The sequence below is a fragment of the Astatotilapia calliptera genome, chromosome 1 (genome assembly GCF_900246225.1).
Source record: "Astatotilapia calliptera chromosome 1, fAstCal1.2, whole genome shotgun sequence".
In the NCBI taxonomy this organism is placed as follows: domain Eukaryota; kingdom Metazoa; phylum Chordata; class Actinopteri; order Cichliformes; family Cichlidae; genus Astatotilapia; species Astatotilapia calliptera.
Window position 1 is genome coordinate 1,597,175 of NC_039302.1, and position 125,515 is coordinate 1,722,689.

The following is a 125,515-nucleotide window of genomic DNA, read 5'->3' on the forward strand; positions in this document are numbered from 1 at the left end:
TTAATATTATTCTATTGCTGTTGTTTTTTTTTATATCCTTCAGTTGTTGGGACAATGTTTAGTAGCAGTTTTCATGTATTTTCTGTGGTATGATTTGGTGACTGTTTCTATCCGGTTGTTCAGTCTGACGTCACTAGCCGTGTCTGGGCCTAAACTCCGCTGCAGGTCCATATATCAAACGATCACTATGGCATTACTGAGAGTTGAAAAACTGTCTAAAGTCTTTCATCTTTAATAAAATGATCAGCGTTCTGCTCTACCAGGTGTAACAATTGAGTTTAACATCCAGGCATCCATGAAAACGGAATTTATGACATTTAACGGAGTTAGAAGTTAGCAGGGAGTTAGCTCGCTAGCTTCTATCTAAATACAATATAGCATGTCCTGACTGCCGGGTTTTGGAAACAAATTCAAACGTACAGCTCTGTTATCACTTCCAACATAAATGAAGACAGAAAACTAAACAGCAGTGACGTTTGTAGGGTTACTGAAGTTGGGCTAGCTGGTATATAATGATGTGCTACGTGACCGCTAGCGACACAGCTATGTTAGCATGATATAAACAAGCTAACTTTTTTTCCACTCGATAAAAGTTAACGTGAGTGTTCTCGGTGGTCAGGAACAAATGTAATCGCATGGCAGGATGCTGTAAAAGGACCAAACTTCAGCCAGGAGAACAACTGAGATAATCCATCCACAATACGAGGTTAGTCATTCATATACTGCTGCATGGGCTGGGCTGTAGTTACATCCTAAGGTTTTAAAAACTGAGCTTAAATAAATGATTAGCGGTAATAAAAGCCGAGGGAGGTCAACAGTGATCACTGACTGTTTTAGGAGCTTTTTGAGATCAAATAGAAGAAAATACAAAACATTAAACATGTTAACAACACAAAAGCCATATTAAACGCAGACTACTTTAGGCCCGGAAGTAGGATTCGTCACGTCATCACTGAACAACCGGATTGTTCATGTAGTGGGGTTTTTTTTCTTTAAGGTCTTCTCACTAGAAGTTTGGACGTTTTTCTGCCATCTTGTAGTCCATACACACTGTTCTTGAATTCTACTGAAACATGCGGTATAAAGTCTGTTCATTTTTCCTTTTTCACAAACACCAACAAGATTTTTTTTTCTGTGATCCAGAAGAATCAGATTACGTTGCGTCTACCTAGTCTTCAGATTCTGCACTCCTACAGCCAGAGCTTGTAAACTGACACCACAGCAAAAACAAAAATGATAGCACTTTTCATCTTCGGGCTCAGGGTTCTCTGTGTTAGAATCTTGTAAGTATTTGAACTTGTGGAGTCAATCTGTTAACAAATGTGGAGAACACCTCTCGAACAGAGCAGGACAGCTGCACTGTACCTTGGACTGATTCTGTCACACGTGGGTGGAGGAGGTAGGTTTAACCACACAGCCACAAACAAATATCACTTAACTTGAAAAACATGATCAGATAAAAGGAAGGTTTGAGATTGGCCTATAATTAGCTAAGACTAATTAATAGAGATAGGCTGATCATATTTAGGATTAGTGCATTAACCCTGTAAGACCCAGCCCAATCAAACAATTCAGACTTTTTGGAGCTGTGATGTTTAATAACCGTTATAACAAAATCCACACATTTTTTTTGCTATGTCATGTTGTGTATTATTTTAATTATATATTTGTTATATTTTTTTTGTATCACATTTGATACAAAATGCAACTTTCTGTTAACAACAATGTTAATTTTAGACAAAAAAGAGTTTTGTCCATAACATTTTGATATTATGGTAAGTATTGATCATGTTGATGAGACTGAGGTCTCAGAAACTCATGTATATGATACAAAGGGCATTATAGGGGTCATAGATGTTAGGAGCAGACTTGTAGAAATCGGGTCTAAAAGACACATTGATGGTAAATGGACTGGTTAAGGTTTAACCTTAACCAGTCCATTTGCCATGGTTGGCTCAACAAAGCTATGTCTTTTGGTCAGTCTGCCTACAGTGTTGAACTTATTTTCCTCAATCAGTTTTGAATAGTAAGACGTTCTAGTTTTACAGAGGGCTTTTTAATAAAGCAGCAAACTATTTTTCCAGGCTAAATGACGATTTTCTAATTTAGTGAGACGCCCTTTCCTCTCCAACTTATAAGTTATCTGCTGTAAGATGAGCATTGAGAGTTCTAATTTGAGGCTCTCTTTTTCAGAGGAGCTACAGTATCCAGTCATACACAGTGAAGATGTAAATATTCATATTAATATTATTAATTACAAGGTAATCAGCCTCTGTCAGAGTAGCATCCAAGTAGCTGCTCTGCACTGTGCTGGCACATGGCATTGAAGAAGATAACAGACTTAGTAACAGCACTTTCAGAATGACATCTACTGTGTTCAGATCTATTCACCACTGCTGTGCAATCCATTAAACCAAATCAAATCCCTTTTATTGTCACATCACATTACTGGCACACTGGTACAGCACATGTGAGTGAAATTGTTGTGTGCGAGCTTCACAAGCAACAGTGATACAAGAAGCATAAGATACAAGCCAAATATAAGAACAGGAATATCAGAATTATAAGAATAAATATATGTACAAATATAAGAATGTATCCACATTAATGAATATGTATTCCAAATATGGATATACATATATATAAAACATGCAGAGGTCAGCAGTATGAATATTGTGCAAAAGAAATGGTATATATGTGCAATATGGAGTGCATAAGTGTCAAAGTTCCAGGAAGTGAAAGTGAGGTTTCTATGAAGTGTTCAGCAGTCTGGTGGCCTGATGGAAAAAGCTGTCCCTCAGTCTGCTGGTTTGGGACCGGGTACTGCAGCCCCTCCTGTCTGATGGAAGTGGTTTGAACACGTATGGCTGGGGTGACTGGAATCTTCGATGGTCCTCCCCGCTTTCCTCAGGCACCGCTTCTTGTAGATGTCCTGGATGGAGGGAAGCTCACCTCCAATTATCCTTTCGTCACACCGCACCCCTCTGGAGAGCTTTGCCGTTGTAGGCGGTGCTGTTGCCATACCAGGTAGTGATGCTCTCAATGGCACAGTAGTAGAAGGTCCTGAGGACGCGGGGGCTCATGCCGAATTTCTTCAGTCTCCTGAGAAAGAAGAGGCGCTGCTGCGCCTTCTTCACTGTTCTGTTCATGTGAACAGACCATGTGAGATCACCCACCAGATGTAAACCTAGGAAACAGAAGCTGCTCACTCTCTCCACAGCAGCGCCGTTGATGGTAATGGAGTGTGCTTCTCTTCAACTCTGGAAGTCCATAAGTCCACCATCAACTCCTTTGTCTTTGTGACGTTGAGGGTGAGATGGTTGTCTTGGCACCAGTGTGTCAGGGCGCTGACCTCCTCCCTGTAAGGGAACATTATGTTATTGTAATGTTACAATAATTTACATTATTGCAAATGTTATTAAGAAATGATCAAATTTATTTATATAGCACATTTCCAGACAGATGATTCTGCACAAAGTGCTTAACAATATAAAAATGCCATTAAAAAGAAACAATGTGCAACAATAATAACAACATAAAACAATGATAGACAATAAAAGAATTAAAACAATAACTAAGACTATCAAATAAGACCAAAATGCTTGGGTCATAGTGTGTTAAAAGCCAGGGCATAAAAATGTCTCTTTAGTAGTGATTTAAATTGCAAATGTTTGTGCAGATCTAATATTTAGGGCAAGACTATTCCAAAGTCTGGGACAGACAAAGCTCTATCGGCACGAGATTTAAGATTAGTCCGTGGGATGGACAGCATTCATTTTGAGCTAAACCTCATAGTTTTTATTGGAGCATAAACAGAGAGGAGCTCAGACAGGTATGAAGGGGCTCGAGCGTTAAGTGACTTAGAAACAAATTTAAATTGGATCCTGTAGGAGACAGGAAGCCAGTGTAGAGAAGCTAAAACTGGGGTTATATGCTTTCTCCATTTGGTACCAGTTAGCAGGTGAGCAGCTGCATTTTGGACCATGTGAAGATGATGAATGGAGGCCTGATCGAGACCAAAACACAATGAATTGCAGTAGTCCAACCTGCAAGTAAGGAAAAGGTGAATAACACGTTCAAAGATGTTAGGAGGTTTGGCTTTACCTTAGCTAGCTGTCTTAACTGAAAGAAGCAGGATTGGACTACTGCACTCACCTGCTTATTCAATTTAAAAGAACCATCAAGGCAGAGACCGAGGTTTTTTACATGTGTTTGACAGTAGCAGGAAAGGAGGCCCAGAGTGCTGTCGATGGGATTATTGACAAAGTTGCTGAAAATGACAGCTTCAGTTTTATTTTCATTTAGCTTTAGAAAATTTAAGGACATCCACTGTTTGATGTCATCAAGGCAGCATAATAAGAGCTGGGGATGGTCTGAGCCTGCTTTTAAAGGTAGGTCAGCTTTCTGGTTTCAACTCTGAATAGTGACGTTTTGGTGGGTTAAATAAATTTGGCCAGATTTCTAGAAATGAGAGCTGCGCCATTCAAAGTGGGATGGACGGTCTCCCAACAACACCAGTTTTTTTCCAGTTTGTTGGTGTTCTAGCTTCACATGTCTCAAAACAGAATCACCAGTTACTGGAGTTTGTTCCTTAGCAAGTGGGAAAAATTAATTGGGAGATGGATGGGTTGGTAGTGAACTGCGGCCTTCTATTTAGAGTACACGTCCTCCTCGTTGTCACCCAGCCATCCTGTTTTCCTGGCTCTGCCTGCAGAGCCAACAGAGAGTGTACTTTGGATAAAACACGTGAAGATTATACAGAACATCTTATTTCACTGAGTAAGTTTTAGTTAAACACAGATAAGCTGCACAAAAACACCACTGTGCATTGTAACAGGAAGTGATCAGGATCCGAAAATCTTTATTGTCATTGTAACAAGTACAACAAAATGTAGTCCCTGTGGTGTCACAAAGTAGAGGTAGAATATGATTACAAAAGGATACTATAAAAACAAAGGTAGTATTATAAAACCTTATTGCACATGTAACACTATTGCATAGGATGTGATCCATTGCACTGCACTTGTCAGGTTAAATTGGAGGTGATTACATGTCATTTAGCGCCCTGACAGTTACACAGTAGAAACTGCTATTCAGTCTATTTGTCTTTGTTTTGATGCGTCTCTATCTTTGCCTGATGGCGACAGTTACAGATTATGAGCGATGTCTTTTATAATATTTCCTGCTTTTCATGAGGCAGCGAGGGTGTTCAGTTCTTTGCCATCTCCGTCGTGTTCACACCCCAGTACAGGTCCTCCATGATGTGAACTCTCAGGAAGAGGAGCTCCGACACCATCTCCACCCCATCCCCATTGATGTAAAGTGGTTTAATGTGGTCTTAATCGTCTTGGCCTTAAATGTGTTCAGGATTAGGTTGTTGTCCCTGCACCACATTGTCAGCCACTCCAGTTCATCCCTTTAGGCGGACTCATGCTCCCCAGAGATGACCCACACCAAAGGGGAGTCGTCTGTAGATTTGACTATGGTGTTACTTTGGTGAGCGGGGGCACAGTCATGTGTGTATAGCGTGAAGAGCAGGGGGCTCAGCACACAGGAGAGCTAGTGCTGATGGCCGAGGAGATGTGGGGGTCCACCCTTACCCTTTGTGTTTGTCAGAAAGTCCTTAATCCAAAGCAGCTGGACTTTGGGAATCCTAGGGTTAACAGTAGGCCAGCTCTAATAGTAATTTGGTTTGGCTTCGCGGGCCAAATGTAATTAGGCTGCGGGCCAAATTTGGCCCGCGGGCCAGAGTTTGACACCTATGTACTAGAGTTTTTGTTTTTTGTGTGATTACAGATAAATTGTGTTAATGCAATTGTGTGACGCAAAAATTTCCCCATTGTGGGATCAATAAAGTCTTATCTTATCTTATCTTATCTTATCTTATCTTATCTTATCTTATCTTATCTTATCTTATCTTAATAGAGTGTGTTCAATTCAATTTTATTTATACAGCGCCAAATCACAACAACAGTCGCCGCAAGGCGCTTTATATTTACAGTAGATCGTACAATAATAGATACAGAGAAAAACCCAACAATCATATGACCCCCTATGAGCAGCACTTTGGCAACAGTGGGAAGGAAAAACTCCCTTTTAACAGGAAGAAACCAGTCATTGATTAAAAAAAAAAAAAAAACCAAAACACCAAATTTCAACAAAAATGGCCAATTATATCCTGGAGCCCAAAGGGTTAACCCAACAAATCATGAAAAATTTGGTTTTCAATTTTTGGTGAAAAACACATTCGTGACAGTGCAGATTTCTGACATTTTGTCTAAATGTAAGCATGTAACAATTTGATTATTTCTAATTAAAAACACGTAAGTTAGACTTGTGTTTGTAAATGAACCACCACAGTATGTGTATAAAATTAAAAAATGCTGATTTGAGCATCTTCAAAAACATTAACCCTGAGTTCTTGTGTCTCAAGGTAGCACTGGGAAACTGCTCTGCCTGCCGGGCCAGCGTGCCACTTTGCCTTGCTCATACCACTATGAGGACCAGATGCATATCTTCCAGCTATCCATACAGTGGAGGAGTCCTCTCAATGAGCTGCTGTGTCACTATATCAAACACAAAGCCTTTCAGAACTGCACGGCTGGCTACACCATCAGCTACAGCCCAGGCAACATCACGCTCACCGTCCTGCAGGCCAGACTGGAGGACTTTGGGACTCACGTTTGCTCGGTGAGCAAACGGCATGAGTTCTCTGACTACAGCATTGAGCTGGCCAGAATGTCAGGTGAGTTTGACAGGTGAGATGTGTAGCTTGTGTCACAAAGTGATTGCTCAAAGGGGTCATTTGATTGTTGAAGTTTTAACATATTATTGTAGGGTCTTTACCTCACAATATAAGGTTTATTGTAAGGTATATTGAGGGGAATAATGTTGTGATTGGTGGTTTGGTGGTTTTATAAATAAAATTGAATTGAACTGAATTGCTGCAGTAAACATGGGCAATAGAGTATCTCGCTGGTCCTATCCTTATTTCTTAAGGATATAACTTTCAGATATTGTCTATCAACTGTAGTTAGACTTTTTCGGCCTGCCAGGTCTTTTTGTTTTTGTCCTCCACTTGTCCAGGTTCCTCATTTTTTAAAGGAAACATTGCACACCATGCTGAGATATGAAACTTTGTTTTAGGATATTTTTATTAGAAAATGCTGCTCTCAGCCTGTTTTGGCATCATTGTGATGTCATAGTGCGGTCAGCTTCTTCAGCCAGTAGGCGTGAACCATGTCTGGGCCTGGTGCTGTCCAACTCTCCATACTGGAGATGCTTTCTTGGATGTCTGCCACTGTGAAGGTTATTGGATCCTGTTCAGGGAGGTTGCTGTGGTCTGCTCTTAGATCCACTAGAAACTGAGTTGCATCCTTCTCCCATATGCTCTTCCAGTATCGCTCCATCTCCAGCCTCGGTGGTTCTGTGCTCATATTGTTCCCCTGCCACTGAGAGTAAACCGTGGCTGGTTCTGTGGAGAACAGCTGGTTTATTCTCCTGCCTTCTATCTCTCTGGTGTACGTCTTCAAGCAGCTGGCCGAGGCTGTGAGTCTTTGCTTGGCTGTTTGGACGGCCTACTGTACTTTTTAGGCACCTTCTTCATTGCACCAAGCCTGCCAGCTGACACCAAACCTTTCTAGCAAGGAACATTAAATGTAACTTATTATATTACACAACCTAATGTAATAACTAATTAATTAATACATGTAAACCTCACACATCAAATTGATGGGGCCAATGTTGCCACTGCAGTCTCTAGCATTTCAAATCACAAGCGGCAGTGGTGGTGGTACTCTAAACTGTAAGCTAAGTTTTCAAATAACCTGTTTGTGTGTCACCACCTGCACTTTTTAAATATTTTTTAGCCGAGAATGTAGTGAAGTAATTTTCAAAACAAAACGTCTGCACCAGCATGTTGATGCTGTTCGTGGAAGACTCCAACCTGCACCAGATATAATTAAATGATCAGTTTTATATGGGGAAAGTCTGCTCTTCAGGAACGCTCACATTTAGTATACCACTTCCCAAACGTATCACTAGATGGAACTCCAACACAAGGGATGGAAATATGTATAATGAGGCAGTTAGCCAGTGGGTAACACACCTACAGTTCCAAGTCACATTGGAACGTAGATGTGACAAATAAAGATGAAGCAGGACCGGAAACTGATTTAATCGGGTCACCATGGTTCTCACTAACTAGCACGTGCCCCAACGGTAGCTAGAACAAATATTTTGAAAAGGTCAAAATAGAAGCATCCTAAACATGACCCACATAATCTCACATTTATGCGACAGACACCAGTCATAACAAACAAAGGACGGGTTATTGCCTTTGTTCCCAACAGCTCTTTCCTGCATCGTCAGCCCAGGAGCTGAGTCAGACCAGCTAGAACAAGGGCTAATCAATCCTGTGATGCTAGGCAAGGGGTTCTGGGTAATGTAGTCCATACCAACAGGGACATATATACAGCCACCCCTGTATTTACACTGCAAATGCACATCATAGCAAAAAATGTCTATAAGGTTTTCCCATCTTGCATCTGAGGCAGGGTAACTAGCTTGGTCGTGTGTAAGTGTGATCTTTTACTTGCCCTTCCACTGACCACACTATACCATCCACCCAAAGAAACAATTTTGAGATTTTCCCCAACTAGCCACATGGCCCTGGGCAGCTGAGAGTCCACTATCATGACGACTTCATCTACAGCAAGGTCAGGTGGCATCACACCACTTCTGTCTGAGCTGAACGCCATGGAGGCATCTCGAAATGAAATGGGTCCAGAAGTGTTCAGCAATGATCTGGCTTTGTTTCCATCTTTAACTGGCGATAAAGTTAACCTGGTCCATATGCCACCTGTGGGAACGAGGCATCCTGGTGCCCCATGACCATGAAAATGGGTACAATTGGGTCAGGATCAGCAATATCAGATGATATTTAGCCAAGAGGTTTAGCATTAAGGATCCCTTCCATTTTAGTGAGTGCTGTGAAGAAGACTTCTTCAGGCACTATTTGATTTGATCCTTTAGGATGACCTGGAGCGTGGACTTAACCGACCTTATTTCCCTCTTCCAGTCGCCTCCAAAATGTGGTGATAGAACCAACATCAACATGCTGTTTGATGAGCGCCGGCTTCTTTGCTGGATTTCAGATGTGACCTCAGACACTGAGCATCACGTGTTACATGAAAGATGAATCCCGACACTTCTGAAGTTAATTGAATGTATTATCATTAGTTTTAAAGTATTTTTTCAAGTTGTAGTTATTGTATTGCATCTTACTTAGTTGTAATGGTTAATGAGCTCATCCAGCATTATGACACTTGTCCATCTTATTAAAACCTCAAATCCCCTGTTACAGTTTGAAACAAGGACCTGAGGCACATACAGGCAGCACCCCCCAAAATACACATTCAAAGCACCACAATGGCAGCCCAATATTAGATTGCTATTAGCTGTTAGCTCTGTAGAGTGGGCAATCATAATGAAGCAGTTCATTTTAATTTGTAGATTCAAGCTGCTCTTCATAGTTTTGCCCACCAGGTGGCACCAAAAGCTATTGGGAAGCTTTGATAGATGAACCTTTTTTAAATACAAGCTTCAGTAAGCTTCATTTGCTCGCCGCTAGTTTAGGGTCATGTTGAATGAAATGAATCATGTGTATTTTGAAAATCTGTCATATTATTTTTCTATGCTCCTCACTGACTAATTACTTGTGACTGGCACCTCATTAGCAAATGAAGAAGCAGTGTTTCACAGTCAGACCCACTCGTCATTTTTCTTGATCTCAAACAGGACTTTGTGAACATCACAGTAACTATTCTCATTTATATAATTGTGACAGTTTTTTTTTTTGTTTGTTTGTTTGTTTGTTTTTTGGGAGGGGGGGGGGGTTGCCACAAGGGAGGCATTCCCTGATGTTCATTAGAAAAAATGTTGCACTGTTTATTATTTTCATTTAATTTTTACATTAAAATACATTTACTTTAAATGGCTATATAAACTACAGGGTGGGCCATTTATATGGATACACCGTAATAACATGGGAATGGTTGGTGATATTAAAGTCCTGTTTGTGGCACATTAGTATATGTGAGGGGGAAAACTCCTCAAGATGGGTGGTGACCATGGTGGCCATTTAGAAGTCGGCCATCTTGGAAACAACTTTTGTTTTTTCAATAGGACGAGGGCCATGTGACACATCAAACTTATTGGTAATGTCACAAGTTTGCCCCCTCACATATACTAATGTGCCACAAACAGGACTTTAATATCACCAACCATTCCCATGTTATTACCGTGTATCCATACAAATGGCCCACCCTGTATATAATATTTTAAGTATTAAGTATTAGGGTAGGATGTATTCATTTTAATTTCCATCCTGTTTATTGTAAAGGAAAACTTGTTTATTTTTTTATTCATACCTGAGAATTAGTCATTTCTTTTTGGGATCATGGCACAAACTGAGGCCTGAAAGAAAGGGAGTCAACTGTGTTAGTGTTAACAGCTCTAATGCTAACCAGGCGCATTTGTTTTCCTCTAGACTCTGTTACTTCAGCACCAACAGGTGGAATGAATCAGTCAGGTAAGAAGCATTACATTTTCAGTGTTTTTCTGAGGCACTGTTCTCTTCTTATCACTTTGAAAGTCAGAGAAGTCTAACCAGCCTAACCATCAACAAAAGAGTGAACTGGAGCTATTTCTCTGTAAACCCCCGAGGTGATCATGTGGGAAAATTCCAGTAGATCAGCATTTTGTGAAATAATCAGACCAGCCTATATGGCACTAAAAGCCACTATCAAAATCACTTAAATTACGATCAGTTTGAACTTGAGGGTTTTTTGACATGCCTACATGTCACTGAGTTGCTGCCATGTCACTGGCTGATTAAATATTTGATTTCATGTGCAGTTGAGGAAGCTTATCTAATAAAGTGTCTGGTTAGTGAATACAAACAGTTGGACATAGCAAAGTCTCCAGATCCAACATTATATATCAGCTTTACTTTTCATTGGATATAAATAGTGTGAATAACACATTATGGTTAATGTTTCCTTGTCTTTTCAGGCCTGACCTGGAGACTAATTATTCTTCATGCTTTGGCGTGCTTATTGGTTTGCACATAGAAGAGGAAATTTATATATTTATATACATTAACAGACACAAGCCTGTAAATTTACATAGAATCTAAATCCCACCTGTCCAGCAGAGACCTAAATAAAAGCTTTGCAAAAGGATGCGTGTTTGCTCATTCTTTTTCCAGAGGATGTGAGATGTTACTGTCATTCCTTTTAATTAGGTCGATACCTTTGTAAGGTAGTGGAGACAATCACAACCAAACACAGCATATCTTTTCATACAGCAGGTAAAACTAAGTGCAAGTATTGAATACGTCACCAGTTTTCTTAGTAAATATATTTCTAATGGCGCTATTGACATGAAATCATCACCTCATCTCAGTAACAACCCATCCAATCCACACATGCAAAGAAATCAAATCATAGATGTCGGGTTCAATTTGCTTGTTTGGGATTTTTTTGCCCCTCCGCTGATCGCTACCTTATGTTGGTTGAGGGGTTTGTGTGTCCCAGGGATCCCAGGGGCTATGTTGTGTGGGGGCATTTGCCCCCTGGTAGGGTCTCCCATGGCAAATTGGTCCTGACAAAGAGCAATTCAGAAGACCCCTATGAAAAGACCATCGGGAACAGTTTACCCTGCCCGGGTTAGGTTTACTGGGGCCCCGCCCTGGAGCCAGGCCCGGGGTGGGTGCCCGAGGGTGAGCATCTGGTGGCCGGGCCTTAGTCGGCCACAGCCCGAAAAAGGGACATGAGCCCATCTTCCTGCAGGCCCACCACCCACAGGAGGCACCGTGGGGGTTGGGTGCAATGTGAGTCGGGCAGCAGACAGGAGCGGAGGCCCTGGCGGACCAATCCCCGGCTACCAAGACTGGCAACTGGGACATGGAATGTCACCTCTCTAGTGGGGAAGGAGCCTGAGCTAGTGTGTGAGGTTGAGAGGTACCAGCTAGATATAGTTGGGCTCACCTCAACGCTTGCCCTGGGCTCTGGAACCAGTCTCCTAGAGAGGGGCTGGACTCTGTCTCAGTCTGGAGTTGCCCCTGGTGAGAGGCGGCGGGCTGGGGTGGGTATCTTGGTACCCCCTCGGCTTGCTACTGGTATGTTGGGGTTTTTCCCAGTGGACGAGACGGTTTGTTCCCTTCGCCTTTGGGTCAGGAAACGGGTCCTGGCTGTCATCTGTGCTTATGCTCCGAGCGGCAGTTCAGAGTACCCAGCCTTCTTGGAGTCCCTGAGTGGGGCACTGGAGGGTGCTCCTCCTAGGGACTCTGTTGTCCTACTGGGAGACTTCAATGCTCATGTGGGCAATGACAGTGAGACCTGGAAGGGCGTTATTGGGAGGAACGGCCTCCCGGATCTGAACCCGAGCGGTGTTTTGTTATTGGACTTCTGTGCAAACCACAGTTTGGCCATAACGAACACCATGTTCAAACATAAGTGCACGTGGCACCAGGACACTCTAAGCCGCAGGTCGATGATCGATTTTGTAATCGTATCACCAGACCTGAGGCCATATGTTTTGGACACTCGGGCAAAGAGAGCGGCTGAGCTGTCAACTGATCACCACCTGGTGGTGAGTTGGATCAGGACCCAAATGTACAGTGAGGGTGTGCTGGGAACGTCTAGCAGAGGCCCCAGTCCGCGACATCTTCAACGCACACCTCCGGCAGAGCTTCAACAGCATTCCGAGGGAGACTGGGGACATTGAGTCCGAATGGACCACGTTCAGCAGCTCCATTGCCGAAGCTGCTGCACGGAGCTGTGGCCGCAAAGTGGTTGGTGCCTGTCGTGGTGGTAACCAGCCTACCGAGCTTGGTTAGCCTGTGGGACTCTGGAGGCAGCCGATAGGTACCAACAGGCCACCATCAGAGCCAGCGCCTAAACTGGATGCACAGGTTGGGGCTCCAGCATAACGTCCAGGATTTGGCACCACTGGAAAGACCTGGTACTGTGTGTGATGTTCATGATTAACATGAACAACAGAATTCTGGAGAATATGGAAATTTGTTTTTGTAAAGTTCTGCTGTAAAAAGTGACTGTAAAATGTGTTGGGTTCATTTTATGGTAAATGGCCTGTAGTTGTATAGCAATGTCAAGTAAAAAATAAAACACAAATATGTGATTCTAATTATGAGATATGAGCCTTAGAGAAATGAATCCCAACAAATGTAAAAACTGATGGGATCAGTACTATGATTTAAACAAGTTGTCTAGTCAAAGTCTGATTTAAGAATGAGGGTTGCGGACTACTCATTTCACTAAACTTCTAATTTTATCTTTTGGGAACCTGGACAGGAAAGAAAATCAGAGCGAACAATACTACAGCTCTAAATGCTTTTGTCAATACAATTCAGGTGCATGTATTTCTGACAAGAGTACGACGTGAAGAAGATCGAAGCCGATCTGACCGACGCCCTTGACCGACCCAAGTGGAGACGACTTTGCAGAAAAGCGGACCCTACAACCGAGCGGGAAAAACGCTAGGAGGAAGAAGTATTTCTGACAAGATTTGTTCCTAACACAAATACACCCCTGAACTGACCCCTGACCTCCTAACAGCACCTCAAAACTGTTTCTGGGTTCTGATCTTCCTCACTGTCATCATCAGTTTGCCTGCCCTCAGTGAGTGCATGGTCCTCACTGGATAATATGTGCATGTTTATATTATTAACTTTCTAATCTGACATCCCATCCTGTACTCAGCTGACCTGTCAAATGTACAAATATATTGTGGTATTTGTATAAAATATTCTTATATGTGCTTTATGTATTTAATTTTCTTTATGCAAAGTTTCATCAAGATCGGTCATGTTTGCCTACTGGTGGTGGTCAGAGGGCCCGGTGGCGCCAGTGTCCGGCAGCCTCGCCTCTGTCAGTGCGCCCCAGGGTGGCTGAGGCTACAATGTAGCTGCCATCACCAGTGTGTGAATGTGTGGATGAATGTAGTGTAAAGTGCTTTGGGGTCCTTAGGGAGTAAGTAAAGCGCTATACAAATGCAGGCCATTTACCACTTACCCTTAGAAAAGTGATCCAAAGGCATAATGTTGCATGATGATATTTCAGTTTAAACATGGATAGAAAGGATATTAATCTCACAGATTTGGTTGTTGAACTAGAGACTAGCTCCGTGTATACCTGTGCTGTTAGACCAGCAGAAGATGATCTCAAGAATAAAACTAGGTCTGGTTTCAATTCAATTTCGGGGAAACCTGCAGTCAGCGGAGACCAAAGCAGTCACCTGGATGAGTGATGAAACGTTTCTCCCACTGAAAACGCTGCGTCCACATGAACACAATCAACCTTTTGGGATTTCCTTACCTGGATTATTGAGCATGCATCAAGACCTTTCTGAGTTCTAGCATATTTTTCATCATCAAAACATTTTACTATTACATAAAAATAACTCCAGTAAAAACTCTGCATTTTTAAAGTGAAGATTTCATTTTCGATTGAGTAAGTTAACCATTTGTCACGGATGTTTCGTGTAATGAATGGACTCAACTAAAAACTGCATGTTGTATTTACTAGGGACATCTATGTTCGACATTAACATTTGTTTGATCGAAATAATGAAAATATGACAAATGTGCAAAAAAATAAGGAAATGGGAAGGAGGGACTTCCCAAAGCGCCGCGTCACGAGAATCTGTTTCACCTGCTCGGGTCGTTATTTTTTTCCAGTTTATTTCTTCCTGTCACACAGTGGCATTTGTGATATTTTGTACTTCTCACATAAATTAATCCATTTATGATGAAGGGTTTTTCTTTTTACCATGGAAATAGCCAACTCCAGCAACAGAACAAATCAATTATGCAGCATTTATTGTCAGGTCTTTTATATGGTTTGGGAAACTTGGCATAGGCAATGAAAACAATAAATATGACATTTTCCCTAATGTAGCATTTTACACAATGTACAATGTGTTTCTTTCTCCACAGCTTGCTTGATAAGGTTCTATACACATTTCCAAACAAATAAACATATCTCCATTCAGAAGCCCTGAAAATGGGATGTGCACAAAAAAAGATAATAAAACACTAAATGCATTTCTCGTATGAATTTGTGTCAATAAAAACTGCTAATAAACCACAAAGAGAAATGAAAAGTTGTGCTGTTTAATCGACATAAAACAGATTAGAAAATGGCCCATCTGCTTAAGAGTTTCCTACGATGGTGCGGTTTGGATAATACTGGCTGTTCCTGCTCATTTCTGCCGAGTTTATTTGTGTGCGTGTGAAGAACTGCTTGGATCAGTAGTCAGTGTCAGAGCCCTCGGCATTGTCCACGTTTCGGGAGAGCATGTAGTTGTCCATGTCGATGGAGCGGCAGTTATTGATGGCGTAGCGCAGCCTCTCAGCCATGACAGCCTGGCTTGAGTACGGAGGCAAGCGCAGCTGGAAGAAACATGTCTGAGAGGTGGGCAAGCTGTCGTAGGGCTGTGGAGGACACACAACAAATTCCAAATTACTTAAACCTCACACAGTGTCGTTCTGTGGCAGGCCAAACGCTGCTCTCCTAAATTCAATTCAGTTGGTACCAAATCACAACAACAGTCGCCTCAAAGCACTTTATATAATAAGGTAAAGAACAAACAACAGTACACTAATGATTTAATGGAAAGTGAGTGAATGTGAGTGAAGAAGAAACATGCAAGTGGTCATGCATCATGAGAAGCCCCAGCAGGTCCGGCCTACTGCAGCATAACGAAGGAAGGGTTCACGGTCATCCCAGCTATACGCTTTATCAAAAATGAAAGTCGGATCTTAAAAATACAGACGGTCTCCGTCTGGCAAATCCACACTGGGTGGTGATGACACAGAAGACGGACGTGAAAGCTCAAGGCTCTGCCCCCCAGTCTGCGCTACTTTTAAATACCCTGGTGGAAGTGATGGTTTTTGGTGGCGCTTCTGAGGCCACTACTATAGATCTTGGTTCGCTGGCACAGTATGTTAAACCAGTCATCACTAATCTGGGAGTTAAAATAGAGGCAAATCTTAAACTTGAAAGCCAGGTCAGAGCTGTTGTCAGATCTAGCTTTGTTCATTTGAGGGAATTAGCCAAAATAAAGCCGTTCTTATCGAAACAGCATTTTGAGACAGTAATCCATGCCTTTGTTACTTCTAGGCTGGATTATTGTAACGCACTTTATTGTGGGGTTAGTGATGCAGCTCGTCTTTTAACTGGAACAAAAAAGTCTGAGCACATTACCCCCATTTTAATTTCACTCCACTGGCTACCTGTACGTTTCAGGATTGTTTTTAAAATTCTCTTATTTGCCTTTAAATCTCTTGATGGCCTGGCCCCCCCCCTACCTCTCCGAGCTACTACAACCATATACACCTGCCCGTTCCCTTAGGTCCGCTAATCAGCAGCTCCTTAAGGTACTGAAAACTAAGTATAAATCTAAAGGTGATCGTGCTTCTGCTGTAGCTGCTCCGAAGCTGTGGAACGATCTGCCCTTGCATGTTAGGCCTCTTCTCTCTCTGAATCTAAAAGTCTTCTTAGAACATATTCATTCGCTGAAGCCTTTGGCATTGATTAGAGGGGTTGACTCAATTTGTTTTAACATGTTTCAATTTATTTTAGGTTTTTAGTTATTTATTTTATCTTATCTCATTTTAATTTTCTTTACTTATGCTATTAGCATGTACAGCACTTTGTGAACTCTGGTTTTATGTTAAGATGTTTAATGGACAAATGAAACTTCATTACTCGAAGCTTTTCAGCACGAAACTCTGGTGGCCAAAAATATGAAGCGCAGCTTGAATCTAAAAGTTAAATGAACTGCTCTACAGAACCTGTGACGTCTTGATATTTTTTATTCATAAAAAAAAGACTATATATAATAATGTGCAACACACTCTTATAATAGGCTGGGACTACGCCTGTGCTGATTATGTATTTCACCAGTGACCAAAGCTTATATAATACCACACCAACATAAAACCAGGGTTCACAAAGTGCTGTACATATACAAAAAGCATAAACACATAAAATAAAATTGTATCTAATTTAATAAAAGCTACAGCCCCTTTGGAGCAGCCTCCTCAAAAGCACCTCTAAATGTATACTTAGTTTTTGGTGCCTTAAGGAGCTGCTGATTGGTGGACGTAAGGTAGCAGGCAGGTGTATATGGCTGTAGTAGCCCCGAGAGGTAAGGGCCAATTAGAGATTTAAAAATAAAAGAACTAAAAGGTACAGGTAGCTGGTGGAGTGAAATTAGAATGGAGGTAATGTGCCCAGACTTTTTTGTTCCAGTTAAAAGGCGCACTGCATCACAATAAAGTGCGTTACAATAATCCAGCCTAGAAGTAACAAAGGCGTAGATTACTGTCTCAAAAAGCTGCTTTGATAAGACGGGCTTAAATTTAAAAAAGCTCTGACCAAGTTTAAGATCTGCCTTCATGTTAACTCCCAGATTAGTGATGGTTATAATTCTATCACTATATATGTACGGTGCATTTCTTATGTACAGTTTAGACCTTATTAAAGTGGTTTTTATTCAGGAATAGGCAGAACATCTTCTTTTTGTTGCTGACTCCATATCTCAATGTCGCACAGCAGTTCACTATGTCTCGCACAAAAGACCGCAAATCCTGCCAGTGGTTCACTTCCTTATAAACCAAAGAATCAGGTACTGAAGGAGTGATGTGCTGATGAACAAAGCCTCGGCACAGTGTTTCTGAAGCACTGTGTTGTTTTTTTGACACCTGCATCTTAATTAATTCACTAATTAAGATGCAGGCCAGGGCTACTATGAGCCCGAGCCTGAAGGCAGAGTCGGTTTGTGAGGCTGAGGACAAACCGCCCTACGTTTTAAGATGAAGATAATGGCTGGAGAGTAAAAACTGATATAATTTGAGATGGATCTTGGCTGGGTGAGAGAGCGCCCATCAGGATGCAGGTGTGAGGACCGGTTGCTATAGTGACTCTTGTCAGGTGACCCAGACTTCTGTCAGCTTCAGGTTGAAATAGACAGAAATTTGTCTCTGAAATGCTTCCTAAGAGAAAACTGTTGTATAAGGAAACTTCTTTCACCGTGAGCGCCAACAACTCCTAGTCTACAAATTCTTAAATTTTCCTATCTGTAGAGTTTAGTATGTGGATGTCGTGACAGTGTGGAAACAGCCTGCGATTCGGATTTTCACATGAAATTTAGACGGTTTTCACATTGTTCCCTGTGGAAGAGTTGGACGGAGGAGGCAGCGCTTTGGGGACATTTATGAGAGACAAATATCTATCACAATAACCGGGGATGAAAGCGGACACCCGTGGCTATTATTTTAGAGTAAAATGATGGACTTTTTGGTTTTATTTAGCCTATTTTTCAATTTTGTGCTTCTACTTTTTACACTAAAGCTGGCTGATAATTTGGTAATCTAATTAAATTAAGCTCATTCAGGAAGTTCAGCTTTGACTATTTCAAATATTTTTAAACACTTCAGGCAAAATCTTTAAATTTCCAGCATTCACACTGCCAGGAAATGCAAAAATATGTTATTGTACACTCATAACGATAGTTAATAGTGTCCTGAGTTACGCAGCGGTCCATTGAAGATGGGAGAACAAAAGAACCAAAATGCCCCCAGATAAACGTAGACTGAGGTCCTCTGTCTCTGAACTGCCTCATCCAGAGAAAAGTTATTTTCCCTGCTCAGCTCATTGCCAATAAACCATCCTAAATATCACTTAGATTCCCCAGGGGATTTAAGGAAAATAATTGGGCATTTTTTCATGATGACGGGGTGATTGTGGCTCAAGAGTTGGGAGTTCGCCTTGTAATCGCAAGGTTGCCGGTTCGAGCCCCAGCTCGGACAGTCTCGGTCGTTGTGTCCTTGGGCAAGACACTTCACCTGTTGCCTACTGGTGGTGGTCAGAGGGCCCGGTGGCGCCAGTGTCCGGCAGCCTCGCCTCTGTCAGTGCGCCCCAGGGTGGCTGTGGCTACAACGTAGCTGCCATCACCAGTGTGTGAATGTGTGGATGACTGGATGTGTAAAGCGCTTTGGGGTCCTTAGGGACTAGTAAAGCGCTATATAAATACAGGCCATTTACCATTTACCATGACAATGCACCGCTCTACTTACCCTGTCCACCTTCATGATCTGAAACCTCTGGGAGATATCAGCTGTGTTAGCAGGGAGCCTCGAGCGACCTGAGACAAAGCGCATGAAGAGGACACGCTCCTCGTTGGAGAACTCCTCCAGGGTCTGCCAAAACCACTGCACCAAGGAGTGCTGTTCATCCACCTCTCTGTAGCGCACCACCTTCTTGAGCACATCGCAGCAGATCTCCGGCATGCCACAAACCATCTGCTCCAGCTGCTTGGCAGTGAGCAGGGACAGTAGCGGCACCGGCACGATCCACGACATGCCCTCACGCACTGCTGCCACCTGGGAGAGATGAGCCCACAGGAGAAGACTTATGTCCGTGTTAAGGCCAAAGTCACGTTTTATCTAACGGTCAGTTCAGCTAAAGAGACGTTCTTGTTTGTTTCCAGTCCTGCACACAGCTTGCTGTTATTAGGGTTTCCATGTTGAAACAGCAGACAAACACTGTGTTCCTGTATCTGGATCATCTGTTCATTCCCCTGTGAATGCTCAGTGGCTAACAACTGGTGACTGAGAAGTCCTTAGCCAACGAAGTTTTGAAACAGTATGACCAAGACGTACAAGTTCAGTTCAATTTCATATGACCCAAATAAACTCCAAAGGAAAGTCAAGTCAAAATGCTTCCCAGACGTCTATCCGAAGTCTTTAGTTACAACCACAGCTATGGCCAATAAGTGGGTCTTTGACCCAACACAGGTTTAAAACACTTCCACACTTTTTTATGACTTTGAAGTTAATCCATGTTTTTAATAAACACATATTTATTTATTTTTTTAAAAAAAGAAAAAAAAACACACTGTGAAAAGAGTCAACATCGACGAGCTCGTCCTGATGTCTCTAAACAGGAAACTTAAAACACTGAGAATCTGACTCCATCCAATCTGAGGTAAAATAGTAACATTTTACTATTTCCATATCATTGCATGATTTGACTTACAATCGCATTTGTTGCCCAAGGCAGTGATCTGATTGGTCAGATCTGTTTATTCAGATCCAGAAAACTGGAAAAATGGAGTTTGTGCTGTTGTACTGAAGAGGTGAGTCCGAAAAATATTTTTAATACACAAAATATTCGCATGGATTTGACATGTCTGGTGTGTAAAGGCCTTTTCTGTACCTGACGGTCGATTTCATGCAGTCTGTACTCAATAGCTCTTTCCACATATTCCTTCCTGTTGGAGAAAGTGAGAGGGATGCTGTTCCCTCCTGGGATAATGGGGACCATTTTACCATCTGCACTCTGCCCGACAAAGGAATCCAGAGGAATCATCTGCAAAACAAACACAAAAACTGTGAGTACTGGCAAAGAGCTCACTGAGGTTAGAGAACTTCACTTCATAAAGAAAGGACCTGTGATGGAATTACATTAATGATTTAAAAATATACCTAAAATCTCCACATCTCTAAGTCCTAAATAATAAACCTTGGGCCCTGTGGATCAGTGACAATTAATCTTTGTCCCCAGATCTGAGTTTGATAAGACAAACTGCTGTTTTTCTATTTGAACACGTAGTTAAAAAGCAGTTATGTCCATGGCCTAAAAGAAGCAGATCAAAATGAGGCTTTGTACTAGAATATGACAATTATATTATCAAAGAGAACGCATTAGAAAGACAAGCAAAGCATAGAATACAAGTCAATAACGTCTGCAGTCATGGTAAATAAAGGCCACTGTATGGTTTTCTATAAAAGCTTTCCACTAAATCTAACAACCGTTCATTGTTCTGTTCATTTATTCATTTCATCCAACGCATGAAAGCTCATGTGGCAGAAATGAGCTCTCATCTGCAGCGTCTTTTCTTCAGTATTCCTCTCCTCACCCCCATCTGGCTCCTCCTCCCTGAGCCTGCTGGAGGTTTCTTCCTGTTAAAAGGGAGTTTTTCCTTCCCACTTTCGCCAAGTGCTTGCTCATAGGGGGTCTTTCGATTGTTGGGCTTTCTCTGTATTACTGTAGGGTCTTTACCTTTCACCCTATAAAGCCTAAAAGCGCAAATCAGTCTGTGCATAACTATATATTGCTCTGCCCATGTCGAATGTCGGTTGGAAAGATTTTAGATATTGCCCAACGTTAGACGATACCCAGCCCGCTTTGCCAATGTAGCCGCTCCCCCGGCCTAATTCCAGGTTGGACCCAGGTAAGCCTGTCTCAAGCAAAGTAACATTACACAGGTTTTCTTTCATATTTCAACTGTTCTTAAATGTAGACATCTGCTTTTTCTCTGTTGCACTAAAAATGAACCAAACATCGAATTTAATGTTCTATTAAACAACCCCAGTTAACGCTGCTCAATGAATGGATGTGTTTGTGGCTGCTGGCTTGCTTTAGTGTGGTTTCAATATTTAAATGTCTAAGTATAATCCTCACACGAACATACAATCAAAATGCTTTTCTAACCTCATGGAAATTATCCTCCGTGATGCCGCTGTCTTCAATGTGAAGAATGCTTTTGAGTGTCTGCACATAGAGCAGGTCCACTTCCTCCAGGTCCTCCAGCAACAAGGGGATGCAGCACAACTGCTTCCAAACCAAAGGAGCCAAGTGCAGATCCAGGGGCTTCTTGGTGCGGATGGCTACCCCCATAAGAATACCTAAGAATTTAAACTGGAGCATGTGCTCATCCAGGCATGCTGACGGGTTGAGGAGGAATCTATCAAAATCAGAATCAGAATACTTTAATAATCCAGAAGGAAACTATGTGGGTTTCAGTTGCTCCAAGGCAATAACAGTAACAGACTAGACTATTACAAAGTTTACACATTTAAGAAATAGCACAATATACACGCATACAAATCGCTCACTTATACATATGAAGAATATTATAGAGGTGAAATGTATATGATTGACATTTGACTCTAACCTGTGAAACTTTGTCATTCGTTATTTTACTGTAGAGCGTGTGCAAAGGGTGTAATTGTTGCAGTGTGTACGGCGTATTAGATGGAGGAGTTCCACAGGCAGGAATGATTTCCTGTGTCTCAGTCCATGCTCCTGTGACTGGCTAGCAAGTCATGCAGTGTGTGGGAGGTGCTGTCCATCACTGTCCTTATCTTGGACAACAGCCACCTGTCAGAAACACCCTAAGAGAGTCCAGCTCCATCCCCACAACATTACTGGCCTTGCCGAGCAGTTGATTGAGTCTGTTGGCATGCTGTCCCAGAATGCAACAGCATAGAGGATGGCACTGGCCACAACGGACTCGTAAACAATCCTGAGGGAGTGGTGCAGCTCTGGATACGGCTGTAGGTGGCTGAGCATTCACTGCAGTGTCGTAAACAGCCACCAACATTACAAGGGTAAATTCCCTGATCAAATAATACGGCCCGAGTCTTTGATTGTTATGTTTGTTTGTTAACAAGAACAGCAAGCCCTCTTCCTTTCTGCTTACCGCTCGTGGCGCTGTCCCTGTCCGCCCGAACAGTGTGGAAGACACACTGTCCACTGGAATACCCCGGTGCATCCATGATTCGGTGAAACACATCAAGCTACACTCACGATATTCCCTCTGACTCCGTGTCAGCGCTGTTAGCTCGTCCATCTCGTTTGCTAGCAACCGAACGTTCCCCAATATAATAGACGGCAGACACGGTTTGAAGCCTCCGCTGAAAAATGTGGAACGCTTCACGAATTTACGTGTCATCCTTGCGCAGAGACCATGCTAATCTTCCCTGTATCATATCCAGTTTAGCGCATGCCATCAAAGAAATGTCTTTCTTTTATTTCAAACAAAGGATTAGTTACTCTCTTAAAGTCCTACAACTTCCAACACATTAACTGACCTACATGTTTCATTAAGGTCTTCTCACCTGTCTCTGTTGTAGCCAACCTCTGCTGTGGCATTGGGAGATGGGATGAGCAGGTCCACAACTCCTGTCTCCAACTCCTATGGATAGATATACATGACAGTGAAGAAGTAGTAGCTCTATCAGACATCCAGTAAACAGCTGGAATAAAATTTGTTCTAACAAGTCCAGATGTTTACATACCTGACACATCTCTGTGATGGTGTCATCAAAGACCCCTCCTGCATCGTCAGCACCTTCTCCAACTAGTTTGACCTTCCAGGCTCTTGAGGGAAGTCGGAGATCTGAAGCATTCAACTTTACAACTTGCCGAGCAATCTGTACAAAGATTGGTTTACACTTCCGACCTCTGCAGAGTTCAAATGTGATGGAAAACCAAAGTGAAAAGGAAGAAGGGGATTTTAAGTTTACCTTTAAGCACAAAATTATATTTATAACATCAGTAGCTGATGAAGTAGTTATGCATCTATTTTTTTATGCAGTACAACAATTCCACCCTGGAACAGTTTAAAACAACCATTAAAACCTTCATACCAGTGGTGAGTGTATGGAAACCTCTGACTGCAGGCTAAAAACAGTTACCAGTACTGACCGTGTGGAGATGCGTTTGACAGTGATCTGGGGACCGTAGTTCTTGCCCTGCACCATGGTCTTGCCTATCGACCGCACCATAGGCAGCGTATACACTCTGGGAGCCAAAAGGGGCCTTAACTGGCCCTGGACGATTCCCCAGGTACCGGCGTTGTAATGGGAGGTACAGCTCTGCAGAATTAAAATGACATTTAGTATTTACTAATTAAGAGGAGCCCCAAATCTTTTCCCTACATTTGTGCAACGTCTAAACTATAGGGAAGAAAAAATCTTTCCAATTAAGATGTAACATAGTAGTCCCCTTTCAGTCCATACAACACATTTAGTTTGGGATATCACGCCCCTGCATGTTGTGGCTTAAGGCACCTCTATTCGTGCCCTGTGATGACACATATAGACTTCTGTGATCACATTGATCCTGCAGTTCTCACACTTCACCTGAGCGTAAAAACTGAGGGGATGCCGAGTTGGGCTAGCTACTGATAGTTAGAGCTGCTGTCTGCTGGCATGAAGTCAGTTTAACTGCCTCGTTGGTGTTAGCCTCCACTGTTCAGTTGGTGTGTGGGCTTCCCACAGAGTGGAAATTTCAAGTGTCCTTGTGCAGCACTGTTGCTTTGCATTTTGGCATGAGTACCAAACCAAAGCAAGCAAAGCAGAAATCTTCTGTTTCTCCCGTCCTAATGGGTGCTGTTTGCATGACCAGCATGAGGTTGCCCTGTCTGACTGGGGACTTACCACGCCGGGAAAAGTAAGCCCGTGTATGTTGTTGCCAGCTCCAGGGCTCGACCCTGGAAAGACGGAGAAAGTGCTAGAACGGCTGTTGCATTGCAATACCCTCGCTAGGGTTCCAGCTTTTCCAAATCTGAAGATGAGGAGTATCTGGTCGATGTCTCTGCAAATATCTGGACTGACTGAGGATGAACCACGCGGGAGCACTGGCTAGCCTCAGCGGACGCTCACCAACATGATGACGTGCTGGACATCAGCTTGGGCATTCATCGACATTCTCATGGATGAACAGCAGAGCCTGTTGTCGGCTCAGTGTGCCGCCGCTGCTCCGCTTGCAGGCCAAAACAACATCTCTGTTTTTTCCACGTTTCATCACACAGTGGAGAAGCTCAGAGTGGAAAGGCCATCTACAAATCTCTGGCAGTTTGTGGAGTTTTTCCTTCCAGCGAAGCTGACAACAGAGTATAACTGCCTTCCAGTATTCCCAGACTTTGTCTCCGAGCTAACCACTTCACATGTGTCAAGCCACCGTCTTGGGTTAGGGAATCCCCAGCTATGGACAGTATTTAGAGCTGGACAGCACAAAGAAGGCTGGCTTAGCCAACCCGCCTCCTACGGAATGGCTGTAGCTGGTAAATTTACCGTTTACATTTCTGGAGGCATCCCCATTCCACATATATGGTGTAGCTGATCCCACATCTCTTCCATCCAAGCACTGTACATGCTCTGCATCTCAGCCTGACAAGATTTATAATTCTCAGGCGGGCGCTGCCCATGCCATGAGCTCAGTCACTGTGATACAGTCGCACCAGGCGATGTACCCGGTGCAACTTGGGTCCATTGGTTTCCCCAGACAACTACTTCTACCTTAATAAGAACCAAGTAAAAATGGAATACATTCTCCGTGCCCTTTGTGGTGTGCTCCCTAACAGAGAGATGGCTTCAATAATAGTAGCACATCTGACCTCAGATAGGGACAGTGCTATCTACTTGGATGAGCCAGTATCTGTTGTCAGGTCATTTGAATCTGAACTGAGGAAGAAGCAGACGGCAGCTTTGCGTGATATCATTCCCAGACATGACACAGGCTAGCTGTTCCTCTTCCCACCGCCGAGAGCGGACCGACTGCTGCTAATGTGGGTGTACCACCAGCAAGAGCCCAGCCTCTGGGGTAACTTCCACGCCAGTCAGCCTGGAGCTAAGGTCCACCTTTGGGCCCCAACGCCCAGGAGAAAGACGTCTCAGTCCTCCTAGCTATGGGATTGAGTTAAGAACTGCAGGGAGATGCCAGTTCCCCTATCTGGTGCTGCCCAAGAGGCACTCCTTAAGTCACAAACCCCCCTGCACACAAAAATATATTTTTGCTGTTTCAGGTTGTAATTCCTAGTTCGGACTTGTCAGATGTTCAGGTGACCACAACAGGTAATCCCACGTTTCTCACCCTCATCAGAGTCTGAATTTCAGTGCAGCACAGGCTGCACACCAATCAGTGAGAGCTCCCAGCCGTGTTTCAAGCTCTCAACTTTCTTTGTCCAGTTCTGGGCCAGCATGTATTAGTCAGGATAGAAAATTCAACAGTGGTCTGTTACACAAACGCCCAGACAGGGGCACGTACCCCTTCACTGTTAAACCTATCTCAGTCTCTGCTTTCATGATTTAGTGTTCATTTTCTGTCTCCGAGAGCCACACATGCTGGGGCTGGACTTTCTCTCCAGGCAGGAACCCCAGAGGGGGGAATGAATATTACACCCTTTACTAGTGGCCAGTTGTGGGATCTGTTTGTCGAGGCAAAAGTAGACCTTTTTGCCTCCAGGGTGAAGACTTACTGCCCTCATTCTTCTCTGCAATTGACCACGACGCAACCATTTCCATCGGAGGACTCTGGACAAGGGGCCACCAACCTACTGAGAGGTCAATTTCACCAACTGCCTCCAGGACAGAGTGCTGACTTTTGGCTTGTGTCTGACACACAGTGTTTCTACAGTGTGCTGAGGAAGTCACAAAGCGTGACTGAGACAGGGGGTGTTAATTTAGCTGTATATTTAGGTGACTGGCTCCTTCTAGTGCAGTCAACGCAGGAAGTGACAACACAAATGTCAGATTTTAAGATGCAATCCGAGCTTCATAATAAACACCGAAAAGTGTGTACAACATGCACCTTTTCTGGGTTTATGCCTGAACTCAATCACCTTTACAGCCTTTCAGTTATGAGAGTGAAGGTGTTCAGAGCCTGGACTGTGCCTTCAGTCACTGAGGCTGGAGATGCAAACCAAAGGAAAGACAAATCTAAGTTTAGCCATTTTCTTCTTCTCATTCTGTTCACATCTATGGGAGAGTTTTCAGCTTGTTACAGTCAATGTGTTAGAGGCACTAAACTAACAGTATTTTTCCAGAAGCTGTTTCTGTAGTAGATAAAATACACAGTAAGACATAACTAACACTTAGCATCACTGCCAGGTCAAATATCAAAGGCTGCTAAAGCCTATCATTCAGAACAATATAACTGGTATCACATTACAAAAAATTCTAACAACACATTTTTTACCAAATTTCTAAACATTTTCTGTACAAGTGTCTTTTGTTTTTATTGTAGTCGTTGCCCACCTGGTTGTTAGGGCTGAGGTTGAGTAGTCTCCATGACGAGTACATGAGGTCAGAGAAGTGGTAGAGGAGCCGCAAACGGGCCCTCACTGCCTCGATGCTCACTTCTTTAAGCCCACTGTACTGAGGAGGCACTGCTGCTGGCAGGCCAAGCTGAAGAGGTACAGATGAGCCTGAGGAAGATTAGAGTGAGATATGATCACCCTGAACACTGAGAAGTGTGGGAAGAAAAGTCGACTCATTCATGACAAAAGTTACATTAAAGAGATTTCCTGCTGTCACAGTTATGCTAATTATTGTTTGTTGTGGCAGCCATCCAAAGCTCTGTCTCTAATCCCTTTGACATATTTTCTATGTGATGTGGTTTATAAGGCAGGTTTCTAAGCACAATACATAAAAATAAAACCATTACGCTCTGGTATTTTGTACGTTCCAGCAGCACAGCAGGAAATCTGATATCTGGGAGAAAGTATCAAAATATCAGGAGGCATTATGTGAATTTTGTGTGTCTGTGTAACCTGGTGCTCGAGGCGGCACAGAGGGAGCCGTCCACGCTGCACTATGACAGCGTCCAGCAGAGATCTGATGGATGTTCTTGCCCTGCAGCGTTGTTACCAGTGTAGGTTCTCTAACATGGTTGGTGTGTCCCAGACCCAGCTGCACAACACAGTCATAAGTCAACATTTAAGAATAAGTGTGTATAACAGCTCAAGATCAATTCTGAAAATAAATCAAAGCTGACTGCCAGGAATGCAAACAATGCAATGTTAGTATTACCCTGCTGATGATGTGTTGTTGCAGTAGCAATCCTGCACAGTATGAGAGGCACAGCAGGAATTCTGCTTAGACTCAGTGATACCGTAGCACTCTGGATCTTTTGTTAGTCTAAGACAGCTGGCTGAGCGTTTTGTGACTGCTGGACGACAGGCGCCCCTCTCCAGTTGCACACTCAGATTTGTGGAGAACCTCGTGCTAAATATCTTGCAGATGACCTGATTCTGGGTCCTGTGCGAAGCAGAGCAGCTAATCGCTGCTACAACTGAAGGGGTGGCTGTAGCTCAGGTCATCTGCTGCGTTTGATCCCTGGCCGCTGTATGCCACATATCTGTGGGCAAGATACTAATTCCAATGCTCTCCAAGACAGAAGCACTTAGATCACTAGAAAAAGTTCAAGTTCTATAAAGCGTTATATAAGAACTAGTCCATTTACCAGCCTGGTTCTGCTGAAGGTGTCGTCCTGTTAAAAGCGAGTTTTTCCTTCCCCCTGTCACTAAAGCACTTGCTTGTAGAGTTTTGTTGAGGTTTTCTCTGTTTGGATTATTGTAGGGTCTTTACCTCACTATATAAAGCACCTTGAGGCGACTGTGTTGTGATTTGGTATATAAATAAAACTGAATTCAACTGAACTGAATCTAACAGTCAGTGCAGAGGCCAAGGATGGGCCAAAGACTTCTCTTAGGAGCTTTGAAACACTGAGAGAGTCCCTGCTCATTGGGGGCAACTCATTCTTTTTCTTAGCATTTACTGACCAATCTCAAAATGATCATTTATTGCTAAGACTTTAGAAAAGGCTATGACTAAGCAGATTACACCAGTCTTAAACGAAGACAGTGTGCTGGAGACATTTCAATCTGGGGCTCATTCTGTTCTTTGAGTGTCCAGTGTCATTTTAATGCAAAGTGACGCTGGAGAATATTCTGATGTGAAACGCTACGTTTGATACCGTCCACCACCATACTTTCCTTGACAGGCTGAAATATTGGGGTGGTGTATCTGGTTCTGCTTTGGAGTGGCTCACATCATATCTGTCTGAATGATACTTTTCTTTGGCTGCTTCTGAGTCCTCGTCCTTTTATCTTAGCTATTGTGTGCCACAAGGCTCTCTATGTGTGTAATATAAGATAGATGACAAGGCTACATTTTCAGTAAATCCATTTACTTCAAATAAGATAAGCAGCAAACAGTCTTATTGAGACTTTGACACTTATGTTCCCACAAGCATTGTATGCATGTTACCTGTCCCTCCGAGTTGCTGCCCCAGGTGTAAACATCTCCTGTGGAGGAGAGTACCAGAGTGTGTTCAGCTCCTACAGCGACATCCTGGATGTGGATCCCTGAGAGACCTGGTACCTGTTGGGGCCGGTTGTGGTTCCTGGCTCGACCCTCTGGCAAGCCAATTAGGCGGTCTTCAACAAAAAAAGGTAAAAATATATTTGAATAATATGGCACGGAAAAAATCTCACTTTGACTTCATGGTGAAAACTCAATTGTGTAATTGTCATAATCAGTGTTAAAACCACTAATGGCCAAATCTAAATATCACACTCATTTTAATATGTTATATAATAAACTACTGTTTTCACTAGCATTCATTAATATGATTATAGATTATTGTGTTATTAATATCCCGTATAAAATAAGAAAAATGGGACTGAGGGGTTTGTGGGTTTCAGTTTTGTCTTATGGAGTTTATAGAGCACCATAATGTCACTAACAGAGGTTTCTATCTCAGGGCGTACATTATTATTTTTGCATTAATACCATCAACGTGGTTTTTGCATTTAGCTTTGGGTAGTGTGCAGTCACAGCTGTTTCATCTCACTGCTGCATTTTAAATGTAGAAAAAAACACGGTCATGTTGCTCTAACCCATAGGTGTCAAACTCTGGCGGCCTGCAGCCTAATTACATTTGGCCCACGAAGCCAAACCAAATGACTATCAGAGCTGGCCTGCTGGTATTATACAGCTAATATATATATTGTTTAGTATTAAGCTTTGCTTGTTCCATATTCAGTTTTTCAGCTAAACTTGTTTGAGTCCATAAGAAAAGATTCATTCTTAAATCTGGAGGAAGATTTTTTTTCAATAAATATTAATGTTAGCCCGCGACTTTGTTCCAGTTTTGAATCTTGGCCCACTGTGTGTTTGAGTTTGACACCCCTGCTCTAAACAATAGAAAGACAGTACTAAGAGTACTTCTATTAAACCTGTGGGCTTCTGCAAATACTTAAATACTGTGACCAATGACAATCTTTTAAGTCACATACTGACCACCTGTTAAAGAAACTGAGGCTGAAGTTGGGGTACTTTTTCACAAACAGATGATTTCTCTCCTGCTGCCACCCTCCGGGTTTAAGGTATCGTTCATCAGCCCTCCTGCTCACTCTCAGTTTATCATGAGGCATTAAGATACCTAACTGGCTGTAAACCTTTAACACATCAACATTCTTTGGCTGATTGGTATATCTATAAATCATTTTCTGGTTTTCCATTCTATTCACTGTTCCATCAGTTTGTGCAGAGCTTGGAAAAAAGGCCTTCTCATTTCCTGCCCTGTCATCATGGACCACGTTACAGCGGAGCTCTCTCAGATGGCATCGCTTGCAGAGTTTAAAAGATCTATAAACGACTTTATGAATCTGTCACTGGGAATTTTTTATGTGATTTTGTAAATCTTGGACAAGTTTCACCATTTTAGTATGCTTGTCTGAAACAGATCATGTAATGAGAAAGGGAGTCTCAAATAAAAATTAAATAAAAATAAAAGCCCAGGTATTAGCTAATATGGGCGACATGGCAGTAGGGCTGCCACGATTAGTCGACTAGTCACGATTACGTCGACGACTGATTTAATAGTCGACGTGTCGTTTGAAGCTTTGTCAAAAGACGCAGGAATAAGTAGCAGGATTTAAGAGTGTAATAACGGACTGAAACAGAAGATGGCAGCACTGCATGTACAAGGATGCCAGCTGCCGTTAAACCCCGAAGAAGAAGAAGAAGAAGCTGTGTCCCAGAATTCATAGCGCAGCCCAGCTTAGTTTCCAACAATGGCGGTAGCTAGTTAGTTTTAATATTACTCTTATTATTCTTTCTGGGTCACAAAATAAACGTTTAACATATTTTCAGGCGAGAATGTAGCTGTGCAAACCTCAAATATCTGCTCAGTTTATCAAGACACCGCATATTTTCAAAAGCGCTCCGACGTTTTCGGAGACGTCTGTTCCCCACTAGCTCGATAGCTAGCCGGGGGCTAGGTCACTAGCGCCGTGAGAACACCGGACTCCCGACAAATCGTTTTCAAACCCACCGCCGTCTTTCGCTACTCAGGTTAAATATATATGAGTCACTTAGATAACTTAAAATGTTGTTGTTTGGCTTTTTTCAGTGTTTTATTTGTTCCTGAGTAAATCAGTTTGTCTGAGATTAAAGTTATAGTTTTTACACAGCTGAATAAACGTCAAGCAGACAGCTGATTATCAGAAGTGTGAGATGCTCCAGAATATACTCCAGTGTCCTGTTATAGTTTAGATAGCAAGGAGTTTATTAAACTTCACCGAAACAATCTGCAAATTTCATTAAAATTTAATAAACTATCATCTTGTCTTTATTGTTAGTTAGCACAGACCTTAAACACTTAAAGCTGTAAGCTAATGATAGTTATATAGGAGCAGATGCTGCTGGTGCAATAAGCTGAACGATGATGATCTGATTAGTCGACTAATCGCAAAAATAATCGTTTGTGGCAGCTCTACATGGCAGCTAGGTCTGTCTTTAAGACCCCAACGTGGGTGAGAGAAAGGCTGAGAACTCAAACTCCTCAGCAAAATGTTTTATGAAGTCGTTGATCAAGTGAGCTATAAGAACATTTGCCTACAGACTGGCCTTTAACAAGAATGCAGATTTAAGGCAGTTATAGATTAACTTTGTTTTTAAACCTGGAATAAGCTAAGCTTACCTTGGCCAAACGTGAAAACCTTGCCATCTTTGGTTAAAGCCACGGAAAACTGAGTTCCACAGGCTACTTTTTTTATACCAATCCCACACAGCACGTCCACTTTCTAAGGATTTCAAAACAGGTCAGGGTCACAAACAGTTTCACTGTTTGATAGGCCAACAGATTAACTTCAGTTCATTGATCTGGCATCACAATGCAGCAGGTACCTGAGGTGAGGACTTGGCTGTGGAATTCCCAAGTCCCAGTTTCCCGTAGTCTCCATCGCCAAAGGCCCAAACCATCATTCCATCAGCAGAGACAACTAAAGTGTGGTTCAAACCACAAGCCACCTGAGGAGGGAGCACACGACAACACCAACTATCAATAGCTAAGATAAGGCTGGACAACTGAAAATAATCAAAACAATTAGAACTCAAAACTGCCCCAAAGTAGTTCCAGCAACCAGAAATAATCTGCCAAAATGTCACAACACCTAGAGCACAATCATATTACTGCAAAAACCTTAAAAAATTAGCTGATGGGGTTGGAAGGTTGGTAGCTTGATCGGCTCCAGTCTGTATGCCAAATATCCTTTGGGCACAACACTGTGTGTAAACGTGTGAATGTTAAACAGAAAGCATGTGCTCGTATGAGCTCTTTGAGTGCCCAGGCAGAGTAGAAAAGCTCTATATAAGAACCACTGAAATATTTATTTCACAGTGTTTTTTGAATGTCCACAATCAGCATATAGCACCAGTGGACACATGACGACTGATGTCTTCATATTGTTCTCCAGTATAGAAAACAGTAACAGTGTAACAGTACAGAAATCCTCTGAATGTGCCGCGTATCCAAGCATTTCACAGACACCAACTGTAACAGTAATGAACGTCTTACCTGTCCTACATGGTAGCCCTCCAGAGCAGTGACCTTCTCTGGCAGCTTCTTGTTTGAGGTGTTCCCCAGCCCTAGTCTTCCATAATCACCATTACCAAAAGTGAAAAGCTTCCCATCAGCTGTGACTACGGCCGAATGTTTGAACCCGCAAGACATCTAAAGAGTGAAGAAAGCACAGAGCATTGTAACTGAAACTGCCTATCTCTATGATGTTCTTGTTAACCCCAATAAAGGTGTGCAGAATATGGAGGAGAAGCGTGACCCAGAGAAACCTTAATAGATATATGACAGAATTCTGCAACAGCAAAGATAGTGTTGGAAGTCTAACCTTCAAGAGAAAAAACTTATTTTTGGCTCAAAGTAGGCAAACATGTTTTATTGATTCCCACAGAATTACACTGTACACCGCTCAAAAAAGATTAAAAGAACACTTCTTAAGGAGACTCTAGCCAGAGTACAACATCTGGAATACTGATCAGTTAAGTAGCACAGAGGATGTTTTTGTGTTAATAAAATCAACAACAGGGTGGCTGTGGCTCAGGTGGTAGAGCAGATCAGCTACGGAGTGGAAGGTTGGTGGTTCGTGCCAAATATCCTTGGGCAAGATACTAACCCCAAGTTGCCCTCCGATGCGTTCATCGGTGTGTGAATGTTGGTTAGTTTGCACTTGAGTTTAGAAGTGCTTCTAGGAGTGGGTGTGAATGGGGAGAATGAGGCATGTTGTATACAGCGCTTTGAGAACATCCCAGCTTCATAGGTGGAAGCCACTGACAGATGAAGAGGGGACTTTTTAGTGTGGTGGGTCCTGGTTCCTCTGGGTGCATGATGATGTCAGGTCTCATGTGCAGACAGTATGAGAGAGCAGGCTGTTCCCAGAGGATGAACTGCCATTGACTGGCCCCCACGCTCGCATAACCTAAATCCAGTATTACACCTCTGAGATATTGTGTTTTAGTCTATCTGAACCTCAGGTTGTCTCTCCAAGAGCTCAGTCATGCCCTGGTACAGATCTTGGAGGACATCCCACAGCACATGGATACACAAACTATTCAATTTAACTCCATTTTGTTGATACATTTAGATACATGTGATATATACAGTATACATATTTACTTATATTTATAAGGCAGACCTTACAAACTAGTGAGTACCAATAAAATGTATACCCGGTCACATCATTGTCTGAATTCAGCCCTCTGTACATATCCTGCATGATTTTTTTGGGTACTGTGGAATTGAATAAAATTAGTGCTGTCAGCATTAATCTTGTTAAAATGACGTTAATACCATAACCGCATTAACACTGTAAATCTCTGTTAGCGAGTTAACACAGATCGCCCCGTGCGAGGGTCTGCACGGCACTAACGCATTGATTAGCTAACTGCGCTAACGTATTAATGCCGCGCATTCCCCCCCCCCATAACCGTTAATGCAGTCATGGCTTTAATGTCATTTTAACGAGATTAACGCTGACAGCACTAAATGAAATATATTTTTAAGGAGGGTGGAGACTTACCTGGACCACCTCCTCTCCTTGCAGTGCCTCAATCTGTCGGGGTCGTCGCTGGCGGTCACTGTTTCCATGTCCAAGCTTGCCGTAGTCACCGTCTCCCCAGCTGAACACCTCGCCGCTCTCTGTCAGAGCCATGGAGTGACCATCACTGCCACAAGATGTAACCAACTGGGTCACAACAAAACCTGGTAAGAACGAAAAGCACATGACAGGGTTTATGCCACCAATCCGCTGACCCAATGTTCTTTTAGCTCTATATTTCGTGCACACCAGCTACCACAAATAATTTGCCTTTTAGCCGTTAAGCGTTCTGCTACATTCAGCTGGCTTTGTGCCTGTGTGTTTGTTACTTTTGGTTGTGTACAGGTGTTGTCATGTCACCTTGAAGAGCTGAGATGACAGTAAGGACATGCAGGTCATCTGAGTTGCCTTGTCCCAGGCGGCCATAGCTCCCCTCTCCACAGGCCAATACGGTGCCGTTGGGCTGGATCACAAAGGTGCAATTCTGCCCACACACCACCTACAAGAAACGAGAATGTGAACGAGTAATCACAGGTAGAAATAAAATACAGCTCACGCTGCTGTTTTAATTATAGAAACAAAGTTCAAAAAACAATATGTCCAATAGTTTATGTCTCTGTACCTGCTGTGCCTGAGAGAAGGAAGGGGCAATGGTTGGAACGAGGATATTTCTTCCAGCCTCTGCTAGCTGACCGTGTCGCCCTGCACCCCACAGAAACACGTCGCATTTCCCTCCGAGGTGCCAGTCCTGATCATGAACCCAAACATGAAAAATGGAAGAAAAGAATCGGGTTGAAACTAGATGTGATATTAAATCATGAGGTAAGGATTTGGTTGTTAATTTTTGAGATCAAGAAACGTGTTTGTTGTGTGGAAATATCCACCTTCTCACCTGGCCTGACATCCCTCTTACTTGCCATCACCCTTCAGTTAAGCTCACTGTTGTTAATGTTGTGATTTTGGCTGATTGAGACACTTTTTACACCATTTTACCCAAAAATGCAGAGCAAATATTCTGTGACTGTCTTACTGTTTCACAATGACCTCTTGCTCTCTTTCTGCAGTCAGAGGTATTAGCAGCAGATGAACCTGAGGTATCAATTTCAACATCCTATGTTGCCTTGTTGTCAAGTTACCAGAATTTCAGAAAACTTGACCTCTGACCTTGATCTTGAGGTTCAAGAACTTCACTGAAATTCTAATTCATCTAAGATTTTTAGTAGACACCTATGGTTTCAGTTTCAAACTCCTACATTACTACATTACTTCCACGTTGCTTCCCTGCCTGCTCGGCAGCGTGACAGCAGTACTGCATCAGGCTAAAAAAACAAAGCTATGATCACTTGTACCTAAATAAATAGATATTTAGAGCAGCGGTCTCCAACCTTTTTTGCACCACGGACCGGTTTATGCCCGACAATATTTTCATGGACCGGCCTTTAAGGTGTCGCGGATAAATACAACAGAATAAAACTAGTACCGGTAAAAAAATTTATTCATAACACACGTGAACAGACCCAGGAAAACCGAGTAAACGATAAAAACGATAACAAAATAAGGCTGAAAACCGATAAAAACCCTGAAAACTATACATTTCACACCTGAGCCTCAACTCTCGCGGCCCGGTACCAAACGACTCACGGACCGTTACCGGTCCGAGGCCCGGGGGTTGGGGACCGCTGATTTAGAGGACTGTAGTTGGATAAAAAAGGGAGGGCTGAACGGGTCACACCAAAAAGTGATTTCAACAATTTAAACTATTGTAAATGACTTGGTCTAAAATCTGTTAAATATCTCTTGATTGCCATCAGCTCATTTTGATCATATCCCCATCGCAAGGTAAACTCTGCAATCGGTTTTGGGCAAAGTGACTTTTATATAATCTATAGCAGCAGAAACAAACATAACAGTTCTATAAAGATACTTTAGCTGTAAACAAAACCATAAGTACTGATTATAATGCAGAAGATAGAGTAGGTGCAATACTGCAATCATAAAGATACTTGCAAAACGTGTTGTACTTTATCTCCCCCTGTAACTCCTGCTGACTCCACATTATTTATCAGTATAGGTAAAGACATAAAAACTATACAGAAACATTTGAAATCACTTTTTGGAACAACAAGGCAGAGGCAGTGTGTGACTGCGGTGCGTGACTGCGGTGCGTGACTGCGGTGCGTGACTGCGGTGCGTGACTGCGGTGCGTGACTGCAGTGCGTGACTGCGGTGCGTGACTGCGGTGCGTGACTGCAGTGCGTGACTGCGGTGCGTGACTGCGGTGTGTGACTGCGGTGCGTGACTGCGGTGCGTGACTGCGGTGCGTGACTGCGGTGCGTGACTGCGGTGCGTGACTGCGGTGCGTGACTGCGGTGTGTGACTGCGGTGCATGACTGCGGTGCGTGACTGCGGTGTGTGACTGCGGTGCGTGACTGGGTGGACTGCTGGCTGCTCTGAGTATTGGGGGAGCTGTAGCTGAACTGAGCGGAGAGTTCAGAGTGTGGAGAACAAATCTGAGACAATAGAGAGGGAAATGAATTTGGTTCAAATCTAAGGAGCAGAGTTATCGAGGTGAAGCTCAAGAGAGGCAGAGCAGTGTAAGCACTGGATGAGAAGCCAAACACATCATCCAAAATAACTTCTCATAATGTTCTTCTTCTGTACTAATTAATCCATTTACATGTGTTAGCTTTTGTGTTATATTTGTTCATTATTGTATTCTAATATGTATTTTAACCTTCTGTAATGAAACAATTTAATCTTCCTCTTAAACATTTCTAAAAATCCTACCTAAAATCAGAAAAATCATATGAAAATAAGCAGCTAAACTTGAAATGATTTCTCTGCCATTACTACATACTGCAACAGCAGTATAAAGCGTATAAAGCAGTACCCCCGGGAGGGGGGCCATTTATTTCACCTAAACTGTCAAAGTTACCTCTGGCCTGCAGGTGGCCCATGACATGATCTGTTCATCCATACTAGCTGACCATTTACTGTTGTCCTGTAGAAATAAAAGCAAAGGCTGCTGTTATGAGCTGCACAGGTTTTGATTACATTCTAAATTACAGTTTAATCAGCTTTGCTCACCAGGAGCAGAGCCATTTCATCTTTAGGCACGGGTTCCAGGTCAGGAACGGAGAAGGACTCGGGGAAGGCTGCACCTCGAGCAAGAGCCTCTGCCGCCTTTACTGTGGTGGAGAAACAGTCCAACCATGCCCACTCGCTGGCGCTCCATACAGCGATGCCAGACTCAGGTGGGCAGTGTCGAAGGTGGGGCGGCACAGGGGGACGGCACAGAAGCTGGTCCAGATGGAGACCTACAGCCAGAGAGGCAAGGCACTGCATGTACGGGCTGTGGACAAGCTGCTCCCCGCATACAACATGGGGCTGGAAGTAGAGAGCAAAAAGAGACATTATTAGTGTCAAATACTATTAATCTGTCATGAATAGTGCAAGTTTGCTTGGATTGGCTTTTATTTTTTTCTCAGAGTTCTCCAACACAAATAGAGCTGAAGAAGAAGGTTTTTTCAGCCCAAGAAAGAAACATGGTGATATAATCATCTAGTACAAACTCTGACTTCTAGTAGGGGCTATATCATATCTCCCTTTACCTTCTCATAGGCATACTGCTCCTGCAACATGACAGGCAGTCTCTCCAGGAAAGCTCTCATGCAGGGTGCCAAGTTGAGGCCGACCACACCTTGCTTCTTCAAAGCCGTGCGGCAGGTGGCCAGCACATGGTTAGATGCCATGAACTCTTTGGAGCAGTTCACAACCAACACATCCTGGAAATCAAGCCATACAAAAGGCAAATGAAACTTAACTGAGGACAAATACAATCATACAAAATGACGGAGACAATGGAGTCAAATGAGACAACTTGCCTTTGACCTGTTGGAGCAGACGGCCACGCCCACATCTGAGACCCAGACAATGTTCTGGACAGCCCCTGACCCAGCTACCACGGTCTGGAGTACTGAGCCATCCTGTTGGAAATGGACACACACACACACACACACACACACACACACACACACACACACACACACACACACACACACACACACACACACACACACACACACACACACACACACACAGTGTGCCATTCAGTGTCACTATAAACAGCAGCTTCATTCACCAGTGTAATTAAGTGTCATGTGTTCTTTCCATCTACATATTTCCAGTCATCTGTGTGTGTACTTACAGTATTTACATATGAACTATGTGCCTTCATTTCCATCTGTGTGTATATGTATGTTTCTTACCCGCAGGGACCAGATGTTCATGAGGCCTCCCACTCCTCCAGATGCCAGGGCCAGACCATCAGGACTGAAAGCCAGTGTTCTTACTGGAGTGATGTGGCCCTTTAGCTGGAACACACAAACTGCTCCATCTTCTGACCATCGGGTGGACTGCTGCACATCAATGATAGCACATTGAGGTTGAACAACACATTAACTTATTGCTCAAAAATAAAGCAAAAGAAACTCTGCTGCTACTGGATGACTTTGGCTAAAGTGCTTTTACAGTAGAAGTTAAAACACACAAATACCATTAACTTGGGTTTGGCTTCATTCTCCCACCATCCTTCTGAATCAGAGGAACAGGAGTCTGTGAAGTTTGAAATGTCTTGAGGAACAGTCCAGACAGAGACCAGACCATTCTGGCAGCATCTGAAAAGCATAATGATCCATAACAACTTTTTTTCCTCAAAATAATCATTTTGTGTGGAGAAACAACAAAAACGGCAGAAGTGAAATCACAAAACCCAAAACAGAGGGCGCATTCAAGGTCAACGTACACGGCGAACATGCTGAGGGGCTTCGGACTGCATCCAGGCAAGCTGCACCAGGCCACACCATTAACCAAGGAGGGGTGTCTAAGGCTCTGTAGGCAGTGCCAGCCAGAGCCCGTGTCAGAGCAGGAGTCTGGATTGGCCCACAGTTTCACAGTCTCCTCTTTAGCACACGTCAGCAGGATCTGACCCGTTGGACTCCACTTCATGCTGCTGATCGACTCCTGACAAAAAGATTTGGAATCACTGTCAGCTATAAATGTCCATCTAATCCATCTAGCTGACAGTAAAACAGCTCGCTCTTTTTGAAATTTAAATGAAAGAATCACAACATAAACAGAATGATAAAATTACTCCACCTTGTGCGCATCAATGACAACAATGGCTCCTTTATCCAAAGGTTCTTTGGATCCAATCAGCAGCTTTCCATCTGCGTAGCCAACGGCAAAAGGCTTGTCTTCACTGTACCAGGCAATGTGCATTATTGCCACTAAAGGAGAAAAAAACCTTCGGTTTTTCTTTCAGTTACACAAGTAAATATCAAAGATGTGGTTGAACCTGAAATAAAACTCTCATACCGTCTTTCCTGTAGCAGTGTTCCAGCTCTGTGCGGTGCATACCAGAAGAGTCCAGCACCTCGATGAGGCCCAGTGATCCATCCATTCGACCCACCAGCAGCATGTCTTTGGGCTCCCCACACCACAAGGACTCTGCTTCCTCTTCAGGCCAAGTTAGTGCAGACACCCAGTGAGGCTGCACATCCAAAAGCCCTTTACCACCTTGGAGACAATGAAAGCAGATCCATGATGACATTTTGTATAAGATATATCATACTTATATTGACAAATGCCCAAGTATACTTGGTTTTAATGTTCCTTTTAGGTATTTTATATAGGGGTTCTGATGTCTTTCAGCTGTCTGTGAAGGAACATGAGAGCTTCCTGCTTATACAGTTGGACAAACTCCAACACTGCAGTCTTGGAGTGAGCTGTCGTTTCTGTTCTTCCCTGCAGATTCACTGTGAGATGGATGATGACTTTGTTGCCACAATGTATCAACTTCTTTAATGCTGGGCTCACACTGTGCGATTTTTGGCCCATTTTGAGCCGATTTTTGAGTCGTGCGACCGTTTTGGCGATCGGCCCGATTTTGGCCTTCATCGTGCGTCGTGTAGTATACGTGGGGTAACGAGAAGCGATTAACACCTCAGGGTGTCACCGCAGCTTCTCACACTGCTCGCGCGCAAACACATAAACGTCGGTGATAAAGACGGAGCAGCACGGCTGTGCAGCGTGTGATCTGGACACAAGCGATGGAGGCACAACTTGTAGAACTTTGGAAAGCTCATCCGAGCCTTTTCGATGTGGCCTCACAAAATGATCACGACCACAACAACCGTGAAAATAGTTGGATTTACATGCTGCTCAGTCACAGCTGCCTGATCATGTTTTTCATTAGCAATTTAGCAAAGTTGATGGTGGTGTGTGTGTCTGTGTGAGTGACAGACAGAGAGGGAGAGCGAGCGACAGAATTTCTGTTATAACCTTCATGTTATGGAGGCACAGGGTGAGCACTCGGGTCGCATCAGAGCATCGGGCGGTATAGTGTGAGACCTGCATCGTGACATACCAACTTCTAACCCCTGCGAGTCAATCGTGCAGTTTGAGCAGGAGCTGAATCGCGCGACTGAAAAAAAAATCGCACAGTGTCTGCCCAGCATAAGAAAGCATGAACTGCTTCTTTTTATGCAAATGCAAAATTATGTTAAAAAAAACAGTCAAAAAAGACGAGGAGGTTAAAATTTCAGTGGCCCTCACCTGTAAAACCATTCCTTTTTTCGGGGGTTTGTCTCATTGTTGCCCTTCTAGTGTACCTGCTGATAATTCATTAACACCAAACCAGGTGAAAGTGATTACACCTTCTATTAACCCCAGTAACAGCTCTGGACAGATGGTTCACAAAGCCAGGTGTATGGTGAGGGGCAGAAAATGATGCCTGGAACACATCCGGTGACCATTCAGTTTTATTTTTAATAGAAGGCCTCTCATTCATATGCTGCAGGCCTCCGTCACCAGTGATACGAGGTGAGCCACAGATTATAGTGAAACAAGTCCTGCAAAACTCAGTGAAGCTCATCATTAACATATTCAATAACCCCCAGAGAAGACTGGACAAAATGAACTCTTTACCATTAACTTGCCAGATGTTGACCATTTTCTCCATGGCAGAGGCGAGATACTTTCCAGTGACACTCCATGCAAGAGGTGACAGGCAAGGATCGCTGGGAGACCCCAAACCAGACATTCCCTCCTCCAAAGAGTCGTCACTAGTGAAAGATAAGATAAAAAAACAAAGTTAGAACTGTATTGAAGTATCTGACACCTTTGGGAGCACTCAAACTTATTTAAAGTCTCATCTAAAAGAACTTTATACAATGATGAAAACTATTTTTTCTTTTGTAAGGAATGATGTGTGATTCTGTGAAAGAGGCTCATGGGACAGGAGCCTTCAGGACCTGCCTCAGCAAACTGCCAAAGGTCAGGTTGGTTCGATTCCTTGAGAAACGAACCAAAAACATTTGTCCCACAGGGATCGTTAAAAGGCATCTTAATTCTCAAACTGGTAACTGAGTTTCTGATGGAGAAAAAAGATTTATTGGGGGGAAATAAATACAAACTGGACCAATTACAGCAAGATGTCTCTGTTTAGCTGTGTGGGATCCTTAAAAAAAAACCTTACTCCTTATTGAAGACGCAGGTCTGCTGGAGGGTGTACTGGCTCTTGGTTACGTTCCATACTCTGACCGTCCCGTCATTGCCACTGGTAGCCAAAAGGCCTTTCTTACTGCACCAACCACATGTGATGACCTGAAGCAACAAGAGGAGGATTATTTTAACTACCAATCAGAAATGGTGCAAACAACCTCACTGTATAATACAGAGAAAGACCAAACTACCGACCCTGCTCTGGTGAGCCTCTAGTTTGATAAAGGAGCACTTTCGCAGGTCCCCTGCCATGTCAGCAAAAGTCTGCGGACGGTTCTGGTTGTTGTCGCGGTCGTGGGCGGCCAGAGTGCGAACTAATTGCTGAGCACCCCACTGGCGATGCTGCGAGGAAAGCCGCGAGGACAGGCAACAAGCTGCCAGAGCGTTGGCCAGCTCCAGAGGGCCTACAGCGGAAGGATTATGGGAAGGATGGGCATACAAATGCGCAATTAGACCTGCTCGACACGGAACACAAAGTGACAAGAATGCCCGGTGAGTGAAAGAAGGAGCAACGATGAAAAGACACAAAAAGCACAAAAAATGTGAATATACAGAAGAAACTGGCACAAGCAGATGAGTTATGTCACTACTACATGAATTAAACGAATACGTGTATGACTGGTATCAGCACCAGGAAGAACATTTTAGAATAAGCAGAAGAACATAAGAGCATCACAGAATCACTGTTCTTCTGAGTATAAAGTATATTTATGTGAACACAAACCACATTGAAATGACTTTTCTTTAAATATTAAGAAAAAGTAACATCATAATATACCAATATGAGATATAACTTCAAGGTAATCAAGATCAATTCCATGAAGTAAGAGAGAAACAATGACAGACGAAATGACATGGAACGGCCTTTTCCTCAGAGTCTACAAACCTCTTTTCTCCATATCAGCCTTGTCATAAGCAGGTCTCAGTCTGGCCCCTTTATCTGCCAGGAGGGCCACAAGGGCCTGAGTCACCACAAAGTTAGGCGACGTGACCAGCTTGTTCTCCTCGGCCACACCACGCAGAAAGCTGGGCAAGAACTTTCTCTGGATGGGGTCGTCCACCGTTGTCAGATTCATGCCTGTAGCTGCAGAGATCAGGTTCTGGATAAGAAAAGGGGGGAAAAGCATCACATCAATCAACATTTTTAAAGTGCAAGAAAGCTGAAAGGGGAGACGTGGATAATCTGTCTGATGAAATCTGTGCAAAAGTCACAGCTGCACCCCACACCTGCTGCTCAACCTACAAATGCATTTCCTTACTAATGTTGCACCTTTTAATGAGACATAAACAGGCTTTCCAATAGTATAAGATTTATTCATTGTCAAAAAGCATTATTAAAATAAATAAGTAATCAACCCAACATACATTTCTTTACTTTCTGTGGACTTTATCACACCACCTCTGTATAAACTGATAATGACCAAAAATGTGGATTCATAAGACCTGTTGCTCTAGATTTTCAGACCAGTTCTCATATGAATTAGCAAACCTTAACCTTTTCTCCCAGTTTCCCTTCTTTGGCGATCAAGGATGGCTTCCTGACAGCCACCTTTGCACTGAGACCATTTCTGATGAGGCACTGGCAAACAGCAGATGGATCAACTGAACACCACACCATCTCTTTCTTTGTAGGTCTTTACAGGACTTTTCCTATTTCTTAAGGCTGTGACTTCCCGGTACAGTTCAGTTTACTCCAATTTTTGAAGGACACACTGCACACCACACCAAGACTTTAACTGAACAAACACACACATCCACACATGTGCAATAACACTAAGTGCAATAATCTTTTCTGGCATCGTTGTATTTTTACTCAGTTGTATATAGCATTCGTATTCTATTTTTATCTTATTGTATATTTTTATTCTATTTTATTCTACTGTATATAGTATATTATTTTATTCTATTCTGTACAGTTGTGTACTGTATTTATTCTTATTGTATTCTAATTTTTGCGTCATAACTTTTGCACTGTCCACTTCCTGCTGTGACAAAACAAATTTCCCACGTGTGGGACTAATAAAGGTTATCTTATCTTATCTTATATGCTATATATATATATATATATATATATATATATATATATATATATATATATATATATATATATATATATATATATATATATATATATATATATATATGCTATATCTATATATATGCTATATCTATATATATGCTATATATGATATATATGCTATATATGCTATATATATATATATATATATATATATATATATATATATATATATATATATGCTATATCTATATATATGCTATATATGCTATATATATATATATATATATATATATATATATATATATATATATATATATATATATATATATATATATATATATATATATATATATATATATATATATATATATAGCATATATATATATATATATAGCATATATATATATATAGCATATATATATAGCATATATATATATATATATATATATATATATATATATATATATATATATATATATAGCATATAGCATATATATATATATAGCATATAGCATATATATATATATATATATATATATAGCATATATATATATATATATATATATATAGCATATAGCATATATATATATAGCATATAGCATATATATATATATATAGCATATAGCATATATATATATATATATATATATATATATAGCATATAGCATATATATATATATATATATATAGCATATAGCATATATATATATATATATAGCATATAGCATATAGCATATATATATATATATAGCATATAGCATATATATATATATAGCATATATATATATATATATATATAGCATATAGCATATAGCATATATATATATATATAGCATATAGCATATAGCATATATATATATATATAGCATATAGCATATATATATATATATATAGCATATAGCATATATATATATATATAGCATATAGCATATATATATATATATATATAGCATATAGCATATATATATATATAGCATATAGCATATATATATATATAGCATATAGCATATATATATATATATATATAGCATATAGCATATATATATATATATATATAGCATATAGCATATATATATATATATATATAGCATATAGCGCATATATATATATATATATATATATATATATATATATATATATATATATAGCATAGCATAGCATAGCATAGCATAAAAAAAAGAGACTTTTTTATCCATGTCAAACTATGTCATCTTTGGCATTTTTTGCAGACTCGTATAAAAGAAATCACATTAAATTAGGTGCTACAGGCTGCTGGTAGCAAAGTACCTAAAGATAAAAAGGGGTTCTGTTCAAGTTGTCAGTTACTGCATGTGTAGATTTCCACATACGGTATTTGAGAGAATAAAACTTCGATGTAATGGTATGTTTGACAAGGAATCTTTTCCTTTTGGACTGAACAAATTTGGGGAATCTCATCACCCAGTGACTGTGTTTTCAATATCTAAGCTGAAAATCAAATCAGTCATCAGGGAGATACTGGGGTGATGATACTTTACCTGAGTGCACAACTGAACTAGCAGCTTGGCAGCATTGGGACTGTTGGAGGCAAGACAGCCCACTGCTGTGCTGAGGTAAGCCAGGCAGGAGATGGGTTTGCTCGTCTTGGTGGCCCCACGGGGCCTTTCAGCATGGCCTGGGCCTGTGGACGAACTGGTGGAAAGACCAGCTCGGCCCGCTGCCGCCAGGCACATCAGCCTGACTAGAGTCCTAATGTCAGTCAAACCAAGGGACTCTAGACCTGCTGCGAGGCTGCAGCTTGATCCGCTGAATGTGTGGAAGGAGAGAAGAGAGAAAAACTAACTTATTGTTCTGGTTTCTGTTTACCTGTCAAACACAATTCATAAATATTTAAATTAATATTTTATCTATGAATACACAACCTCATCCAAAGGGTTGAAATAGATGTACTGTTGTTATTATGAATACTCTCACGGCATGATTATTCACATAATATCATATTTATTGACAATCCCACCCAGGAACATAATGAATTTCTGAATTCTAAAAAAAGCTTGTGTACCTTATTTAGGCTAAAAAAGTATTTCCAGCAGATACAAAAGGCTACCTGACGGATAGCAGGGACAAGGCTCTCATCACCATTGTCCTGGCCAGCAGCACCTGAGCTGCAGCGGTCACCCTCCTCAGTGCCATCACTCGGTCATGGGGGTTCTGTAGGGCTGCTGCCTGCTCACCGAGGGTCACCCTACCAGAAGAACTCTTGTCCACTGAGGTCTGACAGCCTGAACACACAAACACACACTCAGTTTACTGCCACTACAGTCACAAACACCCAACTTATAAAGATAAGGGGCCAAGTTTGCTTGACTGTACCAGGGCGAAACGCTCTAATGGCATTAAAACGACTTTCATGTGAAGACTGAAATTAAAAGGTGTGGACACAGTTATTTTTGTGACCTCACATCTGATCTGATGGTGAATTCGTGTGTTTTTTTTCTTCGTATCTCAGGTTAGATCCCTGCAAAGTATTTTGTGTTTAACGGCAGACCTGTCTTTAATAAAATCCTGCACTTCACCCTAGCATCATCCACATAGTCACCACACAGTTTTTAAGGAAAGAGTTTGGCCTTATATCAGGACATGTTGGTTCTATTTTAGCTGGTTCATTGATCTGAACTGCTTTGCTGCCCAGGAGAGGAACACATCCCCTACACGGTAATTACTGATGTTTTCTAACCTATCTGTAGTAAAGTCTCCTCCATGCTGTTGGTTGCCGTCACCATGGCAATAGAGGCTCCCAACGGGTCACTATCTAGAAACTGGACAGCCTCGGGGACAATCCTGCGCTCGCTCAGACCCAAAGGGCCAGCCAAAAGCTCAAACTCCTCCTCCCCTGTCAACTTCTCATCTTCATCGACGTCCAGCATGTCCCAATCCTCTGCAAGACCGAAAGACAACAGAGTTTAAAATTGAAGGAAAATTCTAAATCTGTTGTGTCAGTTCAACGCATCACATCCACAGTCACCGTGCGTTACCTTCATAAACACTGTCTTGCTTTCCCAGAAGGTCGGGAGCCTGTCCCTTGTATCTGAAGTCACACCACAAAATAAAATCACACAAAGATTCTAATATAATATAAATAAGTGCAGAAATATTTTTTATTATCGTGCTTTTCAATAGATTTTTCCCCTAATTTAAAACATCATTTCATTGCAGAAGTGTAAAAATCTAATCAACTTCCTGTTGCTTTGTCGGCTGTCACACACAGGAGTGCACACCTTTCCACAATGGGGACTTTGGCTTTGCTTTTGATTGCCAAGTACTTCTCTCTGCAGCCGCCACACAGCAGATAGTAGGGGTTTCCACTCCCACACTCCCCACCGAACCAGCCATCCACGTAGGAGCCGTTGCTGCGGTAGCCTTGCCGGTTGGCGCTGCGCCCACAGCCCGGGTGGCTCTTCTTCATGTGCTGATTGAAATTGGCCACGTTGGCCTCACACAGCTCGCACACTACCACTTCATCTCGATCGTCTGTCTCACACACGTGCTGTGAGTTGATGTACAACAGACACGAAGATGTTTTAGAGAAACAATACACATTCATGCAATCTAATCTGAACCTCTGACAGATATGAATGAGCAGCCAGTTATCAGTACTGAGAATAAAGATCGAGTTATCCAAAACATGAATTTCATTAGTTGCATGATTTAAAGTTTCAGGGGCAAAGTCCTAATGCAGGAAGATTTCATGGGTAATGTTTAACCAAACAAATGGGTTTATTTCAACGTGCATGGAAGTTTACTCGACGCAATAAGTGATGAAGCGAAACCGCAGAACCGTGATGGCAGCTCTAAAGTCACACACCCATGTTGGCCAATCCAGTACCTCCGGGATCCACATTCCCAGAATGTCAGTGTCACTAGCGAGGTCTTGGCCAAACATGGCCTCCATGGTCTCCTCATCAAGGTCCATCTCCAGCTCTTCATCCAGGTTGAAGTCATAGAGTGCACCTGGGTCTTGTTGCTGCTGTAAGGACGAGACCTCCCGACGTGACTGGCTGTGGTGGGCCTGCACTGAGCGGTACAGTCCAGCTACAAAAGAATCAACGTTTCCCATGAGCTTCTGAGCGGAAGATAAACGTTCACTGTCTTGTAAAGAAAGGTAGGATATACACTTGTGAAATATTCTCACCAGCACGAGCCAGCAGTGTGCGTGCAGCCAGGTCAAAGCGGTGTTTCCTGCCCGCAGCAGAGCGGCCTCTGAGTGGGGCACTGCTGGATGCAGATGCATTGTCCTGCTCCAGACCTTCAGGACTAGAAGACAAAGTATACACACTTTAGAGTATTCATAGTCGCAGAGTAGCTGACATTTTGCAGAAAAAGAAACACACTCAATAAACACGTCATCTCATCTCGTGTCAGGGAAGTAGGCTGGGCACCTCTGTTCTGTGTTGGGGTGACTCTCAGTACTTTCCATTTCTCAATTGGGAGGGTTGTAAAAGCACCACAGACCTACATTCTCTAACTTCAGACACAGCAGCATTTTTTGTCGTCAGTTGAATTAAACAGTGAGTTTAAGTTTCAAACAAGAGAAAATGCATCTATGTGAGCGAGCTCTAAATACTTAGAGCAGCTTGGCCATAAATATCACGCTAAGTTTTAATGATTAAAAAAAAAACAACAACACTTGGGTGCAAAAATGTGAAATTACTTTGGATTTTCTCTCATCTACACAGGTTTAAAAGGAAACGTACTCCCTCAAATATATACATACACATTACTAATATTGGTTAGATGAGCCTTAGCAAGACCAGATGCTTTTGGTGACCATAGACAACTTTCTGACACGATTATAACTAGGGCTGCTCGATATAACGATATATATCGGATGATGATATGAAAACGTCTGTCGTGGTGTCTCAAAATAAACTGTTTACGGTAATATTTTGTCATCGTTCTGATGGACACTGTAGTGGCTGTATTCATTTCTTAAAGTTCTCTCTTTCTCTTCTATTTAATATAACCACACTACGGACGGACAAGCGCCTGTTTTTATGCGTTGTCATTAGCAACAACGACGGTAACAGCATCGCATGGCTCCGCCGTCCGTTTGATTATTTTCCGCATAAACCTTTCAAAATAAAGCTGAAGATCCTGTCGAGATTTTTCAAAATAAACTGAATTATGTGAAATAGCATGCAGAGTGTTTACGGACGAGAAGCTAAAAAGAGCCGTCAGGTGCTAAAAAATAAACCTTAGAACAGGCCGTGTATAAGTACTCACGAAGAAAATTGCGGCCGTTTCAACTTATGTAACACTCGACTCCAGCTACACGACGCCCAGCTGGAAACACTTCACGCAAGTTGAGTTGCTCGAGATTCACAGAATTTACAGAAAATGTAAAATTTTGTGATACATGTCGCTGTCGGGACATGAGACAATAAATGAGATTTTGGTCATATCGCACAGCCCTAATTATAATTGGATATTTGACGCTGTTCTTCACAGAACAGTTCATTTAATTGAATCGATTTCTCAGCCTCGCCCGTCGGGCTATATGATAACCCGACGGGCGGGGCTGAGATAGATTTTGGTCGCCCGACCGGAGATATCACTAGCTCCGGGACATCGGGCTAGCGATTTTGCGAGCCCTGTTTTGTGTTTTTTCACTTTAAATTGGTTTAAAAGGAAAAAGCTGAAAATTTAAATAGTTAAAAGTTGAAATGTGAATAGTTGGTTTTTTTATTATATGATTTATTTATTACATTTTATGTGGCGTGAATAAATAAAAGTATAGTTACGGTGGCCCCTACAGACAAAACACGTACAAACTCCAAAACACATACAAAACACAACAGCAGTGCTCCAGGATGCTAGGGGGCAGTGTTGAGCTTTTGTTACTTAGTGGCTACACAAGCCAGGAAGTACCAACGACCGGATTTGGTGTGTGGTAGTAACAGGTAAATGAATTTTAAATTATTTGACTATATATGAATGCTTGTGTATAAATACACAAACCATACACATATGCTTTCAATTGTGTAATTTAAGTGATCTAGTAGCTCTGCTTTGGAAGTTCAGTTAAAGCTAGAAATGTGTTTTGGAGTTTGTACGTGTTTTGTCTCTAGGGGTCACCACATATATTTATATATAAACATATATAAATAAAACCACTTTCTTTTTTTACATTAGTACTTCCTTTTGTGCGTAATTTTATATTATTGTTAATAATAAATTAATTAAAGCAACAAAATAACCCGAAGAGCCGGTTGGGAGCCGAAAGAGCCGGTTCTCCAAAAAGAGCCAGAAATCCCATCAGTATTTCTTAGATCTTCACGGAGTTCCTTGGACTTTTCCATTTTTATATCGAAAGGGCGAAGCTATCAGTTGTCAATCATGATCAATAATAAGGAATGAATAGGCTACTAGTTAAAAGACTCAGTTGAATGTATGTTTGATCCTGTGTGGATTGGAGAAAATCCCAAATAAATTCAAATTTGTGGACCCAGTTTTTTTTAATTCATTAAAGACGCCTGGAATAAGAGCAGTTACTGTGACATACATGTCCATGATGAGTGTATGTAAACTTCTAACCACAACTTTTAAACATTACTTATCCTACTACTACTCTACTTAATTACTGTTGTAATTAAAATGCAACACGCTGCGAGCAATGAGCATCCTGTTGTACCTTTCGCTGAAACCTTCCTCCACTTCGGAAGTGTCTGCGCTGGCTATGACCCTGGGAGAGCACAGATATGAGTTTTTATCCAGAGACTTGGCTCCAGTGATTGCTGTGGCACCAGGACAGGACGAGTCGGGGGCTTCACCGCTGACACCGCCGCCTCTGGCGTGGGGCTCATCGTGCTCATCCTCCGTTCCTGGATGTTCGATCATCCACATGGCTAGCACGGTGATGTTCTGAGCATCTACCTCTCCTCGAGCACCTGGGATAAAAACATATAACAGGTCGACTATTTGTAGGGGAAATCTTGTTATGCCACGTCACAGACACGTAATGACGCACAGAAGCTTTGTTACACAGGATGAATTGGTAGGGAGCATTCTGAGAACATTCAAGATTTTAGGTAGAAAAAATAAGTCAACATCTTGATTATTCCTGGAATATAATCTTTTTACCCTGACTTCATGTATTTGTAAATGGACAACAATGGGCTGGTTACTGCAGATAGACTGACCAGTGGCTTCCAGAGCTTTAGTGATCTGGCGCAGGGAGAAGCCCATCTCCAACAGAGGCACAGCAATCGCAGGTGGAGGGGGAGACGTGGACAGTCTGCTGCTGGGGTCCGACAGGGCTGAAGGAAACAACAATGACATCATCATCATCGGGGTCAGGCGGCTGAATACAGTATCAAAAGATGAAAAAAGTAAAACGGAATTATATTAAAATATCTGTTTGTGTTTTCTATTTTTTCAACTTTTCCATAATGGATAAGGTCCAAGCTTTCCACAGGCCAACCAAAGAATACTCCTTGCAGTTTGGCATACTTACAGGTACCTGTTCTGTTCTGTGGTCTGGAGGGCTGGGAGTCCGGAGAGGTGAGGCTCTGTCTGCGGCCAACCTCGTCTGACGGAGAGGTCGGTAGGGATGATACTGGAGGAGTCTGGGCTCGACGTGTCGGAACAAGAGTGGTGGTGGGGTAACTGGAGAACATTTGCCTGCAGGTGGATTCAAATAATCATCTGGCTTTAATCCCACACGGAAACAAGGCTACTCGTTAGCACTAGCTAAATAACAATATGTGCCATCTGACCTCAGGAGGCTGAGAGGCATGACTCCTGGAGACTCCGAGGCAGGGACGGTCTCTGTATCAGTGACAGGTGTGGTAGCCGTGGTAGTGTCCTCCAGTGAGGAGCTCATAAAGGAGGTGGTGCTGGAAGCTGACGGACTGGTGGTGACGGGGGTTTGTGCCAACTGTTCCCCCTCTGTAACTTCCCCCTCACCTTCAGGTTCACTTCTCACACCTGTGAAAGAGATAAAAAAATGATCATTTGTAGCTTTATTCTATGTGGCTTGATTATAAACTGGACTCTGAACTGAAACTATCTGCATGTTCTCACCAGCCTTTGCTTTCCCACCACTAGGCTCCTCCAACAACCCATTTACAACCAGCTTGTAGATCATAGCCTGCGCCCTCTCCAGGTCTGCCAGTCCCAGGGCTCGCTTGATGGGGGAGCGCATTACTGCCCGCTTCACCATGTGACGCATGAGGAACTGCAGAGCTGCCCGCATCTCCACCTCGTCCTGGTATACTGGTGAGGTGGCAGCTGGGTTTCCACTGGTGCAGGTGTTCAGATCAGCGTTGTGCCCACTGGGGGTTGCTTCTGGTAACACCTGGAGGTCAGGACAGAACTGGTGGTTAGAAATCTCGTAATATTTAACTGAGATCTGTTTTTGATTTCACCAACTTCAGACAATGTATTTACATATGTACTTAACATACTTTACACATGGTGCAAACAACCAGAAACGTTCACATTTCTGTAGAAGTCAAAGATTTCCTGTAAGAATTCCTATGAACTGCACAGCACACCAAGTGCATGGACTGCTACAGCTTAAGTAAACGTACTCGGCAGGCTTCTTTACCTTTGGTATGAGGAGCAGCTCAGCATACTTGCTGCAGCTCAGCAGCGCGCTGAGGGTCTTCATAGCTCCCAGGTAGAGGTAGGACAGCTGCACAGCATGGATCTCTGACTGAGTGGTGATGGAGGAAGGAGAGGGCTCGTGACTGCGGCAGCCATGATCATGGCCTTTCTTCCTGTTCCCATCAGCAGGAGCAGGAGCAGTGAAAAGGGTTTCATTCGCACCTACCCCGCCCCCAGCCACAGAGGAGATCTCACTCTCTGACTTTGAGTTGGGCGCCACGTGTGCTTTCACCTCATCGAGGCTGTGGGACACTCGTAGGTCAGAGGTTGTGGCAGCCGAAGGGGCTCCAACGTTATCTTTTGAGTCGTTACGGTTGTGCCCTTCGCTGTCGGTTTTCTCCTCGCCGCCGGTCGGCTCGTGCCCAGTAGAGGGTGTGTTGCGGTGCTTCTTCTCGTGGCGTCGGGCGCTGAGCTTTGTTGTAGTATCCTCGTGAATGCTGGTAAGGTAGGTGAGGTCCAACAACAAGGAGGCAGTGAGGCCACGGAAACGGGCCACATCAAAGGGCAAAGGCTCGCACGGGTCCAGGTTGTACAATGGAGTGTCACTAGGTGACCAGAAAGTTGGGAAGCTTTAATAGAAGGGAGTGGAGAGTGAAAAGAGACAAGGGAAGGAAACACAAAGTGAGGGAAAGGGTAGGAGAGAAAAGGCACAGCATGCGAGACAAATAAAAAGGTGCATTATGTGGGTATCACACGTGACCATCCCAGAAGAATGTATGGACGATGAGTCAAAAGCCGAAGTCAAGATGTGAAAGAGTAAAACGGAGCAAAGGAAAACAGAGGGTGACATGATGATTTCAAAGGAGGACACGGCAGAAAACATGAAGACACATCCAGAAATCACATCCAGCTCCATCTGTGATGTCGACACGTTCCAGTAGACACGTGTTCTTCAGCAACACGAACACGTGTCTAGAGGACAGCTCGTTTCACATGCCGTGCAAAGTGATGTTACTCTTTTTTAACCCCTGAAGTCATTATTCCAGAGAAACAGAACAACGGTTGCAGTCTAAGCCTTAACCTCCTAAGACCCGAACTCTTTCATGGCATACATTCTTAACTTCTTCTGCTATTTGGGCTGTTTGGGACCTGATGAATGTAAAATCTTGCTCTCTAAGCGCCTGATATCCACATATGAGGGCATTCGTTTTGCATTTCGATAGAACGGTGGCAGTGTAACGTCCTCGTAAGTGGATATCAGGCCCTTGTAGAGCAATATTTAGTATTGTGGTCTAGACAACCCAAAATGTGATGTCCACATATGTGGACGCAGGTCCTAGGGGGTAGAAGTCACTCAGCACTTTGTCTTACGTCTTTAGTATGTCCTAAACATATATGCTTTACATTTAATAAGAATAAGCCAGTAAACAGCAGAAAACTTTTCATTCGATACCTGATAGTGACCTCGGCTTCATCCCACTGCACCTTAGCTGAGGTACTGCCTTCCTTCGTCACACCCAGCAGAGTAGCATGCCTCCCGGTCTGTTTGTGCACACATCTGCCTCCGACCCGAAGTCCTGCGTCCGCCCCCCCGATCACTGCCAGGACAGGCCACACCTCTGTGCAGAGGGTTCTCAAGTGGTGCTCTGACAGTTCCCCCAAGCCGTGCTGCCGTCCGTGGCGACCTTTCTCCTCATCTGTCCGTGTGGGCGTCTCCTGGCTTTCTCTCTGAGTGTCGTGCTCCTCGCGGCTCTGCACCGAGCGGCTCTTTTTCAGCCTCTGTCCTAGGCCGCCGCCAGAAGCGCCAGCTGACTCTCTAAAGCACAGTTTGATTTTGTGAAGTCGTTCAGTCATAGTCTTGTTTATGCGAGGGGTCCAGTGGTCAGTGCGATGTAGGATGCGGATCAGCTGTATGGTGGCTTCAGCCAGCACTGTGGCCACAGGGCTGCAGACAGGATCCCCAGGTAAGAGGTCTCGCGGTGTTCCCCTCATTTGCATGTCACATATCTTAACCTAGAGACCGAAGATAAAGACAAAACATATACAGTAACTAACATATACTCAGAAACAGATTCTTTGAGGTGATTTCAGGTGTTTTAAGTGTTTAATCAACGGTTGTTAGATGAATGTAGATACAAACAAGTGTCTGAGTAGTCAAAAATCCATAATGTAAATTTGACTATTCGCAAATCAACAATTCTCTTTTTGGGTCTCTCGCAAAGATCCAAAGCTGACAGACCTCATCAATACAAGATTTCATTTCATGTCGATGAAATGTGCTAATTACTTGTGATTGGTGGACAATATTAGCCTACATGCAGGCACATGAAACAGCGTCATGTGTCACATTAGTTTTGCACTGCACGATAAAAAGATCTAACGACTTTAAAACTGTTTATTTACTGTTTAATTACTTTTTATAGTGAAGATGAAAACACACATTACAACATGTGAAATGACTTCACAGATATCTTAAATGAATATTTCCATTAATTAATTCAACACTCAGCCTCAAAGAGTGAATGTTCAAAAGGACGGACTCAGTCCAGCCACCTACCTTCTCTCCTGGATTACTGCTGTAGAACATCACACAGGGATAGAGCTCCGTGGCATCCACGTCCTCAAAGGCCAACTTGGGCTCCTTTGGAATCAAACGTTGATAGTTAGAGAAAGAACTATTGATTTCTAACAGGAGTCTAACTAAAGTCTTTTCACTTGCACGAATAACTGACTGCTCTCCTTTTTCACCCCTCACCTCTCCGTTCTTGCCAAAGGAGACCGTTCTTGCTTCCATATCCAGAACGCAGGTGATGAAATCTCCCTGAGTAAAGCTGCTAAGCGTCAGCGTTTGCTCCCCGTTATGATAGAGGTTTCCGCTATACGCTCGGTACAGCCACATATCCGATGTGGTGCGATGGTTGAAGTCGTGCACGGGCCATCGTGACACACCCACGCATGTCCCCTCGTTGCCTCGATTCTCCTTCACAATGTAGAACTACGGGTGACAACAAACAAACTCTGAAACACGTAGGGAGCAAAATAAAAACAAAGGCCACCTCTCCCACCTCTGTGTTACTGATATTTAAAAACAAAACTATGCTTTATTATTATATAAGGAAATCGAGCAGAAAAATTGACTAAAAACAATATTAATCTTCTTTTTTGAGTGTTCTCCAACCAGTGTTGGGGAGTGTTGGGTCTGCGCCTCAGCAGACCCGCTGGTTCAGAGACTTATTCCCGTTAACGAAGCAAGACGAACAGCTCGACCAGTTCTTCACACGCTAGCTTCCCTGCAGCGTTTTATTTCTGTGACACACAGTTTACACAAACAGTTACTTTATTGAAATAAGTGGATTACACGGCGGTCTCTTCCTGTTTCATATGTTAGGCTATGGCCTCTCTGTTTTTGGTGATTCCACGCCGGTGGAAACCCAAACAAACACGCAATAAGAGGATCTAATTCCTGTGTCTCGATCTCACTGCCCATGTCACCTCTACTTGCGGCCGCATAATGACGTGAAGAAATGTTTTTAAAAATTATTGTTCAATAAATGATTAAATATGAAGGCAATAAGAGAGTGTTACAGGCATCGCCCTAAAGCATGCAGCCTGATGGGCAGTGTAGTCCGTGCTGCAGGGAGAATGCACTGCCATACACGTTATGTGTCTGTGAGCGCGAGGAGGGAGAAAAAGGAAAAGTACGAGCTGTCACCGAGCAGAAACGGGAGCTGGAAGCATGTAAATATAATAATAACCACTGCAGCCAAGAAGAGAGCCTGACGAGCCCAGCTGTAAGTAAGCTGTTAAGACTCGACTGCACACTGTGTTCGTGTTTTCCTCCGAAACAATAAGTTCAGTTGCAGCAGCCTTTCAACGCCTCTCTCTGTCTCCCACTAGCAAAGTTGACCCAGACAACAAAGTAAAGCTAGTTTTCAGCTACGAGCCCGACACGAACCCGACGTATCAGCCAGAGGTCCCTTTACTACGGTTTGGAGCCGCGGACCTGTTTTATATACGCGAGGAATAGTTTTCTATATGAGATCGCTGCAAAAAGTGCAGCCTTACCTAATGTCCACCTACTGTTACTCATTTATATTAAGGTTTAAACATCTACCGTAATTGTCGGGCTATAAGCCGCTACTTTTTGCACAAGCTTTGAACCCTGCGGCTTTTAGTCAGGTGCGGCTTTTCTATGGATTGTCCATGAGCGGATTTGTTTTGTTTGTTCCGCTGTTGTACGGCACTACGTTGCCTGGCGGAAGGATCGGAGTTCAAGAGTGGTATGTTAGTCACATGTCCATCCGCCAGGCAACGTAGTGCCGTACGAAGTAGCGCGAAAAACAAACTTCAAAGTAGCACTACGCGTTCAGCTGGAGGCGTGGATGATGAGCGGCGATAAACTTGCAAAAAGCAAGTTATGCCCAACTCCACCACTGGATTCTGACAGCGTGGGAAAGTGTGAAAACATCCACGATCACCAACGGATTTCGAAGGGCTGGACTGCTGCCTGATGGAGAGGAGGCTCTTCAGAAGGTGTTCGACTCTGACACTGACAATGAGGATTTCTTTGGTTTTGAAAGTGACAACGAAAGAAAGGAGCTGAGAGTGGATGATGAAGCCACCCTGAGCCTGTTCGTTTCCGACACTGGAGGAGAGGACTTTGGTGGTTTTAGTGCGCAGGAAGAAGAGAAAGATGGTGGTGAATGACTGACTTTTCTTCTTGTTAAAGCCGTGTCACTGCACCTGAGCCTAAAAGGTAGTCTGAATCTATTTTTCTGGTGTGCTGTAGGTTATTGTTATGTACTACATTTGTTACTCATTTATGAAGCACAGCACATGTTTTGTACTTGTAATTACCACTACTTGTACACATACCTTAAAAGGTTATGCAAATATGTACCCATAACTTGTTTTTCAAAATATTAATAAAAGTGGTGTGTCTCCAAACAGCCATCTCTTTCCTGACAATTCGATTTGTGCATATTCTCTTACATATGATAAGTCAACATTGAAACACCTGCGGCTTTTAGTCAGGTGCGGCTAATGTATGTACAAAACAGGATTTTCCCCTGCTTTTAGCTTGTGCGGCTAATATTCAGGTGCGCTCTGTAGTCCGGGAAATACGGTAGTTGGTGTTGGTGTGGAGAGTAGCCTTCAGTAATAGTAATAAATCACAGCAGTAGTGCATTCATGTAGTTGTAAAAAGCATGATAATATATTAAGTAATCCAAAGTATTCAGAATACATTACTCTCATTGAGTAACGTAATGGAATACGTTACAAAATACATTTTGGGGCATGTAATCTGTAATCTGTAGTGGAATACATTTTAAAAGTAACCTTCCCAACACTGCCTCCAAGTAATAATGAGCCAATGAGAAAAATACTGTACCTTCCACTGGTAGCATCCAGAGGAGATGCCAGTCGAGGCCAGGCCGTAGCCTTTACCCCCGCTGCCGTGTGTCAGCCCCTGACTGTTTTCCACTACACAACACTGAGCCTTTTCTGGGTCAAAGGAAATTTCCTGAATGGGAAGGTTCTCATCTTCCTCCTCTGTATCTCCCTGTGAATTCAAGCAGCTGTCAGCTACATAAACAAATAAAGATAAAGATACATCCACAGCTAGGTGATCCTGCACACCTGTAGTTTAAGCTCCTGAACTTTTTCTTTAATCTGGATCGAGTGTTTGGTTTGAGCAATGGGACCTTCCCACATGCAGTCAGACAGCAGGGAGAAGAGCCGTTCAATGACCTAGAGGACAAGAAAATATTAAAGCTGGCGGACTGACGACAGTCATGTAGGGCAAACTGAGGACTTGCACAGAGAAACTATTAGCACCTGTGTCATTTGGTCATCTTCCATGCTAGCCTCGCAGGCAGGCAGGACAGCCTCCAAAACATGAAGAGCCAGGAGCCGAGTTCTCAAGTTTCCCACCAGAGGAACACCTACATTTAATAACCAGAGGAAACGTCATTTTCACTTATGTTTATATTTGAGAAAGCACCATACACGATAGTAGCTTCTCGTACCTGAGCAGCACTTCTGCGCTGCAATGTTCAGCAGCACCTCAGTCCATTTGGGGGATGCCATCTTGGACTGGATGGCCTTGGAGGACACCACCCTCCTTAGGAAGACCAAGAAGTCACCGAGGTGCAGTTCGGCTGTATGCTGTTTGCGCAGCAACGCTGAAAATCAACAAAATTGCAATAAGTATAATAACAGGTTGCACTTATACAAACACAAAAACGGACTTTCTTTGAAGCAAATACTGTTCACACCACATCATCTAAACCTCATGCAAAAGTGCATCACTCATGTGAGTGTTGCTAAGTCAATGACTTATACATCTCAAGATTTAAAGAAAATAAACAAGCTTTAACCAACACAGAGATGTAATGACAACAAACGCGAGTTTCACCTCTGAAGTCTTTCCTTTCAGAGTCGGCGCTGTCCTCATGTTTGCCATCTTCCTGCTCTTTTCCAGCATGAAGGAGACTAACTCCTGCCTGAGATAACAGGTTTTTCAGCTGACTGCAAAGCAGGTCCAGCAGTGACTGGACAACCTTGGGACTCAATTTGTCTGCATATGTTCTGCAAACACAAGGAAAGACACTGGTGTTGCACTGCTTCTGATTTACCAATTCCTCTACTGCACCTTGTTGAGCGCTTACCCCGTGCTGATGGCGAGTATTTGCAGCAGCCGTGTGGAGGCCACCTTCAGGGCAGTGCTGAGCTGAGACACGCCAGGTTTTTGCAGGAGCTGGAGGGGCTGCCCCAGCATGGTCTCCGTCCCGCAGAGCTGGGACAGCACATTGAGCAGCCCACTGGAGATGGCCAGAGACACATCCACTGGCTGGTAGCGAACGCTCAATGCAAACACAGTCACCAGCAGGAGGCGCTGCTGAGCTTCTACGGTGACAAATGAAAAGATCAAAGAAAGGGGTCAAATAGAAGCTCACAGGCTGGGCCTTGTGTTTTAGAGGTTTAGAGTAAGGCCGTTAAGTTCTCTTTTCAAAACACGATTGGAGACATAACTTCACATCTACCTGCAGGTGAAGCTATCGCCTGAAAGTTCTAATAAGCTTTCATAAATGTAAGCAGTACAGCTGTGAACACTCCTCAGTTCTATACAGCAGCACTCTGGATTACCTATGTGGTGCTTGTTTGCCTGAAGTGCTCTTTCCAGTGTGACAGACAGTTGCTGGTAAATCTTATGGACAGCCGTCTGGATTTCCATTTGGAGGCTCCTCTTTGCTGCTTTTACACCATCCTGTCAAAAACAAACGCACAGCCACACAAAGACAGAGTTCAAAACAACAAATCAGTCAGTCCTTTACACATACACTGAAGGTGAAAATACTGATGCACCTCTTCCTGTCAAACAAATACAGAGATCCTATATTGAGGATACAGCGCATCACAATGAACCGGTAAACTCCTTTTGTACTGCAGGCAGACCACTCTGAGTTTATGTGCCAGTGTACAGAACTTAATCCCTGAAATATTTTATATAAAAAAAATAAGAACAGAAGGAAATCTCACCACTACCACTCACCCGTCAATATGTGTCTTATATGAGTGGACGAGTCAATGAATTCACTTCTATCCAATGACAGCATTACTAAAGTGAGTTTAGGATATCCTAAACTTTTCTGCTGGTAACCGCTGCTGTTTTTACCACTGTTAGCTGCTGTTAACTGATGGTATTGAAACTGAATTTGAAGGTGATTTAGCATTGTTGGACTCAAACGCTCGGTAAATAAATCCTCATACAATGTGAGAATACAATCAGACTCTTCATCAGAAACAAAATGTGACTTTTAGGCCTTGAGCCTAACGTTAGCTGGCATACTGTTAGCGTAGAGGCATGCTAATTGTCAGCTGTCCAGAGGCAAGATGGTTGCATGTCTAATCAGCAGACAAAGAGCAACTGCAACAATGTTGTGAATAAATAAGTGAGTTTATGGAGTTTCGTGTGTTAGAGCCCTGACCTCAGCTCAGCAGATGATGAAGTATCCATGTACAAATATTAAATGGTCATATATAGTTTAAAAGTGATCTTAAAAATATATAGTTTAAAAGTATTAGTGATCTTTAAATGAAAAGTATGTGGCTGGTCTCTTGAGACAGACACCCTCTCTATTTTTGATCAAACTTGTAGGCATGGCTGGATCAGGTCACCCTAAATCAGTCCTTAGATATGGTGCTATAGAAAGGCTCAGGCTGCTATTTCTCCACGTCCTTCAGTTTATGTGTTTATGTGCCACAACTGAATGCTAGATTTTGTCTGGTCACTTTTGGAGTTGCATTGCTGTGGAGGTAATTAATATCAACTCCAGAAGAGTCAATTCTTCAATTTGGGCTTAATTAATAATATTTTAATAATTAATATATTAGTATAATATTGACTGACATACTGGTCAATATTAGGTTTTTGTCAATACATTGGTATCTGCATTTATACTGGCCAGTAAATGAAAATGTAAAAACGTAAATAAGACACACGACAGAGGCAACTTGTTATGAAGAGAAAACAAGATTAAAAAACGTCATTGTCACGTTTGTTTTAGTAAGAACTCATAAATAGCTTCATATAACAAATTTTAGTGAAATCAGTTTGTCAATGATGTCAGCTGATACATTGTGTTTTTAAAACACCAGAAATCCACACAGTGCCTGGAGGAACGCAGAGCAAACAAAGGGACAAACTCAAACCCCGAACAGATAACCCTGCAGATCAGAACCACATTCTGAGCATTAGCAGAGCGAGCGGGACTTCCTGGTGGTTCCAACACCCAAATGAACCAGTGATGTATTTTGATGATGATCGTTATTAACAATAATTACTTTTGCAAACCTGGATCTATGTTGCCATCAAGAAAGGACAGCAAAGTTGAATCATTTCATTGGCTGGCCCGCTACGTTACTACTGTGACACCTATTACGTACTTGAATTTTTTAACACGCCAAATATCCTGTAAAGACATTAAGATGCAAATCTATGAGATAACAGATAATGCCTATCATCTCACAAATTGTCCAGACACTCCCAATTCGAGGTATTCTTCATCCTGTGATGAGAGCCATACCTGGTAATGATGCAGCTGCACGTTCTCTCTCTTCAGCACTCCAGTTCCCACAGTGCCAAGGCCAAAACAGCCAGCCAGGAACTGCAACCTGACAGAGGTGAGCAGTGAAGAGGACTGGAAGACTGCGCTGGATCGATCTGCATTGTTCAGTTGGCTGCCCTTCTCTTCCATGCCTGAGATCAACACCACGATCTGGTGGAGTGCTTCCAAACGCAGCTGGACACAGAACACATCCAACACTCAAATGAATATTCTGAATACTGACTGATAAGATAGACGTAATTAGCATCAGTAACACTGGTTTGTGAAGCCCTGTTACTAGGCCTGGAGCTGTAGATGTTTTTAGCCAATAAGTATAGCCTAAATAAGTCTTTACAAGGAAGCTGTGTTTGAGTGGGTACGGCAAGCCAGGAGGTAGAGCAACTGGGAGGTCGGTGGATCAATTCCCGGCTACTCTAGAGCAGCGTTTCCCAACCACTGTGCTGCGACACATAGGTGTGCCGTTCCACCTGATTATTACTCGAAGCGATCGGTGTGAGTAACGGCCAGAACAATTACATTGTCTTCCACTAGAGGAGAGTACAACTACCTGCTCTAATTAAATGGGTTGCCAAATGCCAGTAAAACAGGAGAAGACGAAGAAGAAATTACATAATAGTCACGTAATAGCAATAGATAAATATCTGAAGAGAAAAAGTAGTCAGCCTGATCTGGTTCCTGGAGAAAATGCTGACCCAGATGAAGGCCTTAGGATGAGCAGTGGTCAGAAGAAAGCACAAAAGGTCTACTGGTGACAAACCGAGCCAGTTTCGCTACGCATGGTGCTCAGGGGAAAATGATCAATATGCTTTTTGTGACATTGTTGTTTAATGGTGTGCCGTGTGATTTTTTTAATGTGAAATATGTGCCGTGGCTCCAAATGGTTGGGAAACACTGCTCTAGCATGTTAGGCAAGAGACTGAATCCAGAATGGATCCATTGAGCACAAATGTTAAACAACGTGCTTGTTCATAGCATAGTGTTTACTGAGGTCATGGCCGAGGGCTGTTTCCTCATAGAATTCTATAAGCCCAATAAGTCCTTTCAAAACCATGTTTTATCTACTAAAAACATGCAAACCACTCTTCAAACCTGGAAGGCACCAAACCACTACTGCACATGCTCTATATGACTTGCACAAATTCCCCCTTTCGCTACAAATAGATTCCAAATTTGTGAGAAACACAGATTTGTCCAAACAAAGTCTGAAGACCAACTCCTGAGACGTGTGGTGCAGAACTATAGTTTTAATATTTCTTAAGTGCAAAAATCATGGTATTGTAGATGTCAATTTTTCAAGGTACATGGATGGAGTCTTCCTTCAAGCTGCAGTTTGACTGTTTACTGGGTAAAATGTTTTCACTGGAAGCCCGTTTCCGCCACTAAATAAAAACAAAACAGCTAGTATCCATAACTCGAAATTTCGAGTTAGCTCTGCCAATCAAAAATATACGTGAATGAGGTCGCTTTCTTGTTACCCGGAAGCTTATGGCGCAGAGGAACGCGCACACAAAAACGGATCCCAACAAATTGGCGCTTTCGCGAGTACGTTTGCTGATAGTAACACCATGTGATTCAGCTAATAACAGGGATTTCATCATTTGTGAAGCCAGGCTGAAAACACTCAGCAATCTGTGCATTCACGACTGGATGTAATACCGGTAGCTTAGCTGTAGCATTTGTAGCTGAGGCTTCAGCTTCTGGGTAACAAGGAAATGACGTCATTCACGTAGATTACTGATTGGCAGCACTAACTCGAAATTTCAAGTTATTAACTCAAAATTTTGAGTTATGGATCCTTTTTTTTTAGTGGCGGAAACGGGCTTCCATAATGTTTTCCTGTATCCAGTGTGTGTGCTCTGTTCTGCCCAGCTCAGTCTTTTCTTTTTGTCGGCCCGTCTCAGACCATGAAGTCACCCCTCCACTGTGATGCTGACACTGGTGTTTGACAGGTACTATTTAATGCAGCTGCCAGTTTACAACCCGTGAGGTGTCTCCGTTTTAAACGACACATTCTCAGATGTTTGTCTTCTTGCACAGTTGTGCATCGGGCCTCCCACTCCTTTTTCTGCCTATTTTAGACTCAGTGTTTGCTGCTCCCTAAAGGGATATGGATAAGAGATTTTAAGTTTCTGCACAATTACTCACAATAGCCTTCCTTTCTCAGAAGAACAACTGATGACTGGAGAACAATAAAATGACTGATGCTTCGGACACTAAACTAACCTAAATAATGCTGTGCCATGGTTTCCAGCTGTGCAACACAACTGCAAAAGGTTTTTCTACTAATTTATTAGCCTTTTAAATGTATTGATTTGGATTAGCAGCCATACCAGGAAACTGATCCAGAGGACTGACAGCTGTTGATGATAGGCCTCTAAGCAAAACTGTAGAGACATTTTTAAAATATCATCTGACTAATTTGAATTGTTTTTAAATTTGATAACGTGTTCTTCTTTAGAAAATAAAAACCCAAACTTTTGACGAAGTCTTTATATCGTCAGTAGGAATCAGTCAGTTTTAGACTGAGTGAAATGAGAGACAGGCATTACAGATTTCGGTCTTCAACTGATTTGTTGAGAAGACAAAGAAAACGTATATAATACTGTCATCTCTGTTCTGAAAAGGTATAACCGTACAAAAAATAAAAATCCTCCACAAATGAATTAAAAAAGTTTCATAGAAGAAAAGAACAAAATCAACTATGCTGACTTTGATTAACCATCATGTGGTTCGACTTCTCGCTGAGGAATCGCTCACCTCTGCTCTGCTCTGCTGCTGTTCCATAGCCAGGATAATGGCCTGTGGGCTGGTGGACATACTTTCTTCTGGCTCCTTAAAAGCTGGAGCCAAGCCCACGTCACCACTGATGAAGCTGACCATGTTGTCGATGAGAGCGTGGATGCCCAGCGATCGGCTCAAGTCCAGGTCTGACTCTTCATACGTTGAACTGTAACTCTGCTGACGGCTCAGCTTGGCCCGAAACCAGGACTCAGCCAGGGAGTCTGGTGAGCTGTGAAGGAGGCCTGAGAAGGAGAAGAAGATCCCGTTTGTTGTATTTGTGCACACAGGGGATCTATTGAGGGATGTGCCGAGTAGCTTTGAAGCACTTAAAAGGAGCGCATTATTACTCGACCGGAGTTCATCAAATGGCCAAATGCCGAGTCTACATGCAGGCGCAAGCCTCCATTATGAGTTTGCCTGTGATGGATGCACCGAGTATCCAACACACACACTGAGGAAGAATTCTGCGGCTGAGAAGTGGAATGGGAAACAGGCTAGCGCGTCCACACAACAACTCAGTCAAAGTATCAGCACTGATGACTTCTTCAAAAGTGCAACCCAGAAAGTTCCATGAAAATTCTTCAAAGTAACAGATTACACTCTTCACGAGGAATGAGCCATCATAGTGCAAAGTAACAGTGCAAGCAGAAGAATGGCCTGAATGGAGACGTTTATGTGATCCTGATTTCTTTATCTTTCTTTTTTTCTTTACAAAATGAAAAGTTGAGGCTCAAAGAGGGCAGGGTGTGGGTATGGCATTACAGTCATGGAGTTATGAGTTAACAAGAGGAAGAAACATGCCATCGTTTACTTGCTTGAAGTTCCTCTTGTGTTTGGGGCTCAACTGCCCCAAAAGAAGCAAATAAACTATCCGTACAGGAATCAGAAGACAGAGAGACAAGAGTAACATATGAACGATAACAACCATTGTCCTCTCTCCAAACATTAGCGGAGCAAATTAGCGGTCGGTCGTTACCTCTCTTTTTGTGGGAGAATGCCAAGTCTAGGTCAACATTTCTTCTTCCATTCTGAAAGAAAAAACAGAACAGTTCACAGATTTGCACATTATGTTAACCTGTGATTGTAAACTGGAGATTCAGGCGGCTGAGGTGGAGGACAAACAGACTCAAGGACAAGTTATGTGTGTGGGCTTTGCAGTTGTTGTGTGAAGGAAGGCAAACATTAAAGGTGGAATTCTAATGTCAACTGCGTGATTATTGGACTAACAGATGCCAGTACTGCAGCCACAGTCTGTGAATCAATCTGCCTGTGTGTGTGTGTGTGTGTGTGTGTGTGTGTGTGTGTGTGTGTGTGTGTGTGTGTGGGGGGGGGGGGGGGGGGGGGGGCCAAAGTGTTTCTGCGCAGTGTACCAGGGGCACGAAGAAAATGTGTCGTACCATAGGCACGAGCGGTGTGTGTGTCTGTGTGTGGCAAGGTTTTTCTGTGCAGTGTACCAGGGGCACGGAGAAAAGTTGTCGTACGGCACAAGGAGAGTTTGTGTGTGTGTGTGTGTGTGTGTGTGTGTGTGTGTGTGTGTGTGTGTGTGTGTATAGTGTTCCACATGTCAGAAGCAAGTGACACATTACAGTGAACATGATTTGCTTATTAACACTGGCAAAGGGTTAATGTGTTTACTACCATCATTACTGTGACCTTGTTCTCAGTGAGATTAAAATCACATTATTTTGTCAGTGTGTGGTGGGTCAAAGGAGAGCAACTAGTTCTCTGAGTTGTTTGTCAACTGTACTGCAGATGTAACAAAGAGTGTGTGCAGGCATTTGATTTACCAAAGTGTAACCTTCTTCATCTGACTCTGGCTGGGAGAGGTCAGACTCGCTCCTGGACTTCATCAGTCTGTAACTTGGGCTGCTCTGCACTAAACGGCTCTCTGCGCTCAGGCTCTCACTTCTGTACACAAACATATCACAGCACTGTTAAATCAATGAGAACAAGACAGCTAAACAACAACAATTAAACACCATGATTTTCACCTGAATGGTGGCGCATACAGCCACATCAGTTGTCTCCCTTTTTATAAAAAGGACAAAGTACAACACGGTGCTCGAAATACAAAACATTGGAATACTTTGACATTAAAAGGGTAAAGCAGAATTATGTTCACTACGAGAGGTTCTGAGGTGCACACCGCAGGATCCAAACCACTATGGTTTGAAATGTGAGCTACAGCGTTACATTAACACAGTTTTTTTGTGTGCAGACTATTCTACTTTAATTCAGTAGGCTTAACAAACAAGAATGATAGGAATGATATTACACCATGATTAATTCAGCTGATCAGGTGCACACTCAATACGAGGCACAACAAGTGAGAAAGGCTGAACAAACAAACAAACAAAATGAATTACTGTCCAAAGACTTATGGAGTCGTGTAGACAACAAAAGTAGCCTGTGTGTTATCTTTTAGTCCTGTGCAGTCACCTTACCTCACTGATATTGGGCACTTAAGACTAGTCAGATCATGACTAACTGAAGACAGCTCTTGATGTGGAGCCTTACAGTTGTGGTCAGTACAGTTCCAGTACAACTATGTAATGTGCTCATTCCAATGCTTCACTGTAAAAGTTAACAAGAGCTTGGTGCAGGAATTCAGTGTTTTTCCACCCAAGTGACGACTCAAAAACACTTTTCAAAGCACTTTCATCAAACTACCTTTAAATAAGCAGATTTAAAGTAACTATAGAATATCAACCTAATGATAAACTGAGCTATATTAAATATAACTGAAATGTTACATTATAAAAGTATATGAAATAATTAAAATAAGTTGGGTTTTCCCTTAAGTGTATATGGGGCCAGTAAAAGAGAAATGCACAATGAATGACTAAATTTCTTAGTAATGTGACTGTGCCCAATGATAAAGGAATTCAATTTTTCAGGGATGTCAACAATAGCATCCTATTTCTCTCCGACCTGGTCATGAAGCTGAGGCACTCCTGTGTCCCTGTAGCTAACTGGGTCTGAGCTTCTTCCTGGTTCTGCTTGGTCAGCTCGCCCAGTACTGGGCTGACTCCCAGTATCAGCAGAGCACAGCGGTGGATCACAGAGTTACAGGCTGCCGTGTAAAGGTCTTGGCCTTCTGGAAGACCCGTACTGCCCCTTCTGCCCTCTTGAGCCAGAATGGTGTCTTCCTCTCCACCTCCTCCTCCTCCATTCCTGGAGCTGGAGCCCAGTCCTGTGCTGCTGCTGGCCCGCTCTCTCTCCCGACTGCGAGCCACCTCCCGCGCTGAGAGAAAACATTGAAAGATTTCTGTGTTGTGCCACAATCATACACACACACACACGCACACACAAAAAGACACACAAATAAGATGCAGTGTTAGAGGACAAAACAGCAGCCACAAAGAATTACTGGAGTCTAATAGTCAATACTAAAGCCCGTGCTAAAGCAACACACTGCAAAGCCTTCGGCACATAAATGTCCATATATTACAGGACATGAATATCAAGTGAAGGTGTTCATAACAGTATGTCAGAAGTTTACAGCTTTAAAACTGCCAGATTACACATGCTCATAGGTGCTATGAAACACCTTCCTACTGAGAAAGCTAGCTGATAAACTGTTCGACTTAGAACTTCACAGCATGAGAAATATGCAGAAATCAGTTACAATGTTGCAGATTACAGCTGCACTTCCAAATACATTATACTAAGTAGTATACCTGAATATTATTAATAATAACCATTTATTAATAATATTCATACTAGAACCCTTTTACCAACACTACAGGCTACAGTGACAAGCAAAGTCAACAAAAACACAGATGAATAATACAGACAGGATTTTAAAAAGTTAACATTTATTCAGTTATGTCCTCCAATTGGCTACTGCTTTGCACACTAAACACACACACATGCAACTACAGGCACGAGTACTTACTTCCAGCTGTCATTACTTCATGCTCCCTGTCATCCTCTTCATCGTCTTGCTCTTGATGGCCTTCTTCTCTCTCACGGTCAACCCTCTCTTCAAGTTCTGCCTCCTCATCAATGGTGCGTGTGAAAGAGTGCTCCTGGGGGTCCATGTCCAGAGAGTCCTGATTGTCGGAAATCTGGTCAAATGACAATAATGCCTGATTTTGGATACCATTGATATGACTATTAAGCTCGGTGGAAACGTGTGTATGCAGTTATGACCATAGTTTCTTGGACAAATACAGAATATATACACAATTTTGCCTCTGTACACCACCATAGTGGGTTTTAAATCAAATAATCAACATGTGCTTAAAGTACACATTTTACCTTCACAATAAATAGGTTTAGCAAAAACTTGGCATTAACTGTTTGGGAATTCCAGAGGTGGCTGTGGCTCATGTGGCGAAGCAGGCTGTCGATCAATCAGTCCCTGGCTACTACAGTCCATGTGTCCAAGTATCCTTGGGCAGGATACTGAACCCTGAGTTGCCCAAGATGCACCCATTGGAGTGCAAGTGGGTGTGTGAATAAAATGTGTGTGATTGGGTGAATGAGACCTGTAGTAGAACGCTCTTTGAGTTGTCAAAAATTGAAGAAAAGAAAAATAATGGCTCAATTACAGGGAGTGCAGAATTATTAGGCAAATGAGTATTTTGTCCACATCATCCTCTTCATGCATGTTGTCTTACTCCAAGCTGTATAGGCTCGAAAGCCTACTACCAATTAAGCATATTAGGTGATGTGTAGAAGTCTGCATCCTTCAAGAACAACATGATTTTCATGCAGGACAATGCTCCATCACACGCGTCCAAGTACGCCACAGCGTGGCTGCAAGAAAGGGTATAAAAGAAGAAAAACTAATGACATGGCCTCCTTGTTCACCTGATCTGAACCCCATTGAGAACCTGTGGTCCATCATCAAATGTGAGATTTACAAGGAGGGAAAACAGTACACCTCTCTGAACAGTGTCTGGGAGGCTGTGGTTGCTGCTGCACGCAATGTTGATGGTGAACAGATCAAAACACTGACAGAATCCATGGATGGCAGGCTTTTGAGTGTCCTTGCAAAGAAAGGTGGCTATATTGGTCGCTGATTTGTTTTTGTTTTGTTTTTGAATGTCAGAAATGTATATTTGTGAATGTGGAGATGTTATATTGGTGTCACTGGTAAAAATAAATCATTGAAATGGGTATATATTTGTTTTTTGTTAAGTTGCCTAATAATTATGCACAGTAATAGTCACCTGCACACACAGATATCCCCCTAAAATAGCTCAAACTAAAAACAAACTAAAAACTACTTCCAAAAACATTCAGCTTTGATATTAATGAGTTTTTTGGGTTCATTGAGAACATGGTTGTTGTTCAATAATAAAATTATTCCTCAGAAATACAACTTGCCTAATAATTCTGCACTCCCTGTACACTCAAAAAAATGAATGAGGTGGATTGTTCAGTGTATATTAATTATTTATTTTCATTTTACTTAAAATATATGTTTTTGTTAAGTTAACATATGTTTTTCTAATCAAGTCTACGTAATTGTGTCTATTATTCAACGTACATAATACTAATGTGTTACTTGATCGCATAACATTTAAGTTAAGTCAATTAGGATCGATATACCTTGTATATCCACAAGGTGGCAGTAATGCAAAAACAGTTGTAATGAAACCGCGCAGAACAAGAAGGTTTCACGGCTTGTGCCTGCTCATGCACAAGACTTCAAATTTAACTGAAAAAGGCTGTTTTGGCGCCAAGCTGCTGTTTCTTTGAGAGGTAAGACCACTTTTTTCTTTGACTATGTTGTGTAGTATCTATATGTCCAGCATGGTTATATTTTGCGTTTGTCTTACAAGACATGTTATATCGTTTGCGTGTGCTTGTTTTACATTAGTTTTACTGGGTCCTGGACATGCTTATTTTGTGGACTGTGTAAGAAACATTTTTATTGTTTTTTGTTTTATTAAGGGATTAGCTACAGGGGTTCATGGGGTTATTCTTTCAAGGGGTTATTTTTCCATTTGCTTTCTTGGGATTCCTTTTCTGTAATCCGAGAGTCGGAAATATCGAATAGGATAGCAAGGATAGCATAAAGTGACATTTAAAATCCAAAAAGTCAAGGGCGAAAGCCACTGTGACACCATTGTTCTGCTCTATCAGTAATCTGTATTATGTAAAAATGGTCTGTAAATACAGCATGTTTCCTAGCGGAGTTATACATATCAATGTAGTTATAAATTACAGTTTGTGAAAGTACACACTTACTTTTTTTAATAAAATTATTCAAGACATATGAGTGGACAGACAATGGAGGTCGACAGACCTGGTGATAATTGCTTCTATAGAAAGTTAGCACATGGCAGTGTCAATCTCTTGCTTTTCTTCTGAGTAGTATTTTATTTAGTTGTAATTCAAACAATAATTTGCTTCTTGAAATTAAGTAATGAATTTCTTGTTTTACTTTATAAATCTCAGATCCTGCCTTTACCTGCTCCCTCCTATACTGATGTGGTGTATGTGGTATTGCTGAGCTTGTATGTGGTGTGTGAACTGTTATACTTTTAAAAACAAAACTGTTTTATAAGTTAAGTTTTCTTTTGTGACCCATCCCATGCCCCTGTTATTTCTTCTCCACATCTGAACCATGGTTGCAGTTCAAGGGCCTGAGGCATGAAATTCTTTTCAGATCAGCTGTGATCAATATTTTTTGGAACTTGATAAATAACAATAAAAGCTGTAATGGCTCCATTAGCATTTTGTGTAAATGTTTGTGTTAAAATTATAGCTTTAATGAGGTCTTACTACATTAGTTTTAGTTTGTATATGTGTACATATAGTATGTATATTTACAGTACAGTATGTTGTGTTTGTTGACATATTTTCAGGTGGAAGCAGAATATGTGAGGATTACTACTGCTGCACATGTTCCAAGGCTTTTTACACAACTTGACCAATACACTGACCAGCTCATAAAAGTCTTCAAGAAAAAAGGAGGCGTTGCAGGGAAGAAAATTAGACAAACCAGCCACACAGGTGCGTTATTCTGTTGGTAGCAAAATATTATGGCTAATAAGATCATTTTCAAATTTAAACAGCTAGTGTATGGTAGCTGCACAGTGCACTTACATTTATATTAAGCAAGACAAAGTTTGGTACTCAAAACGTTGGAAAATTTAAATTACCTAAACATATGTAAAATCTGATCCCTTGATTTAGGTTAAACCAGAAGTGAATGTTTTTATGTTATGTTTTGAATGCAAAAAAGATGATGTATTAGTTTGTCTTTACCTCCATTATGGACATATATAATGTGGTGGAAACCCTGCCCAACAGGTTAACTATTCATGTCCATGTGATGATTAGTTGGTCTTGTGTACATGTCTATCTGTGCAGTGGATATGTCATTCATTTTGCGTATAATGTGAGTTTCTGTCATCCTAAAGTATATCTGTTTTCTCTTCCTGTATCTCTGCCACTCTCTACAGAAGGAAACCATTGAAAAGGGGAGGGAGTGTGTCCTCAGGGCACTACCTTTTTACCTGAATGAAGACCCAAGCATCCTCTTCAAAGAATAATTGGTTGGTAATTTTAGTTTAGTTTTTTATCTGTATTAAACCAAATTTTGAATAACTAATGTTGTTGCATGTTGTAATGTTGTTGTTGTTGTAATTTGCATGGAACCTGTTTAAGGACCCTTAAGGAAATAATAGCTCAAACGAAAAATTCCAATTCCCGTCATGATGTGCTCCCTTCTCGCATTATCAAAAACGCCCTGAATATTGTAGGACCCTGGATTTTACTTATAATGAATTCATCACTACTATCACGCTGCGTCCCTCCGTGTTCAAACATGCAGTTATCCAACCTGTAATCAAGAAAAGTAATCTTGATCCTAATGTCCTCTCAAACTATAGGCCGGTATCGAAACTCCCTTTTATGGCTAAAGTCTTAGAGAAAATTGTTCTCAAGCAATTGCAATCTTTCTTAGAGGCAAATGGAATCAATGAAAAATTCCAATCTGGTTTTAAACCTCACCACAGTACCGAGACAGCTTTACTGAGAGTTTTTAACGATCTCCTCGTAACTGTTGATACAGGGCGCCCTGTGGTTTTAGTTCTTTTAGACTTGTCCTCTGCTTTTGATACGGTCGACCATGATATTCTCCTTTCAAGACTTGAACATGTAGTTGGCCTTAAAGGCAAAGTACTCTCATGGTTTAAATCATACCTATCCGAGCGGTTTTTCTCTGTCTCTATGGGAAATCACTCCTCTTCCCCCGCACCCCTTCGTTGCGGTGTTCCCCAGGGGTCTGTGTTAAGTCCCACGTTGTTCTCTCTCTATCTGTTACCCCTGGGAAAAATCTTTAGAAATCACAATATCTCTTTTCACTGCTATGCGGATGATATCCAAATCTATTTCCCTTTGGATTTGGATCTTCAATCCCCGCTATTGCCGTTGCTTAATTGCCTGTGTGACGTCAGAGACTGGCTACTACATAATTCGCTCACCCTCAATGAAAACAAAACAGAAATTATCGTCTTTGGTAGCCACATGCCGTTGAAACAGCTTTCGGAGACTTTAGGTTCCTATGCCAGCCACTTATCGCCCACTGTCAGAAATCTCGGAGTAATGCTGGACAGCTCCCTCAAATTAGATAAGCAAGTGGCTGCAGTGGTAAAAACCAGCTTCTACCAACTACGCCAAATCTCGAAGGCAATGCCTTACCTACGACATAAAGACCTTGAAAGGCTCATTCATGCTTTTATAACCTCTAGACTGGACTACTGTAATTCTCTTTACTTAGGCCTCCAACTCTCTCTTATTCAACGCCTACAATTAGTCCAGAATGCCGCAGCACGCCTTTTAAGCGGCGCTAGAAGACAGGATCATATTACTCCCATTCTAGCTGACCTCCACTGGCTTCCTGTCAAATACCGTATTGTTTTTAAAATTCTTTTATATACTTTTAAAATCTTAAATAACTTGGCACCCAGTTATCTGATTGACCTTCTTAATCTATATATCCCTACAAGGGCACTCAGATCCTCTAATCAGGGGCTTCTAATGCAACCAATGTCTCGATTAAAGACGAAGGGGGATCGGGCATTTGCTTTCGCTGCACCAAAACTCTGGAACAGCCTACCGGTTGATGTCCGTGTGTCGGAAACTATCCAATCTTTTAAATCTCGGTTAAAAACCCATCTGTTTAAGCTCGCTTTTCAAACTACTTAGCTTAATTTTCCCTGATTCATGTCTGTTCTTATATTATTATTTTATAATTTTATTCTTTGTTAACTGTTTTCTCCTGTTGTAAATTGCAAGTATGGTTCGTTTGTGAAGCACTTTGTTGTACTTGTGACTTTTAAATGTGCTATAGAAATAAAATTGAAATTGAAATTGAAATTGAAATGTTTTGGGAAATCTTCTTGTATACCCAAACTATTTATATTTATCGTTGAATCTGTAGTCTAAAATAGTGGCGCACTGGGGTGCATGTTCCTAATATTGTGTTTACGTCATTAAAGGGTAGCTTTGGCCCTTTTTCTTTCTTTTTTTAAAACTGGATGCCATTTTTCTATGTTTTTGTGTCTAAGCTACAGCTGTTCAGAGGGATCTGGAACAAATTACCCTTGCTATCTTTACCATCGAAAGAGCTGATGCCAGCACTCCTCCAGCCGATGTGGGTATAACCATCTAGTGTGTCCTGCATGACCTGGAAGACCTGGCCTCTGCATGTGCACTCTTAATGGGTGGGATATATGCACTGAATCTCAGTTAACCTCAAGACTGAAAGCTAAGAGACAATCAAAAGTATTGAGATTTAAAGGTTTTAATTGAGAGATGATACTGCACCAGAAATGTTGAAGGGTGGTGTGTATATTAGCGTTCAAGGCATATTGTTATGAGGTGGAAATATGTTCATATTCAGTTTGTGTTACATTGTGTGCATTGTAAAGGTAATTGCAATACATACTAAAAATAAGGGTAAGTTAGGAGGTTGATCTGATATCCTCGTGTTGGTGTTGTTCCCAGATCATCATACTAAATGTTGTTCCAGGATCAACATTGCAAGTGACCAATCAGAATGTTGTGACGTCATACTTTTGCGACTTCGGGAAAAACCGGCGTAAAACAAAAAACTGTACTTAAGCTGCGTGAAACCGCCTCTGTCCGCCGATCAACTGACCCTAACCCTAACCGTAACCCTTTAATAAACAGTAAGCAGAATTGATATTGTCCTTGCAACATTGGAATTTCATAAATGCACGAATGGCTTGGAATAGAATAACGTCACAACAATGTGATTGGTCACTTGCAATGTTGAACCTGGAACAACATTTTCATGATGGTCTGGGAACAACACCAACACGAGGATATCAGATCATCCAAGTTGGGAATGCAGGATGAATGTATATTTTGTGGACTTTTAAAGACGAACAATTGTTTCCATGTTAAAATGTTTACATCTGAAGTTTTTTGCCCAAACACTGGTAAAATAAATGTTGACAGTGGCAAGTGTTAAATGGTTACTGCTGTGCTGTTGCAAAAAAACTGAACGCTGACAAGCTGTTTTATTGTTAGACCATAATGTTGGCATGTTTTGTTAAAGTTTTATTTGGGATGGTGATGTAATTTTCTTTGATTGCTAATATCAGTGGACTATTTATTATTATTATTGTTGTTGTTGTTGTTGTTGTTGTTGTTGTTGTTGTTGTTGTTGTTACATTTTTTTTTTTTTTTAATTGTGGCTGTTGAGGTGGACACTTCACTTTGCATTGTTAAAGGAAAGCACTTCATTGGCATTGCGTTACTGGACTGACCCTAAGCAATCATTGCAAATAGCAACTTTGCTATCCATTTTAGACACTAAAAGAAAAAAACACTCACAGACCTTACTAGCATCACATGTGCATAACTCAAGTGTCATCTTATCAATGTGTTATGTGATCTTCAATGCGTTTTTTTTTCCTTCTATTTCTGGTAGATACAGACATTTAATTTAAAGTCTTGATGTTGCATCTGTCTACATACTGTTAATTACTAACCCTAATGAGCTGTTGTGTTTTATTTTGGACTGGGTTTACACAAATGCTCACTGAATGTGTTGGCAATAAAATAAATTTTAAAAAATAAGTTGGATGTACTTAATTCATTTGTGTGGAACCTGTTGACAAAATAGATTTATGTAAAACTAATTAATAAAGCACAAGGTGGCTGAAAATATAATATTTGAATTAATCTAACTTAAATTTAACATTTTACTGCCACAAATAAGAAATGTGTTGAAGTAACTAATCTAAACTATCTAACCTGAAAATATATCATCTATGTTCATACAACATAACTTGATTTAGTTAGTCTTAAATATGTCTTGTTAATCTTAAGTAGTTTTTTTAAATTAGATGAACTAAAGATTTTTGCTTTAAACTAACATAATTCAATTTCGTGGAACCTGTTGACAAAATAATTTTAATTAAAGTCAACGTTTCATTTTTTTGAGTGTATATGGAGATGGTTCGGATTCAAAATGTCAGATGATCAGCAGAATAATGTGTTCTGTAGAGAATCCCTAAAAAATGTTCTGACAAAAGTTTCAAGCACTGCTAATCTTTTCCACCATTTACAACAGCGCCATAAAGTGCAGTATGAAGAGTGTGAAACTTTGCTGTATCACAGATCATAAAGCCTCCAGCACTGAAACAAACCACATTACAAAACTCCCATACCCATGCTGTGCCTTATGAGAAGTGGAGTGACAGTACTAAAGCAGCGGCCTATCATATCGCTAAAGACATGGTCCGCATCTCAACTGTGGAACAAGAGGCCTTTATACAGCTGCTAAAAACACTGACCGAACATACCAGATACCTAGTCAAAAGTACTTTGCAAGAGAAGTACGGCCAAAAGTATATGCTCACCAAAATGTCTCATTGACCAGCAGGACCTGTGAGCCATACATGAATGTGACTACAGCCCAAGACCACACCGCAGAGCATATAGCTGAAGCCCTGCAGGATGCCCTCACAAGCTGGAAGTTCAACCTGACGCTTTAACGACTGACAACGGGGCTAATACCTTGGTGGTTGAGGATGCAGTGTTTTTGTCACAGACTTCATGTGGCCATTGGTCAGTACAATACTGAATCAGCTGATTTGAAATAAGAAAAAAGATTACTAGGCATGACATTAAATAAAAATCTTATAGAATCACCGAAAGAGCTAAACATATCTACAGGGTGGGCCATTTATATGGATACACCATAATAACATGGGAATGGTTGGTGATATTAAACAGGGGTGCAACGATATTCGTATCGATATTGAACCGTTCGATACAGTGCTTTCGGTTCGGTACGCATATGTTAAGTCTAATTGTTGAATGTTGCCATTGTGTTTCTTAAATTTGTACAGTCTTAGTTTAAGCAGTAGGATCAAAGCCATTCCTTTGATTCTGACCACCTCTCCAGCCACTCTGTGCTGGGGGAGGTTTTATTGTAGATACATCCAGATTTTCCACCCTGATTTACCAATAAATTCTTTACAAATCCTACCATGTGGATTCATGGATTTTTTTTTTCACATTCTGTCTCTCACAGTTGAAGTGTACCTCTGGTGCAAATTACTGACCTCTGTCATCATTTTAGGTGGGGGAACTTGCACAATCGGTGGCTGACTAAATACTTTTTTGCCCCACTGTATATAATATGAAATACATTTCCCTTATTACTACCAGAAAGTCAAATGGCTGGCATTTGTCACAGTGGTTTAGGGGAAACTAAAATCAGTCCTATTTTTCCACATATTAACACATTCATAAATTTTGTGCAGGTATAAAGATTGCTTCTTCTCTAACAACACTGCTCCAGAGGCCAAGCTGCAGATGATGTCCAGAGGTGAGGCAGAGGGGAGTCGGGCAGAGCTGCAGAACCTCCTGCTAAACTGTTCCTCAAGGCCCAGGCCAGCACTAGCAGCAGTCTGGACACTGTATTTGATGAAATTGCTAAGGAGCAGCCCCAGGCAGCACAGCCGCTGGCAGCAGGTGCTGCCATTGAGCTCGACACGTACCTCGGAGAGGCCCCAAGCCCTCGTGAAGACAGTCCTCTGAAGTACTGGGGTGTCAACAAAATCAGGTTCCCCACTTTGGCTAAAATGGCCCGTAAATACCTCTCAGCCCCATGTAGCAGTGTGGAAAGTGAAAGGCTTTTTAGCTCATTGTCACATATTATAGATGAAAACAGAAACAGTCTGACTGCTGATAATGTAGAAAAGCTACTTTTTTCTTACTTTTCTTAAAAAAAACCTGCCACTCACTTTTTCTAAATAGGCTCCATTAAGTGAGTCGTCTTAGACTTGATGTTAATACCTACCTCAGTTGCACTGACTGCCACAGTTCTATGTTGGTGGATGTTGTTAGTTTATTCAAATATTGTGCACTAAATAGCAAAGATGTTTATTAATGCCCTTTGTGTTGTCCAAAGCGGCAGAGTTTACAACAAACTGAAAACAATACTTGAGTTGCACTGTCACTGTTTACATTTTTTTTTCATCATTATTTATTCTGTAATATGTTGCATACAACATGCTTTTCATTTTAAATAAATGTTCTTAATTCCAAACCAGTCCCTTGTTTTTTTGTTAAATTATAGGACTAAAGCTGTTACCTGTAAATTTAAATCATGTTTTTTATTAAGTACTCAGTATCGGTATCGGCAAGTACTGAAATGCAAGTACTCGTACTCGTTTTCCGAAAAAAGTGGTATCGGTGCATCCCTACTGAAGATGTTTCACTCTCATCTGAGAAGCTTCTTCAGTTCTAAGGTCAAATGGTGGAGAGTCCCAGATTTAAACCCAGTGGGAGTTTCCCTCCAAAGAGGGACAAAGGAACCCCTGATAATACTCTACCTAATCACATGAGCCAAGGTGTGAAAATGGGTGTGGGTCACAATCAGCCAAGGTTTTGGGTGAGCTCATTGTGAAACCTGTACAGCATACACTACATTGTTAAGTTTGTGTTTTGGCGTTTTGTCTTTCGGGTGAACCAGTTTCTGTCTGAGTGTGTTGCTGGGTCTGAAATGCACTGGGATGTCATGCTTGGAGAAAACTCTCCTGAGTTTCTCTGATACACCGGCTACATAGGGGATGACAATGTTGTTGCGTCTGTCCTTCTTATCCTCCCTCGCTGGTGTCTGGTCTTCTTTTCTGTGCCTCTTTGCTGACTTTAAGAACGCCCATTTAGGATAGCCGCACGTTTTGAGTGCTTCCTTTACATGTGTGTGTTCCTTCTTTTTCCCTTCAGGCTTAGAGGGAACATGTTCTGCCCGGTGGTGTAGGGTCCTGATTACTCCAAGTTTGTGTTCCAGAGGGTGATGGGAGTCAAAGAGGAGGTACTGGTCCGTGTGTGGGGGCTTCCGGTAAACTTCGATGTTGAGTTTGCCGTTCTCTTCAATGTGCACGGCGCAGTCCAGGAACGGCAGACAGTCGTCCTTTGTGTCTTCCCTGGTGAACTTGATGTTTTTATCCACAGCGTTAATGTGCGCAGTGAAGGATTCCACCCAGGTGTCGTCTACATATCTGTACCAGTGGCTGGGTACTCTTCCTTTGAAAGAGCCAAGAGCCTTCCTTTCCACTTCCTCCATGTAAAGGTTGGCTACAATAGGTGACACGGGGGAGCCCATGGCACAGCCATGTTTTTGGCTGTAGAAACCTTCGTTGTACTTGAAATATGTAGTGGTGAGGCAGAGGTCTAACAGTGTGCAGATCTGATCAGGTGTGAAGTTGGTCCTGTCCTCCAAGGAGCTGTCTTCTTGTAGTCGTTTTCTGACAGTCTCCACGGCCTCCGTGGTGGGTATGCAAGTGAAGAGAGAGACTACATCAAAGGACACCATGGTTTCATCTGGATCCAGGGTAAGTTTCTGGACCTTGTCAGTGAAGTTGTGTGGGGTGTTCCCCACAAGAGGTGCTAGGACGGTAGCAAGATGTTTCGAGATATTGTAAGTGGCTGAGTTTATGCTACTGACTATGGGTCTGAGTGGGACACCTTCTTTGTGGAGCTTAGGAAGTCCATAAATGCAGGGTAAAGGCGGTGATATGTAAGGCGGTCAAAGGTTTGTCCTTTTCAAGCTCTTGAAGGAAAGCGATAACTTTCTTTTTGTAGCTGCTTGTGGGGTCTCGCTTTAATGCTTTGTAGGTATTGTTGTCACTGAGGAGAGTAGTGATCTTTGTGTGGTAATCTGTAGTGTTTAGGACCACGGTGCATCTTCCCTTATCAGCTGGTAATATAGTGATGTTGTGGTCTTTGCTCTGGGAAGCGACGGCCTTCTTTTCTTGTATTGTGAGGTTGGACGGAGGGACTTTGGCAGTGGAGAGGGTGGCTGAGACTTTCATCCTGATTTGCTCTGCTTCTGTTTGTGATAATTTGTTCATCCGTACGGCGGTTTCTGTGGCTGTGATGAGGTCCACTATGGGCAACTGTTGCGAAGAAATGGCAAAATTGAGTCCTTTGGCTAATACTCTCTTTTCAGGTTCAGTGAGATTCCGGTCTGAAAAGTTCTTCACCCATTTTTCCTGACTTCCTCAGGTGTGTGTTCTTCTCTGAGTTGTGTAGATTCAGACTGACGAGTGTGTGTTTTTGAAAGCAAGTTGTGGAATTTCCTGCGTTGTCTTTCTTTTTCTTTAGAGTGTTGGGACCGCTGAGCCTTGTCCACAAACTTGTAAACCTCTTCTAAGATTGGAGACGGTAGAAGGGTTTTCATTTCCTGCAGTCTAGCTAATCTTGCTCTAATCTTGCTAATCAGCTATAGTGAAATGGACCTGTCTTATCCTTTCACTTAGAAGCTGATTTTGTGCTCTCCGTAGAATCAACTCTGTATCCCCTGACAGTGGATCCAAGGCGCAAACTCTTAGGAACAACCTTGTTCTGTCTGCATCTTCGTTAAAACGAAGATGGTTCCTATAATCCACTAGTTTCCTTGATTCCTTTTCATACTCCCGCACCAAGTGAAGGGTGTTCCTCCCCAAATGTACGCCGATGGTGTGCGTCCTGCTCGGAGTCGCCATTACCATTAATGGAGGTCCTGTTTGAGCTCACATTGGCACGGACCTCGTCGGGCCATTTCAACGGAGTACACAGGGATATCACTTTGTATTAGTTTTGGTGGCTTATGCAATACGATATCCTGAAGCAGTGCCTCTGCGCACCATTTCTGCAACGAGTGTGGTGCAGGCACGAGTCTGCAGATACTGACTGACCAGGGCATCACAAGAGAGAGATGAGATAGGGCCAGAGGTACCTAATTCCCACATTCCAGCCTCCTTCCATTGTAATAACCATCTCACACAGGCGCAGAGAGTGGACGTGCTGCATTGGAACAGCGTTTTGCAGATGTGTTCTCCCACCCTCAGCCGTGCCAATCTCATAAAGCACAAAGGGAGGAAGCTGTAAAGCTGATTGTGCTAAAAAACAGCTGTTCATTTTGCAACGTTGTGTTTATGGTATCAATCACACACTTGATCTCAGTCCAACAAAAGATACTTTTCAGTTACTAAAGACAAAAGTTAGGGCAGAGAGACCCATCACCCATGTATTAAAATCAACCCTTATATTTGAAATTATGTTGGTTTGTTCCTAAACAGTTTGTGCTACACTTTTTTGACCCCTTAAATTAAAGGTGAAAGTCTGTTGTTGAATCACACATTGATTTATTTAAATAGTGGTGTGCAGAGGCAAAACTAAAAAAAAAAGAAGCTTTGTTTACTTACCCTCCTCTCACGAGAAGAAGATCGTGTCTGGATGAAGTCCATGTTCTTACAGGCTAGTAAGCGGTTTCGTACCTTAAAAACACACCGATAGACTTCTGCCAGGGACTTAGATGGTTGATACCTGATAGGAAAATATTTCCTTTAGACAGGTACTGTGGGACAGTATGGAAATGCTTCATGTATTTCATATATTAAAAGGTGTATTTTGTTTTACTACCTGCCCTCTCCACAGGCTTGGCCGAGCAGCCCTGTGTGCTTCAGTAAGGCTGCCAACACAAACCTGGACACAGTGTCTAATAGGGTCTCATTACTGAGAGATGCATTGTCCCAGTCTGCAACAAAATCCACAGTGCAGTCAGTGAATGTATATACCTGTAAAGCTAATTGCATTAAAGAAATGGTAGGATTCTGTATATACTCAAAAAAGATGCAAACCTTTGCCAATAGCGTACTCATGCATGTTGATCCAAAGGCTGTTGGCAGGTTCTTTAGAGGAACCCAGAGCCAAATCCACCAAGACACTCAAGTCAGGATGCAGTGTGCAGTCGAAGGGTTTCTGCTCCTCATTACCAGACAGTGCAGCCTCCAATAATGAGCTGATGCAGGTGTCTGAAGGACAAGCAAACAATTATCTTCACAAGTCACAGAAGAAGCAATAAATGAACTCAACTGGACAAGAGCCCTAGGATTCTGATCAGTCAGAAGTAATGTCCTGCTCTAAGTTACATTCTACTACTAATCTACTCATGTTGCTACTACTGTCCGATACCGATACCGATATCATAAATTTGGATATCTGCCGATACCGATATCATCAATTTGGATATCTGCCGATACCGATATGAATCCGATATAGTGTTTTTTAATCAATAAAACTGTTTTTTTAATATATCTTGCTGCATTTTGTATAAGTTCATACTCAAGTTTAAATAAACAACAACACTAAAGCTATTCTGTTATACCTGTATGTAAAAAATACAACAAAATATTTCATAGTTCAGCAATACTGATCAATCTAATAAACTTAGACCTGCACCATCCTCCCTATTCTGGTATTTTAAAGAGTACTTAGCATAAATATTAAGCAACCTAACTAATAGGGTTCCAACTCCCAGCAACAACAAAAATAAATAAATAAAAAATAGTAACCACCCCTCACGCTCCACCTCATGATGCTTAATCGACGTAACCAACCTTAATTTGATGCAGTGTGGAAAAAAAATGCACAGAAATCAATTATTTTTCAAGAAATATTAAATAGATTCAACATCTTTCTTCCACAGAACTGCAGACTGCACAGATGGTACCTTCCCAAAGGAAAAAGTACTATAGCTTACTAGGGTATATTAGACTTAACAGTTACTATATACAGTAATTGACTTCTATTCATTTTACACAAGATTAAAACTTTGGGTGTAAGACTCAGATAATTATTTATTAAAAGCTCGACATTTTAAATGAGAATAAGAAAGAAAAGTATGTCTTTGTGCCCCCTTTTCCCTGTTCATGCCCTATCGGCCCCCCTGGCTAAACTTTGCTAGCTCCGCCCCTGCACAGTTACCAGCGTCAGCTACGTAGAAAAAGATCCTCGAGTAGAAAGTAATATTAAATAAATTCTAACAACAGCTGATTAAGCTTAAACGTGCTGCTGTTGTTCAGCCGCTGGTTTCCTCTTTCTGGTGCAAAGTGGGCCAAAAACAAAGAAGAGAAAAGCCGATCAGCTGATGATTGATCAGTTTCATGATTGAAGTAGCAGCAGGAGAGAGAGAGAGAGAGAGAGAGAGAGGCCGTCGCTCCATATATCGGTTGTTAAGCTTATCGTGTTAACTAGTTGCTACTGGTTGTGTATGTGGGCGTCCGTCCTGTACCTAGCTGGGGGATGTCCATCTCCAAGCCATTGCTAAATAGCGGTGTTTTGAGCCAGTAAACAGTATCTTGTTCCTCCAGTGAGGTGGGAGCTCCCTGCAGCATCCCACCAAGGCAGCGCCCAACTAGCAGGGCGACTGTCCTCTCCAGGTCCACAAGCCACACCCAAGAAAGTGCGGGCTGCGGCAGGGTCATTCCTGAGGCTGGCTCAGCAAAGTCTGAGGTACCTGGAAAAAGACAAATACGTTCTCCAATTTAGTACTCCACCAGACGTCAAGATGGCCCCAACTGCAGGGTGTTGAAACATATCACCTTTCATTATAAATAACACGATATGATTTTCATTTTCTCATATCAGACATCAGTGTTACATATTAATGTTAAGGCCAAAAATGAGTCTTGCGAAGTCGCATCTATTCAGCATCTCACACGAACATCTAGCCTAGAGGTCGGCGACCTGCAGCTTGCAAGCCAGGGGTTAGGATTAAGGTTACCCCGAACTAGGGCTGGGCCATATTATACCGTTCACGGTAAAACCGGTATAATGTTAGGCAACGATAGGAAAATGAAATATCGCGATAGAATGGGAGTAAAACGCGCATGTGCAGTGCCTTTGTTTTCATACGCACATGGCCGATTGTTGAGTGAAACAGATGATCCAGAATTGGTTTGTAAAAATGGTGCAACTTCAGTGATGTGGAACTGGTTTGGTGTTTGTCCGTCAGATACACAACAAAGCACATTTTTTTGCAGAACATGCAAGCGGCCGTTGTTATTGTCGTATTTGTCGGACTAAGATGCTCTTAAATCTGGGAGTAATCTGGGTCCTAAACTCCGTATGCTTCAGGTCAAACAACACTGCAGCATCACTTAGAGTTAAAAACTGTCTAAATTCTTTCATCTTTAATAAAACGATCAGCATTGCTGCTTTACCAGGTGTAACTATAAAGTTTAACTTCCAGGCATCCATGAAAACAAAAGTTATTACATTTAACGGAGTTAGAAGTTAGCAGGAAGCTAGCGGAAGTTAGCTCGCTAGTTTCGCTAGTTACCTAAGCATGATATAGCATGTTCTGACAGAGATTTCTGAAAAAAATCAAACGTACACCTCTGCTATCACTTCCAACATAAATGAAGACAGGAAACTAAACAGCAGTGACGTTTGTAGGGTTACTGAAGTTGGGCTAGCTGGTATATAATGATGTGCTACGTGATCGCTAGCGACACAGCTATGTTAGCATAACATAAACAGTGAAGCTGGAGGACGAACACTAACACTTTTCCACTTATAAAAGTTAACGTGAAGGTTCTTCATGGTTAGAGACAAATGCAATCGCATGGCAGGATGCTGTAAACGGACCAAACGTCAGTCAGGAGAACAACTGAGATAATCCATGCACAATACAAGGTTAGTCATTAATATACTGCAACAACATGGGAATAGAGCAGCTGCCAGAGAATTCAACATTAATGAATCAATGGTACAGAAGTGGAGGAAGCAAGAAGAATGAGTTTAATAAAGTTTGATTTATCTGACTGCTTTGTTTCGCTTAATGTGCCTTATAATCCCGTGCACCTTATGGTCCGAAAAATACGTACTGCACACTGCAGTTTAATGTTGCAAAGCACCTCTTTTTAACTTCAGTGGATATTATACATGGTTATGCTCAGGACATGTCAGCCCATTTCTACTGGAAATGCCTTTTGGTTAAACTTTCAGCAAGCAATTTGCATTTGTACTGTTACATTTTTATAAAGCTTTAATGTACATAAAAACCAGCTTCTTGTTTAAGTGAATATAAATGGAAGGTTGTCTTTTTGCGCTAGTAATGTTGTGGAGTTGTATTTTGTCTCGCATCAATTATATCGTCGGTTATATCGTTATCGCAAATTTTCAAATATATATCGTGATAAATATTTTTGGCCATATCGCCCTGCTCTACCCCGAACCCTATTATACTATATGTACCTCTGTCCCCGTCACCTGCATGTGCTGCTCTTCTTCTCCCACTGCTTGGTAGGAGCAGCTATGACTCTTGATGTTGAAAGTTGCCGACACCTGAACCGGCAAATTAATCCTCCAATTCTAGTGTATGTTTATGCCAAATTAAAAAAAAATCATCAAGCTCTTAAAGAGAAAAAACTTAACGACAGAATATGTGTACACGTAATGCCTGCACACATGGCTTTTTGTAATTACACTGCTGGCTTAGCTGACAAGGGCTCATAATTTAACATCTCCAGCAGAAATGATCACATCATGTGTCTGTACATGCATTTACCTCATCCCAGGATATTTTGTAACTTTTTTTTTCAAATTTTGACCAAGTTAACCTTGCTCTGAGCTCACCCTGAAGAGGCCACTGCAGCTCCTGGTCCTCCAGAGGAGAGGCAGCAGGCAACAGTCTGTTCAAACAATCCAGAGGAGGCAGCAGTTCCAGCAGTTGGCTCAACAGCGGCCTTGCCACCGACACCGGAAGCAGCAGTAAGGCGTTGATTATCTGACACAGCATGCTACCTGCTGCTGACACGTAGATCACATCTGCAGATTACATGGTCATAGTTTTATGACAATGATATAAAACAAAAGAAAGTATCTTCAATGCTAAATGAAAAGAACTTGAACTATCGGAGCAGAATGAGATAACAAGGAAGTGAAAACAGGCCTTTATAGCCAGATTACAACACAGGTCACTTGATTTCATTCACCTTGTAGCTTCTCCCGTATGCTGCCATTCCAGGAGCTCTCCTTTATCAGCGCTGCAGAGCGGGAGTAGATATCTGTGGCATGTGGCAAGAGCAGCTGCAGATGTTTGTGGAGCAATGACACACTGCTGGAGTTCTGCAAATAAACAGGGTGACAAAAAGTTTTTATATACTATGGTCATTTTCTTTTATTTGGTTTCTTTTATTCACTAAAAAAGTGACAGACAGACAGATTTTTACCAACATCACAGGGCTGAAATAAATGGCCTGTATTTGTATAGCGCTTTACTAGTCCCTAAGGACCCCAAAGCGCTTTACACAACCAGTCATCCACCCATTCACACACTGGTGATGGCAAGCTACATTGTAGCCACAGCCACCCTGGGGCGCACTGACAGAGGCGATCTATCTACAACATAGCACACCACATTATTAAGACACCACTGAAAAGAAGCATCAGTGAAATTATTCATCAGTAAATAAAACAGACATTTAGCTTTAACTCTATATTTAACCAGCAAAATGAAAGTTGTATCAACCCACTGCCACTGGAGACCAAGCCACTCCACAGTTTTCAAAGACACAATAAACAGCGTTTCAAGGCAGTTAAATTCAAGAAACATATGAAAACTAGTTTTTATTTCTTGACAAAAGGGACATAATTCACTTGCATCTTTTTTAACCTTGGACACAAAACTACTGACAGCAATGGCACCGTGCAAAACCCTCCCCTGTAGGTCACCTGACCTCTTATTGAGTGGGGGTTAATAAAAGACTCTCCATATAGGTTTCTGACATTCCTCAACTTTTAACTTGTCTCTCCAGACAGCATCGGTCCTTCCACTGAAGTGCCTTTTATTTAACCCTTGAACTGACATTTTATATAACAGTTTTCCACTCAGCATGTGAAAAGTCACGAGTCTTTCCGATTCATAAGCGAGGGTCCCGTCAAGAATGTAAAATCAATACTCAATTCCATTCCTCAAAAAGGATCTCTTTCATCGGAAATCTCTAATCCACGACTAGAATCTAACAGCATCTCCTTTTCAACTAAAGTTAAACATTTAAGCCAAAAGTCTAGAATACTCCTCATAATGTGGCTTGACTTGAACCAATGAAAGTTGTTGCTGTTTCTGTGTTCTGAAGGTCTGGTCCATAATTTGTCTCAGTTTGAGAGCCTTTGTCTCAAGCAGTCTTTTCAAAAAAGCAAGTCCAGTTCCATCACGTGCATCCGGCCAAGCCCCCAAAAACAACGGTTCCTCTAGAAGCCAAAACAATGAGGAAGCTGGTTCCAGTCTTTTCCAACAGAAAAGGGTCCAAGCTTTAAAAAGGCCTTTATAAAACATAGGAATTTCATAACAAAATATTAAATTACAGTTTAGTAAAAACACGGAAGCATCCATTCCTAACTCTCCTTTTCCTCTTAAAATAACGCTAGTTACTGGTTCCCAGAAAACATCTTCCCTTCCCATCAAGTGTTTCTGAATAAACTGCAGTCTGAAAGCTGCAGCTCTGCTCTCTAGGTGAGCTCGTCCCTGTCCACCTTCTTCTTTGGGCAAAAAGCACAGCCCGGTGTATCCAATGTCGATTATGCAAAAAAAACTTGATCATCAAGGATTAAAGTTTACGCGCACGGGTGCAGCGGCTCTTAGCTCTCCAGTTTGGTGCTCGTTTTTACTTTTAATGTGGATATTTTTGAATGTTTGCAACGCCGCCATCTCTTACAGTCGCCAGAACCTAATTGACCTAGGTTTTAAATATAGTTTGTCTGTTTCTGGCGACTATCAGCGAACACACAACATCCTGGAGGAGATAGCGAGACCGCCAGGGTCACCGTGGATGGTCTGCCCGCCCAGCAAGCGTAGAAGGCGACGGAGGGAAAGAAAGCGGAAGAGGGGATGCCGGTCGGGCTCAGACGCTAGGCTACGCAAACATCCACACCGGCCAGCACTTCCGAGCCTATCGGGCAGGGCTGCGTATAGGGCGGCCAGGGCAGACCTGAGTAGAGGCATCAGGAAAGCTAAGGCTGCCTATAGGAGGAGGATTGAAGATCACTTTGCTGACAACGACCCCAGAAAAATGTGGCAGGGGATCAATCACATTACCAACTACAGAAGCAATAACCAGGCGACATCTAGGACTGATGCCTCACTGGCTGAGGATCTAAACCGTTTCTTCGCCCGCTTTGAGACGACCAGGCCCTCAGCTGCCACACCACTTCCACCCGCCCCCAGCACTGGCACACTAACACTTAGGGAGCACCAAGTGAGGTGTGTTCTAAGGTCAGTGAATCCCAGGAAGGCGGCAGGTCCTGATGGAATACATGGAAAGGTTCTCAGAGCATGTGCTGACGAACTGACCGGAGTCTTCACTAAAATCTTCAACCTTTCCTTGTCATCAAACACCGTCCCGCCCTGCCTCAAAACCTCCACCATCATCCCCATCGCCAAGAAGACAGCTGTGGCCAGCCCAAATGACTACAGGCCTGTTGCACTTACGCCTGTAGTGATGAAGTGCTTTGAGAAACTGGTCTGTCAGCACATCAGGGCCGGTCTGCCTCCCACTCTGGACCCCCACCAATTTGCCTACAGGACAAATCGATCCACCGAGGACGCTATCACCATAGCGCTCCACACTGCGCTGAGTCACCTGGAGCACCGAGGAAGCTATGTGAGAATGCTCTTCCTGGACTTCAGCTCAGCATTCAATCATATCATCCCGGAGATCCTGGTCCAGAAACTGTCTCACCTGGGACTCTCCACCCCCATCTGCCTCTGGATCAAGAACTTCCTGACAAATAGACCACAGTCTGTCAGACTCGGCCCCCACCGGTCCAGCACCATCACACTCAGCACCGGGTCTCCACAAGGATGTGTTTTGAGTCCCCTCTTATCAACAATAGACCTGTCTGGCACGCAGTATGTTTGTGTTTGGTGGACAACCAGGGCCCTATTTCAGGAAGCCGGTTTAGTGCAAACTCTGAGTAAGTATACCCTGAGTTAACGAAAACTCTGGGTTTTCGGTTTCACAAAGCGAGTTTAGATTAATTCTGAGTGAGTTACTATGACGACACACTCCGTGAAGCTAACCTGCCCCCTAGCAGGTTTACTTCAACTAACCCCGACTTTCTCCGCCTCTTTGTCGGAAACCTGACTGTAGGAAGTGTCAGACATGGCGTGCTCCTTCCTTGAAGAGCCAGTAGATGTTGAAGCCCAAATTCTCCGCAGAGCTCTCCGCCGGGAAAGTGATCAGAGCGCGTTTGGACATTTTATAATTTCCTGATGATTTCCTGTGTGAACGTTACCGTTTTTCAGCACAATCTATAATTTATTTGAATAACATCCTCAGGCCTAATATTGCTCATGTGACACATCGCGGACATTCTCTCAGTTCATTACATATTATTTGTATCGCACTTCGGTTTTTTGCAAACGGGAGCTTTCTGTATAATATTGGTGACGCTGAGCACGTTTCCAAGGCTACCGTCTGTCGGGCAGTCAGGTTGTTACAGTTGCACTGAAACGTCTCCTGTACTGGTTTGTGGTGTTCCCCGGTCATAGACCCACAAGATTTATCAAAGAGGGATGCCACAAAATTGCAAGTATCAGCATGAACGAAACTTAATTCATGATGTGGTGATACTTGAACTACTACTTAAATTTTACATTTATGTTCACGGTTCCCAGGCGTGATTGGCTGTACAGATGGCACTCACATTCCAATCATTGCTCCTTCAGTAAATGAAGGAGACTATGTGAACAGGAAGTCTTTCCACAGCATTAATGTGCAGGTACATAGTTCCCTGTAGCATTTCAAACTAACAAATTATTTCATTATAGTAATGGATGCTAATTTGTGTTCTCTGCACTGTGAAGATCATATGTGATGCTGCCAACATTATCACAAATGTGGAAGCCAACTGCTCAGCCTCTGTGAGTGGTGGTGGTGGAGGACCCCCACCTGTTTTTCAGGCCTCCGCTTTTTTTTCTGTTGGCTATACGGGTCACATTTGAGCATACAGAGTAAGCAAATATGTACTTGTAATGTGCTCAGAAAATTTCAATAAGTGCTTACAGAGGGGAAATTAATGTAGCCTCTAACTGCAATTGATTTATATAGGACAAACAGACCAAGCACTATGGCTCATAATACAATTACACCTTACCTGTTTGGACTATATTTTTATATTTCATTTTTACTTGCTGCCAGGAACGTTTGGGGCCTGTTGGGTTGCACCTGCGCTCACGTCACATCACAAAATAAAATGTATAACATATAAAATAAAATAAAATAAAATAAAATAACGTGTTAAATGGGTGGAAATCCCTAGATCAATGTTTAAATTAACACTCACGCATTGACTCTGTCGGCTTTGTTTTGCCATGCATGCTCCCTTTCTTTTGCAGCTGAGGCTGTGTTACTTTTTTTCCGCAAAATTTGCACGTTATCGGCATATGCTGCCATCAGAATTTCGGCCTCAAGCGCTGTAAAATACATTGACCGCGCCTTCTTTCCCTCCGTCTCCATGGTGACTCGCTTAATCTGTGCTCCACTAATCAGGGCTTTATGTATCCTCGTGCGCGCGCTTAACTTGGGGTTAAAGCAACTCCGCGTTGACTGCACTAATTGTTATCAGCCTTTCTCAAACCGAATATTCCGAGTTGGACAGTTCGGGGTTACTCAACCCTGAGTATCGTTTTTCACTCTGAGTTTTCTAAACCGGCTTCCTGAAATAGGGCCCAGATCCATCACCTTCTTCAGTCTGTTTGCCAGCACTTTTGACAGTATTTCATAATCAGTGCACAATAAAGAGACAGGCCGCCCCTTCTTAATATCCTGGAAATCACCTTTCTTTGGTAACAGCGTTAGAACTGCTCTCCTGCAGCTCTGAGGTCTCTGAGCCTTCAGTGAAGCTCTCCTCAAAAACCTCCATGACATCGTCACAAAGGTCAGACCTTGCTCTGTCCTTTCTTTTTTCCAGAGAAAAGAAAACCTTCATAGGAGCATCCATCAGAGAAAGATTTTGAAATCTGCAACAAACCTGAGCCCCCTGTGCTCCAGAGCCCGGCAAGGCTTTTTTAGATTTGAGGTTCTCAAACCAAACTCGGTTTCCTGTAAAATTTGCAGACACCTCCAGCTCCACTATGTCAGTCTCCAGATCTCTCAGAGATTTGGCCGATGAGTAGGGATGGGTATCGAAAACCGGTTCTTGTTGAGAACCGGTTCCCACTGTTTCAATTCCTTGGAATCGTTTGCCACTTTTAAAAACAATTCCCTTATCAATTCCAGTCGCCCCGAATGACGTCATCACGTTGAGTAGCGTCTTTTACCCAGTAGGAAACATGGCGCCTGAGCGGCACAAACGCTCAAAAGTTTGGTTACACTTTATGAGAAAGGATGACAACAGGGCAACGTGCAATACTTGCAAAGTAGAGATTTCATCAAAGGGAGGAAACACTACGAATATGCAAAAGCATTTGCTCAAAAAACACGCGATTGCGTTCAACGAATGTCGTGTTTTTGATCCGCTCTGGACTAGCGAAGCTCAACCCACCAGCAGCGGTAGCGTTTCCACGTCCTCTCCCGTTAATACTGCAGGTAACTAATCAATTAGCATTGCATATTATGTTAGCGCGATTTACCTTATTACAAAACCTGCTATTACTGTGCATTGCATTTAGATAACCATGATGAGAGAGACAGAGTCTGGCTCAGATGCTGGCAGGTCTCGCTGCAGTCTACCGGTAGCGTCTCCTTTCAGGCCAGGATAGACGAATGTCACCGAGCAGTGTCTAAGTTTGTGGTCAAAGGCTTGCACCCATTTGCCACAGCAGATGCCCCCGATTTCACTTTGGTAAGTGAATGTGTTTAATTGTAGGCAGGACATTACTGGATATTCTTGTGTAATTGCTACAGAATAATTTATGTTAAACTTTGTTATTGCTACAGGAGAATATTTATTTTATTATTTTACATATACATTTTTTTTCCTGGGGACCCTGTGACACCCCATTGAAGAGCCGTAGGCTGTGGCTCTCTTAAGATCTCACTGTTGGGTTTGTAAGGCCATGTTACTCCTAAATTTCTATCTTGTTCAAAGAGAAGATATAAAACACAGTTCTAAGCTAATCGACCTTAGTGTTCTCCTTTTTAAAAAAAAAAAAAAGAATCGATAAGAGAATCGATAAGAGAATCGATAAGGAATCGAATCGTTAAACAGAATCGAAAATGGAATCGGAATCGTTAAAATCTTATCAATACCCATCCCTACCGATGAGACAATGACAGTACACTGCTGACAAAATTCGTTGATTTCAGTTTTGCCAAGAACCCACCAGTGACTTAAAGACATAAAATCATCTTTCCGATTTATTTGCTTTATTTGCGTTCTCCACACTGTCAACAAAGATGACCACAGCGCTGAGTTCACCCACTGCCAGACTACACTCCTCTACTGAGCAAGGACAACTAGGTATGATCTTAAAACCATGTTGTCTCATGAGTTTAGAGAAGTCCATTTTGGCGATTTTGCACACTCAAAAAAAGTCAGTAATGCTTAATTTAATCAATTCAGAAAAGTAAAGTTAGAAACAAGTCCTCGATCTCTCAGTCAGACTCATCACACGCTCCACCGCCACACTCCCAGCATGCAATGCAGAAGGAACGAAAGAAAGATGCGGGGTACCAAGCACATTTTACACCTCTCCTGTTCACTGATAGAGAATTCAGTTTGCTCTCAGACAAACAAAACCAACGTGCCTGAGAGTTTAAAGCCATTTTAATCCTCATTACAACAACCATGTATGATCTGAAATTAAAGTGCAATCGGAAATAAAAAACGTCTTCAAATAAAACACTGTGAGGCTATGAAATTGTGTTGTAATCCCCCATCCCGTCATCCTGCCATGTTTTGGTAGTGTGAAAACTATTTTCTAAGTCATTAAGCATCAAGAATCAAAACAAATGTGTTTACACACTCTAATTATTCTAAAAAAGAGGAGCGCAGCCGTACCTCAGTAAGAGAGTTGATGTGGCAATATGCTAGAAGTTGCTTCTGCAGCGAGCAGAGAAGTTGGTGCAGGTGAGCCGGCTGGCTGCTGTCAGAGGAGGATGTGCCCTGCTGCAGCTTATCACTGTTCTTCTCCAGCTCACCGAAAGCCTGATCCTGTACAGCACAAACATACAAACACAAACATCTGTGGGTTCAGTTCCATTTATTTAACACTAGTCTACAACTGTCAAAGTCAGCTTTATTTTCAAAACCATGTACATGTACAGATCATACACAGGAGTCTGATATCGCAGTGCTCCCACGCTCTGATAGAAATCTCATATACACAACAGTCTCAAGCCGACTGTTGTTGTGATTTGGTGCTGTATAAATAAAAATGAATTGAATTGAAAAAAAGTTATTTCATCCAAGTAGTTTCTAGTTTTGTTTTGTTCGTCTGGATGTCAGAGTTCCATTTGTGGCTTTGCGAGAGCAGAAAACAGAATGATGTGGATAATTGAGTCAGAAGACTCAAGAGGAAAAGTACAGCCAGAGGCAGTCTAACTAGCATTCAGTGTGCAGTGTGTTCATTTCTCGGTATTAACTTACAGTATAAAAGCCAAGGTTCCTGAGCAGCGTCTTCATGAGAATCTCGGCCAGGTGAGTGTCGGGGTGGCCTGTGGTGGTGCCGTAGGCAGGCTCTGGGAGAGCTGTAAAGGCAGGGCCAGATGAAAGTACCTCTGGGCCATCAGCAGGAGAGCTGTAACCCAGGAGTGAGGCCACGTGGGTGTGGTCCTGGAGGCTGGTCAGGATTATGTCGAGCTGCATCCTCTGTGACACAAAATACAAACATTCCTGAGCAATGCAGGCAACAGAGACATGAACCAATCAACAAATTCATCTTTCACACCTGAGTAAGTGAGAATATATGAGGGCAATGTAAATCGATGCCATTGCTGCCCACCACTAATTTCCCTTTTGGTCTTCTGTGACTCCCCTCTGAAATTATTACGCTATTTAACATAAAAGACAACATTACTAAGATAAGTTACCCATGTTTCAGAGTTTAGTGTGTGATTTCTTTCTGAATCCTGTCCACAGCTACGTCTATTCCTCAGCCTGCATGCTTGTATCTACATGGCACTGATGGATTTGTTCCTGATAATCATTAGATTTTATTTAAAAAAAAACAGGTTCTGTTCCTCTTCTTTACAGGCTGTTTAAAGCATCAAGCAACGAATCCTGCGCAGCTCCATCTACACAGTATGTAGCATCGGGTACCTGTCCTTTGGAGAGACTCTCCCATCTGTCCGGACCCTGAGGTAGCAGAGAGTGAAGAAGCTCCATCCTCTCCCTCAGTGGTGGCAGCAACATGGTTGCCCCCACAGACAGAGTCTCAATCACTGCCTGAAGGAAGAAAGTATTTTAAAGTCAGTTTTAGGTTTCATTCTGATCACCTCCCATAATCCTTCATGACTTATTTCTGTTATGAGTTCAGTCTGAATATTACTCTGTTGATAACAATTATCCGAAAAGCATCTTTTACCTCCTGAATCTCGTCTGGCACAGAGGAGTCCATCAGTCTGAAAAGGAGGTTCCTCAGTGGCCTGGCCTGCCGGCCCAAAATACTCGTTGCTACGCCCCCCGCCAGGGCCAGCGCCAGATGATTGGACAGAAGCCGAAGGCACAGCTTGAGGAAGTTGTGATGCTCCCTTCAAATAAATTTAAAAACATTTTTAATCCAGAACTTGGCAAGGTCTCCTCCTTGAATCGCTACCTTATCGTGGTGGAGGGGTTTGTGTGTCCCAGGGATCCCAGGGGCTATGTTGTCTGGGGGCTTTTGCCCCCTGGTAGGGTCTCCCATGGCAAATTGGTCCTGGGTGAGGGACCAGACAAAGAGCGATTCAGAAGACCCTTATGAAAAGAATATCGAGGGAACAGTTTACCCTGCCCGGGATAGGGTTACCGGGGCCCCGCCCTGGAGCCAGGCCCAGGGAGGGTGCCCGAGGGCGAGCGTCTGGTGGCCGGGCCTTAGTCCATGGGGCCCAGCCGGGCACAGCCTGAAGAGGAGACATGGGCCCATCCTCCCGCAGGCCCATAGGGGTCGGGTGCATTGTGTGCCGGGTGGCGGCCAGGAGCGGAGGCCCTGGCGAACTGACCCCGGGCTGCCAAGACTGGCAATAGGGACATGGAATGTCACTTCTCTGGTGGGGAAGGAACCTGAGTTAGTGCGTGAGGTTGAGAGGTACCGGCTAGATATAGTCGGGCTCGCCTCTACGCATGGCTTGGGCTCTGGAACCAGTCTCCTGGAGAGGGGCTGGACTCTGTCTCAGTCTGGAGTTGCCCCTGGTGAGAGGCGGCGGGCTGGGGTGGGTATGCTAATATCCCCTCGGCTTGCTGCCGGTACGTTGGGGTTTTTCCCGGTGGACGAGAGGGTTTGTTCCCTGCGCCTTAGGGTCGGGGAACGGGTCCTGACTGTCATCTGCGCTTATGCGCCGAGTGGCAGTTCGGAGTACCCAGCCTTCTTAGAGTCCCTGGGGGGGGTGCTGGAAGGTGCTCCACCTGGAGACTCTGTTGTCCTGCTGGGAGACTTCAATGCTCATGTGGGTAACGACAGCGAGACCTGGAAGGGCGTGATTGGGAGGAACGGCCTCCCTGATCTGAACCCGAGCGGTGCTTTGTTATTGGACTTCTGTGCTAATCACAGTTTGGCCATAACAAACACCCTGTTCGAACATAAGAGTGTCCATAAGTGCACGTGGCACCAAGACGCTCTAGGCCGTAGGTCGATGATCGATTTTGTAATCGTATCACCAGACCTGCGACCATATGTTCTGGACACTCGGGTAAAGAGAGGGGCTGAGCTGTCAACTGATCACCACCTGGTGGTTAGTTGGATCAGGTGGTGGGGGAGGACGCTGGACAGACCTGGTGCACCTAAACGCGTAGTGAGGGTGTGCTGGGAACGTCTAGCAGAGGCCCCAGTCCGGAGAGATCTTCAACACACACCTCCGGCAGAGCTTCAACAGCATTCCGAGGGAGACTGGGGACATTGAGTCCGAATGGACCATGTTCAGCGTCTCCATTGCCGAAGCTGCTGCATTGAGCTGCGGCCGCAAGGTGGTTGGTGCCTGCCGTGGTGGTAATCCCCGAACCAAATGGTGGACACCACAGGTGAAGGGAGCCACCAGGCTGAAGAAGGAGTCCTATCGGGCTTGGTTAGCCTGTGGGACTCCGGAGGCAGCCGACAGGTATCGACAGGCCAAGCGGAATGCGGCTCGGGCAGTGGCTGAAGCAAAAACTCGGGTGTGGGAGGAATTCGGAGAGGCCATGGAAAAAGACTTTCGGACTGCCTCAAAGAGATTCTGACGTTGTAGGGCTGTCCTGGTTGACACGCCTCTGCAATGTTGCGTGGAGATCAGGGGCAGTACCTGTGGACTGGCAGACCGAGGTGGTGGTCCCCATCTTTAAGAAGGGGGACCGGAGGGTGTGTTCCAACTACAGGGGGATCACACTCCTCAGCCTCCCTGGGAAAGTCTATGCCAGGGTGCTGGAAAGGAGAGTTCGTCCGCTAGTCGAACCTCGGATACAGGAGGAACAATGCAGTTTTCGTCCTGGTCGCGGAACACTGGACCAGCTCTTTATCCTCTCGAGGATACTTGAGGGTGCATAGGAGTTTGCCCAACCAGTCTACATGTGTTTTGTGGACTTGGAGAAGGCATTCGACCGTGTCCCTCGGGGTGTCCTGTGGGAGGTGTTGCGGGAGTATGGGGTGTCTGGCCCATTGCTACGGGCCATTCGATTCCTATACGACCGTTGCAAGAGCTTGGTTCGCATTGCCGGCAATAAGTCGGACTCGTTCCCGGTGGGTGATGGGCTCCGCCAGGGCTGCCCTTTGTCTTCGGTTCTGTTCATAATTTTTATGGACAGGATTTCTAGGCGCAGCCAAGTGGCGGAGGGCTTTCGCTTTGGTGGCCTCAGAATCTCATCTCTGATTTTTGCGGATGATGTGGTTCTGTTGGCTTCATCGGGTGAGGGCCTCCAGCTCGCACTGGAACGGTTCGCAGCCGAGTGTGAAGCAGCGGGAATGAGGATCAGCACCTCCAAATCTGAGGCCATGGTTCTCAGCCGGAAAAGGGTGGAGTGCCCACTCCGGGTCGGGGATGAGTTCCTGCCCCAAGTGGAGGAGTTCAAGTATCTCGGGGTCTTGTTCGCGAGTGATGGGAGAAGGGAGCCGGAGATCGACAGACGGATTGGGGCTGCAGCTGCAGTAATGCGGACGCTGCACCGGTCCGTCGTGGTGAAGAGGGAGCTGAGTGTAAAAGCGAAGCTCTCAATTTACCGGTCGATCTACGTCCCTACCCTCACCTATGGCCACGAGCTGTGGTTAGTGACCGAAAGAACGAGATCACGTATACAAGCGGCAGAAATGAGCTTCCTCCAAAGGGTGGCTGGCCTCTCCCTTAGAGATAGGGTGAGAAGTTCGGCCATCCGGGAGGGGCTCAGAGTAGAGCCGCTGCTGCTCCACATCGAAAGGAGCCAGCTGAGGTGGTTCGGGCATCTGACAAGGATGCCCCCTGGGCGCCTCCTGAGGTGTTCCAGGCATGTCCCACCGGGAGGAGGCCCCGGGGCAGACCCAGGACACGCTGGAGAGATTATATCTCTTGGCTGGTGTGGGAACGCCTTGGTATTCCCCCGGATAAGCTGGAGGAGGTGGCTGGGGAGAGAGAGGTCTGGGCCTCTTTGCTTAGGCTGCTGCCCCCGCGACCCGGCCTCGGATAAAGCGGATGAAGATGGATGGATGGATGGATGGATGGAACTTGGCAAGGTTACATTCTGATTGGTCACATATGATTTCACTAAGTGCAAGAAAGACTATACAGCAAGCCCAGGAGGGTTTATAACGCCAGTGAAGGCTGGTGGCTAACAGGCTCACCTGGATGAGGGGAAGGGAAGAGGAGGGACCTCGCTGTTGATGCCTTCACAGTATCGTTCAAGGAAGGAGCGCAAATGAGAGAATGTGCTTTCTTCTAGGTCAACGCAGTAGGGCCGGTGCCAAGCTACTACTTGCCTAGAAAGAAGTAATAAGTAAATATTAGTAAAGTATGTAAGGTACAGTAAATTACTTTGATCTACAGTAAAGTGTTGTGTCGATGTCATAAACATAAAGGCCTGTGAAACCAAAATCCAAACAATAACTGTGATAACCACATTTGTATGTATCTCACATGTATGCTTTTAATCAATCAACACCTAAATGTGTTTGTTAAACAGCAGTTCTCTCACGCCGTCACCCTCGTTGACGCCTGTTGGCCTTTTTCAGCTGTTCCTGGAAGTGCATATCCTTAAAGACCTTGAATTACATATTTAACAAAAAGGCTGAATCACAGTGCTTCTCTTCTAAACTCATCTCCCAGGCTGAGAGGTAGGACCTCTGAGGATGCTCACAGTATCAGGGTATTTGTTTTGATTTGTGTTTTTCGGTGCATTTTTGGAGACTGATTGCTGAGTGACTGCAATAAAACCCACCACTGTAACCTTTACTCTGAATCACAAGATCAGTGTGTTGGTTTTGCAGTTTCAGTACTTTTCACGTGTAGTTACTGCCCTTTGACTCGTGCTTCCTAGTAGCTGAAAAACAAATTCTGGTGGTCTTGCAACATCAGCTCTTGCCTGCAGTCCCACGTGAATATTTCCAGAGAGAAAATCATCATGATGGGATCAGTTCGTGGTAACTGTTGCGGTAGCTGACCTGTCTCTGGGCAGGGCAGTCCAGGCCAGGCTGTGAGAGGTGCCAGCTGAGATCTGCTGAATGGCGACTCCATCCAGGCCGATGACCTTCTTGGGTTTGGTGATTGGCCCTGTGGAGTTCCCCTGCCCACACTGACCCATAGAGTTGTTGCCCCATGCATATACTTCATTGTCTGCATCGGGATTAAGCACAACACGATCGAAACAGATATGTCATATCTCAAGCTGGAAGTTACATATTACCCTAAATTGACAAGGTCTGCAGATTTGCTATTACATCAGGCTGCTTGCAACAGCCCTCAACAAACACAAAAATTTTCTGTGTCAGCAAAAAAACTGACTGACAGAGACAGTTTGAGTATTTTAACTCTGATCCCAGACAGCAAGCGCACAAAAAGAGAAAAGTAGTACCATGTGACAGGGCCAGGCAGTGGCTGTCCCCTATGGAGATGTCCACTACTCTGGTGGTAGCCAGCTCCTCAATAAGTTTAGGTCTGAGTGCGGTGGCCTCAGAGGAACCACAGCCTAGGCAAGCACCGCAGCCCCAAGCGTACACCTGAAAACAAGAGCGGGATCAGCATCAGCACAGCTTTCTGTCCTGGGCAGTGAAGCGGCACCTCAGAGACAAATAACTGGAAGAACAATATTATGTAACAAATCTCGACCTTAAATATTGAACTGTGTCCAACCAGCTGTCTGTTCAGTAGGAATACATAAACAGCTGCACGAAATTCCCTCTTTGGGATAAATGTCCATAAGTTTCAAGGATCTAAGCAGCTTGAAACAAGTTAATTTCAAGATGTTTTAAGATCCTTTTGAATACATTTTAGGGCATCTTTTAAAAATGGCAACAATATTTTCAGCGTGTTTAATTTAAAATAGGCAGAATGCCTAAATGCTGTCACCAAGTGGAAAACAGTGATACACCTCCAGCTGTCAGGCCTGCAGACCTGTGATGTGCACCTCTGTCCTGTGGTACACACGAACTCGCAGGTTAAATACCTGCAAGCTTTTTGATGAATATTAGTGTAGCGTTAGCCACGCAGGGCTTTGTTGCTATAAACACCAAAAATATAGCGCCATGGCAAGTGTACAAGCTGCAAAGGAACAACGATTTTTAAAACGTTATGTCGGGGAAACTTTTGAAGCATTAGGAAAAATTCAGATTCAACAACTTGAACATGAAGGTGTAATGAAATGAAAATGATTTGATGCTTCAAGAATAACTGTCCAAATAAGGACCAGGAGTGGCACTTTCCAGACATTTTCTATTTCCATTGATAGCAGTTTGAACTTCTTCTGACCTCTGAACTTTGTTCGTTTCTCGTGTAGACAAGTTGAATTAGTCGTTCAACAAAACGGTGCACTCTCTTCTAAACTCATCTTACAGGTTGAGCCACAGGACCCACCCAGTATGAGTGTATTTGTAGGGCTGCACGATTTTGCATAAAATGAGAATCATGATTTTTAAGTGTGCCTATGCCAAAAGGCACACTTATTACTGTTTCTCGGATTTATTATTATTCTTATTATTATTATTATTTTCCTTTTTCATTTTGTGCGGCTGGAGCTGGAATGGTGTGCTATGACTTTTGGTGTTTATTAGTTCTATAGTTTTTTTAAATATGAATATTTTAATGCAAGTTTTTGCCCATTGAAATGAATGGGAAGGAAAGTGAAACTTAACTTCAAACGAAAGTGAAACTTAATTTGTGGTGTGTTGGCTCACTCTAGTGGTATGCCAGCAGTAGTACGGCCTGTCTACCCTTATTTGGATTTTTTTTTTGTAGCCGTATGAATGGCAAACTACACTCATTGGCAGCGGCATAGGCACACTTAAAATTTCTTCTGAAATTTTCGCTTTCTAGTTTGGTTTAGAATTGAGATCACAATTCTCTCACGATTTTCTTTTCCAGTATAAATATTTATCGCACTTATTAACTGCACATCAACTTCGTAACAGTTGCGACTGAACATAAAAACAATAAATAAACATAAAAACAACAAATGTCTCACGTTTTGTTGTTCCCGCAAAATGTTGTACTGCTTGTAATTCCGTCTCCACCGTTGCTCGACGCTGCGTGTATAGAGCAGGTAGTGCAACAATAGAAAAATAGTTGCGGGACGGCACTGTGTAGCGTTTGTCTAGGTCAGGGGTGTCAAACTCAAACACACAGTGGGCCAAAATTCAAAACTGGAACAAAGTCGTGGGCTAACATTAATATTTATTGAAAAAAAAATCTTCCTCCAGATATAAGAATGAATCTTTTCTTATGGACTCAAATAAGTTTTGCTGGAAAACTGAATATGGAACAAGCAAAGCTTAATACTAAACAATATATATATTAGCTGTATAATACCAGTAGGCCAGCTCTAATAGTAATTTGGTTTGGCTTCGTGGGCCAAATGTAATTAGGCTGCGGGCCAAATTTATTACTTAGGTGATAAGTGATAGCCTCCATAATGTCTTTGTGCCTGCGGGAGTTCGACGTGTATAGGGAAGCGCTGTATAAGGTTCCCGTTATTGATGTTTGGGTGGTTGACCGGGACGGATTTTCTCCTGTCACTTTCTCGTCATCCCTGACGTGCTCTCCGTTGTTTTTTCCTGCTAATTTTAGCATCACACGGCACAGCTTCTGTATCACGTGGTATAAGGCTCCGCCCTCGTCATTTGTTGAGCAGGAAGAGTGAGTGCTTGTTTTCATGCAGAGTACGTCCCGGATCAAAATACGGTACAATCGTCTTCGTCTTTTTTTTTTCTTTTTTTCTTTTTAAATCGTTGTCATTTGGAAATGAGATCGCACATAAGTATGAATCGAGATCGCGATTTTCTAACGATTAATCGTGCAGCCCTATGTATTTGCTTTGTGGTTTGTGGCAAAACTGCATATATTACACGAGTGAGTTCTGATTTCATATTGGTTAAGGCCTTGAGAAGTAGAAATTTCCCCCTCTGAGAGGGGGCGGGGATCATGTTTAAGCACTTCTATAATGATTGACTTTATAATTTTAAGATCGATCAAAATAATTTTACAGATATTTTAATGCTTAAAACTAAGATTACTGTATTGCAGACTTTTTATAACTCTTGGTTAGCGGAAACACAAATCATGTCCTACCTGTCCTGTAGAAGTTAATGCAAGAGATGACTGGCTTCCTGCACACACTTTTCTGATGAACATGCCCTGCAGGGCCTCCACTACTTTTGGTTTGTAGACTCGATTAGTATCGCCATGACCCAGTTTCCCTGCAAGACACAGAATGAACATTCTTAAATGAACTTATTTGCAGTTTACACATACTGGCCACTTCATTAGTTACAGCAAACATCATGGATTTACTGCAGATTTGTCAGCAAAACATCCTTAATGCGAATTTTCTGTTCCACAACATCCCAAAGTTGCTCTACTGGTTTAAGATCTGAGATCAGTGAAGTCACTGTTGTGTTTGAGAAACCAGGGTGAGATGACCTGTGCTTTGCGATGTAGTACATCATCCTTCATGTAGCAGTCATGAGAAAAATGGGTAAACTGTGGTAATAAAGAAATGGACACCTAACAGTAGCATTCTCAGTTGGTACTGTAGGGCCCAAAGTGTGCCAAAAAATATCCCCCACATAATTAAACCACCACCTTCAGCTTAAATGACTGGTACAAGGCAGGATCACTCTGTACGTTTGTGTTATTCTGAACCTATCTTTGTCCAGTTGCTGTAGACAATCTGACTCAATGTTTAGCAAGTTGTGCAGTCAAGCTCTTCTGCAGACCCTGGTTGTACTGACTGGTTATTTGAATGAATATTGCATTCCTATCAGCTCAAAGCATCCATTCAACTGGCCATTCTCTGACCTTTGGCATTATTTGTCCCACAGAAGTGCCAATGCAGATGTCCACATTTATACCCTTAGTTCTGAAGTCTATTTGACAAATGAAGGTACACACCATTGTCCCCTCCCCCAAATGACCAGACAGTGCGTCCATCCTTTGACAGAGCAATAGTGTGGGAGCTTCCGCATGACACCTCTCCAACATTGCTGATGTCTTTGACCAGGGTAGGAATGTTGCGGCTGTTGCTGTCACCGTGACCTGCATTCACACATAATAAAAAGGGTCAGGCTATTTACAAATGGAAATTCTGCAACACAAATGAAAAGCAGCAGATAACCCTGCACTCCCGTGACGCCCATCGTCTGTCATTTAGAAAATATACCAACTGGAACAGAGAGTAATCATCTGCACGGATATTTTGATGCTCAGAAAACTGGATGGATCTGCACATTACTTCACAGAAAAGGTGGAAATGAATGGACTGTAGCTCGACAACATACCTAATCTTCCAAAGTCTCCTTCTCCCCATGTGTACAGCTCTCCATCTTCACTGACTGCAGCACTGTGTCTGTAGCCAGCAGACACACACACCACCACCTGACAAAGCATACAAACGCATTGTAATGTTTGCCGATGCCAGGAAACACTCAAAAGACTGTGTGTTTTCTATGTGGTACAGGAGAACACCAACAAGATAATTCACCACGAGAACTGTTAAATCGTCATCTACTAGCACAGGACTCTGTATGAATTTTACAGTTTCTAGAAGTGGAGAAAATAGACACATCATATTTGGACCGTCTAGATTTCACTGCTGCTTTATTGTACTACATGAGTGAAAGTGTATACATCCTACCTTCCCCTGCAGCGGCCCCTGGATAAGTTTTGGGTACTTCTGTGTTGAGCTGTTCCCATGGCCCAGTTTGCCATAATCACCGTCTCCCCAGCTGAACACCTCACCCTCTGTGGTGAAGGCCAGTGTGTGGCCGTCTGATCCCTTGGATGATGACACCTTTTTGATGGCACGGTGGGGTTCAAAGGTCAACTTTTTGAGGGTCGACTGGTTGTTGGAGTCTCCGAGGCCTAGACGGCCATAACTGCCCTTCCCGCAGGCCCGCACAGACCCATCCGAGGAGATCACAAAGGTGCAGTACTGGCCTGCCTCAATCTGAAGAGAATAGCGAAGAAGTTTTGCCTCTGTGGTGAAAGGCTGCAGGCTTACTCAACACCATTCTGCAACTGTTACTGAGCGAGTTAGTGAGTGCTACGGTTTGATGCTGGAAAATATGACAAGGCACTACCCATCAGCCATGCTTCAGTTTAAGCCAACCTTCTCTAAACAGACAGTAACAGTTTCAATCTGCCATCGCTCCATCGCAAACAGCATCTCGTGCCAAAAGTGAGACCACATTTTCGATTTTTGTTACTTGGCACATGCAGTGCGGAACAGCTGACTGGTCTTTACCACCGTTCTTGTGATATACCACTGCAGGATCTCAGAGATTCTTAGATTAGAGAGACGGGGAAACTGCAACAAACTGTTGTTTCGTGTTTGAACTTGCTCTGCTCCTGCTCTGCTGCATCAGAGCTGCGTGGCCGTTGAACTCACAGTGGAGTCTAACATAGCCTGCTGCTAAAAGCTGCAGTCCAAGATGTTGGCACTGGAGTCTCTGTGAGACTGGAGACAGCTGAGTCACACTGAGGACCAGAACTACCAGGCTAACAGCAACTGAACTTCCAAAACGAGAGATTGTACACTCATAGATTGTGTTTTTCTCTCAGTCAGATGAAAATAAATTATAATTTAAATGTCACGTAACTGGGCAGCCTGCCCAGTTAAGTCTTGTTGGGAAATATTACAATATGAAATTAATTATAATATTAAACTCAGTAAAACTATAATCAGAATGAAAAAAATTAGAACACAAACAAAAAGAAACCGGGTCTCAGAGTTCTACAAGCTTCTCATGTTTCAGTCATTTGTTTCCCAAAACATAAACAAGCCAAGTTGGAAGTAAAATCAGAATCATGTTCACTCCATCATCTCTAAAGTACCATCCCTGTCTCAATAACAAATACAGTTTTAATCTCTGTGAGAAAACCAGTGAAATCTTACATCGAACCATTTTTGTGATCAGTAAAAGTAATGCCTCTTTAAAAGACAACATCCAGTTTGCCATTTGAAGCTGATGATAGGTTTCTTAACTTTCTACAAAGAACAGAGTTGAAGAATTATGAAGTTTTACAGTAGAAAGGTTTGCTCTTACTGTTTGTGCATCTGCGAAACTCGAAGCCAGCTTGGGCTGCAGTATCTTCTCTTGTGTTCCCTCCACTAGCTGGTGGCTGCTGTTGCTGCCCCACACATACACTTCACAGGTTTCCGACACCACAGGTGTCTCGCCAGTCTGTATGCTGTCCGGGCTAACACAAGTGCGAGAGTAGTCCGATGCCATTCGACATACCTGGGAGAAAACATAAAGAGGAGCCATGATACTTATTTCCAGCTGCATAGCTTTATGCTGAAACTCTTCTAGAGTAAGCTTTACTTTTATTATTATTATTGTTATTTAGATGATTCACAGCTAACAATAATAGTCCTTTCTTCTCATGGGCTCTCCCTTTCAAACGTTGAGAGCAAAGCCTGAGCTTTACGCTCACAGGAATTCCTCGTACGTACATCAACTTCATAACTTGTTCCACTTCCCCTTTCAGTTGATTCTGTCGGTAAAACATATGTAGTACGGGATACTGTCCCCCCACGCCCCCTGGCTTTAAGGCAGATGATCTGTAATGACATATTTGAGGTCCGTCTTGCAACCCAAGTTCATATGCTGTTCACTTCAATAAGAACACCTCTGCTGAGTTGAGCTAGCTACTACCAGTTAGCGCTTTTGTCCACTGATTTTAAGCTAGCTCAACTGCTTCTAACAGTCTGGCATAAAGCCCAGACACACAAAAATGTACTTTTGCTGCCTCAGGGTGTAACTCCCAGTTGTACATGGTATAATTGGTCGCTGAACCACTTCAGCTTTTGCTGGTCCATCAGCCAGCCGTGGAGAAGAGCGAAGTTATAACATACAAAGACCTGAGTGTTAAAAACAATAAACCCTGTCCTCTGCAACCACTGTCTGTGCTTTTTATACTTGTTTTGATCTTTGAATTTTTCTCCTGTTCCCTCCTGCTTTGCTTCTATTGGTCAGTTGAAGGTACGTCCACAAGTAACCCATGCTTTGCTTGGCTGCAGCACGGCTTTCAGTCACAGTGACATCACCATTAGCAGTTCTTATAAAGCAATTTTCTACTCTATCTGAACACTCAAACCGCTTTACGGAGCTTCACCGATTCACACAAGCACTGTTTTCTATGCAAGTGCTTTCTATCCAACTTTCACGAAGAACGGAAAACAACTCATGTTAGTATGTTGCCTAAAGATATTTGCCATGAAGGCCAGAGCACCTAGGGATTGAACCACAGATGATCTGCTCTACTCTCGAGCTACAGCCACACAGTTTTGTTCCCTGTTTTCCAGTGAGTTATCTGTTCTTTCGCTTATTCGCTAACATAAACTAATGCAAGTCAATTATCTGCAACTAACCAACCCGGTGATGGTGGTTACTGGTCTGCTGTTGACATCTCAGCACCAAAAGGAAGAAATGAAAGGCAGTTTTGAACTAACTTGCAAACACAGAAATGTGTTAAGCTTAAGTTTAACGTTTCCAGTTGTATTGCCAGATCACTTTTAATTTAAAAATAGCATAGCATCTTTATTTATAACGCACTTTACATCCAACAATGTTGACCAAAGTGCTACAAATATAAAACAGAGAGGAAACAGTTTAAATTACATGTAAAATATCTTAAAATTAAAAATAATATAATTAATAAGAAACATATTAAGAGACATCAACAAGTCCTGCTGTGCTGAAAGCCAAGGTAAATAAATATGTTTTAAGACGTGATTTAAAAACAGATAAGGAAGGTCCTGTCTAACATGTAAAGGCAACTCATTCCACAATTTTGGTGCTGCCACAGCAAACGCCCGATCCCCTCTGAGCTCACGATTAGTCCTGGGCACGCTCAGGAGGAGCTGGTCTGCCGACCTGAGGGACCGTGAAGGTATGTATGGATGAAGAAGCGCAGAGAGGTACAGAGCGGCAGCATTGGACAAACATTTAAAAACAAATAAAAGCAGCTTAAAATGGATCCTAAAATGCACGGGCAGCCAATGAAGTGAATATAAAACTGGGGTGATATGCTCGTATCTAGGAGTGCCAGTTAAAAGGCGTGCAGCAGCATTCTGGACTAACTGCAGTCGAAAAACAGAAGATCGACTCACCCCAAAATAAAGAGAATCACAGTAATCCAGCCGAACGGTTACAAAATACCCAAACTGTATTAAATAGTCAGCTTTTGTTGCTTAATGGTATAGTAGAAAATATGGCAACAATGCTTTTAAGTACCAGATTTTTCTCCTTAAATAAGGGTCCATCAGAGATTTAGTTTTCCTGGTAGTTCATCAGAGCTCTGTGTCACTTGACCTCTTGGCATTGTGTTTCTATCAAGAGCATGACTCATTTCTTTCGCTAAGTAAACTTTCACAATTAGTCGTGTTAGAATTTGGTTAAATCAAAACAATACAGTGATAAAAATATTGTTGTGCATTCTGTTTTACAGTTAATACTCTCAGTTACAAATCCAATGCACCAGCAGCCTGCTTTCAGTCACAGTGACGTCACCATCAGCACTTCAGTAATTGGTATGTTAAGTGCTTTGGAGCTACAAGTTACCATCTTTGATAAAGTGGAGTGCTAGCTGCTGTAGTGGAAGATGCAGCCATAAACACAGACATACAGCTGCTAGTTTAGGGCTGTGCGATAAGACGAAATATATCTGATGATGATATATCGAATAAGCAGCAAAAAAGAGCCGTCAGCTTCTCAAAATAAACCACAGAGTCAAACGTTAGAAGAGGTTTTGGTCCATGGTATGCCATTTAATAAAGGATCATTTCTTCATGAGAGACTGAACCCTCTGCAATCGATGTACAGGCTTTTTTTTAATATATATATTGCTATCGGGACAAGAAACCACTTATATCGGGATATAAGATTTTGGTAATATGGCACAGCTCTGTGCTAGTTAACTGTAAGAAATTCACTTAATCAACAGTACATGAATTTCAGTCCCCAAAACTAAGTCAGCAAGAAGCATTTTAATTCCATTAAAAATACTCCAAAAGGCACCAGCGCTACAAAACAACTACAGCTTCCTGTGGCAGCACTCCGGTATCCAGATTCATGAATTAATAAACAGAGTATGTTGTTGGTAGTTGTTATGAAGAAGGGTGACAGAGACCAAAGCTGTTTTATTTCACCAGGCTATAAACATGTTTATTTCTGCTGTACAATAAAAAGACTCCCATGTTGTGTTCACTGTATGATATTGACTACAATAAATCCACAAAATCATTAGCAGTACTTTCGGCTGCTTGAGGGGCACCACATCAGATCTGGCACAGATTTTAGGCTCTCCCTGGAACAACCCTCCCACTAACCCAGGAGTGGGAGTGGCATCAGGAGTGCACCAGCTGACACTACCCTGTGGCTGGGTTTGTGTCTCCTCTCGGTCTAGAAACTTCTCATATCATGTGAAGCAGTTAACACGACACTATGGAAGCCCTGCTTTCAAAGGCATCCTATCATGTGACCCGTTGAGTAGGAATGGGAACTGAATTTATAGATTCTGATTGCATTATTAATATCACTTCACATTAGATTCACATTAGGTTCTCATTGGCCCCACTGAGAGTCACCAACATCTCTAAGCAACATTTTAAAGATATTACATTTGTTCAAAGTAAATGCGTGCTGTATGGTTAAATGTTTGTGCATATTTTGAGATATTTCCCCTCTTTGCTGTGATCACCATTCGAGTCGTTACTCAAAAACAAAACAAAAAAACAAAACAATGAATTATACATTACTCATTACTTTTCTCAAAAGTAATACAGTACATTACTTAATTACCGACCAGAGAAAGTAATTCATAAACCTACAGGCTACAGTTCCACACACCAACAAAAATCCTCATTCTAATGAAGACACACATGTGATCTTTCTCTCGGTATGAACACAAATAAAGATGAAAACAGCTCAAAGCGACTGCCACAGTGATTCTACTGCAGAAAAATAAGCAGACAGAAACTGAGGATCTGAGCCTGGCTGATAATTACTTCTTTTGTTACCTGTTGAAGTTCAGGGTCTGACTGCTGGGCGGGTGTTGACATTTACTCAGCTTGAACACCACTCTGGGTTCCTGGCGAGCTTAGCATTAGCATTAGCATTCTGTCTGTGCGGATGCTTGCAAAGAGCCGAAGTTGTGCTATGCAGTCGCCTCTGTCCTGGGTGCAGTATCCACTATACTTTCGTGCTCTCGTCCTTTTTTGCAATTAAAATTAAAGTAATGTCCATATCCAGCTATAGACTGCGCCACTATTTTCTTCCTCTGACACACGAATTGAAATCAGTTGATTGTAGCACAAGTGCAAGTAGGACCCAAAAGCACAATCAATGGGAAAACGAACAATTCCAAGGAACTGAACTGCTGCGGTTCTTGATTTCCATGCCTACTTGAGGTCACCTGACACAAGATGTGAGTGAAGGTTGAGGAGCCTGAAGTCCAGTTGCTTTCTTTTCACTCAGGATTTCAGTATTAAATATGAATATTTTTGCCAGAGTGGAACAGAACTACCCAACTCAACACCAAAAGTAAACAATTTAGTTACTGCCATTATAAGGTGCTATTTTTGGCGCAATAATACAATTTCTTAAAAGAAAAAAATGTGCTTGCTTACTTCTTCAAAAAGACAGAGTGCCGCCTCATATAATGAACACAAGCCATCAGAGGTCCGTGTGGGTTCTCGCCACTGGCTACGATCTGCTGAGGAACCCTGGAAGAAGACAATTCAATGATGAGAACACTCAAAGCTTCAAAGCATGGACACTGCACTTAATAACACTCAAACTGTTGCAGAATACCATTTCTTGTAGAGATGAGGAATGACATGCATATATTACCAGTTCTGACTGGATTTATAATACTAAAAATTAATAGGTACATTGTTAACATTTACTTACCAAAGAGCGCCTCATCTGCATGAGGATGTTCATGAAACAATCATAGCTAATGAGGCCTTCTTGGTTCTGTAGCAACTTATTCTGCTCCATCGTACTGACCACAGCTGACGCAGCCAAAGCCATCTCAATCCACTCCAGCAAGTAGCGCAGAGAACCCCTCTGTGAAGCCAACCCCAGTAGTAGTTCTGAGGCCAGCCGCCGCCCTAAAATATCTGCCCCAGAATTTGGCATTGTCACTCCCTTCAGAAAGGTGGTAACCTGGGACAGGCAGTCCAGTCCCATTGGTGGGATCTTGCTCTCATTGGCAAGAGAGAGTGCTGGCAGGGAGCTAACAACATCAATGGCTGTGTGAATGACATCATTACACAAGTTTATGTTGCTCCCAGGATTTCCACCTGGGTTCGGTGCAGTAGGCATCATCCAGCTCTGGCGCAGCAGAGCAAAGAGAAGGCTCAGGCCAGTGCGAACACCCATCTCAATGAGGGCGTCAGTGCTGGACCGTGGCCGCTCACTGACAGAGTGCAGATCTGCCGAACCCGAGTTGTTCTCCAGTGAGTGCTGGTGCTGCTTAACCTTGCCCTTGTCATGATACTTGTTGGAAAGCGCGTAGAAGACGCGTTGAAGCACCAGCACACGTTTCCGCAGAGCGGCAGCAAACGGGGAATCAGAGCACACCATCTTGGCCAACGCCAATTGGCTGCTGAGCAGAGCATCCAGGTAGTGCTCCTGCTCATCACTAGAGAGGGACTCGCGCTCAAAGTCTGGGAGCTGGGGGCCCTTCAGACACAGCACCTGCTGGGGCAGCAGTACAACCTCTTTGTTGGCCAGCAGCTTTGAGTAGAGCACAGAAACTCCCTCCCGTGTGGCTATGGACTCGCTGTCCTCGGTAATCCATGAGCTGTTCAGGTGCTCCAGCCATTTCAGTTTCACAGGGGGGATCATTAAAGCCATGGCATGTTACTCTGGAGCCATCAGTCCTGAAAACACGGAGTGGGCAAAACGTTAACATTAAATCTGTTTCGATTAAATTTATATATGTACCCTCTTATAGAACAGCTATCAGAGAACAGTCGTGTTGATATGACCCATTGTAAAATAATAAATTGGACATTGATTGCATTCATCACTACTGCTGTTTGTGAAGTTTAGTTGTACATTTGAGAATAAAGTCAGCCTGACATGTTTGAAACACTATCTCCCATTTATTTATTTATAAAGCACATTTAATAACAACAGAGAGTTGACCAAAGTGCTGTACAAAGTAATAATTAAATAGTGACATTAACATCAACAACGGGTAAGAACATTAAAAGAAAATTAGGATAAAAAGAATTGGTAACTCTCATGCAGTATCAAAAGCCAAAGAGAAAAAATATGTTTTAAGATGAAATTTATAAAGAGTGATAGTTGGGGCCTTTCTAATGCGGAGAGGTCGATCGTTCCACATTTTCGGCGCCACAACCACAAACGCCTGATCCCCTCTATGAACCATTCTAGACTTGCATAAATGATCACTTGATCGAAGGCTTCTAGAGGGCGTATAAAGCTGCAAAAGGTCAGACAAATAGACTATAAAGGTGTTCTGTTATAATTAGGGCTGCAATTATTCTGAAATCGAGAATTAAATAGCAATACAAACATCTACTATACTGCATCATGGTTCCATCTTACTGTAGCTGGGTCGTGTTTTGCGGCTTGGTCTTTTGGACTGAGCAGCCTAGTGCATCCTATACTGCTTTAGAACAGATGGGGATCTGAGGAATTTAAAGAAAGCTTTTGGTTATTATGTTCCTCAAGCCCATCGTGGGCAGTTTTGTGTTGTCTGCAGGGGGGGGGGGCACTGATGTCAGGGAGTGGCCTGGTTCATGTCAGCATAACATCCACAATGGCTAGGATCCAGTGTTTCCCAGCAATGTGGCAAGATAATCAATATTTGCTTCAGATCTCTGTGGTTTAAAGGCTGCAGCTGATCTGTGTTGAAACATGAATCAGAAACTAAATAAGCTACAATTCTGGAATGTCGTCACGGTATATTTCATTGCAGTATGGCATTTTTTCATTATATTTGATTTACATGGTCATTTCTTTACATTTTTAAGATTAGAAAGCTTCGAAATGTATGCTAACTAAGACACACGTGAAGGGTTACGTGAATTTTATAAAGTTTTCTGCTGTAGTGTAGATAACCAGTGTCAGGTCATGTAATCGTGGTGAACATGCAGACAGCACTTAGATGTTCAGATACCGTTAACATAGAGCAACGGCCGTGTTAACGCTGCTTTATTGTAGCTTCTAAGGTTAACAAACAGCTACCCGCCGGATGATACTTAGGTGTGACACCGCTGGCTTGAATGACGAGCGGTTTAGTAACTTGTTTCTTGTGTCAGATTGGAAAGGCTGTTTTTCTGCAATGATAATCACCAGCAGCTAATAGTTTCACAAAGTGACAGCACTGCAGAGGGCTGTCAAAGTAACAGAAATGGCAGTAAGCTTAGCAGCACTGCTAGCGCTTGCGTCAAACCACAAGCTACATGTTAGTGGTTAGTTTTGAGACGAGGCAAAACAAAACAAAACAGAAACAACTATCGACCGCTGCTACTGTCGGCGATTGTAGCTAACTTTCTTGACGACCCTCAGTTAGCCAAAGGTTAAAATACCTAAACGTGACATCTTCATGCGCGGGTGTAACGGGGGGTAACAACCTAGTTATGAGCATCCATAGCTGTACATAAAGCACAGGTTTGTGAGAGGTGAGCTATTTCGGCCAGTATCAGCCTGGCTTATCTGCTGTATCATCAGCGCCGAGTGTGTTAGCTTGCTAGCTACAGCTGACTAACGCTAGCTAGGGAAAAAAAGCTCGCTCACCAGTATAGCGAAAGGCCTCCTTTTCTCTGTGCGGTTACACAACAATCCAACTGAGCTTCATTTCAAGCAAAAGCAGTATGGTCAATGCCGTGGCGGTAACGTTAACGTGAAAAGAGACAGTGGCATGCAACGATTTCCATGCCTCCGCCCGCCTCGTCCTGCAGCGAGTGAATCCTGCAAGCGGCAGTGTGTTCACTGTCAACCCCGTACAGAGCCCCAGCCCCGGGCTATGACGCTGAGACCTGTCTATCTCTCTATCTGCCTGTCTGCTTCTCTAGTTGTCTGATTTTCGTTTGTCTGGTCAGTATGTTCCGAGTGCCCATGTGCTCAAAACCATCAGCAGTAACGCACAGTAGCTCACGGCCACAGAGACAAAGGGCTTCATGACAGTCTTCGTGGTCAGCTGATTTCGATGCCATGTCACTTTTAATTATCATTTATGGTACAGGCCTCACCCTGACAGCGTCATTCTGTTCTGTACCATTACAGGTCAAAGCTGCTATCACAAAAATACTCTTAAAACTCAACCTTACTGTGAGTGTTTGAATAACTTAAAACTCAAACCCAAGTAAATGAAGACGCACATTTTTATTATGTTTAGCTCTTGTCTTTCAACATTTCAAGTATAATTGTTATCTATATTTATTTATTTATTTATTTACTTATTGTTGTTGTTTCTGATCGGATTACCTATATACTGTATATTGTAAACTGGTCAAGCAAATTAAAGGAATACTTTAAGTGAGGGAAAAAAATCATTCCTATATATTGGGTGATGTGTTGAGAATAAAAGGATGTCGTATCATTTGATGAAAATGTTCAACCTACAAAGGGCTGCATTCAAAGACATGCCAAAAATGAAAGTGAAACAAAAAAAATATGTTCCAGGCTAAATCATTCTGCAGAAATTTCAGTACAACTCTATGGCTTCCACACACTTGTATTCGTGCCTTCCAATGTCTGGTCATGCTCTTAATGAGACAATGGATGATATCCTCAGGGATTCCTCCCAGATTTCGAGCAGGGCATCACTGACTTCCTGGATAGTCTAAAGTGCAATCTGGCGCCATCAGATGGACCAAAAGCATAATATTCCAGAGGAAGCAGGAAGTCAATGGTATCGATTCCTTCATTCTCCAGGAAATATCTGCATAGTCTTGCCACATGAGGCTGGAAATTGTCATGCAGCAGGAGGACCCACTGTGGCAATATAGGAACATTAAATCTGCTTAGCCAGAGATTGTTTGGTTTGGTTTGGTTTCCCCAATGTATAAATCCTGGCAATCCTTCTGGCACTTCATACACTATATTACTCTGTTTGTGTCGGGGGACCCGATCCTTGGGGTGGATCAATTTTTGGTGCAGCGTGTTTTGGGGTTTAAAAGCCACAGATGTGCTGTGTTTAGAAAAAATGCACCTCAACTGTGCCGATACTCCAGACACTATGGGATCACTAAGGGTTTTCAATTAGTAGTTGTCCTTCTCTCCTGGATCAGCTGGAGCTTTCTTTAGGTTCCTTCCCAGATATTTATACATCGGGGAAACCAAAAAACCTCTGGGGAAGCGAATGGCACAACACAGAAAAGCTAACTCTAGCCAGGACTCTGCAATCTGTTTACACCTACAGGCCAGTGGACACTCTTTCAGTGATGAGGATGTACACATCCTGGACAGGGACGAATGTTGGTTTGAGCGCGGAGTAAAGGAGGCCATTTACATGAAAAGGGAAATCTCTGAATCAAGGAGTGGAGCTAAGGGTACGTCTTTCAGCATCTTACAATGCTGTGATTGCAGCCATTGCAGCGTCTCTACCACCTCAGACGCTTGAGAGACTTCCAACTGCCCTCCAAGGTGCTCAGGAACTTTTACTCGTGCACCATAGAGAGCATCCTGATGGGAAACATCTTAACCTGGTTCGGAAACAGCACCATGCAGGACAGACGAGCTCTACAGAGGGTTGTGCGGTCAGCTGAGCGCACCATCCGCTCCGAGCTCCCTGACCTGCACTCAATCTACAGCAGGCGGTGCTGGACCAAGGCCAGGAAGATGGTGAAGGACCTCAGCCATCCCAACAACAGACTGTTCTCTCTGCTGAGGTCAGGAAAGCGATTCCGCTCCCTGAAGACCAACACAGAGAGACTGAGGAGGAGCTTCTTCCCGCAGGCGATACGGTCTCTCAATCACACCACCACACAGTACTGACCCACACATATGGTTCTTACACACACACTGGACTTTCTGGACTTTGGTTTTGCACAACACTGGTCACTATATTCTTCATTTCCGGTTAATACTTGTACAGCTGCTGTTATTGTGTATATGTTTATTTAGATTTCTTCATACATTCTTATATAGTTCTATATTGTGTATTTTGTTGTACAGTTATTTTATTTTCAACTTTAATTTATATATTTTATCTTATTCTTTCCCAGTTAAATTTACCCTTCATTCTAATTTGTGTTGTACAGTTATTTCATTTTTAACCTTAATTTATATTTTATTCATTCATAGTTAAATTTACCCTTTTTAATTTTTCATATTTATTTCCTATCTTATTCATAGCCTTTTCCTTTTTTGTTTTCTTTAGGTCACGAGCAGTTGTCCAAGCATTTCACTACATATCGTACTGTGTATGACTGTGTACGTGACAAATAAAAATTTGAATTTGAATTTGAATTCCCCAACTCTCTGTGAATGGTACTCATGGCCATTGATCAATGGTCATGACAATTTGCATATTAATGATCAAGGAACTGACCTCACAGCCCACTGTTCATTCAGTGGGCTGGTTTCAGTTATTGTGCTAATGTACTGTGTATAAGTTTGTGTTATGGTGCTGGGTCGTTGACCCAGCGTTTTGTGTTTTATGATTATTTTCCTCTGTTCTAGTTATTCTGATTTTGGTATTCTGTGTCCTCCCCCCTTGTGTCCGGTTCGTGTTCTAGATTTCCTGTTTTATTCTGAAGGTCTCTGTCTGTTGTCATTGTGTTCAGCTTGTGTCCTCCAGTCATCATGTGTATTAGGATCAGCTGTTCTTCCCTCCTGTGTGTGATTACCCAATTACCTTGTGTGTGTATATTTAGTGGGTGTCGGTCTGTGTTCGTTGTTGGCTCGTCTGCATTTCTCTGTGTTCCATGGTGTTTCGTTCCTGTGGCTCTCTGCCCCGCACCCCTTTTGTATGCTCTTAGGTAGTGATGGGCAGATGAAGCCCCATGAAGCACTGAAGCTTTTCATCCAATTGGTTCACCCCAACGCGAAGCTTCATGAAGCTTCATTTGCTCTAGCAGGACACCTACTGGACGTAAAAATAATAGCTGGCATGAATTTGAAGAGTGTGGCATTTTGCACACAGCCTGTAAATGTCAACAACAAAAGGAGTGTGTAAAACACCTATAGTGTAGTGATGGCAGTATACTGTGTATATTTATAGTGGCAGTATGGGAAATGATTATTTGCGGCAAAGTTCGAACCGCTTCATGAACCAGTCACGTGGTACAGCCGGGCAGCGAGGCTTCGGACGTCATCATTTTCAGCTCCTCCCATAAATGAAGCAAGCCTCGATACGCGCTTCGCGGAAACGCCCCCTCCATTACTCGACACACGCTCCGAAGCCTCGATACAGAACGTCCCATCACTACTCTTAGGTTTGTTATGTAGTTCTCCCAGTTTAGGTTTCTTCAGTTATTTGTCATGCTTCACTGCTTGCTTGCCACTATCCCACCTTGTAAATAAACGTCACACTCTTCATCAGTCAGCTGCCTGCATTTTGGGTCCTTTTCATTTCACTACACGACTGCTGCCCCAGCCGCGACAGTACGAGCCGACCAAACATGGACCCAGCAGCATCCGCACCTTCCCAGGAGTTTTGGGAGGAATTAATTGACTCTGTTTCAAGGTTGGTTAACCTGTGGCTCGAACGTGAGGGAGAGGAATTTCACCGCGTTATAGAAGCCAGGCTACAGCAATTACTCTCTCCTCACCCCTGGCTACTGGACTCTCTTCACCCGCTCGCACAGGACTTCATTCTGAACAAACTCCATCTTCACCCTCCAGCTGCTACCGCTTCCCGACCCAGCCCGGTGGTGAATGTTTTGCACCGCCGGCCGGGGAATCTGCGGCCCGGCCCGCCGGATGTGGAATTACCCGGCCGGTCGGTGCTATCCCTGAGAAGGAAGCGACGTTCACGCCGCCGACGCCCATTGCCACAGCCGGGTCCCGAGACTTCTGAGTTGCCGGCTGTGGTGAGTGGAAAAGGCACTCTTTGTTTCGCCAGACCTTGTGACTGTTTATACCGGGGCTGTGTGGTTTTTTTTTTTTTTTTTTGAGTTAGCTGCCCAGCCGGAAGCTCCGTCACATTCAGCCTCACTACCCATAGCCCAGTTACAGTCACAGCCAGACTTATTACAAACTATGTTACAGTCCATTGCCCAGTCAATAGCTCAGTTGGTAGAGGAATCATCAGCCTTATCGTCAGCTCAGTCTCCAACTTCACCATTATTTTTCCAACCTTTTCCTCAGTCGCCCTCAGCTCAGCCACCTATTCAGCCATCATCTTCACCTACTCCTCCAGTACAGCAAGCTATGTCTATTCAACCCATAAAGAACTGTTCTACGACCTCTAATCCTAAGCAGAGAGACAAACCACACAATTTTGTTATCAGTCCTCAAAAGCTGGCCAGTTCAGAGACTGTGACGCACTCCAGGGCCCCCCCAGAGGCTGAGTTTCAGCCCTCAGCCCACTCTGGACCCCTGGAGGCTAAGAACCGAGCTGAGGACTGCACCCAGCTGTCGCTGCCTGAGCAGGGTCAGTGCTCCGTGCAGCTGCAGTCAGCCATGTGTGTGCCAGGGGGCCCTGTGCCCGCTGGTTCAGTGACTGTTTCCACTGTGGGTTCTGGAGAGCCCGGCCAGCCCGTCCTCGTCTCCGTCTCCGCTGGAGGGCCCGAGGAGCCCGTCCAGCAACCTGCTTCTTCACCTGCTTCACCCACATCGCCTGCAGCAGCAGCAGCTGCAGCTCCGGCCTCGTCCTCGCCTGGTCCAGCCTCTGCCTTGCCTGGTGCTGCGGGGGCCACGCAGCCTTTGTGTCCCAAACTGCCGCCTCGACATCGGCAGTCATCTGCCAGGCTGCTTGTTGGGCGTCATCGCCACTATGGGCGACCTCCCGAACGCCGCTGCTATCTTCCGCGCGGCCGGCCTCCGGACTTGCCGTTGCCGTCCGCACGGGTGGCCCCTGAAGATGAACTGTTCTAGACTCCTGAATTGTCAGCCTCCGGGCCGGCCTCCTGAACTATGTTTTGGGACCCTGTTCAGGGACGTGTGTGTGTGTGTGTGTGTGTGTGTGTGTGTGTTGGGCAATTCATTTGGATCACTGGAGCTTGTTTTTTGTTTGGTTTTGGAGAAGAAGAGAGTGAGCGAACGGCAGATGATTGTGGAGTTTGAGGAACATGGCGTATGTGGATTCCCCTCCCAACCTTTCCTTGGAGCCCTGGATTCCCCTGCCTGCACTTCATATATATCGTGCACATTGGTGACTGTAAATAAACCTTTGACCCTGAAAAGCCTGCGTTTGTGCCTGAGTCCGTTCCGTCCGCCTTGACAGTTACATGTAATACATTTGGACAACAATGTTATGTCATTAGATCCTCGGCTTGAACAATTTGTTTTTCTAGTAGTTTAACAAGCCCTTTTTCAGATGAAAATAATGGAAAATGTACATTTTTTTTTCATGCAGTGTTGCTTCCTTGAAATGGCTCTGACTAGACCCTAACAGTTTGGTGTTACCCACTTCCACATCAAATATTTGCAGAGAAAACTGGGCATTTACTTGAAGTGGTCTTTGCCCTTTGAAAGTCCAACATTCTCTCTAAGTTTAGCTCTGATTTGCTTCCCGTCAGCTGCTGAGAAAAACATCAGGCTCTTTACCTGATAATGTTCATCTTTCCAGCAGTTAATTTTTTACTTTGCCTGCCTGCTGTTTGCTCTGTGTTACAGTACTTTTATCAAATTTACTGGACCTTCCAACTGTTCCAACCTAATTTAACCCCGTTTCACTTTTTCACTGTACATAAATGCTCTGTGTTCACTTGGAGCTTTGCCACAAAGCTTGTTTTCAACATCTTGGATGAGCAGGCATTCCCTCCACTTGCGACAGACCGTCTATGCTCTTCCTCACCATTACTCAGCTGTGAACTCGGGTTCCTGGCTTCTTCCACCTGCTCTACGAATCATCCGAAGGTGAGTAGGTCCATCACATTCATCTCAGGGAATGGGACCTTCTTCAGGTAACTCAACACATCCTTCATCATCGAGCATCTCTGAAAAACCTCATAATTGGAGACTCACTTGTGAGGGATTTAAGAATAAAAGAGGTTTACTCTTTTCCAGTTTCAATGATTTTGCCACTTCTACACGACCTCTGTCATATGCTTATCATATCATTATATAATCATTTGGATGAAATGACAAAGACTTTATATACCGTGAAAAGTGATGCTCAAGGTAATGAAAGCACAGTGAATGACAACCCAGCTCTGAAATTACATTTCAAATTATTCACCAGGTGATCATAAACAGCACTCTAAATATCACAGTCAAGGTATAATTTGTGATAATATTGGTCTGTGTGAGCTGGGTTGCACAGTTTAATTTCTAGGAATCCACTGGGAGCGACTGAATCATGACACTTAATCCTGACGAAGAAGGAAGACGTCAGCGAACACAGGAAACCAGACCACATATTTGCAATGGACTTTAAATTGAAACAAAATTTAGACTCTGCTTTTAGAATAACTATGTACTGCAGTTAAACAATTACCATAAAATTAGAGCTGTATTCAATTTTTTCTGTATTCTGTCAATGATTCCATCGATTAATTTGCTAGGACACTTTGGTCTTATGAATTATACGGAGCCCCGCAAGGGACATGGGAGAAAAAAAAATTAAGGCGGACTTTTGCGAGATCTCGCAAAAGTTGAATTCCAACAATGGCAGCAGCTACTTAGTTGTAATATTACTCTTTCTGGGTCACAAAATACACTTTTGAGATATTTTGAGGCATGAATGTAGTTGTGTAAACGTCAGATACCTGCTCTGTTTACAAGACATCACATATTTGCAAAAGTGCTCCGACGTTTTTGGAGACCTGACACCCACTAGCTCGAAGCTAACGGGAGGTCGAGACCTACTACAGCCGGGAGGAACGGAACACCGCTTTCCCGGCACATCGTGCCTCGACCTCCTGGTCGGCTTCGAGCTGGCGGCCTCCGAAGAATGCGCCTAAAACTTTTGCGAGATCTCGAGTTTGTTTTGCGAGATCTCGCAAAAGTCAGTCTTAATTTTTTTTTTTCTCCCATGTCCCCTGCGGGGCTCCGTAGGATTACAATGATTCATGTTCAAAAAAGAAAATCGTCTTTGAAAATGAACTGCTCATTTAAAAATCTGTTTAAAAACAAAACCAACCATTTTGTTGCCATATTAAAATAATATTTTTAAACAAATTATTTTTCGTAAATGCAAAATAAATAAATAAATCACAAGTACAGTATTGACAAGAAAAGGTATACATACAACCTAAACTAGGGCATAAATTAAGAGCTGTTTCTCCCTTTTCGGAAGCCTTTCTTACATTAGCAGGAGGCTGTTTTCCATCCAGGGGCTGGTATAAAACTCGGGGCAGGCATTTACTTCCCCAAGCAGCCACAGAAACAACGTTTCTTTAAAAACCACTGTTGTATATATTATTCAGCAAATTGTTAAATTGTCATGCTGTGCCGAGGCCAAAATGGCACACAAAATAGAACTAAGCTTCAACACAAACTCAGATAATCTACCTCAAAAACACTGCTCCCATCCAGAGCATGTCTACAATAAATGGCTTAAAGGTGTTTTTGCTCTATTTTTTGTTTACATGCTGGATATGGGGGACAGGGGGAGAGAGAGAAACTTTATTCAGGCCTTCAGGCCTGTTGCCTTGACTTCTCATCTGATGAAGACCATGGAAAGGCTCATCCTGCACCACCTTCGGCCACTGGTGGGCTCAGTGTTGGACCCCCTGCAGTTTGCCTACCGTTCTGGAATTGGGGTGGATGACGCTGTCATCTACCTGGTACACCGATCCCTCTCTCACTTAGAGCAGGCGGGGAGCACTGTGAGGATCATGTTTTTTGACTTCTCCAGTGCTTTCAACACCATCCAACCCACACTACTGAGAGGGAAGCTGGAGGGAGCCGGAGTAGGCAAACAGCTGACTGCATGGACCATCGACTACCTTACCAACAGACCACAGTATGTGAGGCTCCATGACTGTGTGTCCGAGGTGGTAATCTGCAGCACGGGGGCACCACAGGGCACGGTTCTCTCACCTTTCCTGTTCAGCCTTTACACTTCAGACTTCTGTTATAATTTGGACGATTGCCATCTACAGAAGTTCTCAGATGATACAGCCATCATTGGATGCGTATCAGACGGGAATGATCAGGAATACAGGGGGGTCATCAGTGACTTTGTTGGCTGGTGTGAGACCAACGTACTCCAAATCAACGCCGGCAAGACAAAGGAGATGATCATAGACCTCAGGAGGAAGTCACCCCCTACAACACCAGTGAACATCCAAGGGAAAGACATTGAGATAGTGGACTCTTATAAGTACCTGGGTGTTCACCTCAACAATAAACTGGACTGGACTACAAATACAGACGTCCTGTATAAGAAGGGCCAGAGTCGACTCCACCTGCTGAGGAGACTGAGGTCCTTCGGAGTCTGCAGGACTCTGTTATTCTATGACACTGTGGTAGCATCTGCCCTTTTCTATGCAGTGGCCTGCTCGGGGAGTGGCTGCACGGACAGGGACAGGAGCAGGATTGACAAACTGGTGCGGAGGTCTAGCTGGGATGTCCCCTGGAGTCTGTGGAGGTGGTTGGTGAGGGGAGGATGTTAGTAAAGCTGACATCCATCATGAACAACCCACATCACCCACTGCATGAGTCTGTGAGTGGGCTGAGCAGCTTCTTTAGTCAGAGACTGAAACACCCTCGCTGCAGGAAGGAGCGCTTTCGCAGATCATTCATCCCAACAGCAGTTAGACTTTATAACTCCTCAATCATGATGTCATGAGTCACTGGACACTGTGAACATCCACGGTCACCACTTCATGCATAATGGACCTTCCAAGCTATATAGTTTATGTCTTCCATATTTCCAACTATATCCATAATCACATACTGTGTATGCTACCATTGTATATAGTGTATTATCTTACTTTTTTTCATTGATTGTACTTATTTGTATTTTTGTATTTCCTTCATATATCTGTACCTGAGCTGAGGTGACGCAAAGATTTCCCCGTTGTGGGATCAATAAAGACTTATCTTATCTTATGTCCGTTTAGCTGGGCTTCTTGCATCTAGAGTGTGCGTCATACAGGCTCAGGTTTTTCCTGTTTGCTGGTGCTTGCCTGGGTCTGCCCTCCATCGATGGCTCCAGTGAGCCTGTACTTAAAGACCAGAGCTGCCATCAGTTCTTTGCTAGTCTGTCAGCTACCTCCTGTTCTCCTCGTCCAGTCTTCACTTTGCTTACCTGCAGTCAATTACCTGAACACTGGTTTTCTTGGCAAGATTTTCCAAACTTCTCCACAGACTCACCCTTGGCACGCAATTAATTACCTCCTTCACCTGCTCCTCCTGTCTGCTGTCTTCTCTGGATCGTCTGGAACTTAAAGTTGGAATCGCATTTTGTCACTCACCTGTCGGACGCTCCCTCAGCTGCCTCCCCTCTATGCTTAACAACCTCCACCTGCTAGTAAGCCATCAAGTCTCTCTTTCTGGTTCTCGCTCATCATCCCCATATCTAACTACACTATCCCTCTGTTGCAGAGCCTCATGTCAGTGATTCTCTGCCTCGTGCTCACGTCCCATCCTTCGCCCCCTCGTCATTGTTATTCTTGTGTTTGCAATAAAACTCATATATTCCATTGATGTCTTCTGTTTGGTATTTGCGCTTGGGTCCACTGCCATGTACTGGCTTCTAGGCCCTTAGTCCGCTCAGCAAACAGGAGTCAGTCGCAGGACTCGTCTATAAAATTACATGAATTTATTTTCAACTTGGACTAAAACAACAATTCAGATCCAGAAACACTGATTAACTCACCGCTAACCACGGAGGAATCTTGCCACAGGAATGTGCACACAAGAAGACAAAGGTTAGCTTTTCTCAACAGGATAAACCTTTAAACGCTAAACCGTCGCCAGTGACGGGTTAGGGCAACTCCAGGCCTCAAGGGCTGGTGTCCTGCAGCGTTCTTGTCAAACCCTGGTTTAAAGCGTAAATGAGGTTAGGGGTTAAAGGGATAAGGTAGAATAAGACAACTATAGTGGAGAAACGTGGTGTTGAACACTGACTGTAGTAGTTCAATAATCCAACAAAGACTGAAGTTCAGCCACTTTCTTAAGTAGGGGCTTCTGACAAGGTTAACAGAGAGAGGTGTGCAATCACTCACAGGTGTGTGAAGCCCAAGGGGGGGCACCTGTGGTAACTCCCACCTCTGCAAAAAAAAACAACCCACCAACACACGCAAGAGTGGAATTTTATCACTTTATACTTATACAATGATGATACTTCAGAATTATGCAATTCCATTATTATGACTTATGTCTCACTGTCTCCAGTTTGAGACTCACCACCGTCACAAAGCAGCATTTCAAAGACACTACAGTCCTGCAAATGAACTGCATGCTGTTTGTGCAGATGTTTGTACATGTTGGCGCTATTACCACTCTTTGTTGTGAGCAGTGTTGGCTCATTACTCAAAAAAGTTAATGTACTACACATATTATACAAAACGTACTTTTCTTAAAAGTCAAAAACTCAACGATCCAGGTGAGGAAATCCAAAAAGGTGATTCTGCTCATCTGGACGTAGCGTTTTCAGTGGCAGGAGCGTTTCGCCTGTCACGGTCTTGGGTCTTTGACCCAACATTTTGGGATTTTGAGTTAGTAGTCTTTGATTTCATTGATATTTATAGTATTTGGTCTCTTGGTTTCCGTCACTGTGCTTCCTCTGTGTTCCTTGTGTCACATCTGATCTAGTTATGTGTTCATATCTGTGCTTCTCATTGTTCCAGTGTCAGTCCATGTCTCTCTGCCTGTTTCCTCTCGTCCTGTGTCTCATTCCCTCGTTATCCCTCTGTGTATTTAAGCCCTTAGTCTTCCTCTGTTTGCTGCCTGATTGTCTGCGCATCATCTACTGCAGGTGTGGGCAACTCCAGGCCGCAAGGGCCAGCGTCCAGCAGGTTTTAGATGTGTCCTTGATCTAACACAGCTGATTCAAATGGCTAAATTACCTCCTCAACATATCTTGTAGTTCTCCAGAGGCCTGGTAATAAACTAATCATTTGATTCAGTTGTGTTGACCCAGGGTGAGATCTAAAACCCGCAGGACACCGGCCCTTGAGGCCTCGAGTTGCCCATCTCTGATGTATTGCCTTTACCACATCTCATGTTTCTAGTTTCTTCCCAGTTTTGGATTTGTCAGTTTAGTCTCTGTTGCTTTCTGCTTTTCACACATCTGTCATAGAAGATGTGACTCATCCAAATGACTTTTTCAGTCTGGAGTATTTGGAGTGTGTTACTTAACCCTTGTGTGGTGTTCGTATTTTTGTTACTCAGCCAGTGTTCATGGGTCTGGTGGACCCGCTAGAGTTTTGGCTTTCCAAATTAACACTATCAAACAATTTTATGTTAAATTACTCAACAGATGTTTACTTCATCCCAATTACAAGACATATGAACAGCAAACATGGTTAATTTTTTCCCTTTACCTTTGTTAGATCACATTTATGAATTAATGTGCTTCTCGTTTTTCTTTTATATAAAATGTTATAAATAAATCAGTTATAATCAAGTGGAGTGAGTGGAAAGACACAACACATTTACACGTGAAAAAATAATTAATTGTTTAATTTTTCTTTTGAAAAAAAGTGAACACGGGTCTCACAGACCCGAACACCATACAAGGGTTAATCACTCCCAGGAGAATTTCCTTATCCTATAGGATTAAAAAAAAGTAATGTGTTGAGTATACTCGTTGCATTACATTCGTGTTTCTCTGTAAAACAACATAATTAACAACAAAATCTCTTCTAAAAGTGATACCAGAGTTAAAGGATGGTAAAAAAGCTTTCAAATCATAATGTGGACTGTGCGTGGAATAAAAGCTGCAAGCTGAATGAAAGAGAAATATAAATTTTGTCTCACAAAATGAGTAAATTCAAAGTAACTTTGGATAAATGAGCTATTATAACTTTTCATTTTTTATTTTATTAGCACACTGCTAATATGTGTGCTTCTCACTGCAGATGATTACTGTCAGAATATAGGAATACATGCTGCTTTTGATCCGACCACGTAGTGTTGGTCAGCATGGAGAGAGATCAGACTGCGCAGAGAGCTGCTCTCAGACATCACATCACATTTTAAGACAGATCAAGTACTGACATTCTGTACTAATTTGGGAACAGATCTCTTTGGGACCTTTATGGAAACAAAGAGCATTTTGAAGGACCCGATGCGTTTAAAAATGACCCTGAACATTATACACTGCCTGGCCAAATAAAAGTCGCCACCTGTTGGTCAATTACTGCATTGGCAATTACCTTTCAGCTGGCAACAAGTTATTTAACCCCAGCTGGTGAAATGAGTTGCTTCTCATTTCATAAACAACCATGTCGCGAGACACATCACGTGGTCCTGGAAAAGATGTTAGTGTGTTTGAGAAGGGACAAATCATTGGGATCCATCAAGCAGAGAAAACGTCTAAGGTTAAGAACTGTCCAATGCATTATTAAAAAGTGGAAGGATAGTGGGGACTCATCGTCTTGGAGGAAGAAATGTGGCCAGAACAAAATCCTGAATGATCATGATCGGCAATCACTTAAATGTTTGGTGAAATCAAATTGAAGAAAAACAACAGTAGGACTCAGGGCTATGTTTAATAGTGAAAGTAAGAGCATTTCCACACACACAATATGAAGGAGTGGGACTGAACAGCTGTTTAGCCGTAAGAAAACCACTAATCAGTGAAGCAAACCGGGGGGAAAGGCTTCAGTTTACTAGGGAGCATAAAGATTGGATTCTGGAGCACTGGAAGAAGGTCATGTGGTCTGATGAGTCCAGATTTACTCTCTTCCAGAATGATGGGCACATCAGGGTAAGAAGAGAGGCAGGTGAAGTGATGCACCCACCATGCTTGGTGCCTACTGTACAAGCCTGTGGGGGCAGTGCTATGATCTAGGACTGCTGCAGTTGGTCAGGTCGAGGTTCAGCAATAGTATGTGCTCCAAGAATGAGGTCAGCTGACCAGCTGCTATGGACCGCAAACGCCTGCAGAGAGTGATAACAACTGCGGAGAAGATCATCAGGACTCCGCTGCCCTCTCTGCAGAGCAGCTACCATCACAGAGTCCAGAGGAGAGCTGCCTCCATCCTCAAAGACCCCACACACCCCCAACACGGACTGTGCACACTTCTGAAGTGTGCACATCAGGTCATC

At 42.9% G+C, this 125,515-nt stretch overlaps 2 protein-coding genes, 1 long non-coding RNA gene and 1 other non-coding gene across 11 annotated transcripts; 2 read left to right on the forward strand and 2 right to left on the reverse strand.

Annotated features, from left to right (window-relative positions):
* Positions 1-14,885: 14,885 nt before the first annotated feature.
* Positions 14,886-112,394, reverse strand: herc1 (HECT and RLD domain containing E3 ubiquitin protein ligase family member 1). Of its 8 annotated transcripts, none has more exons than XM_026187799.1 (79): positions 111,977-112,394; positions 109,112-110,088; positions 108,829-108,924; positions 104,243-104,437; positions 102,832-103,143; positions 102,476-102,572; positions 102,090-102,233; positions 101,268-101,395; positions 98,560-98,704; positions 98,150-98,321; positions 97,334-97,468; positions 93,944-94,109; positions 93,679-93,804; positions 93,007-93,228; positions 92,419-92,571; positions 85,410-85,542; positions 85,051-85,242; positions 82,703-82,927; positions 81,270-81,443; positions 81,052-81,166; positions 80,835-80,955; positions 68,036-68,192; positions 67,069-67,405; positions 65,925-66,045; positions 65,114-65,165; positions 64,114-64,379; positions 61,315-61,530; positions 59,375-59,495; positions 58,897-59,134; positions 58,644-58,816; positions 58,255-58,410; positions 58,064-58,170; positions 57,866-57,976; positions 57,618-57,788; positions 54,981-55,220; positions 54,783-54,866; positions 53,679-54,238; positions 52,227-52,854; positions 51,701-51,974; positions 51,394-51,604; positions 51,132-51,298; positions 50,818-50,934; positions 50,310-50,565; positions 47,811-47,932; positions 47,484-47,710; positions 46,897-47,165; positions 46,654-46,706; positions 46,356-46,556; positions 45,726-45,900; positions 45,157-45,424; positions 42,506-42,719; positions 41,815-42,074; positions 41,594-41,721; positions 41,044-41,180; positions 39,433-39,633; positions 39,214-39,344; positions 38,861-39,078; positions 38,612-38,732; positions 38,325-38,474; positions 37,941-38,042; positions 37,668-37,841; positions 37,144-37,443; positions 36,992-37,057; positions 34,679-34,804; positions 34,417-34,555; positions 34,039-34,220; positions 32,523-32,678; positions 31,853-31,975; positions 31,647-31,749; positions 28,928-29,097; positions 27,430-27,568; positions 26,915-27,084; positions 23,583-23,752; positions 23,174-23,339; positions 22,994-23,070; positions 21,585-21,837; positions 20,307-20,459; positions 19,166-19,471; positions 14,886-15,517 (listed from the first exon to the last, which is right to left on the reverse strand). In XM_026187799.1, the coding sequence occupies exons 2-79, from the start codon at positions 110,060-110,062 to the stop codon at positions 15,332-15,334; spliced, it is 14,901 nt and encodes a 4,966-aa protein (XP_026043584.1). In that variant the 5' UTR covers positions 110,063-110,088; positions 111,977-112,394; the 3' UTR covers positions 14,886-15,331. The 8 variants fall into 8 exon arrangements, with proteins under 8 accessions (XP_026043584.1, XP_026043740.1, XP_026043814.1 ...); XM_026187955.1 differs by having other exon boundaries at positions 67,069-67,381; positions 68,036-68,207; XM_026188029.1 differs by having other exon boundaries at positions 52,227-52,830; positions 68,036-68,207.
* Positions 22,793-22,897, reverse strand: LOC113028097 (U6 spliceosomal RNA). Its single transcript, XR_003273191.1, has one exon. It is a non-coding gene; the product is annotated as a U6 spliceosomal RNA (small nuclear RNA).
* On the forward strand, positions 69,543-74,093 carry LOC113034076 (uncharacterized). The gene is made up of 3 exons (XR_003274118.1): positions 69,543-70,617; positions 70,962-71,654; positions 73,671-74,093. It is a non-coding gene; the product is annotated as an uncharacterized LOC113034076 (long non-coding RNA).
* Positions 112,395-116,557: 4,163 nt separating the features above from the next.
* LOC113027130 (translation initiation factor IF-2-like) lies at positions 116,558-117,223 on the forward strand. The gene has a single exon (XM_026176717.1). It carries the CDS (start codon positions 116,558-116,560, stop codon positions 117,221-117,223), a length of 666 nt encoding a protein of 221 aa, XP_026032502.1.
* The last annotated feature ends 8,292 nt before the right edge of the window (positions 117,224-125,515 follow it).

Bases quoted from the DNA above. Each gene is read 5' to 3' on its own strand.
- herc1 (XM_026187638.1), bottom strand. From the start codon at position 110,062: ATGGCTTTAATGATCCCCCCTGTGAAACTGAAATGGCTGGAGCACCTG. The intron at 61,531-64,113 runs GTGAGCGATTCC...TTCTGTGTCCAG, and splicing joins AGCAGCAGAGCAGAGCAGAG to CTGCGTTTGGAAGCACTCCA. The intron at 51,299-51,393 runs GTCAGATGGCAC...ATCCACCTGCAG, and splicing joins ATGCCTCTCAGCCTCCTGAG to GCAAATGTTCTCCAGTTACC.
- LOC113027130 (XM_026176717.1), top strand. From the start codon at position 116,558: ATGTCTATTCAACCCATAAAGAACTGTTCTACGACCTCTAATCCTAAG.